Source organism: Peromyscus maniculatus, chromosome 22, assembly GCF_049852395.1.
Source record: "Peromyscus maniculatus bairdii isolate BWxNUB_F1_BW_parent chromosome 22, HU_Pman_BW_mat_3.1, whole genome shotgun sequence".
Classification (NCBI taxonomy): domain Eukaryota; kingdom Metazoa; phylum Chordata; class Mammalia; order Rodentia; family Cricetidae; genus Peromyscus; species Peromyscus maniculatus.
Genome location: NC_134873.1, coordinates 13540375 through 13684553, shown reverse-complemented (window position 1 = coordinate 13684553; position 144179 = coordinate 13540375). Strand labels below are relative to the sequence as shown.

The following is a 144179-nucleotide window of genomic DNA, read 5'->3' as shown; positions in this document are numbered from 1 at the left end:
CTTCAATTCGATTCCATTGGTCCGTATGTCAGTTTTTATACCAGTACCAAGCTGTTTTTATTACTATAGCTCTATAGTAGAGTTTGAGGTCAGGGATGGTGATGCCTCCAAAGGTTGCTTTATCATATAGGATTCTTTTAGCTATCCTGGGTCTTTTGTTTTTCCATATAAAGTTGAGTCTTTTTCTTTCCAAGTCTGTGAAGAATTGTGTTGGGATTTTGATGGGGATTGCATTGAATCTGTAGATTGCTTTTGGTAAGATTGCCATTTTTACTATGTTAATCCTACCTATCCATGAGCATGGTAGATCCTTCCATTTTCTGATATCTTCTTCAATTTCTTTCTTTAGAGATTTAAAGTTCTTATCAAAAAGGTCCTTCACTTGTTTAGTTAGTGTTATCCCAAGGTATTTTATATTATTTGTGGCTATTGTAAAGGGTGATGTTTCTCTGACTTCTTTCTCAGCCCTTTTATCATTTGTGTATAGGAAGGCTACTGATTTTTTTGAGTTGATCTTGTATCCTACCACTTTATTGAACGAGTTTATCAGCTATAGGAGTTCCCTGGTAGAGGTTTTGGGGTCACTTATGTATACTATCATATCTGCAAATAGTGAAAGTTTGACTTCTTCCTTGCCAATTTGTATCCCTTTGATCTCCTTTTGTTGTCTTATTGCTCTAGCTAGAACTTCTAGTACTATATTGAATAAATATGGAGAGAGTGGACAGCCTTGTCTTGTTCCTGAATTTAGTGGTATCGCTTTGAGTTTCTCTCCATTTAATTTGATGTTTGCTGTTGGCTTGCTATAAATTGCTTTTATTATGTTTAGAAGTGTTCCTTGTATTCCTGACCCTTCTAAGACCTTTATCATGAAGGGGTGTTGGATTTTGTCAAAGGCTTTTTCAGCATCTAAGGAGATGATCATGTGGTTTTTTTCTTTCAGTTTGTTTATATGGTATATTACATTGACTGATTTTCGTATGTTGAACCATCCTTGCATCCCTGGGATGAATCCTACTTGGTCGTGATGGATGATTGTTTTCTTAGATTCGGTTTGCCAATATTTTGTTGAGTATTTTTGCATCAATGTTCATGAGGGAGATTGGTCTGTAGTTCTCTTTCTTTGTTGCATCTTTGTGTGGTTTAGGTATCAGGGTAATTGTAGCCTCATAAAAAGAGTTTGGTAGTGTTCCTTCTGTTTCTATTGTGTGGAACACTTTGAAGAGGATTGGTATTAGTTCTTCTTTGAAAGTCTGGTAGAATTCTGCACTGAAACCATCTGGTCCTGGGCTTTTATTGGTTGGGAGACTTTTGATGACTATTTCTATTTCTTTAGGGGTTGTTGGTCTATTTAAATGGTTTATCTGGTCTTGATTTAATTTTGGTATGTGGTATTTATCCAGAAAATTGTCCATTTCTTCCTGGTTTTCCATTTTTGTGGAGTATAGGTTTTTGAAGTATGATCTGATGATTCTCTGGATTTCCTCGTTGTCTGTTGTTATGTCTCCCTTTTCATTTCTGATTTTGTGAACTTGGGTGCTCTCTCTTTGCTTTTTGGTTAATTTGGCTAGGGGTTTGTCTATCTTGTTGATTTTTTCAAAGAACCAACTCTTTGTTTCATTGATTTTTTTGTATTGTTCTCTTGTTTTCTGTTTCGTTGATTTCAGCCCTCAATTAGATTATTTCCTGGCATCTATTTCTCCTGGGTGAGTTTGTTTCTTTTTGTTCTAGAGCTTTCTGTGGTGGTAATCTAATTGTACTGAATTATTATTTTGATTGTATGTTAATAAATAAAGTTGTCTGGGAGTCAGAGCTATTAGAGCCATAGCAAGAGTGTGGCGGTGGTGGCACATGCCTTTAATCCCATAAGATCTCTGTGTGTTCAGGGATACAGTCAGCTTTGGAGACATATGCCTTTAAGACCTAGGGGGCTGTACATTCAGACAGTGACGAGGCAGTCATGTGTTTGGGTTTACAACCAATGAGAAGGCAGAACAACATACTATAAAAAAACGAACCGACAGGAAGTAGGTCTCTTCGCGAAGCTGGGACAGCAGGAGGAAGGGTGAGATTTTAGCTCTGAGCTCTGACTTCTCGGCTCTCTCTTTTACATTGTTTCTGTGTTTCTTATTTAATAAGACGGTTGGTTACATCTACATCTGGCGCCCAACGTGACAAGAATCCATTAAAAACTGCTTGGCTTGGCAGCAGGTCCGCTTTCCCGCAAGGGCGGCAGGTGGCCCGCGGCAGCGGCGGCTTCGGCGGCGGCGGCACGCGGCGGCCGGCGGAGATCGGCTTCTTAGTCTGAGCAGCGGCTTCTTAGCCTGGGTCTAGTTCTGCTTGACCTCAGGCTGGACTATTGGTGAGCTGCTTGCTTAAATCCTGCTTGCTTAAAGCCGGTGCTACAAACAACTCAGACCTGCCCTGCCGAACAGGGCCCTGCCTGTAAAGCCAACGCACGTGGTCGGAGCTTAAGGAAGTCAGACCCAAGCCTTGACTCGGCACAAGAGGGAACACGTGGCTGCATTTAAACTTTAGCCAGCTACGCTTTCTTGTTCTCTCTCTCTCTCTCTCTCTCTCTCTCTCTCTCTCTCTCTCTTTCTCTTTGGATTTACACCTGGGACACTAGGTGGCTGCTTTGAAAATCACCTCGAATTTCTACTGTTCTACGCAGATTTGGTAAGTCATAATATATCAGATATTTTAAAGGAAACTATCTAAAAGAGAATTTTTTTCCACATTAAAAAACAAATGGGTTTTATGTGTACATTGGAAGAAAATTGGTTTTTGTTCGAAATTTTAGGCAGTCTGGCAATGGAACAACTATATAATATTAGTATTGGTGGAATTATGCACCTTATCACTATAATAATCCACATTTTAATATTTAAAAAGATAGTCAATTTAAGTGCCAGGATAACAGCTTTAGAAGAACTTGTTAAACCTGTAAAAATTCAGACAGAAGAAATTAACAGTGAAGTTGTTTCAAGTCGGGATCATAAGGTTGCAGAAAGAAAGCCTGTTTTCACACAGTCACCCTTAATTTATCCTGTAACTGTACAGCAGATGCCTGATCAAATGGCTACACAAAATACTTGGGCTCCAATTGAAATGTTGGATTTAAAAAGGTTTAAGGAGGCAATAGTATCTTATGGCATGCATTCCCCATATGTAAACCAAATGTTAAACACTTGGTCAACATATAATAGGATAGTACCACAGGACTGGCAGGATCTTGCACAAGGTGTTCTGGAACCCAGCCAGAGACTTCAATTTCTGACTTGGTTTAAGGAGGAGGCTAAAAACATAGAAAAACAATGGAGGGATAAAGGAATACAAGTTTGCCAGGATCAGCTTATGGGCGAAGGCCAATATGCTTCAGCACAAACACAATGTTTATATGATGTCCAAACCCTAATTTTATGTTGAACGGCAGCCTTGAATGCATGGGACAGAGTTGAGGAACCAGGAAAAAAATCTGAGTCATTTACAAAGGTGATGCAAGGCCCAAAAGAGTCTTTTACAGATTTTTTTACAAAGACTGGCTTCAGCAGTAAAGAGAATGGTCTCGGATTCAGAAGCTAGTAAGGCAATAATTGAATCTTTGGCCTTTGAGAATGAGAATGCAGCATGCAAAAGAATAATCAGGCCATTAAGGGCAAGATCTGCACCTATGGAAGATTGGATTAGAGAAACAATTAATGTTGAAGCTGATGAGCATGATGATACATGGGTAGGAGAAGTAATTTCAAAAGGTTTGAGGAGTGTTAGATGTTTTGGATGTGGAAAGCAAGGACATTTGAAAAGGGACTGTAGACAGGTCATTCCCAGAAACAATGTTTCTTCAAGGAACAATGGCAACAGAATGCCCCTTCTTTCTGGAGTATGCAGAAGGTGTGGTAAGGGAAAACACTGGACAACAAAGTATCCTCGAATCAACAGGACAAAATGGACAGACAGATCACGAAACAAGGGACTACTGATTCTTGCCAAAACAAGTGCGGTTATGGCTTTATCAAAAGGCATCTTCTGAGGCCAGGACAATATGGCCCCATCCCTGAAGTGGCCTTCGCATCCGGAAAAGGTACGGTGCCCTTTTCTTCGAAGGCAGCTTAACAGGCAGAGGGCCGATGGATTCTGTTGTACAATGGACCAGCAGCTGAAAGCTCATGCCTCTCAAAAGTAGACTGGCATTTAATAGAGGGATGTGGAGAAGAAGGGGATGCTGAGATGAAGCCATATATACACAGCCAAGAAGAATGGACAGCTGAATTAAAAAACTGTCAACAATTTCCAGAATTTAAAATCCTGAATCATGACAGGACACTAGTGGAATTCAGGTGTTTCTGGTACGTGGATTGCTCTCACCCAATGTGAGGTTGAACTGTTGACCTTGTGTACATCCTACTTCACAAATGAGTCTGTCAGATACACTAAGCCTATAGGCTGAAGATGATGCCCCAACACTGCGGAGAAACCTCAGGTGACTGTCCAGGCAGCTGGCTGTTTCTGTCAACTCACAAAAATTTTTTGGAAGTTGCTTGCATGCACTTCCTGTTTTTATTTTTGTTAGCTAATATTATTCCCTTCTTGGGTCTCTGAGGGAGTTGAAGATTAGTTAGTTATGGTTGAAGATTAGTTAGTTATAGTTGAAAATTAATTAGGATAGAAAGTGCATTAGATACATCTTGGATTTACCAAAATAGGATAGATAATGGAATTATTTTCTCTGATTTGTCAAATACCTGTTTAGGTATTTATTACTTGTATATATTGTATATAGTTATTGTACTTTTGTATATAGTTTTTCTTTTGTTAGTTATAACCTTTTGCTTTTTTTCTTTTTATTAAAATAGAAAAGGGGAAATGTGGTGGTAATCTAATTGTACTGAATTATTATTTTGATTGTATGTTAATAAATAAAGTTATCTGGGAGTCAGAGCTATTAGAGCCATAGCAAGAGTGTGGCGGTGGTGGCACATGCCTTTAATCCCATAAGATCTCTGTGTGTTCAGGGATACAGTCAGCTTTGGAGACATATGCCTTTAAGACCTAGGGGGCTGTACATTCAGACAGTGACGAGGCAGTCATGTGTTTGGGTTTACAACCAATGAGAAGGCAGAACAACATACTATAAAAAAACGAACCGACAGGAAGTAGGTCTCTTTTCGCGAAGCTGGGACAGCAGGAGGAAGGGTGAGATTTTAGCTCTGAGCTCTGACTTCTCGGCTCTCTCTTTTACATTGTTTCTGTGTTTCTTATTTAATAAGATGGTTGGTTACATCTACAGCTTTTAGTTGTGCTATTAATTCATTGGTATGGGATTGCTCCATCTTCTTTATGTGAATTCTAGGAACTCTTTAATTTCTTTCTTTATTTCTTCCTTGACCCATTGATGTTTCAGGTGGGAATTATTCAGTTTCCATGAGTTTGTGGGTTTTCTATAATTTTTGTTGTTGTTGAGGTCTAACTTTAAGGCATGGTGGTCTGATATGATACAGGAGGTTATTCCAATTTTTTTTTGTATCTGTTGAGATTTGTTTTGTGTCCAAACATGTGGTCAATTTTTGAGACAGTTCCATGGGTGCTGAGAAGAAGGTATATTCTTTTGTGTTAGGATGGAATGTTCTGTAGATATCTATTAGGTCCATTTGAGTCATAACATCTGTTAGGTCCTTTATTTCTTTGTTAAGTTTCAGTCTGGTAGATCTGTCTTTTTGTGAGAGTGGTGTGTTAAAATCTCCCACTACTAATGTGTGGGGTTTGATGTGCGTTTTAAACTTTAGTAGTGTTTCTTTTATGAATGTGGATGTTTTTGTACTTGAAGCATAAATGTTTAGAATCGAGACTTCATCTTGGTGGATTTTTCCCGTGATAAATATGTAATGTCCATCCTGATCTCTTTTGATTGATTTTAGTTTGAAGTCTATTTTATTAGATATCAGGATAGCTACAATAGCTTGTTTCTTAGGTCCATTTGCTTGGAAAGCCTTTTCCCAGCCCTTTACTCGGAGGTAGTGTCTTTGAAGTTAAGGTGTATTTCTTGTATGCAGCATATGGATGGGTCCTGTTTTCTTATCCATTCTGTTAGCCTGTGTCTTTTTATAGGTGAGTTGAGACCATTGATATTGATGGATATTAATGACCAGTGATTGTTAATTCCTGTTATTTTTTGTGGTTGTGTTGTGTTGTCCTTCTGTGGTGTATGTTGGTGTGGGATTATCTATTACTTGATTTTTCATGGATGTGTTTAACTTCTTTGGGTTGGATTTTCTCTTCTAGTGCTTTCTGTAGGGCTGGGTTTGTGGACAGGTATTGATTAAATCTGGTTTTATCCTGGAATATTTTGTTTACTCTGCCTATGGTGATTGAGAGTTTTGCTGGGTATAATAGTCTGGGTTGGCATCCGTGGTCTCTTAGTGTCTGCATGAGATTTGTCCATGATCTTCTAGCTTTCATAGTCTCTATTAAGTAGTCTGGTGTTATTCTGATGGGTTTGCCTTTATATGTTACTTGTTCTTTTTCCTTTGCGGCTCTTAATATTTTTTCTTTGTTCCGTGTGTTTACTGTTTTGATTATTATGTGCAAGGGGACTTTTTTTTTGGATCCAGCCTATTCGGTGTTCTGTAAGCTTCTTGTATCTTCATAGGTATTTCTTTCCTTAGGTTAGGAAAGTTTTCTTCTATGATTTTGTTGAACATATTTTCTGTGCCTTTGAGTTGGTATTCTTCTTCTTCTATCCCTATTATTCTTAGGTTTGGTCTTTTCATGGTGTCCCAAATTTCCTAGACATTTTGTGTTACTACTTTTTTGTCTTTAGTGTTTTCTTTGACTGATGGATCTATTTTCTCTATCGTGTCTTCAGTGTCAGAGATTCTCTGTTCCATCTCTTGCAATCGGTTGGTTATGCTTGTTTCTGTAGTTCCTGTTCATTTATTCAGGATTTATATTTCCAGCATTCCCTCAGATGTGTTTTCTTTATTGTCTCAAATTCATTTTTCAGATCTTGGAATGTTTCTTTCATCTGTTTAATTGCTTTTTCTTGCCTTGATTCGATTTCTTCCCATTTTTTGTTCATTTTTTCTTCCATTTCTTTAAGGGAGTTTTTTATTTCCTCTTTAATGGAGTTTTTCATTTCCTCTTTAAGGGAAGTTTTTATTTCCTCTTTAAGGGAATTTTTCATTTCCTCTTTAAGGAAAGTTTTTATTTCCCCTTTGAGGGAATGTTTTATTTCTTCTTTAAGGGCCTCTATCATCTTCTTAAAGTCGTTTTTAGGGTTGATTTATTCTGTTTCTTATGTCTTGGTATGTTCAGGTCTTGCAGGTGTAGAATCACTAGGTTCTGATGTTGCCATATAGGTCTGTATGTTGTTGCCTGTATTTTTGCACTGGCGTCTACTCATCTCTTCCTCTGTGCGGTGCAGTTGGTGTCTGTGTCTGAGAGTGCCTCTCTTGTTCTAATTTTTAGTCTTGGTTTAGTAGGAGTTCTTGGTTAAATTGATGCTATTGGGCTATTTCTTTAGGGGCAGCTGATCTCAGTCTGTGAAGTATATACTTATGATTCTGGTGATCTGGTTTGGTGACTGGGCAGCGCCTTCTTCTGTGTTCCCAGGTCATGTTTTGTTCATTCGTCAACTCCTCAGCTGATCTTGTTTCTTCAGACTTCAAACTGTAGGCATCTGAATCCTCTCCCAGATGGGTTTCAGCTGAGCGGGGTAGTCTTACCAACACCTCCAAGTTGTTGGGTTTCACAGGATCAGCAGCTTGGCCCTGGGTTGTACTCAGACGGAGTGTTCAGATTCATTCTGGTTCCGTCCCATGGAGATAGCTTCTTCCCCAGGTGTTGGGGTTAGAGGCATCCCTGTTCCAAGCTATGTCTGCTTGTCTCCGTCCCCGGGCCTGTCTACCTCTGCGGTCCACCGCCGGGCCTGTATGTCCCTGTCAGCTGCCGCTGGGTCTGTCTGCCTCTGCAGGCCACCGCCAGGCCTGTATGTCTCTGCCAGCTGCCACTGGGCCTGTATATCTCTGCCAGCTGCTGCCGCGGGCCTACCTACCTCTGCTTGTCACTGCCGCCGGGCCTGTCTACCTCTGCGGACCTACCTGCGTCTGCTTGTCTCTGCTGCGTGGCCTGTCTACCTCTGTGGACCGCCGCTGTGCCTGTATGTCTCTGCCATTTGCCGCCGGTCCTGAATGTCCCTGTCGGCCTCTGCCACCAGGCCTGTCTACCTCTGCGGACTGCTGCCACAGGCCTACCTGCATCTGCTTTTCTCCACCACCTGGCCTGTCTACCTCTGTGGGCCACTGTTGGGCCTGTATGTCTCTGCTGGCTGCCGCCGGACCTGAGTGTCCCTGTTGGCTGCCGCCGGCGGGTCTGTCTACCTCTGCAGGCTGCCGCTGGGTCCGTCTACCTCTGTGGGCAGCCGCCACGGGCCTACCTGCATCTGCTTGTCTCCGCTGCTAGGCCTGTCTCCAAACATAATTCTTTAAAGATCTTGAAATGACAATATTCAATTTTGTATGGAAGAGCCAAAAACCCAAGATAGCTAAAATTATCCTGAACAATAAAAGAACTTCTGGAAGTACAACCATCCCTGACTTCTATAGAACTACAAAGCTTTAGTTTAAAAAAAAAAATACTCTCATGAGATTGGCATAAAAACCAGATATGTTCTCCCAATAGAACCAAATTGAAGACTCAGATACAAATTTACTAACCAATGGAAACCTGGATTTTGATAAAGAATACAGAAATGCATAATGAAAAATAGAAAGCATCTTCAACAAATGGTGCTGGTCTAACTGTGTGTCTGCATGTAGAAGATTGCAAATAGGTCTATATTTGTCACTTTGACCAAAACTCAAGTCCAAGTGGACCAACATATCATCATAAAACCATGCAAACTGAATGAGAAAAAAAAGAGAAATCAGAGTATAGCCTTGAATGTATTGGATCAAAGGATACTATCCTAAACAGAACACCCATAGCACAGAAACTAAGATTAACAATTAATAAATGTGACCTCATGAAAGTGAAAACCTTCTGTAAGACAAAGGACTAAGGACACTACCAATAAGACACAACAGATGCCTAAAGAATGGGAAAGATTTTCAGCAACTCCATCTTTGATCACAGGCTAATATCCAAAATAAATGAAGAACTAAAAAAGTAACTAGATACAAACAAACCAAATAATTTGATGTAAAATTGGGGTACAGATCTAAACAAAAAATTCTCATCAAATGAATCTCTAATGGTTGACAGACATTTAAAGAAATGCTCAACATCCTTAATCAATAGGAAGTACAAATCAAAACTATTGTGAGATTCTATATTATACCTGTCAGAATGTAAGATCAATAAAATAAATTGGAACTCATGCTGGAGAGGGTGTAGAGCAAGAGGAGAATTCCTCCATTGCTGATAAAAGTGAAAACTTGTACAGCCACCTTGGAAATCAATATAGCTGTCTCTTAGAAAATTGAGAATCAATCTACCTCAAGATTTAGCTACACCACTCTTGGACATATACTCAACAGATGCCCCCATCCTACAAAACGACACTTACTCAACTATGTTCATAGTCACAATTTTATTAGCAGCTAGAAACTGTAAATGACACAAATGGCAAGCAGGAGAATAGATAAAGTGTATATTTACCCAATGAATCATTAAGCAGCTTCTAAAAAAAATAGCATCATGAAATTTTCAGGCTAATGAATAGAAGTAGACAAAAATTGTCATGAGTGAGACCATCAAGACCAAGAAATACAAACAGAGTATGTTCTTATGTATATGTGGATATTAGCAGCTAAGTAAAGGATACTACAATAAAAAACACATAGAAGCTAAATGAACAGGAGGGTTCTAGGGAATCACATGGATCTCCCTATGAAGGGGAAATGAATAGATTTTGTAGGTGGTCTGGGAGTGGTTGGAGATGTGAACAGGAGGGATCAGGTGAGGGACAAATGAATGGAGAGTGAGAAAGAGTACAGAAAAAGAAAACTGGAATACGGGGCATTTAGGAGGCTGTGAGGAAATCTAGTGCACTAAAAACTTCCTGGAGCCTATGAGACTGACCCTAGCAACAACCCCTACTAAAGGAGGAAATGGAGCCTGAACTTGCCATCTTCTGTAACTAAGCTAGACTCTTAGGAGTAGGACTGAAACACCAACCCACACACAAAAACTTAAGCCCACACCTATGCTAGTTAAAAGATTAGTTGTTGCAATGGTATTTCAGATCTTCTAAGAGGGATGAACCAATGACTGATCTACTGTTAGGCCCAAGCCATGAAAAATAGCCCATGAGAGACACTTCCTAGATGGCCATGAACTGCAAGTTGGATGCCTCAGAAACATAGAGTAAAACCAAATATGACTGACAGAAAGAAAGTAAAAGGAAGAACAAAAGGAAGAAAGAAGGAAAGAAAGTCAATGAAATGATTCCTGTATTATTCTTCTATACCCATAGAGCAATGTAGCCCAATCATCATCAGAGAGACTATCTCCTGCACCTGGTGGGTTAAGTTGCAGAGACCCACACCTGAAAAATAGGCAGAGTTAGGGAACCCTGTAGAATAGTGGGAGGAATGATGTAGGCCCAGAATGGTCAAGGATACCAGGAGAATACAGCTCATAGAAGCAACTAAGAAAGGCGCACATGGGGCTCACAAAAACTGAAGTGAAAATCACAGAGTCTACAGGGTCTGTGATAAGTCCTATGCACATGTTATGATCACTTAGCTTTGAGTTTTGTGGATATTTAACTGTGGGAGTGAGGGTGTGTCTGACTTTATTGCCTGATTTTGAGACTCTTTTTCTCTTACTAGTTTGCCTTGTCCTCCTTGATATATGTTTTATGCCTAGTTTTAGGTTACACTCCATCCAATAAGTGCATATGATAATTAAGGGTTCATCAAATTTTTTGTTTCAGTTGGTAAAGATGGAAAGGTTAATTATGTTTATCATTATACACTATATGTAAAAAACTATGTGAAAGATCTAAATGCTATAATATGTGTGTATATATTTGCTTAAATACATTTTGTAATAAAGTATAGGCCATGGTAATAACTTTTTTAAAAGGGTCATTAATGAGAATTTCCATTATGAAGCAGAATATCAAAGATGAGCCAAGAGAAATGCAAACCCTGGTGACCTGACACTGAAGAACAATAATGTGAAGCAACCATCAGAATCAAAGTGTGCACAGTACACTACGACTAATGGTTACAATAGATTCTTTACAATTCCCATGAGAAAGCACAGAGAACCTCAGTAAGTGGATAAAAAGGTCCAGACACAGTATACAGCAGCAAAGTTGAGGAATATCAATACTGTGTCCCTTCTATCTCTGCTCTGCATCTACCAGTGTTAACATCTGACACATAGGATCTGAAAACCTCAGACAAATTGCATCTACTTTTCCAGTAAGAATATATTAGTTCTCCTATAATTCTCTTAATGTTATATTTGTTCACTAATTAAAAGGAATATTGATCACCTATCTGATATTAATCATGCCCGAAATCTGTGATTGGACACAAGTGAAGCAAAATAAAATGGTGTTGACATAGAACTTGACAGCTCACAGTTTTATTTTTTTCATACTCATTTTTAGCTGAAGAATGACCTTAGGAACTGGTACAGAGATTATTTCTAAAGCAATGTATATGTCCACTCAGAAATATTAATATAATGTTTGACATGTAATCATATATACTAATCATATACCTCTATTTCTATGTATGAACATGTGCCCTATGGCACACACTTGAAGAGGCACTGTAACACAGCCTCTTCAAGCTGAACTCATGCCCATGGTGTGCATTTGTGTTTTCATGTCAGATCATGACATGACAACTTTCAACTTAAGGAGATGCATGAGGAGACAAGAAAGAGAAAGGTTTCTCTCTCACCCCCAGATTAGGGAGTTAGAATCTAATATACGAAAACCACAATACAATAAAATGCATTAGAAAATACCAAAATAATGATCAATCAAGGAGAAATTTTTCTGTAGTTCAAATGTTACAGAGGGAAATACAGGACAGAAACCCACTGAACTTTTCTACATAGGCACAGACTTCTAATTCATGACATTTATGCAGGAAATGAAGAAGCTAATGACTTACCTAAAATCAAATATAGTATTATAAAAATGTTCCTCTACAGGTTTTGGATACAGTAAAAGTAAAAACTCACAGTCATTCCTTAAATCTCCATCATCCTCTTCATTGTGCTTTATTCTCCAAAAGCAGCTGCTTTCTGTAAAACTGCAAAAGAAGAGAGAAAACTTCAGGAGCAAGAAGAAAATAATGAGAGTACACAGCTTCCTCATGTCTTCCAGGATCTAAGACTCATCAGAGGTGAAACCCTTTTCTTATGTAGACAAATATCACACATGCATTTACATCTATGTGCCTGTTTTATTGCTCTTGCTGCATGGGAGCATGTGTCTATACCCCAGTTCCCATGTGCCCATCTGTGTCATGATTCTTGGATACATCTGGAAATTTTTGGCCTAAGGATCTGCATCTGAGGTCTGCAACCTTTTCATCAACACTGGTAGGAAAACTTGTTGTGAGAATCATATGCAGCCCCAGGAGCCATGATTTCATTCATGCCCATAGTGTAAAACCCCAGGGACAATCTCCTGCTGAGCAGCTTGGGTCTCATCCTGTTTCAACACCCATGTAGAAGAACACCACTAGAGATCATTTCATTGCCCTATATCCATTTGAATTTTAAACCTCAATTCACTATGACTCCTTTAAACTGTCTATTGTCACAGTAGCACAATGATATTTAATGATATGTTTCCCTGTCTTTTCTGAGGAATTGTTTGATAAGTTCTTCTCTTTTGTTTGATAGTGAAGAAAACTTGTAGCTAGAGTTTTCCTGCTTTGCCCACAGTCAGGACAAATCTTTGTCACCCGCCAGTCCCACAGCCGCTCAGACCCAACCAAGTAAACACAGAGACTTATATTGCTTACAAACTGTATGGCCGTGGCAGGCTTCTTGCTAACTGTTCTTTTATCTTAAATTAATCCATTTCCATAAATCTATACCTTGCCACGTGGCTGGTGGCTTACCGGCGTCTTCACATGCTGCTGGTCATGGCGGCGGCTGCAGTGTCTCTCCGTCTCAGCCTTCCGCTTCCCAGAATTCTCCTCTCTCCTTGTCCCACCTACTTCCTGCCTGGCCACTGGCCAATCAGTGTTTTATTTATTGACCAATCAGAGCAATTTGACATACAGACCGTCCCACAGCAAAAACTATTTTATTCCTTATATCTAAAATGTTTCAAGCAAACAGATACACTGATCTTAACTGTAATTTCAATTCTATCAAGAAACATAATTATTGTCTATATAGTTTTGAAGAACATCTTTGTGTTTTTTGTCATTCTATTCTGAGTTAACTTTTCATAGTGAATCTACCGATAGCTGTTATATGAGCTCATTTGTCTGGATCTATTGAGTTTACAACAATGAGGGGAAAGAGAGCAAATTGTCACCATTACTCATGTTACCAGCAGTTGATTGGCAGGTGTACTTTAAGGTGCTGTCATTGATGATGGGTGATGTGCTGTAATATGACAGTGGCCATGTGACTTTCAAGTCCCTGTGGAACAATACATTGACATTTAACACTGCAAATACTATTTGTGTTTTTTAAAAAAGTAGGTTTTTTTTTATTTTGAATCTGAGTAGTTTTATGTAGAGTAAGGGTTAGGTTGACCTTAGAAAAACTACATCAAAAAAATTTAAGTGACAGAAATAGAAAGAGTTGTGGAAGAAAATTCAATTTGTCATATAATACAAGGCAAAGGTACTGACTTCATAAATTTTAACTCTTTAAATACACATTTCTGCCTGCCACTACTTTGTATTTGATAACTGATTATCTGTATTGTTTAAAGTCAATTTCTAAATATTTCTATGGAAATTTGACTTTTTCTTTATAGATTCATGTGCCACAATTTAAAAAACACCCTTCTATTTATTTGATAACATTTATCCCTGTGTACTATGGGCAGGTTTGATTTGGAAGAACACTGCATTTGGTTTGTCTTCATTAGGTAAGCATTAGTTTTCATTTGGTTATATTATGTTATTGGAAACATAGTACTCTTTTACATTGTTTAAGAAAAGTATTACATGCCATTCAAAATGTAAAGAAAATTGTTTGCATGCATAAAATGCTTAATATAAGCTCTGGTTCTCGATGATTTGTCCCCAAATCAGCTTTGAATGGTGTGTGTATGTGAGTGAATCAGTGAATTTATTTGCATATATGTGAATGTGTGTCCAAATGTAGATGCACATATGTACATACAGTGGCTTCAATATTAATTTTGATTTAGTGGGGATTCAGTTATAATTCCAGATTCCAGTGACAATTCAATTTCAGAAGGGATAGTTTAATTTTTCAAAAAGTTTTAGAGCTTTCATTTTAGGGAAATTTATTCCCAACCCTCTTTGCCCTCAGACATGGAATTACATCACACCTAGAACAGAAGTTGGTATTACTCTCACAGAGCAATTAGGAACAGAGTAGTTTTATGGGAAATTACCCTTAGTATACACAGTAATAAATATCTACTACCATGTTGTAGTCTGTTTGTATGGTTGTGACAAAGACATTGATACAAAGCAATTTGGGAACAAAGAGTTTATTTTGATTATACCTCCATGTCACAGTCCATCATGGAGGGAAGTATGGTAGGAACTCACGCAGGAACTTGTATTTAGATACTAAAGTGGATGACACAGAGAAAGGCTGATTAATGGCTTGGTTTCCATAGCTTACAGAGTGATTTGTAGTACCACAGAGAACCATCAGTACAGTGGTGGCACTGCCACAGTAAGCTGGACCTTCCCATATGTATCAAAATCATGAAAATTTCTCAAAGTTTTGCCATGAGAAATGTAAGAGATACAATTGCTCAAATTTAGTTCTTCTTCCAAGATAACCCTAGGTTGTGTCAAGTTGGCAGATAACTAACCAGGACAAGTCGCAGAAGTTCTACAAGATCTGAAATGCCAGTCTAGATTATTATACTCAGAAAATCTATCACTAAAATCAGAAGGGAAAAAAGAATATACCATGACACAAACAAATTTAAACAATTAATGCCCACCAATCAAACTTTACAAAGACACTAAGAGGAAAACTTTATTTTTTTATTGAAAATCAATTTTTTTCACACAATAAACTCTGACTATGGTTCCCTCTCCCCTAACTACTCCAAGATTCTTCCCACCTCTCCATCCACCCTAATCCACATGTTTTCTTGTTCTCTATCATTAGAAATAAAACACAGGCATCCAGAAAATTAAAATAAGATAAAATAAAAAAAAACAGCCTGAAATAGGAAAAAACAAACAACTGAATAGAGAGACAAAAAAGCACAAGAAATACATATATAAACAAAAACACACATTTTAGCATGCACAGAAACCTCCTAAAACATGAAATCAGAAATCATAAACCACAAGTAAAAGACCTGTATGGTAAAAAAGAAAATGCCTAGACAAAACATTATGAAACAACAACACCATTCAGTTTGCTTTATGTTGGCCATCTATTGCTGGGTATGGGGCCTGGACTTAAGAGTGGAATCTATACACACTCAGAAAAGAAAATTAATTTTTTCTTTCTTGTGCGTAGTTGTCATTTTCAGATAGCTTCTGGGATACAGATGGAGGCGTGTTATTGACCTCCACAATGAACACTGAGACACCATGATCAACAAACCTGTGGAGTGTCTGTGCATGCTGTTTTAGTCTGTGCATTCATATGTGCATTGGTACTGATGCATTTAGAAGGATGTGTTTCTTTGGTGTTATGCATCCCCTCTGACACTAACTTTCTTTTCACCAACCCTTCTCCAGGGTATCCTGAGCTATAGGGAGAAGGAACTAATGGAAAAACCCAATTTACAACTGAGTGTTCCATGATACCTCACTCTCTGCACATTGAGTGTCTCTGTATTTACATCCCTCTAGTCCAAGAGGCAACTTCCCCAATGACGTCTGAGCAAGACATTGTTTTAGAAGTATAGGAGAATGTTGTTGGGAGTCATATGTTTCACAGTAATATTTAGTTTTCTCCTATGTCCATAGCCTATCTACTCTCAGGCTCATTGCCAACCAAGTAGTATATAGAATGGGTTCCATCTCATGGAGTAAGCTTTAAAACAAATACCACAAGCATTGTGCCACTATTGCTCTAGAGCATATTGCAGGCAGGACACACAAATAGAGATCACAGGTTGTGTAGCTAGTTTGATTTTTACCTTTCTTTTCTGGTAGAATGTAGGGTACCTTCCAGTACCATCTACACTAGTCAGTAAAGCTGAAGATTCTGAGTAGGCACCAGCTTGTCATCTCCATGTTTCAGTGAGTCATATAGGTGTTTTTTTAGCATTAGGGCATTACCATCATTTTGTGGAGAGTAACTAATATACTGGTCAATAGCATGGATTGTTTGACTGTTCCCATGGGATTTTGTTGGCCAACAACTCAGATGTAAACTTTTACCAGAATTGGAACATCATTTGGTAAGGAAAGATATACATTTGAGCCTCTGTCTCCTTCATATTTGATAATTCCATTTAGATCATCTTCATACTTGCATACATTTTATGATATTTTTAATTTATTAGATTTCTACACACTCCCTCAAATAGCCCATAGTCTCTCCTTCACTCTCTCTTCTTTTACCTCCCAATTTGATCCACCTGATCCAGGTCACCACACCCATACAAAGCTATTTATTCTATTTCTTATTCCTAGGTCTTTCCATTTCTCCCCACTAGTCATATGGGTTTTAGCCGATTATCAAAGACTTAACAGCTAGCACTGACATAGGAGCAAATACATACTATATTTGTCTCTTTGGGTCTGGGTTATTGCCCTCAGAATGATTTTTTTTCTAGCTTCATTCATTTACCTGGAAATTTCCTTTTTTAAAAAACCTGCTGAGTTGTATTCCATTATATAAATGTGTATCAGGAGTTTTCTCCAGTCCCATCTGGGGCCATACCCACTCAGACCCAAGTAAACACTTGGAGACATATTATTTATAAACTGTATGGCCGTAGAAGGCTTCTTGGTATCTAGTTCTTATATCTTAAATTAACCCATTTCTATTAATTTATATGGTGCCACATTGCTTGTGGCTTACCAGTACTTTTACATCATGATTCTTCTGGCTGGCAACTTCTGACTCTGCCTCCCTGTTCCCAGAATTCTCCTCTCTGCTTATCTCACCTATACTATACTTCCTGCCTGGCTACTGGCCAATCAGCGTTTCATTTATCAACCAAATCAGAGCAACACATTCACAGCATACAGAGTGATATCCACAGCATAAATGTACCATATCTCTGTTTCCTTCAATGAACATCTAGTCTGTTTCCAGTATCATGACAATAATGAAAAGAGAAGTGATAAACATGGCTAAGCAAATGTCTTTATAGTAAGTTGTGGATAGAGTCCGTTGGTTATATTCTCAAGTAGTAAATCTTGATACTGAAGTAGATCTATTACTAGCTTCCTGAGAAACAACCACATTGATTTCCATAGTATCAGTAAAAATTTGTAGTTGCAATAGCAATGGACAAGTGTTCCTCTTATTCTATATTCTTGCCAGCCTGAGATTTCATTTGTTTTACTGATTTTGGCCATTCTGACAGGTGTCAGAAGAAATCTATGTATAGTTTTGATTTGAATTTCTGTGATGACTAAGGATGTTGAGTCATTTTTAAATGCATCTCATCCATTTGTGTTTCTTTTTTTGAAATACTCTGTTTGTCTAAACTGTAACATTCTGCATTTTAGTGAGAGTTTCTAGTACATGTTAGTGATAGAACTGGGCAGAAAGCAGAAGTGATGTAGCTTGGCAGAGAGAGGAAGTAAGATGGCAGAGCACAGAAAAGGTAGATAGGCATGAGTATATAGGAAGCATCTCTCTCTTGGACTAAGGATTTCCTAGTGGTAAGAACTTGGGGCTGTCTTGTTCTATTCTTTTTTCAACCCAATATATGGCTCCATTTTTTTTTTATTAATAAAACTACTTACCAATTCATGTTACATCTGGTAACCCAACATTTATGGCACAAATTCATGAAAAAGCCATTTGCCTGGGGCTCAGGCTCAACCTGCAAATGACTAAAGTTTCCACCCCATGTGGGCTGGAGTTTCTTTGGCTTCTTCCCTCCTAGTGGGTTGTGGGCTCTTTCTGGATCCCCATCTTGGACTGCTATCACACTAGGTAGCTGCCTTGAAACTCTCTTGGGCTTCTACAGTTCTACACAGTTGGCAGATTTGGTGAGTCAATTAAGATAGCTTAGAGGGAGAAATTAGTTAAAAGATGATTTTTTTCTCACATTACAAAATGAAATACATTTTTACAATGGAGTGAATTTGGTCTCTGATAACACATTAAGCAGTCTAAAAATAGAAGAATAAAATGAGAGGATGATTAATATTGATAGGATTTACATAACATCAATTATGAATATTATGTTTGATCATTTTTAATCATTAAAAAGGTTTGTTGATATGAGTGCAAAGATATATGTTTTAGAAAAACTTGTTAAAACAGATTTAAGAAATATTCAGACCCAGAGAGAAGAATTTAAAGATGACCCTATCTTAACATTGCATTATAGAGTTACAGAGAAACAGTGTAAGTCTTTCTAACAGCCAAAATTAATCTATCTAGTAATCTTACAGGAATCACAAAATGCTCAAGGCTGTGTTTGAGCTGATTGAACACCTATGCAAATGTTAGATTTGAGGAGATTCAAAGAAGCTAAAGTCTCATATTGTATGCATTCTTTGTAAAACAGATGTTAAACTCATGGTCAATTTGTAATAGAATTATCTCTCATTACTGGAAAGATTTGGTTACAGTTGTTTTCAAGGCTGGAACCCAGTTCTAATAGAAGACTTTATGGAAAGAGGAGTATAAGACTATAGAACAATGATGTAGGGCTAGAGGTATAGAAATTTCCCAAGATCAACTTCTTAGAGAAGGTGATTATTCTGATATACAAAGACAATCATTATATAATGATCATACCCTAATTCTGTGCCATATGGTAGGCTTGAATGCTTCAGACAGAATTGAAGAAGTAGGAAAGAAAGTTGAGTCATTTATAAAAATTATACAGGGCCCAAAACAAACATTCACAGATTTCTTACAAAAGCTGTCTTCAGCAATAAATAGAATGATACCAAATTCAGAAGCTAGACAGATAATAATTGAATCTCTGGTTTTTGAAAATGATATGGGATAGAAGAATACCAAAAAGAACTATTCTATTGCTAATGATATCAAAATTCTTTCTTTTTGTTTTGACTCTTTAAATTTTTTCTTAAAGTTTTATATATATTTAAAACTTTTGTCATGATATTAATGGTCATACAGAGTACTAACTAATTCTAGAAAGAAGGCTTCATCTAGCTTTCTGTACATGATTTCCAGATTGATTTTCTATCAGTTTTCTTCAGGGAACCATGACCATGCCTAACAGTGACTTTGAAGTATCCAAAAGATGATGGGGCTCCGTGATAATGATTCCTTCAGGACAGTGATAATACCACTAAGATGACAAACACCACCCAAAGATCCACTTTGGACTATAAACTGCTCATGAAAATTACAAGATGGCTAGCTGAGATGATCCAGCCTCATAGACTACTCAAGCAAGGACTTGAGACAAGCCCTGTACTTTCAAATTATACAGAGACTGAACAAATAAATGATACAGCTAACTTACAGAATATGCCATTTAAGATATTTTAATAACATAGATTTTTCTTTTTTTTTATGACATTGACACATGTCTGCTCCTGACAGCACCAATCTACTTCAGAGAAGATAATGGGCACTGAAGATACTCCATATGAAGTTTACTTTCATTGTGGCAAAAGTTAGCCATGGGGCAAGGAAATAACCTTGCTTCAACTGCTGGCAGTATAGTTTCCAAAATGGACAAGCAGGACACAACGAAAGGGCTGCCAATCTTTGCCAAGACAAGGTAGTAAGGCTCTTCTATGGTGGTATTTTATTTGTACTGAAATGTGATTTTCATTGTATGTTAATAAATAAAGTTGCCTAGGCGTCAGAGCTATTAGAGCCATAGCAAGAGCGTGGTGATGGTGGCACATGCCTTTAATTCCAGCACTTGGTGGAAGAGCTAGGCAGATCTCTGTGTGTTCAGGGATACAGCCAGCATTGGAGACATATGCCTTTAAGACCTGGAGGGCTGAACTTTCAGGTAGTGACGAGGCAGTCATGTGTTTGGGTTTACAACCAATGAGAAGGCAGAACAGAAAGACTATTTAAAGACAGACACACAGGAAGTAGCTCTCTTTCTGGGAGGTAGGAGCACTGCAGGAGGTAAGATTTTAGTTTTGAGCTCTGACCTCTCGGCTTTCTCTTTTACATTGGTTCTGTGTTTCTTATTTTAATAAGATGATTGGATACATCTACACTCTTTAGAAAATCCTGCTTTACAGATGAGTCTGTCAGATATGCTAGGTCTATAAGCCAAAGATGGATACCCCAACATGGCAGAAAAACCTCAGGTGACTGTTTAGTCAGACAGCTGTTTCTGTCATTCCTCACATGTTTTGGAAGTTGATTGTTTGCACTTCCTGTTTAACTAGGTAAAATTATTTCCTTCTTAGGTCTCTGAGGGCATTGAAAATTAAAGAGTTATAATTATAGTTTTCCTTGTTAAGAAATTCAGAAAAGAAATGCACTATAAAAGTGTAAAGTGTGTAAGCTTGAAATACATCAAAAGATAGTTTTTGGTTGGTAATACAAGTTAGGATAGAATGTGAATTAGATACCATCATTTGGATTCACAAAATTATAATATATAATAAAATATTTTCACTTAATTTTTCAAATGCAAATGGACTAGATATTGTTGATCTATTATATATAATACTATATATTATATGGTAGTTGTACTTATTGTATATTGTTTTTCTTACATTAATTATATTTTTTAAAAAAATTTAGACAAAAAGGGGGAAATGTGGTGATATTTTATAAAGTTTGCCTGGGAATCAGAGGAAAAAGCCAGCCACTATATCAAACACAGAGGTCAGGCAGTGGTAGCACACACCTTTAATCTTAGCACTTGGCAGGCAGAAATTCATTCAGATCTCTGTGAGTTCATGACCACACTGGGAACAGAGCTAGACATGGTGGCACACACCTTTAATCCCAGGACTAGTTAACCATAGAGGTTGGAGGTCTATACAGACAGTCAGGAAGTGATAGAACTGGGAAGAAACAGGAAGTTATGTAGTTGAGTGGAGAGAGGAAGTAAGATAGCAGGGCACAGAAAAAGTATATAGGCATGAATATATAGGAAGAAGCTCTCTCTTGGGCTGAGGATTTCCTAGCTGGATTTCTATTCCTCTAATCTCTCAGCTTTCACCCCAATATCTGGCTCTGGGTTTTTTTTATTAATAAGACCATTTAGCAATTTCTGTTACATTTTAGTTTCTAAATACCCAGTATGTGTTCTGGTTTATAAATCCATGTAGCACTCAATGAACTAGGTTTATGGAAAAAATTTACATTGGAGAATCCTGATCATTAAGTTAATCAGGTCTAGTGAAACACAATGGAATTGTCCCTAGCTTTAGGATGTAACATGAATTATAATTTATTTAGGATTTATCTCATGAGGTCTTTCCTAAGGTCCACTCCATGGTAGCTTGAACCATGTTACCATGGTTCAATAAGGAGCATGTTCAATTCCATGGATGTCTTCTGTTCCCCATGGACTCTTTTTTAAATGCTTCATTTTCTCTATAGACCTGCTAGTGTGCATTTCCATTAACTGCCAACTGTCTTGATCTCCCATCACAATTTCTTTAATTCATAACCTTCCTCTGAGAATATCTGTTAATGTTTTCCATTTAGATCAAGCCTCACCTAGCAAGAAGGCTAGACAGCTCAGAAAAGTTGTTACTTTAGTGCCTAGAGTATAAAGGTCCTGTCAACATAACTTAAGATTTTGGAGTGGGGTAGAGGTCACTATGGGTAAAATAGTTGCACAAGCAAGTAAAGTCTTGTGTGTTTGTAACCTCATTGACCTTATAGGATGATGGGAGGTAGAAATAGGGAATCCCTGAACTGTGATCTAGCTGTCTAAAGCAGAAACTAAGACCATCTTGAGGTTTATGAAGAGGACTGCCACCTGAGGTCATGGCTTCCACATGTACCTTGGGGCAAGTGCACACCTCTGCACAAAGAAAATAAACAAGATTACCTGTAGTGGGTAGCCATTCCAGCTTTGATCTGGGAGTTAAATCTCCACTGAGGCTTCGGTAACTATCACACCTACAAGGCAGGGCCAAGGGAGGGCCCTGAAGACCCGAGATCAGGATGCGCCATGCTCTCTTGCTGCTGAGAGCCCAGACACTAGAAGTAGACTGAGGAGAGTTCTCCAGAGAACACCACTGGACTGCACTGCATCTTTCCCAGAACCTGACACCTACCTTACCTTCATTTGTAAGTTACCCACTAAATAAATCTCCCTTTTAAATATATGGTGTGGCCTTAATAATTTCACCAATATCTGGCGCTCACGTGGGGCAAATTCCAAAGGCCTGTGTGCCTCCCACCCTCAGCCTCCTTCCTGGCTGGCGGGTACCTAAACCCACCTGCAAAGTTCCATATAACCAGGGAATGCCTACACAATTCCATTCCTGAAAAAGGGAGCAGCTAGTCTGGTCTCAGTTCCCTATCTTAGCCGAGAGCAGCGAAAAACTGCTGTGAGTGAGGCATTCCCCTGCTCCCTGAGTGCCAGCTCCGGCTCCCTGCCATCTGGATTCCTGCCTTCAGCTGCAGTCAGCCAAGGTCGCCAGCAGACCCTGCTTTGGAGTTGTACCAATGCCACCTGCTGGCTGAAAAGTGCTACTACACCCCCCAAAACCACGAAAGGTAAGCTAGGCAAACAAGCGTATTACTTCAAATAAAAGTACTTGATAATTTTACACCTTAAAATTGACTAACAATTTTTGAGTAATTCTTGTAATATGGCAGACAACATCACCTCACAAGAATTTAAAAACCTTTTCGCCTGTATGATGAATGACAACTTCCTGGAAATATACGACCTTCCTAAGGCATATCTGGCCGGTACCATTTTGGCATTCATCGTAATAATTCACAGTGTTCAAACACAGGTTTAATAACAAGAACAAAGATGAGTCATTATTGGGACTGATACAGGCTTTAAAAGATAGCAATGAAGGCTTACAGAAAAAGATTCTTTCTCTGGAATCTGCTAATCAGGATTTACAAAACAGGCTTGTACCCAAAATTGATTTTATTGATAATAAATATGAATATTTAATGGATAGGACACTAACTCTCCAGAGTGAAGTTGTGGCTACTAAGACACTATATAAGGAAGAAAGATTATCATTAATTGATAAGATAAGATCTGTGGAATCAAGTGTTTCTGAAGCACATAAAAACTTCTATAATTCCAGGAGAAATCTGGAGTTCCTCGCAAGAGAGGAGGTTCACTCCCTAGAACAGACCCTAGGAGCTCATTTGCAAGCCCTGGAAGAAACTCTCAGTAAACATGACAAGGGACCTAATAAGCAGAAGGGCAAGACCACAGAGGTTGTAACATCTCCATATGGCTCTCATACAATGGCTTATCCTGTCATGAGAAGCCAGCAGATGGCACACACCCCGAGCCATATATGACATACACATTACAACCAATTTCAACAAGGGACTTTAAAAATATAAAGGAAGCAGTAGTTACATATGGGATATACTCCACATACATAAGACAGATATTAAATTCATGGTCTACCTCACATAGAATCATTCCAGATGACTGGCATCAGTTAATTTCAGCTGTTCTAGAATATAGCCAGCAGTTATGGTGAAAAAGCTGGTTGAGACAAGAGGCAAAAAAATTAGAACAACAAGGTAAACTCAGAGGTTTTGTGATCTCCCAAGATCAAATACTTGGTGAGGGATGTTTTGCTGACAGGAATGTACAATCCACTTATGATGAGCATACAACATCCCTATGCTGTACAGCAGCTCTAAATGCTTGGGAAAAATTCCAGAACCTGGAAAGCCAACTGAGGTATACACAAAGATATTTCAGGGACAGCATGAACCCTTCACTGGTTTTTTTTTTTACAAAGGCTAAACACAGCTATAACAAGAGCTATGTCAGATAAAGAATTAATAAAAGCATTAACTGAGTCCTTGGCGTTTGACAATGCTAATGCAGAATGCAGAAGAATACTTGCACCATTAAAGATCAGATCAGCTCCTTTGGAAGAATGGATTCAATATACCAATGGTGTTGAGTCTCTTAATTACAGTAATGAGGCTTGGATAGGAGAGTCAAATCCCAGAGGTGAAAGAAGGCCCCGTAGTACCAAATGTTTTAAATGTGGTACACCAGATCATATAAGTAAAAACTGTACATGGAGTACTCCTAGAAGTAATACTCCTTCTAGGAATAGCCTAAACAGGAGACCCCAGCCACCTCCTGGATTATGTAGAAGATGTGGCAAAGGCCGACATTGGACCAGTGAGTGCAGATCAAGAATAGATATACAAAGCAACCCTTTACTGGCGGGAAATGCCTCAGGGGGGCCTCTTCCAGGCCCCCAAATCAAATGTAGTACAAACATTCCCAGCCACTGTGGAAGAAATTCCTCTCCAGGACAACTGAATAAACCAATGAGTAACATAAAAAAACAATACTGCAATGGATGATAAAACAGCTCTGATAGATGAATCACAGTTTACAAAGAACACAATAAAACAAATATGTTGGCAGACTTCCATAAATGAACAAAGACCAAAGCTTAGAATTTGTATTAATGGCCTGGTTCTGGAGGGCCTGGTAGACACAGGTGCAGATGTGACTATAATTGCACCAAAATCATGGCATCTGAATTGGCCTCTTCAAGAGGTAGGCGTCCAACTTTTAGGGATTGGCACCCTATCTCAGATAAAACAGAGTTTGAGATGGGTTGAATGCATAGGGCCAGAAGGACAGAGAGGAAGGTTGAAACCATATGTAGCAAATGTAGCAGTAAATCTTTGGGGCTGAGATCTGTTACAACAGTGGAATACCCAGATTAAAATTCCTACACTCTCAGAAAAGGAATATAGACCAATGCATGTTTCAAGGAATAATATCATGACATACTATAAAAATCAGTCACCAACCATTCAGGCTGTACACAAACAGAGCACAACTGCTGTTGAACTCTCAGAAGTACCAACTTCCTTAACTCTAAAATGACTAACTAATAAACCTGTCTAGGTTGGACAATGGCCTTTGACAAAAGAGAAGATACAAGCTTTTGAACAGCTGGTTCAACAGCAGTTAAATGCTCAACACATTGAAGAATCTATCAGCCCTTGGAATTATCCTATATTTGTTATTTAAAAAAAGTCTGGAAATTGGAGAATACTGACAGATATGAGAACTATTAATAAAGTAATTCAGCCAATGGGCTCCCTATAGACTGGGATGCCCTTGCCCACTCTGCTACCCAAAGAATGGCCTATGATAGTTATTGACTTAAAGGACTGTTTCTTTATGATACCCTTACAAAAAAAATGGTAGAGAAAAATTTGTCTTCACAGTACCTAATTATAACAATTCTCAGCCAGTCAAGAGATATCAATGGAAGGTCCTCCCACAGGGTATGTTAAACAGCCCTACTTTGTGCAAAAACCATTGGAGCTAATTTGTGTAAAGTTTTCCACAATCCACAATTTATCACTATATGGATGATATCCTATTAGCTGATCCAAAGCTAGATACATTAGAAAGCATGTTTGAAGAAGTAAAAAAAGTTTTGCCTTGCTGGGGACTGCAAATTGCTTCTGAAAAAATACAAAGAGGAGATTCTATTAATTACTTAGGATATAAGATAGAGCTACAAAAAATTAGACCCCAAAAGGTACAACTAAGGAGAGATTGATTGAAGACTCTTAATGATTTTCAAAACTTTTTAGGAAGCATTTCCAACTTACTGGGTATCATGGGAATACCCAAGGATGGATTACAAAATTTGGCTAATACTTTAGAAGGGCACAAAGAATTAAATAGTCCAAGAGAATTATCAGCTGAAGCTGAGAAGGAATTGACTCTATTAGAAAAGACAGTTCTAGAAGCGCATGTGGATTGTGTGGATCCAGATCTTAAATGCATTCTTGTCATATTCCCCTCCAGACATTCCACCACAGGTATTTTGATGCAGAGGGAAGATATTATATTGGAATGGATATTCCTACCATGTAAACCGAATAAGAAATTAAAGACTTACATAGAAAAGATCTCTGATTTGATTCAAAAAGGTAAATTAAGACTTCTCCAGTTGACAGGAATGGACCCAGTAGAAATTGTAGTACCTTTAACTAATGAGAAAATTTCATCACTATGGAAAGATAATGAATAATGGCAGAGAGCCTGCAGTAACTTTTTGGGAGAGATTAACAACCACTACCCCCAAAGCAAGAGAATTGAATTCATAAAGAAGACTGAATGGGTCCTTCCTCACATTGTATGACAAAAGCCAATTTCTGGAGTCCTCGCATTCTATACTGATGCAAATAAATCAGGGAAAGCAGGATATATATCAGGAGACTTAAGTAAAGTGGAACAAAGTCCATATAGCTCTGTACAAAAGGCAGAACTGTATGCCATTCTTATGGTACTGACGGACTTCACAGAACCCCTCAATATAGTCACTGACTCTCAATATGCAGTTAGAGTTATTTTACATATTGAAATTGCTGAATTTATTCCTGATAATACAGAATTAACTTCATTATTCATTCAATTGCAGGAAATCATGAGAAAAAGGGAACATCATATATATATATATATATATATATATATATATATATATATATATATATATATATATATATATCACATATCAGATACCATACAGGTCTGCCAGGACCTCTAGCACAAGGTAATGATGAGATTGATCAGTTCCTAATAGGTAATGTGCTAGAAGCCTCAGAATTTCATAAGAAATACCATATAAATAGCAAAGGTTTGAAGAAGGATTTCTTCATCACTTGGCAACAGGCTAAGGATATTGTGAAAAAATGTCCTACTATAACCAAATAAATTCCATCTATAACCAAACTCCATTATCTGCAGGGAGCAATCCAAAAGGTATACAAAGAAATGAAATTTGGTAGATGGGTGTGTTTCATTTTGCAGAATTTGGAAGATTAAAGTATGTACATCATATACCATTGTCACCTATTCAGAATTTCAATGGGCAACTCCTATGAGTTCTGAAAAGGCTTATTCTGTGATTACACACCTATTAGAAGTTATGACCATCATGGGAATACACAAATGAAGACAGACAATGCCCCAGCATATGTCTCCAATAAAATGAGACAATTCTTTGCTTATTACAATATAAAGATTGTTACAGGTATACCACACAATCCCACAGGCCAATGAGTCATAGAAAGATCCAATCGAACTTTAAAGAATATGCTAAATAAACAGCAACAGGTAACAATGACTCCTAGAAATAGATTGCATAGTACTTTATTAGCCTTGAATTTTCTCAATGCTGCTTTGAAAGGAGCAACAGCTGTGGAAAGACATTGGATGACAGACAAAACTCCTGAGCTAAACCAACTGGTTTATTTCAAGGATGTGCTGACCTCAGAATGGAAACCTGGATATGTTCTACATTGGGGAATGGGGTTTTGCTTTTGTTTCTGCTATAGAAGAAAAGCTATGGATAGCAACAAAATTAATAAAAAATTTGAATTGAACAGGAAAAACACCTTGATGAGATCATCCACCAATGTGACATCTCTATAAGTTGTAAGAAAAATTTAACAATCAAAGGTTGGGGTAGGGTTCTGTTTTTGTCTTTCCAGGATAATGAAAATACCCATCTTCCAAAAATCATAAGGACTTGGATATCTGGATGTTTACAACAGAAAGAAAGAATCTATTGGTACCAATCTACACACGGTAAAATCTCATTGTCTAACATCTATCTCTCTATCAATCTAGAAATGTTGTGGTTCCAATTCAGTTATAAGCCATGCTGGCTTTGGAGATGAAATTGTCTCACTCCTTCTCTAAACCCAAGCATATTGCTAAAAGAAAATATTGAGAGATTCTTCAGTCCCATATCAGAAGAGCCTACTGGTGTGGGACAAAAGGAAACCAATAAAAAGGGACCATTGTCTTCAAGATTCTAATTCCCTCTATGTTTAGTCTTGATTTCTCAGAATCCTTTCTTACATGTTATGTCCTCTTTAAATCCAAACTTTCCATTTTGATAAAAAAATAAGTTTTTCCAGCAGCAATCTCTGAAGTCTCCAGAAGGAAGATGGGGCCCCAACAACTACTCTACCCAATCCAGAATGATGCCATGGTAATCATCATCATACTATACTTCTTGCCATAATTTCAGACAATCTTACCCATTACTCTAAGACTAACCTACAGTTAGTCTAACTGAAATTTAACTATCTGAGCTTTCTCACAGTACCAAACAGAGATACCATCACCCCTAAAGAGCAGGAAGCATTTCTAAGAAAACAATGCCCCTTCTCTCTAAGGTTTCATATTTCTCAGGGTTATGGATGATGATTATAGGGTTGGGGGTGGAAGAAAATATTAGACTCAGTATTCTCATAAAGAAAAGAAAGAAAAAGGGAAAAGAAGAAATGGAATGGATAGGTATATGATATTATGGTAGATTATTGTATATACTTGTAAACAAATTTAGTAAAATAGCAGCCTTAGATAATTTGCACTGTTATGGATTCTTATATGTTGATACAAATGTAAACTATTTTTATATTCCTGTTTAAGATAATTTGTATATTGATACAAAAACAGAACTATATTTGTTATAATGTACATATATTTCTACTCTTATTTGAAATATTTGTATATTGATACAAATGTAAATTTATATCTATCATACTTTATGTATGTTCTACTTCTGTTTAGGATATTAGGTATATGATATATATTTAAGATTATTGTCATATTGCATATTGCACTATATATTCCTACCTCTGTTATAAATATCTTGTGTATTGTCACAATATTGAAGTCATCGTTCTTTACCATATATTTGCTTATAGACTGTTTACCTTGTTTACATGAAACCTTAGTCCTTAGGTTATTTAGGTAGATAAGACTTATGGATTTATAGTCACCCACGCTTGTCATCTCTATAGTTTCATTAGTTAGGTTATACAGATTTACAGATACATAGGTCGGACGGACAGGTAATCTTCAAACACTTCATAGACCTAAAGTATATGACATTTAAATAACTTAGAATTCTGTTGATGTGAAACACAATTGCTCCTGGCAGCACCAACTTGATCCTGAGAGAATGTTGGGCTTCTAAGACATTTCCATTTGGAAGTTTGTCTTCTTGGCACAAAATGGCCTACTGGGCAAAGAACTGCCTTTGCCTCGACTGCTGACAGTACGAGTGCAATGCTGTCCTTTCTGAACAAATGGGACACAAGGAAAGCAACCACTGTACTCTGCCAAGACAGGGTAAGATGGTCTTTCAGAATTCCTGCTTCTGAAAATGGTCTGTCAAATACTTAGGCCTGTAGCCAATTTGAATGCACCAACAATGCTGAGAAACATTAGGTGATTGTCCAGGCTGCCAGTTCTCTCAGTCTACTCTTGCAAGATCCCCAAAAGTTGCTTGCATCCATCTACCATTTCTCAGGTACCATTATATTCCTTCTCAGGTCTTTGATGGGATTGAAGACTAGCAGTTATAGTTACAACTTTTTGTACACACACACACACACACACACACACACACACACACACACACACACAATTATCTTAGATAGAACATATTAAGTATTAGATTCAGGTTATTTAGGATAGGACACCCTTTGGAACGATCTTTGTAACATACTATTTACCTACACTCTAGACTTCTCTGGATTTTAGGATGTGTTTCTTGCTTGATATTTTTCACATTGATTGTAGTTCCATTTTATCTAGGTCATTATCCCTCATTACTCCTGGACAATATTTGATAACCATTCCTTTGTATATAGTCTTGTATTAAGTTATAACCTTCTTATTTAGACAAAAAGGGGGAGCTGTAGTGGGTAGTCATTTCAGCTTTGGTCTGGAAGTTTCAACCCCCATTGAGGCTTCAGTAACTATCTTGCCTACAAGGTGGGGCCAAGGGAGGGCCCTAAAGACCTGAGATCAGGACGTGCTGTGTTCTCTTGTTGCTGGGAGCCCAGGTGTTAGAGGTAGACTGAGGAGAGTTCTCCAGAGAATACCACCTGCACTCTGTCTTTTCCAGAACCTGCCACCTACCTATCCTTTCATTTGTAAGTTACCCACTAAATAAATTTCCCTTTTAATTACATGGAGTGGCCTTAATAATTTCACTAATAATTACCATTTCCAGAATGTGATTTATTTTTTGAGTCTTTTGTTCTTTTTTTTTTTAGATTTATTTATTTATTATGTACACAGAAGAGGGGGCCAGATCTCATTACAGATGGTTGTGAGCCACCATGTGGGTGCTGGGAATTGAACTCAGGACCTCTGGAAGAACAGCCAGTGTTCTTAACCTCTGAGCCATCTCTCCAGCCCCGATTCTTTTGTTCTTTAAGATTAAAGTGCAGTTATTTGCAATAAAAAACCTATCCTTTTTGCTCATTGGACCAAGAGGTGAATGACTCTGCTTATATCCAGAGAGTCCTACCCTTTCGACCTTTTCCTGTGACACATCCCATCATTGGGAAAGACCGCCCAACTCTGTCCCAGTTGCTGGCCAGCAGGCAGGGCACCTGAAGAAGGCGTCCCTCACCAAGATCCCCCACTGGACCCTGCAATCTACATGCCCTGCCCCCATACCCATCCACCAGAGAACCCAGCCACTTCCTGAGGCACTGAAACCAAACCACCAGCTCTCATTAGAACAAGAGAGCTCTAATTTGACCAAGAGTCCTTTCAATCTACATTTCCTGCCCCCATACCCACCCTTCTGAGACCTCAGCCACTTCCTGAGGCAGGAAAACCAAATTGCCAGCTTTCATTGGACAAAGAGATCTCATTGGAACAAGAGTAACCTCCTGAGATGGGGAATCTGCCAGCCCTCATTAGATAAAGAGTGGCTTTCTGAGAAGTAGAATCTGCCACTTTCTTGGGTATATGACCAAGAGTGGTATAGCTGGGTCTTGAGGGAGACTGATTCCCAATTTTCTAAGAAAGTGCCATAATGATTTCCAAAGTGGCTGTACATGCTTGCATTCTCACCAACAGTAGAGGAGAGTTCCCCTTGCTCCACATCCTCTCCAGCATAAGCTGTCTTCAGTGTTCTTTATCTTAGCCATTCTGACAGGTATAAGCTGGTATCTTAGAGTTGTTTTGATTTGCATTTCCCTGGTGATTAGGGATGTTGAGCAGTTCCTTAAATGTCATTTAGCCATTTGAGCTTCCTCTGTTGAGAATTCTCTGTTTAGCTCTATAGCCCATTTCTTAATTGGACTGTTGGACATTTTGATTTCTAATTTCTTGAGTTCTTTATATATTCTGTATATCAGCCATCTGTCAGATGTGGGTTTGGTGAAGATCTTTTCCCATTCTGTAGGCTGTCATCTTATCTTATTGACTATGTCCTTTGATCTACAAAAGCTTCTTGGTTGCAAGAGGTCCCATTGATTAATTGTTTCTCTCTGTGTCTGTGCTACTGGTGTTACATGTAGGAAGTGGTCTACTGTGCCAATGCATTCCCGACTACTTCCTACTATCAGTTTCTTCTATCAGATTCAGAGTAACTGGATTTATGTTGAGGTTTTTGATCCACTTGGATTTAAGTTTTGTGCACGGTGACAAATATGGATCTATTTGAGTTCTCCTGCATGTTGACATCCAGTTATGCCAGCACCATCTGTTGAAGATGCTTTCTTTTTTTCCCCATGGTACAGTTTTGGCTTCTTTGTCAAAAATTAGGTATTCATAGGTATGTGGATTAATGTCAGGATCTTCAGGTTAGTTCCATTGGTTCACATGTCAGTTTTTATGCAAGTACCAAGCTGTTCTTTATTACTGTAGCTCTATAGTAGAGCTTGAAGTCAGGTATTGTGATGCCTCCAGAGGTTGTTTTATTGTACAGGATTCTTTTGCCTATCTTTGTTTTTTGTTTTTCCATATTAAGTTGAGAATTGTTATTTCCAGGTCTGTGAAGAAATGTGTTGGTATTTTGATGAGGAATATATTGAATCTGTAGATTGCTTTTGGTAAGATTGCCATTTTTACTATGTTAATCCTGCCTATCCATGAGCATGCGAGATCTTTCCATTTTCTGATATCTTCTTCAATTTCTTTTTTCGGAGACTCAAAGTTTCTGTCATACAGGTCCTTCACTTGCTTAGGTAGACTTACCCCAAGGTATTTTATATCCTTTGTGGCTCTTGTAAAGGGTAATGTATCTCTGATTTCCTTCTCAGCCTGTTTGTCAATTGTATAGAGGAGGGCTACTGATTTTTTAGAGTTAATCTTGTATCCTTCTACATTACTGAAGGTGTTTATGAGCTGTATCAGTTCCTTGGTTGAATTTTTTGGGTTACTTATGTATACTATCATGTCATCTGCAAATAGGGAAAGCTTGACTTCTTCCTTTCCAATTTGTATCCCCTTCATCTCCTCATGTTGTCTTATTGCTCTGGCTAGAATCAAGTACTATATTGAGTAAGTACGGTGAGAGCGGACAGCCTCGTCTTGTTCCTCATTTTAGTGGAATTGCTTTGAGCTTCTCTCCATTTACTTTAGTGTTGGCTGTTGGTCTCCTGTAAATTGCCTTTATTATGTTTAGGTATGTTCCCTGTGTTCCTGATCTCTCCAAGACCTTTATTGTGAAGGGTTGTTGGATTTTGTCATATGCCTTTTCAGCATCTAGTGAGATGATCGTGTGTTTTTTTCTTTCAGTTTGTTTATATGGTGTATTACGTTGACAGACTTTCATATTTTGAACCACGCTTGCATCCCTGGGATGAAGCCTACTTGATCATGGTGGATAATTGTTTTGATGTGTTCTTGGAGTCTGTTTGCCAGTATTTTATTGAGTATTTTTGCATCAATGTTCATGAGGGAGATTGGTCTATAGTTGTCTTTCTTTGTTGCATCTTTGTTTGTCTTGGGAATCAGGGTAATTGTAGCCTCATTGAAGGAGTTTGGTAATGTACCTTCTGTTTCTATTGTGTGGAATAATTTAAAGGGTATTGTTATTATCTCTTCTTTGTAGATCTGGTATAATTCTGCACTGAAACCATCTTGTCCTGGGCTTTTTTTTTTTTTTTTTGGTTGGGAGACTTTTAATGACTGATTCTAATTTCTTAGGGATTATTGGACTATTTAAATAGTTTATCTGGTCTTGATTTAACTTAGGTGTTAATTATCCAGAAAATTATCTATTTTTTTAGATTTTCAGTTTTGTGGAGTAGAGATTTTTGAAGTATGACCTTATGATTCTCTGGATTTCCTCAGTGTTAGTTGTTATGTCTCCCTTTTCATTTCTGATTTTGCTAATTTGGATGCTCTCTTTGTGCCTTCTGGTTAGTTTGGATAAGGTCTTGTCTATCTTGTTGATTTTCTCAAAGAACTAACTCTTTGTTTCATTAATTCTTTGTATTGTTCTCTTTGTTTCTATTTTATTGATTTCAGCTCTCAATTTGATTATTTCCTGATATTTCTTCCTCCTGGGTGACTTTGCTGCTTCTTGTTGTAGAGCTTTCAGGTGTACTGCACTTGATCTTAGCCAAAAGGCTGAGAAGCAATGCTTTCAGATGTACTGTTAAGTCACTAGTGTGATATTTCTCCAGCTTCTTTATGTGGGCATTTAGTGCTATGAATTATCCTCTTAGCACTGCTTTCATAGTGTCCCATAAATTTGGGAATGTGCTATATTATTTTTTATTGATCTCTAGGAAGTCTTTAATTTCTTTATTTCTTCCTTAACCCATTGGTGATTCAGTTGATCATTATTCAGTTTCCATGAGATTGTAGACTTTCTATAGTTTTTGTTGTTGTTTAAATCTAACTTTAAAATATGGTGGTCTGATAGAACACAGGAGGTTATTCCAATTCATTTTTTGTATCTGTTGAGATTTGCTTTGTGGCCAAGCATGTGGTCGATTTTAGAGAAGTTTCCATGGGGTGCTGAGAAGAAGATATATTCTTTTTTGTTAGGACATAATGTTTGTAGATATTGATTAAATCCATTTGAGTCATAATATCAGTTAAGTCCTTTATTTCTCTGTTAAGTTTTGATTTGGCAGATCTGTCCAGTAGTGAGAGTGGGGTCTTGAAGTCAATTAATGTGTAGGGTTTTACATGTGATTTAAGCTTTAGTAATATTTCTTTTACATATGTGGGTGCCCTTGTGTTTGAGACATAAATGTTCAGAATTGAAACTTCATTTTGGTGGATCCTTCCTGTGATTAGTATGTAATGCCCCTCTTGATCTCTTTTGATTGATTTTAGTTTGAAGTCTATTTTCCTGGATATTAGGATTGCTACACTAGCTTGCTTCTTAAGGCCATTTAACTGGAAAGTCTTTTCCTAGCCTGTTATTCATAGGTAGTGTCTATCTTTGAATTTGAGGTGTGTTTCTTGTATGCAGCAGAAAGATGGGTCCTGCTTTCTTATCCATTCTGTTAGCCTGTGTCTATTTATAGGTGAATTAAATCCATTGATGTTAAGGGATATTAACGACCAGTGATTGTTCATTTCTGTTATTTTTTTGGTGGTAGTTTGTGTGTACTTGTCTTCTTTGGGGTTTACTGCTATGGTTTTATCTATTGCCTTTGTTTTTGTGGGTGTATCTGACTTCCTTTAATTAGAATTTTTCTTCTAGTGCTCTCTGTAGGGCTGAGTTTGTGTATAAGTATTGTTTAAATCTGGTTTTATCTTGAAATGTCCTGTTCACTCCATCTATGATGATTGAAAGTTTTGCTGGGTATATTAGTCTAGGCTGGCATCTATGTTCTCTTAGCATCTGCATTACATCTGTCCAGGTCCTTCTGTCTTTCAAAGTCTCCATTGAGAAATCGGGTGTTATTCTGATGGGTTTGCCTTTGTAAGTCACTTGGTCTCTTTCCTTTGGTGCTCTTAATATTCTTTCTTTATTCTATAGGTTTAGTTGTTTAATTATTATGTGGGAAGGAGACTTTTTTGGGGTAGGGTCTAGTCTGTTTGGTGTTCTACAGGCATCTTGTATCTTCATAGGTATATCCTGCTTTAAGTTAGGAAAGTTTCCTTCTATGATCTTGTTGAATATATTTTCTGTTCCTTTGAGTTGGTATTTTCTTCCTTCCTCTATCCCTATTATTCTTAGATTTGGCCTTTCATGGTGCCCCAAATTTCTTGAACATTTTGTGTTATGACTTTTTTAGCTTTGTTATTTTCTTTGACTGATGAAACTATTTCCTCTATTGTATCCTCTACACCAGAGATTCTCTCTTCCATGTCTTGAATTCTGTTGATTATGCTTGCATCCATGTTTCTTGTTCATTTACTCAGATTTTCTATTTCCAGCTTTCTCTCTGTTGGTGTCTTCTTCATTGTTTCTATTTCCCTTTTCAGGTCTTGAACTGTTTCCCTCACATGTTTCATTGCCTTTTCATGGTTTTTTTTAAGGGATTTATTGTTTTCTTCCACTTTTTATTTGTCTTTTCCTCTAGTTCTTTATAGATTTCTTCCCATTTTTTTGTTTGATTTTTTTCTCATTTTCTTTATTGATTTTCTCCACTTTTTTGTTTATCTTTTCCTCAATTTTATTTTTGATTTCTTTTTCTTGAAAGGCCTCTATCATCTTCATGATGCTATTCTTTTTTTTTTTTTTTGGATTTTCAAGACAGGGTTTTTCTGTGTAGATTTGGAGCCTGTTTTGGAACTCACTCTGTAGCCCAGGATGGCCTTGAACTCACAGAGTTCTGACTGCCTCTCCTCCGGCATGTGCCACCACCACCTGGCATGATGCTATTCTTAAGGTTGCTTTCTTCTGCTAATTCCACCTTGTGATATTCAGGTCCTGCTGTTGGAGGAGGGCTAGGTTCTTGTGATGCTGTATTGCTCTTTATGTTGTTGTATATACTTCTGCCTTGATGTCTGCCCATCTCCTCCTCTAATAGGTATAAGAGGGGACTGTGTCTGAGTGAGTTGCTGTTGGTGTACTCTGTGTTAGTTGTATCTGTATCTCAGGGGGCCCTTCTGGGTCTAATCTTAGCTTTTAGTCTGATTGGAGCAGGCAGGTTCTGTGTCTCAGGGAGCTGCTCTTGGGTCAACCCAAGCTAGTTGATTCTGTTACTCACATCTTTGTTATTGGTCTTGTCAGGGCTCTTGGTCCAGTTAGACCTGACAGATTCTGTGTTTCAGGAAGCTTCTTTTGGTCCAATGAGAGGTGGTGGGTTCTACTTCTCATAAAGTCACTCTTGGTCTAATCACGGCTGGCAGATTCCCTGTCTCCTGAGTTTACTCTTGGTACAATGATGGCTCTTTGTCTAATGAGAGCTCTCTCTTTCTCTGGGCCAGATGGAAGCTGTCTGGGCTGGATGGGAGCTCTGTGTGCCAGATGAGAACACCCTGGGCTGGATGGGAGCTCTCTGGGTCAGATGGGAGCTCTGTGGGCCAGATGGGGTGAGCGGGCAGGTGGTGTAGATTGCAGGGTCTGCTGGGGGGGTCTTGGAAAAGGGGAACCTTCCCATGGGAGCCCTGCCTGCTGCCTGGCAACTGGGGTGGAGTTCGGTTGGTCTTCCCTGGGAACGGCTGAGGCCCGGGGATGGGACCTAAGGCCAGGCCTCCCTGGGTATGAACCCAATCTCTCACCTCTGGTACAGATGGGAGCTCTGGGCTGGATTCACTTCAGAGATTATGAGGGACATTGTGACAATGAGCACAATAAGCAGAACTATGTTCTGTAACAGAACAAGATTTTCATGGCACATAGCCCTCAGGGCTCTGCTTTTATAAGCTCACTTGGCATCATTTTCCTAGCTGCAAATCTGTGGTCTGAGTTCCAAGGTTGCTTGCTGTTCCTCTCGCACACTGCCAACAAGAAGCATCTCACAGGGATGAGTCCTCTTCATGGTTTTCCAATAGAACAGAATAGTATTCTTGATACCATATATACACAAATGACAAAATCAGACTCACTGATAAAAATACTTAAAAATAATGACAGAAAAAAATACTATAAACTTGAATGTGGAAAGGACATGAAATGGGCTTAAGGGATTGTATCTGAGAGGTGCTGTGAGGAAGAAAATGAGGGGAAATATGATGTAATTCCATTTCAAGGAACACATTTTTAAAATAAAAAAATAAACCAAAAAATATAAATTCTACAGTAAGGACCACAAATCAAACTGCAAGGGAGAATTTACAGATTAAAAAATTTAAAAATTAACAGCTACATTGAAGGAAATCAAAGATAAAAAATCAAAGAATTTTTTATTGTAGGTTGACTATGCAACTGTGTTGACATATTAGCAAATCCAATACTAGTAATACAAACATATTTCCAAAAAATGTTTCACAGTTACTCCAAAGAAGAATTCTCTGACTAAAGTGCATCAGAGTTTAATATACTGCATTTGATTCTTAATTGTCTAATGTTTTAATCTGTTTGTCTTAGTATTTCTATATGAGTCTTCTATGATTACTTTCCTCTTTACATTGACTTTCCTGAGATGAGCATTGATAAACTAATTTCCTTCACACAATTTGATATTTCATAGCTATACACCCACATGCATGTTGTCATGATTACAGGTTATAACTTTAAAAAATCCTCACATTCTATTTGTAGGTATCCTTTCCATAATCAATACTGTGAAGATAAATAATTATAGATGAGTTTTTAATGTATGATTGTAGAGGTGGTTTATTTCAGGATCAATTTTCAGAGGAGTTTACACTTTTATCAGTAGGTTTTGACAATGTCAATTCATTTCTAGAAATTTCTAGAAGTGGACTTTACAAGGTACAATGAAGCAAATATCTAACACAATGGTGAACACTTCAGTGCTTTCTCTCTGATATCAATTTTCTGATGTATAGATGATTGGGAAGAACTATTAGTGAGGTCAGCTCATGCTATATGGTAGAACTTTCTTGAGAAGAAGCAACACACATATGCATCTACTCACTCAAAATGTAGATTGAAAACAGAACCAAGAATGGATATCACTGAAGTGCAGCGTATAAAATCAATAGGCTCTCTTTGGGTTACCTTGATGGATATGAAAATAAGTTGGTTACAGGAGCAAATCAGACTGAAAAATAGATGTCGACATGAAATCCAACCCTGCATGTGATAGGGCTTATGAACCCTAAACACCAATAATTCACTGCACACCTGTAGGTGTATCTACAGGTTGTATGACATTCTTTCTAGGAGACTTAGTTCATCAGTGCCTCCACTAAGTAACATGGCTGGTCTCCATTTCTTCAGCAGAATTTAGGATAGTGAATACTGTCAGGTTTTTTTGGACTTCCTGAAATGAATTAGAGGTCTTTATTTCCTGATTAATCAGCGTCTATTCAGGATGGAATGTTTATTTTATTTTATTTTATTTTATTTTATTTTACAATATAATTCAGTTCCACATATCAGCCATGGATTCCCTTGTTCTCCCCCCTCCCACTCCTCTCCCTTCACCCCCAGCCCACCCCCCATACCCACCTCCTCCAGGGCAAAGCTTCCCCCAAGGACTGAGATCAACCTGGTAGACTCAGTCCAGGCAGGTCTAGTCCCCTCCTCCCAGGCTGAGCCTAGCGACCCTGCATAAGCCCCACGTTTCAAACAGCCAATTCATGCAATGAGGACAGGACCCAGTCCCACTGTTTGGATGCCTCCCAAACAGATCAAGCCAATCAACTGTCTCACCCATTCAGAGGGCCTGATCCAATTGGGGGCCCCTCAGCCATTGGTTCATAGTTCATGTGTTTCTATTCGTTTGGCTATTTGTCCCTGTGCTTTATCCAACCTTGGTTTCAACAACTCTTGCTCATATAAACCCTCCTCTTTCTCACTAATTGGACTCCTGGAGCTCCACCTGGGGCCTAGCCATGGATTTCTGCATCCAGATCCCTCAGTCATTGGATGGGGTTTCTAGCACGACAATTAGGGTATTTGGCCATCCCATCACCAGAGTAGGTCAGTTCGGGCTGTCTCTCCACCATTGCCAGCAGTCTATTGTGGGGGTATCTTTGTGGATTTCTGTGGGCCTCTCTAGCACTTTGCTTCTTCCTATTCTCATGTGGTCTTCATTTACCATGGTCTCCTATTCCTTGTTCTCCCTCTCTGTTCTTGATCCAGCTGGGATGTCCTGCTCCCCCAAGCTCTCTTTCTCTCAACCCTTGGCCTTCATTACCTCCACTCATGTCCAGGCTGTTCATGTAGATCTCATCCATTTCTCCATTATTGGGGGATCCCTGTGTCTTTTTTGGGGTCCTGTTTTCCAGGTAGCTTCCCTGGTGATGTGAGTAGCAGTCTAGTCATCCTTGTTCCACATCTAGTATCCTCCTATGGGTGAGTACATACCATGTTTCACTTTCTGAGTTTGGGTTACCTCACTCAGGATGATTTTTTCTAGATCCACAAGATGGAATGTTTTAGAAGCCTGGAAATTGATATAATATAGCACAGTCTGGAGGCTTCTTCAATTTTCAGTCTTATGCAATTTTTGATTTTGAAAAATTATGTTTTAATGAAAATTGTCCAACATTTTCACATTTTCAGAATTTTTCCTCAGTATAAACTCTTCATACTTTGTAAGATTTGCACATTATTTAAATTCTTTCATAAATATCTCATTTTCATAATGTTTCAATTATATGGCAGTGCAGATCTTTGTATGAATTATATGCCACATTATTTACTATGGAAGATTTTCTCTCTAGGATGAAGTTTTCAAGTATTAGAAATGAGTGAGGCAGATAGAGACTTTGGCACATTCTCTACACTCAGTTTTTATCTCCTTTATGTTATCTACAACTGATGTTGTTTACGACTTGGACCTTGTGTATAGGATTTCTCACATTCACTACATTTGTAGGTTTTCTCTCTATGAGTGATCTAATGTTTTCTAAGATTGTAATCCTATTTAAAAGATTTCTCACAATCACTACATTTGAAAGGTCAGTTTTCTGTATGAATTCTCTCATGTTTTCTAAGAATGAAGACACGTGAAAATGATTTCTCATATTCACTACATTTGTAAGGTTTCTCTCCTCTATGAGTTCTCTGATGATATGTAAGACTTGATATATATGCAAAATATTTCTCACATTCACTTCATTTGTAAGATTTATCTCCTGTATGAAGGATCTGATGTTGTGTAAGATTTGAAATCTGTTGAAAGGATTTCTCACATTCACTACATTTGTATGGTTTCTCTCTTGTATGAATGCTCTGATGTACTCTAAGGCAAGAGGCACATGTAAAGGATTTCTCACAATCACTACATTTCAATGGTTTCTCTCCTTTTTGAATTCTCTGATGTACTTTAAGATCTGAAGCATATGTATAGGATTTCTCACAATCAGTACATTTAAAAGGTTTCTCTCCTGAATGAATTCTTTGTTGTACTCTAAGATGATCAGCATGTATAAAGCATTTCTCACAATGATTACACATGTGGTAGTACATGTCTTTAATCCTAGTACTCTGGAGACAGAGGCAAGTGGATCTCTATGTTTGAGGCTAGCCTGATCTACAGATAGAGTTCCAGGACAGTAAAGCTAAGACAATGAAGGAAACCATAGAAAATACAGTAAGCTAATGAAGGTACAATTGAACAAGGGGGCCATGTTATAGCCCTAGGAAACAGCAGAGGATAGAGGTTTTGGCCACCTGGTTATGGTTATAGAGTCATGGATAGAAGAAAAGGGTTATGTAATTTCCTCCACAATTATGGAAAACAGCTGAGGTCAGCAATGTATCAGCAGTGTTCCTGCATGCAGACCCAAGAGACCACTGTGTGAAGATGTGCAAGTGAAGCCTGCATTGCTTTCAAAACCCCCAAAATGTTGGAACTGCCAGAACCATAGAATATCTACCAAAGAGAGAGAGGAACCTGGCCCAGAGAGAGAAGTGTGTTGTAGTCAACCAAACTGAAAAGAGTTGGAGATCTGAGGAGCTTTGACATTAAACATGAAGATGCAGAGTCAGAGACAGTCAGGGCCCATTGGATTAGGTTCCAGGCCCTCTGGAGGCTATCTTTTATTTTCTATCTGTTCATTTCTACACTCTAAATCATTCTATCTAATATTTCCTCCTGTTCTTACTCAAGAAAACTCTGCGGAACTCTGGGCCTGGTGGGTAGCTGCCCTGCATATCTGTTAAATGGAAACATTTTAGATATAAGGATTAAAATAGCTTTTTTTACTATCTAACAAAAGGGAAGAGCTCTTCAACATTTCCTCAGAAAAGATAGGGAAGCATATTATTAACTATTTTTGTGTTCATGTGACAATAGGCATAGTTCCATTGTATGATAGTTTCTTCTAAGTTTGTCCCATTTGAAGACAGCATATGAGATGCTGTACTTCATAATAATCTTGCTTGGCAGACAAAATAATATTCAGGACCTCCTGAGAAAGCACATTTTATTCTCTTTATCTGTGATCTTCTGAACTAGTCTTCCCAGGATGCTGTCACTGAAGAATGACTTTGTGGTCCAGGAATGGTGCCAGCCCCATATTAGGATGTGTCATTTTACTGGTCAGATTCTTGACTGCTGTGTTTTCATTCCTCCCTTCAAGAACTAGAATATCAGTTCTGCACACTTGCCATTCATTCACAAATAGCTTGAATAATTCAGCATCAATACAGAAAGCAAATTAACTACAAGATAAATCCATGTGCTTCAAAACAATATGGGACTTTATTTATCATTCTTTGGAAAAAATTCAAATTGGATTTTTGGCCTGCAGATCAGAAATAACTTGAATATATTATATGAATCCCATTATGATGCACACATGCAGGAAATAGCATCCTAGATGGCTGTCCAAGGTTCAGAAGCGTGTTTCAGAGATGTTGCATGGCATGCTGCAGTAGGAAAGTCTCTGCACAACCAGTACACCATGGAGAGACAGCCTCTAGATGGGGTAAAAGTCATTCATTTCACCTGGAATGAACATCTATACTACATAAAGAAAAAAATCTTGAACATCCAAATGTTCAATCCACCAAAGTCTGCAAAGGTTTTAAGCAAAAGATATTAAAAATTACAAACACATTATTCAAATGGTTTATGAAAAAAGATCAAAATTATACTGACAGAGAAAGCACAAGTTAAATCTACATGAGATTCCATCCCAACCCATTGAAGACAGCAAACATTTAGAAAATAAATTCCACAAAGTTGGTTAGAATGAAAGGGGAAATAATCCTCTCTTTTGTAGTCGTAATGGAATGTATCTACTGTGGCCACTATGGAAATTAGTATAAGGTTTGATCAAAAATTACAATTCAAACTATGTGATCCCTCTATACCTCAGGGAGATCATGCTTTAGAACTTTGTTTGACTGTGAAAGTATGCAATTGATATTTGTATTGGACTGACTGAGTGGGTGTTGAGTCACAATAATTCATACAATAATTCATAAACTTTCTAGTATTCGCATGATGACAGTTTCTCCAGAGGGCAGGAAACAGATGTAGTTTCACAAGATTCTGCACATGTGACTAGCCTACATTAGTGTATGAACAACACAGAAAGTGCTGTGCTCCTGGCTGAATGCTCTATGTGATACTGCCCTTCACTATCATGGACAACAGAGAACATATTGTCCCAGGATTCAACTCAAGCTCTGAATGACATAGGCCCTTTATGACCCCTTCACCTCTTACTCCTATGAAAGTCCTGATGAAATACACTGAAAGATGGCCAACGGTGTTCATGCACATGAGTGTTAAAACAGGATGGAGCCCAAGCTGCTCAACAGGTGATTGTCCCTGTGGCATTTACATCATGGACATGAATGAAATCATGGCACCTGGGGCTGCAGAATATGATCCTCACAACATGTTTTTCTTCCAGTGTTGATGAAAATTTTGCAGACCTCAGATGCAAATCCTTAGGCTAGAATTTTCTAAATGTATTCAGGAAGAATGGCACAGATGGACAAAAAGGAACTGGGATGTATACACATGGTCCCCAGTCAGCAATAGCAATAAAACAGGCACGTAGACTTCAATGCATATGTGATATTTCTTGCATGAGAAACAAGTTTCACCTTTGTTCAATTTTAGATCCTGGAAGACATGAAGAAGCTTTGTACTTTCACTATTTCTCTCATCTTGTACAGTTTGACAGAAACCAGCTGCTTTTGGAGAATAAAGCACAATGAAGAGGTAGATGGAGATTTGCGGACTGACTGTGGTTTTGTTCTTTTCATGACTCCAGAACCAGTAGAGGAAGATTTTTATAATACTATAATTGATTTTAGGTAAGTCATTAACTTCTTTTTCTGCATAAATGTCATGAGTTAGAAGTTGAATCATGTATAGAAAAACTCAAGGGGATTCTATTCTGTATTTCCCTCTGTAATATTTGAACTAGAAAAAAATTCCTCCTTTTTTGATCATTATTTTGGTATTTTCTAATGCATTTCATTGTACTATGGTTTCCTTATATTAGATTCCAATTCACTAATATGGAAGGTAGGAGAGGCAGGTTTCTCTTTCTTGTCTCGTCATGGATCTCTTTATGTTGAAAGTTGTCATTATACAGGGTCTCATGATCTGACATGAAAATACAAATATACAACACTGGCATGAGTTTGGAGTGAAGAGGCTGTGTCTCTTCAAGAGTGTGCCAAGGATTCCTACATCAGCAACTATAACTAAAACCTTCATAAAGAAGTTACTTAATTTTGGTCTCTTACCAGAGTTCACATTTTCATACATAGAAATAGAGGTGTGTGACTAGTATATATAATTACATGTCAAATATTACATACATATTTGTGAGTATATAGATATAGATATATACATAGATATGTGAGTATATATTCACACATATATATTGCTTTAAAAATAATTTCTGTACCAATCCCTAATGTCATTCTTGAGCTAAAAATGAGTATGAAAAAAATAAATCTGTGAGCATTAGATTCTATATCAACACAATTTTTTTTGCTTCACATGTGCCCAATTACAGATTTGGGGCATGATTAATATCAGATAGGTGATCAATATCCCTTTTAATTAATGAGTAAATACAACATTAAGAGAATTATAGGAGAACTAATATTCTTATTCGAAAAGGAGATGCAATGTATCTACAAAATCTCAGATCCTGAGTGTCAGATGTTAACACTGGTGGCTGTAGAGCAGAGAGAGCAGGCACACACTGTTGAAATTCCTCAATTTTGCTGCAATATATTGTGTCTGGACCTTTTTTTTTTATCAATGTATTGAGGTTCCCTGTGCTTTCATTAAGCTGACACTCATCCCACATTCACTTTTGTTTACATCTAAATGTATTACAACTGTTAGCCCCAGTGTACTGTGGACACTTTGATTCTGATTGTTGCTTCACAGTATTGTTTTTCGGTTTCAGGTCAGTAGAGTTTGCATTTCTGTTGGTTCATCTTCGAAATTCTAGCTCATAATGGAAATTCTCATTGATAACACTTCAAAAAGTTATCAACATGGACTATGCTTTATTGAAAAATGTATTTAAGCAAATATATGTGCACATAATATAGCATTTAGAGGCTTTCATGCAATTATTTACATATAAATTGTGTATAATGATAAACATAATTAACATCTCTACCATTTGAAACAAAACATTTGATGAACACTCAATTGTCATATGTATGTACTGAATGCTGTGTAACCTTCAAGATGTACATACATTGTTTGTTGGTCAAGGCAGATGGCTGACATTTCCATGTTTGTCACTACTTCCTATTTATTTTGGGGGAAAGAAAAGGCTTACTACAGCTACCATTTCCACATCACTGTCTATCATTGGAAGGCAGTCAGGGCTGGGACAGATGTGTAGGCCATGAAAGGTCCATGCTTTCTTTATCTCATGAATTGCTCAGCCTGCTTTCTTATACCAATCATGGGCCACCTGCAAAGAGGTGGCACTGCCCACTGTGAGCTGGCCCCTCCAACATCAACCACAAATCAAAAAATTATCCTACAGACTTGCCTACAGGACTATTCCATGGAGAGATTTTCTCATTTACATTCTTTGTTCCTTGTATCACATTAACACAGAAATTAGCTGGCATAACCATGTTTCCCAGAATGGTTGTAGTTTCCTGAGCCTAAGCAATACTGCACCAGCCTTCTCAAAAAGCTGCAACTGCAAACATGTACTCCTAGCCCAGCATCCTCTTGCTATTTTTATGTTCTATTTGACCAGTTTTGAACTACCTAAAAATCCTAAAGATACTATAAATATTTATTGTGTGAAAATGTTTCAGACTTCTTTACATGAGCAGTTTCAAGTTGAATTTGTTTGATCATATCTACAGTGACTATACAGAGGGGTAGATGTTTTTTTAAAATCAGTTTAAAGGCCAAATTTAATGAAAATAAAATTCCCAGTGTCTTATGTATAAGTTAGATATAAAGTTTTCTGAGAGTACCTCATTTTTTTACCCTCAGACAAAATCCATGTTTGGAAAAACCACAATAAGCACTATCCTCTCCATTAGCCTAATTCAACATAGTCTCAATCAAAGACACTAAAGAAAATATATAGTGAATAATTTCAATAGAGTTGGGGGATAAAAAGACAAAACAGACTGGCACTTAGTCTGCCCACAGATATATTATTATGGCCTATATAACATGTTGGTAAGTGACTGACAACATATATAATAATCTGTCCAGTATAGCCTGCATATGCAGTATGAAAGACCATGTAGGTTTCTGTAAGTATATTGTACTTTTTTTTTTTTTTTTGGTTTTTTTTTGAGACAGGGTTTCTCTGTGTAGCTTTGCGCCTTTCCTGGAACTCACTTGGTAGCCCAGGCTGGCCTCGAACTCACAGAGATCCGCCTGGCTCTGCCTCCCGAGTGCTGGGATTAAAGGCGTGAAGTATATTGTACTTGTACAATGATAGAATTCACTAATGATGCATTTATCAGAAACTATTCTCATCAAGAAGCACTTGAGAGTTTACTATATAGAGAATTTCTAATCAGAAAGGGTAGTGAATTCCTTCTGCAAAGATTATAGTGCTCCTGTGGTTATTGTAAATTAGGAAACACCTAAAACTCATGAAGAACCCGAGGAGTCTCATCATCCAGAAATTGGCATTAATACCATTTTAGTTGAGTTTTCCCCTATTTTTGTTTTGTTTTATTTTAGTTTGTTTTTTGTTTGTCTTTCACAGAACTTTTTGCAAACTTTTGTTTATTAGTCTTTTTTATTCTTCTCTCATAATCTACATCCCAATAGTAACCTCCCCTCTATCCAGTTCTCCTTGTTCCTACCCCAGCTTTCCTCTCTGCCCCCTCCTCTCATCCACTCCTCCTTTGTTTGCCTTCAGAAAACAGTAGGTCTTCCAGGGATATCAAATGAACATGCCATAACAAGATGCAATAAGCCTACAAACAAACATTCATAACAAGGAGGACAAGGAAACCTGGTAAGCAGAAAAGGGTCCCAAGAGCAGACAATAGAGTCAGACACATCCCCACTTCCACTGCTAAAAGTCCCAATAAAACTACAAGCTAAAAACTCTTAACATATATGCATAGGATCTAGTACAGACCCATGCAGGCTCTGTGATTGTGACTTCAATCTATGTGATCCCCTATGAGGACTGCTTAGTTGATTCTATGGGCTGTATTCTCATTGTGTCCTTGACAACTCTGGCTCATACATCCTTCCTTCTCCTCTTTTGCAGATTTCTGAAACTCTGCCTAATGTTCAGGTATGGGTATCTGTGTCTTGTCCTCTAAGCTATAGTAGGAAGCCTTTCTGATGATGATTGGACTAGGCACTTTTCTATGGGTATAGCAGAACAGCTATTGACTTATTTTTCTTCTTTCCTTCCTTCCTTCCTTCCTTTCTCTCTCTTCCTTCTTTCTTTCATTCATTTCTTCCCCCCTCTCAATTATTTTTTATTTTGCCTTATTGAGCCATCCAAATTGTCATTCCTGGCCATCCAGATGGTGTCTATCATGGATTCTTTTTCATGGCTTGGATTTCACAATAGACTAATCATTAGTTGGTCATCTTTGAAGATCTGAGTTGCCACTGCAACAATGCATCTTGCAGGTAGCACAGGTGTACGCTGAAGATTTTGTTGTTGGAACTTAGCCTAGTTACAGAAGATGACTTCTTAAGGATCCATATCCTCCATTAATAGGTATAGATGTAACCAACCATTTTATTAAATAAGAAACACAGAAATAATGCAAAAGAGAAAGCCGAGAGGTCAGAGCTCAGAGCCAAAATCTCACCCTTCCGCCTGCGGTGTCCCAGCTTCCTGAATCAGGGCTCTATTTCCTGTCTGTTAGTCTATTTAAAGAGACAGAACAAGCCACAGCTATCTCACCTCACCAGTTCCTCAGCTGGTCCTGTTTCCTCAGACTGGAAGCTTCTGTGTCCTCATCCCAATAGCTCTCAGCTGAACTGTGTTGCTCCAAAGCCTGAAAGCTTAACCAGCCAAATGCTTCTAGTTTCTGGTCCTCACGCCTTATATATCTTTTTGCTTTCTACCACCACTCCCTGGGATTAAAGGCTGGCTTTCTGGGATTAAAGGCGTGTGCCACCACCGCCACACTTTTGCTATGGCTCTAATAGCTCTGACCCCCGGGAAACTTTATTTATTAACATACAATCAAAATCACATTTCAGTATAATTAGATTACCACCACAAATAGGAGTCCTTGCTGGTGTTATTCTCATAGGTCCTAGGAAGTTTCCAATGCACTAGGTTTCCTCATGGTCTCCTAAATGCCCCCTATTCCAGCTGTCTCTCCACATTCTCTCTCTCTATTCCTCCCTCCCCATGTGGCCACTCCTGTTCACATCTTCACCCTCTACCAGTCCACTTGTAAAATCCATTCTATTACCACTCATAGGGAGAGCCATGTGATCCCCTAGATCCTTTCTTATTTAGCCTCTATGGGTCTTTGAATTGTAGTATGATTATCCTTTACTTAGCAGCTAATATGCACTTACAAATAAGAACATGCTATGTTTATATTTCTAGGTCTGGATTGTCTCACTCTGTATGATATTTGTCTAGTTCCATTCATTAGTCTGCAAATTTCATGATGTCATTTTTTCTAACAACTCAGTAAGAATTCATTTTGTAAATATACCACATTTTCTCTATCTATTCTTTTGGTGATGCTCATATGTATTGTTTCCAGTTTCCAGGTGCCATGAAAAATGCCAATATGAACATAATTGAGAAAATGTCCTTGTGTAGGATGGGGACATGAACTGAGTCTATGCCCAAGAGTGGCTGAATCTTGACATAGATTGAGTCTCAATTTTCTTAGAAACATCTATATTGATTTCTAAATTAGCCTCACAAGGTTTTCACTTTTTTTTTTATCAGCAATGGAGGAATGCTCCCCTTGCTCTACATCCTCTCCAGCATGAGTTCTTATTTGTGTTATTGATCTTACATTCAGACAGGTGTAATATGGAATCTCAAAATAGTTTTGATTTTTATTTCCATGGTGGTTAAGAATGTTGAACATTTTTTCTCCATGTTTCTCAGCCATTTGAGATTCATCTGATGAGAATTCTCTCTTTATATCTGTACCCCATTTTTTAATTGAATTATTTGGTTTGTTTGTGTCTAGTTACTTAAATTCTTTATATATTTTGGATATTAGCCCATAATACAAGGTGAAGTTGTTCATAATCTTTTCCATTCTTTAGGATTCTGTTATGTCTAATTGATGGTTTGCCCTGTCCTTTGTCTTGCAGAAGTTTTTCAGTTTTATGAGGTACAATTTATTAATTTTTGTACTTAGTTCCTGTGCTATGAGTGTTCTGTTTAGGAAATTCTCTCTTGTTTCAATACATTCAAGGCTATTCTCCAATTCTTCTTTTTTTCATTCAGTGTGGTTTTATGATGAGGCTTTGATCCACCTGAACTTTAGGTTTTTTTTGCAGGGTTATAAGTACAGGTCTATTTGCATTCTTCTACATGCAGACATACAGTTAGACCAGCACCATTTGTTGAAGATGCTTTCTTTTTTTCCATTGTGTATTTCTGTATTCTTTATCAATATCTAGGTGTCTATTGGTGAGTAGATTTATAACTGAGACCTTAATTTGATTCTATTGATGACCATGTTTGTTTTTAATGCCAACTTCAAGGGGTTTTTCTTACTATAGTACTATAGTAGTGCTGGAAGTCAGGGATAGTTATACCTCTGGTACTTTTATTGTTTAGGACAGTTTTAGCTATCCTGGGTATTTTGCTTTTCCATATGAAATTGAACATTGTCATTTCAAGATCCTTAAAGAATTATGCTTGAATTTTAATGGAGTTGCATTGATTCCAGTAGATTCATTTTGGTAGAACTGCCATTTTTAATTCCAATGATTCACTAACATGGTAAGTCCTTTCATCTTCTGATACCTTCTTTAATTTCTTTCCTCAATGACTTAAAGTTTTTTTGTCAAACAGGCATTTCACTTGCTTGGTTAGGATTATATCAATGTACTTTATATTCTTTTTGGCTATTTTGAAGGGTGTTGTTTTCTCTGATTACTTTCTCTACTCATCTATGATTTGTATACAGCAGTGTTACAGATTTTTTTAAAGTTAATTGTATATCCATCCACTTTCCTGAGGCTGTCTTTCAGCATTAAGAGTTCCATGGTATTTTTTTAAAACAGATTTTCTCTGTGTAGCTTTGTTGCCTGCCCGGGATCTCTCTCTGTAGACCAGGTTGACCTCAAACTCATGGAGATTCATCAGGCTTTGCCTCCTGTGTGCTGGGATTAAAGGCATGCACCACTGCTGCTCAGCTCATGGTAATTTTTTAATTTTGGTTTGCTTATAATATCGTGTCAATTGAGAGTAGCAATACTTGATTTCTTCCTTTCAGATTTACATTCCTTGATCTATGTCAGATGTCTTATTTCTCTAGCTAAAATTTCAAGTCCTATTTTGAATATATATGGAGACAGTGAGTTGAAGCCCTGCTTTATTCCTGATTTTAGCAGAACTGCTTAGAGTTTTTCTCCATTTAATTTGATGTTGGCTATAGCTTGCTGAAAATTACCTTCATTATGCTTAGGTCTGTCCCTGTATCCCTGATCTCTTCAAGAATTATCAAGAAATATTTTTGGATTTTATCAAAGGATTTTTCAGTATCTAATGTGATAATCATGAGGGTTTTTTACAGTTTGTTCATTTTTAAAATTTTTTATGTTGTATTACATTTGACAGATTTTTTTATGTTGAGCCATTCCCAAATCTCTGGGATGAAGCCTACTTGATCATGGTGGATGATCTTTTTGATGTGTTTTTCTTTTTTATTCCATTATTTTTATTAAGAGATTTTCTATTCATTTTACATATCAACCATAGATTCCCCTGTCCTCCCTCCTCCCACCTCCCAGTTTTCCCCCAACCCATCCCCCATTCCCAGATCCTCCAAGGCAAGGTCTCCCATGGAGAGTCAAGAGAGCCTGGTGCATTCAGTTGAGGCAGGTCCAAGCCCCTCCTGCCTGCACCAAGGTACTAGGTTCCAAAAAGCTGGCTCATGTACTAGGGACAGGTCCCAGTCCTACTGCCTGCGGGTCCCCTAAACAGTTCAAGCTAAACAACTGTCTCACTTATCCAGAGGGCCTAGTCCAGTTCCATGGGTGGTCTTCAGGTACTGGTCCACAGTTCATGTGTTTCCACTAGTTTGGGTAGTTGTCTCCGTACTTTTTCCAATCATGGTCTCGATATCTCTTTTTCATATGATCCCTCCTCTCTCTCATCAATTGGATTCCTGGAGCTCTGCCTGGGACCGTCCTGTGGATCTCTGCATCTGCTTCCATCAGTCACTGGATGAGGGTTCTATGATGTTAGTTAGGATATTCAACCATCTAATCACCAGAGTAGTTCAGTTCAGGCACCCTCTCAACCATTGCCAGTAGTCTATGGTGGAGTCATCTTTGTGGATTCCCAGTGACCTCCCTAGCACTCTGCTTCTCCCTATTTCCATGGTGCCTTCATTTATTGTGGTATGTCTTTCCTTGTTCTCCTTCTCTGTTCCTGATCCAGCTCAAACCTCCAGCTCCCCTAAGCTCTCATTCCCCCTCCCTTGCCCTTTATTAACCCCTCTTACTCCCAGTTTACTCATGTAGATCTCATCTGTTTCTCCATTGCTGGGTGATTCCTGTGTCTTTCCTATGGTCCTCCTTATTAGCTAGTCTCCCTGGAGCTGTGGGTTGCAGTGTGGTTATTCTTTGCTTTACATTTAGTATCCACTTATGAGTGAGTATATACCATGCTTGTCTTTCTGAGTCTGGGTTACTTCACTCAAGATGATATTTTCTAGTTCCATCCATTTGCCTGCAAGCCTTATGATGTCATTGTTTTTCTCTGTTGAGTAGTACACCATTGGGTAAATACCACATTTTCTTAATCCATTATTCAGTTGAGGGACATCGAGGTTGTTTCCAGGTTCTGCCAATTACAAATATCTGTTGAGATTTGCTTTGTTACTGAGTATGTGGTCTATTTTTGAGAAGGTTCCATGGGGTGCTGGGAAGAAGGTATATTCTTTTTTGTTGGGTGGAATGTTCTGCAGATATTGATTAAGTCCCTTTGAGTCATCATATCAGTTAAACCCTTTATTTCTCTGTTAAGTTTCCATTTGGCAGATCTGTCCAGTGGGGAGAGTGGGGTATTGAAGTCTCCCACTATTAATGTGTGGGGTTTGATGTGTGATTTAAGCTTTATTAATGTTTCTTTTACATATGTGGATGCCCTTGTATTTGGGGCATAAATGTTCAGTACTGAAACTTCATCTTGGTACCTCTTTCCTGTGATGAGTATGTAATGTCCTTCTCAATCTCTTTTGATTGATTTTAGTTTGAAGTCTATTTAGTTGGATATTAGGATAGCTACACCAGCTTGATTCTTAATACCATTTGATTGGAAAGACTTTTCCCAGCCTTTTACTCTGAGGTAGTGTCTACGAAGTTGAGTTATGTTTCTTGTATGCAGCAGAAAGATGGGTCCTGCTTTCTTATCTATTCTGTTAGCCTGTGTCTTTTTATAGGTGAATTAACTCCATTGATATTAAGGGATTAATGATCAGTGATTGTTAATTCCTGTTTTCTTTTGGTGGTAGTGTGTGTGCATTTCTCTTCTTTGGGATTTACTTTTGTGGGATTATCTATTGCCTGTGTTTTCTTGGGTGTATATGACTTCCTTAGGTTGGAATTTTCCTTCTAGTGCTTTCTGTAGGACTGGGTTTCTGTATAAGTATTGTTTAAATCTGGTTTTGTGTTGGAATGTCTTGTTCACTCTGCCTATGGTGATTGAAAGATTTGCTGGGTATATTAGTCTAGGCTTGCATCCATGGTCTCTTAGTTTGTGCATTACATCTGTCCAGGTCTTTCTGGGTTTCCAAGTCTCCATTGAGAAGTTGGGTGTTATTATGGGTCACTTGGCCTTTTTCCTTTGCTGCTTTTAATATTCTTTCTTTGTTCTATATGTTTAGTTGTTTAATTATTATGTGACAAGGGGACTCTTTTGGGGGGAATAGTCTGGTTTTCTATAGGCTTCTTGTATCTTCATAGGTATTTCCTTCTCTAAGTTTGTAAAGTTTTCTTCTGTGAGTTTGTTGAATATATTTTCTGTGCCTTTGAGTTGGTATTCTTTTCCTTCTTCTATCCCTATTATTTTTAGGTTTGGTCTTCCCATGGTGTCTCAAATTTCCTGGACATTTTGTGTTATGACTTTTTTAGCTTTGGTATTTTCTTTGACTGATGAAACTATTTCCTCTATTGTATACTCTACACCAGAGATTTTCTCTTCCATCTCTTGAATTCTGCTGGTTATGCTTGCATCTGTGCTTCCTGTTTGTTTACTCAGATTTTCTGTTTCTAGTATTCCCTCTGTTTGTGTCTTCTTCATTGTTTCTATTTCCTTTTCGGGTCTTGAACTGTTTTCCTCACCTGTTTAATTGCATTTTCATAGTTTTCTTGGCTTTCTTTAAGGAATTTATTGATTTTTTCCATTTTTTGTTTATATGGAATCATTGTTTTACATTAAAATAAAACACTGAATTTTATCTGGACTATTTAGCAGTGTTTCTCAAAGTGGGGTCCAGGGATCTCAAAAATTATTTAGAAATTATTATTTAAAATACTTACTCCAGAAGGATGGGGATGCCACATGCCTTTAATCCCAGTACTCAGGAGGCAGAGGTAGGTGGATCTCTGTAAGTTTGAGTTCCAGCCTGGTCTACAGAGCGAGTCCCAGGACAGCCAGGGATACCCACAGAGAAACCCTGTCTCTCTAAAAACAAAAAACAAAAAAAAAAGAAAGAAAGAAAGAAAAGGAAAGGAAAAGAAAGAAAAGAGAAAGAAAGAAAGCTAGATGTGGTAGTTCACACCAGTAATCTCATTGTGTGGGAGGCTGTGGCAGAAGGATTGCTTTGACTGTGATGCCGGCCTGAGCTATGGTGAGTTCCAGGCCAGAAAATACACAGAAGGGTGTATACAACTGTCTTCAAAGAACTTCCCCAAATGTATTTGGGAAATTAAATGTTTTCAAGTTGTAGATAGGGGCTTCCGATGTCATTATGGATGAAGGAGAAAGGAAAGTCACAGTCACATTTATGTTCACACAGTATCCATCTGTGTGCATGCAAGCCTCTCTCTCTCTCTCTCTCTCTCTCTCTCTCTCTCTCTCTCTCTCTCTCTCCCTTCCTCCCCCTCTGTTCCTTCTTTCCTCCCTCCCTCCCTCTCTCCCTCCCTCCCTCTCTCCCTCCCTCCCTCTCTCCCTCCCTCCCTCTCTCCCTCCCTCCCTCTCTCCCTCCCTCCCTCCTTCTCTCCCTCTCTCCCTCCTTCCCTCTCTCCCTCTCTCCCTCCCTCCCTCCTTCTCTCCCTCCATCCCTCCTTTCTTTCCTTTTCTGTTTTGTTTGTTTTGAGACAGGTTTTCTCTGTGTAGCCCTGGCTGCCCTGGAGCTTGCTCTGTGGACCAGGCTGGCCTCGAACTCACAGAGATCTGCCTGCCTCTGCCACCTCAGTGCTGGGATCAAAGGCATGCACCACCACTGCCAGGCTTAGTGCAGGTTTCTTAGCCCTCTATCTAGTCAGAGGCAGAACTGCTCTGGTGGAAGCCCTAAGAGGAGGATTTAGTCATTGAATTCCAGCACATTTATTTAGATAGAAAGGGAAGAAACAGTTTTTATGATTCACTTTAGGCTTCTGTTAGAAAGGACTTAACACCCTCTGTGAATAGATTCAGTTGATTTGAGCTTTTGGTTTTTTGATTAAACATCTTATACATGTGTGTTATCAGGGCTGCTGTGTGTAGTATTCAGTTTGCTGCCTCAGAGGCACTGTGAAATAACAAGTTTAATGAATCAAATGACCGGGGTAATTTTTTAACTAGGTACAAATATTTTATCACCAGTTTTTATTTAAAAATCAGCCAACCAATAAATAAAATGGTATTATGGTATTTTATGGCAGAAATGGACTATAAAACTCTAGAAAATAAGCAATTCTCTGTGACTCATTTGATTGTTGGCTTATATAAAACCTCTGAAATGGGGTGACCAGGTTGGTTACCATTTAAATTCAGTGTTGTGTCTTACAAAATAAGCTCATGCAATATATGTCAATATGTATGAATCTCAAATTTCATGAAATACTCTTAGAGATTCATTGTATGTTTGAATGGTTTCCTTCCATGACTGAAGGGAGGGGCTGAAGAGTGATATGGATGGAGGTTTCCAGAAGATGAAGAATATTGGAATTCTTAGGCACTCTCCTGTAATACAATAGCTTATCAGCTACTTTATTATGAGCATGCATCAAAAATACATTAAGTCCCATGATCAAAGAAAATACAGTTTATTTGTTGTTGTCTGTCCAATGCCCAACTATGTGAGAGTGAGTCTTCAGTGATTATTAGATGATTGAACAAATTGATGGACACATGATTCACACTATTGAAACCAAAGATTGGCCAGATGAACTCAATGATGTGAATATCATATGACAGAACTAAGTACAAAATTGAATAGAATTTTTATCATACAGACCTTTTAAGGAATGCAAAATGCTCATGTCACAGATTTCAGCTACATTTTCCTAAGCCAGTTTATGTTTTAATGTTTTTCTCTAGTTCCACTATTCATTTCATATCCTTTAATTTCTATCCATTTTACATTGCTATTTGTCTATGTATTTTCAAGTGCATGTTATAATTTTCATTTACAAAGGACTTGAATTTGTCTTAAAAATATCTATCAAAGAAATTATTTATTTCTTTTTTATTTTCCAATTTTGAGAAGTACAGGTTCTTAAAGAATGACCTGGTGATTCTTTGTGTTTCTACTTTTTCCCCTATGCTTTTATCATTTTGTTGATTTGGACATTCTCTTTGTCTTTTAGTTCATTTGGATATGGTTTTCTCTGTCCTGTTGATTTTCTCAAAGAATCAACTCTTTATTTCATTGAGTTTTTTTTCTGTTGTTACCCCTGTTTCTATTTTATTGATTTCAGCCTTCTGATTCCTTCATTCAGTCTACTTCTCTTGGGTGTGTTTGCCTCTAATTTTCTAGAGTTTTCAGGTGTGCTGTTACATAGCTAACATAATATCTCTCTAATTTTTTGATAACACTTTCATAGTGTCTCATAAGTTTTGGTATGTTGTGTATTCATTTTCATTGAATTACAGAAAGCCTTTAATTTCTTTATTTCTGTCTTGATCAAGTAGTCATTCAGTAGAGAGGAATTTCCTCATTGAATTGTAGTTTTTCAGTTGTTGCAATATAGATTTATTCCATGGTAGTATGATAACAGGGTGTTATTTTAATTTTCTTGTATCTGTGGAGACTTGCTTTGTGTCCAAGTATGTGACCAATTTTGGAGAAAATTCTGTGACATGCTAAGAAGATGGCATATTCTTTTGTGTTTGGGTGAAATGTTCTGTAGACATCTATTAGGTCAATTTGTTTTATAACTTCTGGTAACTCGAGTTTTTCTCTGTTTAGTCTTTGTCTGGAAGACCTATCTATTGGTGAGAGAGGGATATTGAAGTATCCCACTATCAACATGTGAGGGTTGATATGTGATTTAAATTTTAGTCATGATTCTCTTTCAAACATGGGTCGCCTTTTATTTGGAGCATAGATATTAAGAAAAGAAACATCACCTTGGTTAATTTTTCCTTTGATGAGGATGTAGTGTGTTTCCCCATCTCTTTTGATGAATTTTGGTCTAAAGCTTATTTTGTTAGAAAGTAAATTGGATACAAAAGCATGCTTCTTGGGTCCATTTGCTTGAAATTTTTTTTTCTGGCCCTTTACTCTGAGGTAATGTCTGTCTTTGATTTTAAGATGTGTTTCTTTTATACAGCTGAAGAATGTATCCTGCTTTTGAATCCAGCCTGTTAGTCTGTGTATATTTACTGGGGAAGTGAGTCTGTTGATATTTTCAGAAATCACTGACCAAACACTGTTAATGCTTGTTATTTTGTTGTTGTTGCTGGCAATGTGTGTGTGTGTGTGTGTGTGTGTGTGTGTGTGTGTGTGTATACTTCCTTTATTTTGTTTTTTCTGGTGTGCCACTATTTTCTGTGCTTTCTTAGGATTAATTAGCCACCTTTGATTGATGTTTTCCTTTCAGTACCATCTGTACGGCTGAATTTGTAGATAGATATTGTTTAAATTTTTATTATCATGGACTATCTTTTTTTCCTTCATCTATGGTTATTGAAAGTGCCACATTCTGTGGTCTGTTAATGTATGTAGGACATGTGTCTAGGCTCTTCGGACTTATAGTCTCCACCAATAAATCAGGTGTAATTCTGATAGTTCTGCCTTTATTATTTATTTGCTCTTTTTCTTTTGTGGGTTTTAGTATGATTTCTTTGTTCTGTGTCCTTAGTGTTTGATATTTATGTGGTGAGGGCACTTGTTTTTCCTTTCCAGTCTGTTTGATTTTCTGTAAGCTTCCTATACCTTGATAGCCATGTCCTTCTTTAGGTTAAAATGATTTTCTTCTATGATATTGTTGAATATATTTTCTGGGCCATTGAGTGGGGATTCTTCTCCTTTGATTTCTATTATTCTTAAGGTTGAACCTTTCATGGTATCCCAGATTTCCTTGATTTTTTGTCAGGAATTTTTTAGATTTAACATCTTCTTTGATTGATGGATCTATCTTATTACTCTCATTTTCATTTTCAGGAAATTTTAATGATTTCCTTCAACTCTTTCTTTTTCTTTGCTTTCTTTAATGGATTTATACACTTCCCATTTAAGGACCTCTATCATCTTCATTAAGTTGATTTTAAGGTCTTCTTCTTGTGCTTCAGATGGGTTGGAATATTAAGGATTTGCTGTAGTAATATAGCTTAGCTCTGGAGGTGGCAAAGTGACTTGGATGTTGTTGTGTTCTTACATTGGTATTGAGCCATCTGTGTTTGAGATGATTATTGGTCTACATGTTGACTTCTGCATCTTACTTTGTTGGATGGGTGCTTTCTTTCTTGTGTTTCTTCTGTGATCTTCCAGACTATGTGGACTGTCTCTGAGCAGAGGGTGTCCACTCCTGTTGTGAAATAGACTTCTGATGGATGGGGTAGCCACTTGGGAAGCAGAGAGGTCTCTGCCTACATTACATGTAGGGACACTGTACTCAGCTGTGGAGGGATTGGGGATAGGGTGGGTGTAGACTAAAAGTGTGAAGGGAATCCCATGGTATAAATCCTCCCTGAAGTTGTGATGTTTTGGTGTGGCCTGTGATTTTTTTCAGGGGGCTTCTAGTTGATTTGGGTACCAGGATTTTTTCCTTTTTCTTTTTTTTATTTTATAATTTAATTTAATTTTACATATCAGCCACGGGTTCTCCTGTCCTCCCTCCTCCCGCCCCTGTGCACTCCCTCCAGCCCACCCCCCATTCCCATCTCCTCCAGGGCAAGGACTCCCCTGGGGATTCAGCTCAGCCTGGTAGATTCAGTTGAGGCAGGTCCAGTCCCCTCCCCGCTTCAGCCAGGCTGAGCAAAGTGTCCCTGCATAGGCCCCAGGCTCCAAACAGCCAGCTCATATACTAAGGACAGGTCCTGGTCCCACTGCCTGGGGATCTCCCAAACAATTCAAACTAATCAACTGTCTCACTTATCCAGAGGGCCTGATCCATTTGGGGGCTCCTCAGCTATTGGTTCATAGCTCATGTGTTTCCACTAGTTTGGCTATTTGTCCCTGTGCTTTTTCCAATCATGGTCTCAACAATCCCTCCTCTTTCTCACCAATGGGAGACCCCAGCTGGATCAAGAACAGAGAGAGAGAACAAGGAAAAAGAGACCATGATAAATGAAGACCCCATGGGAATAGGAAGAAGCAAAGTGCTAGAGAGGACCCCAGAAATCCACAAAGATACCTCCACAATAGACTACTGGCAATGATGGAGAGAAAGCCTGAACTGACCTACTTTGGTGATTGGAGGATTTTGTTTTTTACTTTAGAATTTTTCTAGCCACACCTTTTTATTATTAAATTTCTTTTTCCCTCTATTTAACATTTATTGATACTTTTGAGATGTCACATCTTGCATCCTGGTCCCACTTAACTCCCCATTACCTCTTACCTGCTGCTGGCCATGAAACCTCTCCAATGAAAGAAAACAAAATTTAAATCAAACCCAAGAATTAGAAGTACAAGAAGGAGGAGGAGGAGAAGGGGGAGGAGGAGGAAGGAGGAGGAGGAGGAGGAGGAGGAGGAGGAGGAGGAGGAGGAGAAGTTCTTCTTGAAGACACTGTAGTGTAGCCTCTTGAGTCACACAGTTTACCCTTTAATTTATTGATTTTTACTTGTAAGTGTTTGTTGCTATGAATCGTTACTCTGCTTCAAGGCCATTTGCTTCTACTATAGTATTCATAATAAGCTCTCTCTGACGTTCCATTTAGATGTTCTGTTGTTCTGTGTGGTGGAGATTCTGCAATATTGGATATGTAGGTTCCTCACTGCATGCACTCCAATAGTTTATAGATGCAGTGAAAGTTGGGGTGGACTAAGACATAGGTCTGATTCTGGAACTGGGTTGTAGCTAAACTGGTCATTCAAACAGCTTTCCCTGGTCTTCACAACATGGGTGAGCTCTCCATCACTGGCTTGGCTAGGTCATACAGTGCAGCATATATCAAGGAGTAGGGCCAGTTCTCCTGTTTTTGGTTCCTCAGACCTGGCTCACCAGCACTCACTCTACCAGGGTCAACTCTACTGTTTTGCCCAGGTAAAGCACAGCACCCTCTCTTCTGATTGCTATAGAGGGCATATGAGTGATGGGGGTGGGGTCAGATCTCCAGCTTTCATGTTCAGAAGCCTGGCACAACTGTGCCCATGACAACAGGACCATGTTTAGTGTGCTATCAAGTGGGGATGCATGACCCTCTCTCCTGTGTGCTGAAGCTGGTATGGAGCAGACATAGGTCTCACAGTCTCACAAACATTGGGCCACCTCTCTCACCTGTCACAGATGGGGAAGGGTGAGTAGGGGATGACATCTTTCATCTATGCTACCACATAGCAGACAAGGGGTTTGGGGTCAACTATTCTACTCTTACACCCTGTGGGTCAGCCCACCTGAATCCCTGACAATAGGTTCTGTGGGGAGCCATCCCACCCCCACTTTTTACCAGGGGACTTTTGAGCAGGAGCAGCATAAATATTAGATAGAAATCTATATCTATATCTATATCTATATCTATATCTATATCTATATCTATATCTATATCTATATCTATATATCTATGTCTATATCTATATCTATATCTATCTATCTATATATATCATCTATCTATCTATCTATCTATCTATCTATCTATCTATCTATCTATCTATCTATCCATCTATCTAGAGAGAGAGAAGAACCTCAGGAGGGTCTAGATCCCTATCCACCAGGCCAGAACTTTATTCAAAAGGGCTTTCTATAACAATTCCATGGGGTGGGGCAAAAGACCTGCCCCTTGCTAGATACAGCCAAGTGTAGACCTTTCTAAACAACTAGTACCCAGGCCCATGGCCCAAACATCCTCTTATTTTGTTCTGCTGGGTAAAGCTACTAGGAAACCTCAGTGGGCTCCAACAGGTTTCTCCTCTTAATATTTTATAACAGCTCCCAATTAAGAGCTCACATCAATCTCCTTAGCTTATCGGGGACTATGGGGGTCCAGCTCCTCGACAGTCCCCTCCCAAGGTCTGGGAAGAATCTACAACCAGCTGATAATTAATCTTTGATGAAAAGAAATGAATCTATGTACACGAAACTCCTTAGTTTATACACTTTATTATTCTGTGATAGTTCTCTCTCTACAGAGCTTCTATTCTGCTCTCATGTCTAGCTCCTTTCTTGCCTGATTTCTCTATATTTAGCTACTGTCCCTCTAGGTTCTATCTTAATTCCTTCATCTAGTTCTGTCCCTTCTAGGTTCTCATGTATCTAGTTCTTTCCCCTATCAGCTCCTCTCCCATCTCCTCTCTCATCTGGCTCTTCCTCATCTTGTTCTTCTCCATCTGGCTCTTCCTCATCTTCCATCTTGTTCCTCTAGTCCTCTCTTTTAGCCCTTCAATCTAGTTCTCCAACTCAGTTTGTTCCTCTCAAGTTCCTACCCATCTAGTTCTTCCATTCTCTTTTCTCTTCTCCCCTTTGTGCCCTGGAAGTTCCAGTATATAAAGGGAGGGTCCAAGCTAAATTGTGTAAAGCTATTACTTAATGTCCACCTCTGCTAGGAGGTGTCTCCTTGTGGAATTTACTGTAAGTCAGGAGACTTGTATGTGGGCTGTTATCGTTAGTCCTTGGAAGTTGGGTGCCCGCCTGGGCAGTGTCTCCTTGTGGAATTTAAGTCAGGAGACTTGCAGGTAGGCTGTTATCATTGTTATCCTCAGAAGTTGGGTGCCCATCTGGGTGGTGCTTCCTATAGTCCTTGAAAGTGGCTAAGGGAGATAATCTGATTCCAGAGAAAGCCTTTCCTGAGGCTGTTCTCCAAATACCTGGAATGTGTACGTCCAGAGAGTGATCGGTCTACACTGTTAGCCCTTCTTAGGGGAAAGTCAATTGGAAGAACTATGAAGGCACACATGATTTTCATAACAGAATACAGCTGATAAATAACAAGCCAAGTAACACCAAAAAACTCCTTGGGATTTGGCTTCCTCTGGAGGAATTCCCTGATCCCTCCAGGTAGTGACTTTGCCATAACCAGCTGAGTTCTTATGATATATTTCTACGGCCTGCAGCAATAGCTGTCACTCCTCCCAGTGGAGGAGTAGAGGATGATAAAGATGGAATATCCTTTTTGGAATTGGTCTAAGATGAATACAGCAGACTTAGCTGCACCAAGCCCTTTTTCAAAATAATATAATAATAGTAATAATAAAACCCTTAATGTAATCACATTAAACTTAAAGACTCCCTTAGCTTCATTATTAACATTATCAGGTTAAGATAATTCTAATTTAAATATTGCTATACATAATTACAATTCTCTGAAACTTAATCCAAATGTAAACTCTTAATAGAACCATTTGAATTTCTTGCTAACAAAAATAGGATAAACTTCTGATGTATTCACATCAAGCTTAAATATCCCTTAACTGCACCAAACTATTGTGAGTCAATACCAATAGGTTAATGTAATAATCTTAAATATTACTACACACAATTATAATTCCTACAAACCTACATTCAAGAAGAATTTCTTAATAGAACTATACAAAACATAACATTAACCCACTCAAGTAACCAGAAAATATTTTTAAATTAAATAAACTGAGGAATATTAACTCTCCCAATTCTTTATAATTTTTTAAACTAAATCTTGAGCTTAGTTAGAAAAAACCCAAACTTTCCTATTTAAACACTTCCATTTTTAACATAATACCAGTTCATGAATCAACAAGGTTGATACAGTCTATATGCATAACTAAATTCAAAATTGACCCATTGTAATGCAATCACTCCTGTTCAAACCACTTCTTAAGTCTGAAAAGTTAAAAGAAATTAAATTCTGCTATTAGTGTTCCAAATATGAAGAAACTTCTCATAACCAAAAGCTTGTTGCAGTTAACAATTTTAGTTCAAACAAGCATCTCTACAACTTTTGTTCTCAGTCTCAGAGGCATTTTCATTTACAACAGCATATTATGGCACTCTTTCCTGAGGAACTTTGCCTCAGGGCAGAAATATATTAGCTCCACGAGAGCTGGTTAGCATAAAGTCCTCTCAAAAGAGACTTTCTTACAACCAGCAAACAGAAACTATGTGGCTTTTGCTGTTAGCTCTGTTCAGTCTTTTGCAGCTTTTGCAGTCCCATTCTGTCTGTGTTTCCTGTAACTGGGTGTTCCCAGGACCCATGAGGCTAGTGCACTCTCAATTGCATCATGCCATATGGGCTTAAGTTTCCTCCAGCTTCTACAAGCTGAGCAGTGACTTTACTACAGTAACCCTGGCTCTTGGAGGAAACACAGCTGCTATGATCTGTGGCTTCCTTGGGTCCTATTACCTGCTTCATGGGAGGCCCTGTGCTCAGTACCACAGGTCCTAGAAACCTCCATATGCTGCCCTGTTGCATGGCCACATGTAGCCCCAGGTCATTTCCTTGATTCCAGTTACACCCTGATGCTGGCAGCTCAGGCTGCTTCTGTCTCAGCAGTTCCCATAGAGCCCCAGTCTGGCTCTTCAGCTGAGGCACATCTCTCACCATCAGAGCAACCTGGCTCCAGTGCATCTCAGCTGCTTGTCTTATACTGACACTGCTTCTCTGCCCCTGGCAGTAGTATGATCTCTGCAGTCACCACTGCTCATTGTTCACCTTTCTTGAGGTGAGGAAAGCCACTCTGTTCTCTAAGTCGCTGCCTGTTGTTCACCTTTCTCATGGCTTAGCATGTCTGCTCTACTCCTCACTGTGGCTTCCTCTTGGCAGAAAGCTTGCAGAACCTAGATGCTTTCACTGTCTCAGGCATCTGCCATCTGTACTGCATTGATGTCCCAAGGGTCTCAACTACCAATGCTTGTCCACTTCTATTTGTACTACCTCTAGCATTTGCCATTGTTGGTGGCTTCTGGAGCTTCTGGAGCTGCTCAGACTGCCAGGTTTGCAATCTGCTATGGACACTGCTTTCTGTGTCCCAGGTTCTGCTTGTACTCTGGGGAAAAAAAACTTACTGTACTCTAAATTTCTATCATACACAAGTCTTACTTAAGCCTACACAATATCCTTATGCCTAAAGTTTATTCTACCCTAATATATTTGAGCCTACATTTATCAAACTAAACTTACTTTACTATATATATTTACACTTCTTATTTAAACTTACATTCTATAGGACTACTTTATAAACCTTAACATCTAGAAGAGATCTCCGAACTATTATCACCTCACACATCTCTTAGAAAAGATTTCTTAGAAGCACTATTTACCAACCTTATTTTATGAGAAAATTATAAAACTATTAGAAAGACCCTCTTAATGGAACTAACTTAAACTGGACTCTCTTAGCAGAGCTTAGTAAACATCTATAAGAGACTTAACACCTAAAACAAGTTTCTTAACTACACTATTAACAAAACCAGAAGTACACAAATCATTTCTAAGGTTCAGATATTTTATTAAAGTTCAGAGTTTATAGTGAGCTTTGATATCATTATGAAAGTTCTTCTGACAGTTGGAAACAAGAGCCTAATTTGTCAATGGATCTCCCTCAACCCTTGAATTTAGTGAGTGCTGTTGACATGGAGTTGTAACACTTGTAACTAAAGGTCTAAAACACTCTCAGGACAATGTCACTTACACAAAGTTACCTTTCCTGTCGAGTTCTCTCAGATGTTCAGGAACCAACAGAGATGCACTCAGTGGTAATACTTTCTAACTGGAGGCTGTCCCTTTACCCAAGTTCATAAGAGCTCCCCTGAGTGCTTCAATTCAGACAAACACTGTTGGCGTCACTCAGTTGACACAGAAGCCTTGCCTTAGGATGAGGATAAAATTACCATATTGAGCTGTCATAAAGTACTTAGCAAAAACATCTTGTGCAGCTCTTAGACACTGTCTTAGAGAAGCTTGCATTGATTTGCCACTAGCACAAAGTGATGTGGCTCTGAGCTCCATTTCTGTTCAGCTTTTTATTGGAGCTGATATTCCTTTGTTCCATACTCATCACCAAACTCTCAGACAAGGATGTTCATGAAGTACATCCTTCAGTAGCTTACTCTGAGGAAGAAGTTTCATGACTTAGTATATTAGCTTCTGAATCCTTGATGTCAGTTCTCCTAGTATCTGTGATATACTCTATCCATGCATTATTTAACTCAGACTGTAGTTGTAGCTTTTCAACTTTTAGTAAGACAGCTGTATTATCTGGAGTTTAATCCCCATCTACAATGCAATTTTCTAGTGTGTGGACTTTTCTTTGTTTTATTAAAGTTTTCAAAGTGACTTCTTGACAAACAGTATTAGCACTTTAATTATCTCTTTAGATGGAATTTGTTCACGTGTTCTTAGTTCTCATGAGGTAAAATTAAGCTTTCCATCATTGATTTGAAAAGAAACTTCATTCTAAACTGAAAAAAATGAGTTTATAGACATTATTGCCATTTTGTGCTGAAATAAGTACATTTTCCATGGTGCCTTTCTCTGTATCATCATGCCATTACTACATTTTCCAAGCTACTTTTTCAAACTACATTTTCCATGTTGCTTTTAAAGTATGCTACTTCCCCTTTCTGTTTACAGGGTCTGTGAGGTTTGTGTTCACACTGAAATCAAGCTTCTGCTTTTTTATCAGGAGAAGTTTTTGTTTTCCCTAAACTCATATTAGGACAGGTGTACTTCCCTAATCAGGCCATTCATCTGATCCTGTCCCCCAGTGGGTAGCATCTGTCTGTCCGTTCACACTCAGATGGAGCTTATTGCCAGAGGCTAAGACCCTTCAGGGCTTCACTCCCTCTCCTCACTAGGTGAGTAAGGGAAAGTGAAGGCACTTGAAACAGCTTTTTCAGAAAGGTCCTTTCTCTGACAGAAAAGAGAGCTTTTCTCCTGGGCAGTTCTTTGCTTGTCCCCACTTGTCTCCTCCCCAGGCACACAGTCTCTGATTCCCCAGCAACCAAAGCTGCAGCTCAGCTTTACTGCTTCCTCTGCCTGCAATTTCCTGAGTGTTCCAGCTGCAGGAGAAGTTGTAGCTGCTTTTTTAGTAGCTTGTAGGGAAAGACCTTAGCAGAGAGGATTTGTCTAGTAACAAGAGATCTTTTTGTTTTTTCATAGAGCAAACCATAGGTTACTTCCTGCATTCTTTCAGGGGAGTCTAAATTTGCCCATTTAGAAAGAGAATTGGAGAAAGAAAGTTCTTAAAGGCTTTTAGTTTTTTAGAGAGGAATTGCTAAGTTTTCCCAAGAAAGCTTTCAGTTTTTGAGAGAGAAAGACTAAACAGTTTTCCTAGGAGTTCTGTTCTCTAAATTTTGGCTTCATGGCCAAGAGGACACTAATCCTGATGGTATGGTGTTGCCATACAGTGGCAGCATCTGCAGAGTGAAAAAATTTATTTCACTTGCCTTTGCCTGAGGGAAAATTATTTCCTCAGCTGCTTGGACTTAGCATTTTTGCTGTCCCCAGGACAAAGCTTCCACTGGAAGCTTTTTTCTGCATATTTTTTCTTTTCCTCCAGTTTTTCCAAGCTTGTGTGCCTAGCCTCATAGTTGAAAAATTAAGGACATAGTCCCTACATCTTGTTGCTTATCTTTATCCTAAATTTTCTTCCTAATATTCCTACTCAATCTTATTTTATATTATTTCTTACCCTATATTCCTATATCCTACTTTCCTAATTTTTATAGATAGAAGTTGAGAGAGAGAGAGAGAGAGAGAGAGAGATAGAGATAGAGATAGAGAGAGAGATAGAGAGAGAGAGAGAAAGAGAGAGAGAGAGACCTTGATAGAGAGAAATCTACTCTGCAGCCTCTTGGGGCATAATTTTAGTCCCGTTGTTTCTTTTTCTACTGAGGATAAAACTCCTTGCCTCTCTTTTCGTTATTCACTAAAAAACCATATAGGCCCAACTGCTTTCTGTCAGGGCCAAATCCTACTCTTGTTGTCTTTGTCTTTGTCCCTGTTCAATGGTGCCATCTATGGGGGGGCCATCCCACCCCCACTTTTCCCCAGTGTAGTACTTGGGTAGGAGCAGCAGGAAATATTCAACAGAAAATAGAAATATTTTGAGAGAGAGAGAGAGAGAGAGAGAGAGAGAGAGAGAGAGAGAATAGCCTAGGGAGGAACTGGATCTTTATCCACCTGGTCAGCACTTTATTCAAAAGGGCTTTTTATAATAATGCCAAGTTGAGGGGCAAAAGACCTCCCTCTTGTGAGATACAGCCAAGTGTAGACCCTTCCAAACACATGGTACTCAGGCCTGTGGTTCATTCATCCTCTAATGCAGTCCTGCTGGGTAAAGCCACTAGAAAACCTTAGTGGGGTCAAAGGGTCATGTCTATTGTGCTGGCCAGGTGAATAGCATGCCCATTGCTGAACATTGGGTCATAGTTCACAAGTGTGAGTCCAACTCTTCTCTGAGGAGTAGGACCAGCTCTCCCACTGCAGTATCTTGATAGGGGCAGGGCCAGATATCCCAGGTCCAGTGAAGTGTGCATATGGCTCTCTTTTAGCCCTCCGATTTTCACACATGTGGTTCCTATTACCCCCTGTGCTAACACTGGCCATGGACATAATCACAGATGCCAGTAGCAGAAGGATGGATGTAGATATTGTCCTTGGCATCATATCAGGACCAAATAACAGCATAGTTCCAGTAGCAACACTAACCACACAGGTAAGTATGGGTCTGCTATTGGCATGGCCTTTAGACACCAGCAAAGTCCCAGATTGCTGACCAGATACAATGTATCTGCAGGCTCTTTGATGAAAACAAGACCCATAGACCTTACCCCAGGCCCTGGCTGCTGCAGGGCCATGGTGTTAGACATATTCCTAGGCAACAGCCTGGGCCTAGATGTCTCCAAGTCCCCATGTGGCAGCATAAGCTTTCCAAATCACTACAGGCCTAGCAGAAGCATGGGATGGGGATACTGAGATGGTCTCAGGTGACTGACCAGAACCTTATCATCTACATGACCCTTAATTTTAACAGGAAACCTGGACATCAATTCAGACCTTGTTTGCTGTAGGGCCACTGATGCAGACATATTCATCAGTATCAGCCTTTGACTAAATGACATAATAGCCCCACATGAGAGCACAGGCCTCTCTGATCAGAATGTCCCTGGAAGTCACATGGCCTTTGAACACACAACTGGCCACAGGTTGGCACACAGACTCCTGCTATCCATATGTTCTCTGGTGGCAACATGGGCTAAGTGGTAGCTCAGACCCATAGCAGGGGCACAACCTTTGATAATATAAGGAGCTATTGATATCAACACAGACCCTGGATGCTTCAGGACCATGACATGGCCCTAGGCAGCAACCCTGACACAGATAACACAATGGCCCCAGGTCACAGTGCTGGTCACTCAACTGTGCATGGCCTCAGTGAAAGCACAGTCCTTGGACACCAACATGGTCACAGCTTGCAGCCTAGACCCTGGGCATATTTCTGGCCTTTGGTAACAACATGGGCCACTGGTCATCAACACAGATCTCAGCTTGGACCCAGACATGGTCCTCAGCAGCAGCCTAGGTCTGATTGTTACTGTGGTCCTAGGTAGCAGTGTGTGCACTCAGGGTGGCAAAGTCCCTGTAGCAATGTGGCTCTTAGAACTCATCATGGTTCCAGATGGTGGCAGGACCCCAGAACTCTGCAGGGGCCTCACTGGTAACAAGAGCTAAAGACATCAACCCAGGCCACTTAGATGCTTCTGGGCCTTGGGCCAAGACTTGCACCTTGGCAATAGCCCTGGTCTGGACATCATCTTGGACTTGAGTGGCAAGCAGACCTTTCATATCAGCCTGCTCCTCACCACAGTCAGTCCTTCAGATCTTCCTCATTCCCTATCCCATGAACCATTCTGCCTCTCTCTTTCTTCCTTTCCCCCACTCTGTATTCACTTATTATAATAGTCTGTTCATTCCTGGAGTGCTGCTGGTTGAGTCACACATAGCACATGTTTGAACCCTGCCTACATCAGCCACAAGGCATGATGCAGAGACCTGCTTTTCATCTCTTATATGCCTGGGCATAAAATTCATGGGCTTGGTATGATGGTGATCAACCTTTGGCCTTTGGTGCTAGGCAGGCTACTGGTAGTTGTGCCCTATTAGACCTGGAAGTCTGGGGGGAAGTTAACACTATTCTCTACCAGCTGAGTCCTGCAAATTGCTGAGAAGCTCCTCTTATTTTCTTCCTTCCCTAACTGATTAAGGTTTTGTTATAATCTTTTTATTTTTACTTTTACCCATTTTATTAAAAATAGATTCTTTTCTCCCATAAAATATCCTGATTACAGTTCCCCTCACATTATTTCTGCAAGTTCCTAGCACATCTAGTCCCATCTGAATCTACTACCTTTCTCTATTTCATTATAAAAGAACTGGCTTCTAAGAGATGACAACCAAACATAACAAAGTAAATATATATTAAGATAAAAGAAAACAACCACCACAAACAGTTGAACAAGATAAAACATAATCAAAAGCAAACACAAAACAAAACAACACATAAGGAAAAGAGCTCCAAGAAAAGGCACAAGAATTAGAGACCCACTCATTCACACACTTAGTAGTCCCATCCCCAAAGTAAATTGAAAGCAATTTAATATATATGCAGAGGACTGGTACAAACTTGTATGAGCCCAGGTGCTTGCTTCTTTAAGTTCATATGAGCTTTGTTCAGTTGATTTAGAGGGCTTTGTTGACCTTGTGTGCTCTATCCTCTTTGGCTCTGGCACTCTTTCCACATTCACTTCCAGGCAAGTTCTAAAACTCTGAAGGGAGGTGTTTGGTAGAGACATCCAATTTGAGCTACGGGTTCTAAGGTGTCTTACTATATCTGCATAATATCTGGCTGTAAGTCTCTGTATTTATTGTCATGTATGGTAGAAGGAAGCTTCTCTGATAATGTTTGAATAAGGCACTGATCAATGAATATAAGAGAATATCATGAGGAGGCATTTTATTGTTACTTGTTTTTAGACCAGTAGTCTTTGGTTTACCCCAGGTCTCTTGTGAATCTCTTCCCTGATTCTTTCTAATCACAGTTGGGTTGATATGGGTTCCTTCTGGTGGAATGGCCCCTAAGACAAAACAGAGATTGGTTGCTTACTCTAACAAGTTTTTTGCCAACATTGCCCCAGCATATTTTGCAGGCAGAAGAGATTGTAGGTCAAATGTTATGTGGCTGAGTTGATGTTTAAGTTTCTTTTTGGTAGCCTTCAGGGTGCTTTTCCATGCCAAAGGCACTATAATGTAGGTGCAAAGGTTCTGTGGAGGCATCAGCTTGACCTCTGCATATTTAATGCATTGTGTAGGTGTTGTCTTCAGCAATGAAGCTTTGCTGTACAGTTTGCAGGAACATACTATTGTCTTGCCAATAGTATGCGCTGTTGAGAATTTCTATGGAACCTCTCTGACCACCAACAAAATAGGATGAAACCCGGTTCAGGTACTAGAAGCATTATTTGGTGACTAGAGTTGCCAGTGGGAATCTATCTCCTTCATGAGTAAGAGACTTCATTATCACCACTTTCACATATTTTAGGAAATTCACACTGCAATTGATTTCATTGTCAATGTTTAAATGCCCCCAAATGTTACATGTCTCTCCTCACATTTCCTTCTCCATCCCAATTTCTCTTACTTTCCCCCCACATTATCCTCCAGTTGTCATCAACCATGTCCAGTCCTCCCATAATATTTATTCTATTTTCCCCTCCCAATCTGCATGTTTCCCCTTGGTCTTTCTATTCCTAATCTCTCTGGGTCTACAGATTGTATCTGGGTTAGCATTTATTTAGCAGATAATATCCACATATAAATGAGCAAAGACCATATTTATCTTTCTAGGTTTATATTTTTTTACTCAGGGTAATTTTTTTCTGTTTAATCCACTTCCCTGAAAATTTCATGATGTCATTTTTTAACAGCTGAGTAATACTTCATTGTGTAAATGTACCACACATTTTCTTTATCCATTTTTTTTTTCACTGAGGGACATGTAGGTTGTTTACACTTTCTGGCAAATAAGAATAGAGCAGGAATGAATATGGTTGAGCAAGTGTCATGGTGGTAGGATGAAACATCGTTTAGGTATATGTCCAAAAGTGGAATAGCTGGATGGATATTCATGTACAATGATTCCCTTCTTAATGAAGAACAACTACAGTGATTTCTACAGTGGCTGTATAAGTGTACACTCCTATCAGCAATGGATGAGTGCTAACCTTATAATCTATCCTCACCAGGGGGAAATGTCACTTGTGTTATTGGTCTTAGGCATCATGACAGATACAAAATTGAATCTCAGTGAAGTTTTGATTTGCATTTTCCTGATGGCTAAGGATGTTGAACATTTCTTTCAGAACTGATCAGCTGTTTGTGACTATTCTTTTGAGAATTTGCTGTTTAGATCTGTACTCCACTTTTTAATTGGTGTATTTGGTTTGTTGATGTCTAATTTTTTCAGTTCCTTATATATTTTGGAAATCAGATATTTATACATTTGGAAATCAGTTCTTTATATGTTTTGTCAGATGTGGAGTTGTTGAAGACCTTTTCTTATTTTGTAGGCTGCCACTGATGATGTCCTTTGTCTTACAGAAGCTTTTCAGTTTCATGAGGTCTTATTTATTGTCATTCTTAGAGCTTGTGCTATTAGTATGCTCTTCAGAAAGTAGACAACTGTGTCAATGTAGTCAGGGCTCTTTCCAATTTTCTCTTCTGTCAGGTTCATTGTAACTGGTTTTATATTGAAGGCTTTGATCTACTTGGACATGAGTTTGTGCAGAGTTATAGATATGGATTTATTTGCATTCTTCTATATGTGGGCATTCAGTTTTGTTAGCACCATTTGTTGAAGACTTTTTTCTTAGTATAAATTTCATTTCTTTGTTAAAAATAAGGCGTCTGTAAGTTTTTGGATTTATCTCTAGATCTTCAATTTGATCCCATTTATTAACCTCTCTGTTTTTAATGCCCTGGATCCCCTGTGGTTTTTATTACTATAGCTATGTAGTAGAGCTTGACATTGGAGATGATAATACCTCTGGAAGATGTGTCATTGTACAGAATAGTTTTGTCTATTCTGTTCTTTTTGTTTTTTGATTTCTTGCTTTTCCATATGAAGTTGAGTATTGTTTTTTCAAGATCTGTAAAGAATTGTGTTGACTGCCAGGCGATGGTGGTGCACGCCTTTAATCCCAGCACTCAGGAGGCAGAGGCAGACAGATGTCTGTGAATTCAAGACCAGCCTGGTCTACATAGCGAGTTCCAGGAAAGGCACAAAGCTACACAGAGAAACCCTGTCTTGAAAAACCAACAACAACAAAAGAATTGTCTTGGAGTTTGATGGGGATTGCAATTTAATTTATATATGGTTTTTAGTAAGATTGCCATTTTTACTATATTAATTCTACCGATCCATGAACAGGGGAGATCTTTCCATATTCTGGTATCTTTATCAATTTCTTTCTTCAAAGACTTGAAAATTTTGTCTTATGTGAGTTTGCATGGTTAGAGTTACACCAAGGTATTTTTAATTAATTTTAGCTGTTGTGAAGGGTTTTTTCTCCTGATTACATTCTCAGTCCATTAATCATTCATATATAATAAGGATAGTGTTTTTTTAGTTAATTTTGTAGCCAGCCAATTCACTAAAGGTATTTATCTGTTTTAGGAGTTCCCTGATAGAATTTTGAGTGTCACTTATGTACACTATAATAACATCTACAAATATCAGTAGTTTGACTTCTTTCTTATATATTTATATTTCCTTGCTGTCCTTAAGTTCCTAGTACCAGTGTGGCCAAAACAGAGCAGGAGTCTTCTATGGGGGGTTGCGGGCCAGCATCTATTGTATGATTTCTGAAGTACCCAATATAGTCAAGATGCTTTTATAGATGATTGAAAATTTTCATTAATAAAATCTGTTAAACTTCAATACTTCTATAATTATCATTTAACAATTAAAGGATAAAGTAGCATTCTGCAGATACATGGATTTTTTTCAAGTTTCTCTAGATTGACAATCCCCCAAATCTTATAGCAGACTGAAAGTCTTTGGCTGTGTTCTAGTTCATGAATGGTATTCTGGGATCACACAAGCTCTTTACAGATTTTCACAAAGAAAAAAATTCTTGTATCAGAATGATTTATTTGGATGAATTCTGAAAATGCTTTAAACTTTAAAGATCTCTTTTTTCTCTGTCTCTATAAGAGGATATATAGAATTAATACAGAAATATAGAGAGGGCAGAGAAAAAGGTTTGAGTCAATTGGTTTGAAAATTTAATATATATAATATCCTCCTTGATGCTCATCTGTCCTTTTTTAGAATACCAACTTGGAAATATGAGTTTTTTCTGGTATTGTTTTTTGCTACTGATGAGATCAACAGGAACCCTTACCTTTTACCCAACATGTCTTTGAAATTTTCATTTGTTGTTGGCTTCTGTTTTGGTACATTGGAAAAAATGGATGAACTATATTTATTACAAAACAACACATCAAGAATTCTTAATTATGACTGTGGAATATCTGTATGTGATGTAGGACTTACAGGGCCATCATGGACTACATCTTTGAAACTGATGACTTATGACAGGCAACCAAAGGTAAGGCTGTGTGGTAAAAGGAGAGGTACCAGCTTGTCTATACTAATCCCAAGTCCTTATAGAGAATGAATCAGAAACATGGGTTTGTGTGTATGTGCTGCTCTACATATTCTAAAGGCTTAAGGAATCACATATTGGCATGTCACCAACATTTCTTTGTATTACAAAAATTAAAGAATTGGAGAAACATGCAAAATTTTGTTAAACATTCAGATTTGTCAGAAATATTCTAGAATACAAAAGGACTAATACATTTATATGGTAATCTTACAGTCCTTTGTAGAAGTTCTGGAAGGTGAGTAACACAATTCATATATAACAATGAATGTCCTGCCAAAAATATTCCTCATATTGCTTCCTCTGTTCTTCATCCTTCAGATTTTCTTTGGACCATATCATCCTATCCTGAGTGACAATATACAGTTTCCCTATGTCTGCCAGATAGCACAAAAAGATACATGTTTGCCCAAGGCCATGGTCTCTTTGATGCTTTATTTTACATGGACTTGGGTAGGGCTGGTTGTCTCAGATGATGACCAGGGAATTCAGTTTCTCTCAGACTTGAGAGAAGAGATGCAAAGAAAAGGAGTCTGTTTAGCTTTTGTGAATGTGGTCCCAGAAAACATGCAGTTATACATGACAATGGCTGGAATATATGAAAAACAAATCATGACATCATCAGCAAAGGTTGTTATCATTTATGGTGAGATGAACTCTAACCTTGAAGTCAGTTTTAGAAGATGGGAATATTTAGGTATACACAGAATTTGGGTCACCACCTCAAGATGGGATGTCACCACAAGTAAGAGAAATTTCAGCCTTGACCCTTTCTATGGGACTGTCACTTTTGCACATCACCATGATAAGGTTTCTAAATTTTCGAACTTTATGCAAACAATGAACACTTCCAAATATCCAATAGACATTTCTCAGATGAGAACAAAGTGGAATTATTTTAATTGTTCAATCTGTAAGACCAACTACAGCTCAATGAATCACTGCTCATTCAACACTACATTGGAATGGTTTTCACAACACAAATTTGACATGGTCCTGAGTGAAGAAGGTTACAATTTATACAATGCTGTGTATGCTGTTGCCCACACCTACCATGAAATCATTTTTCAACAAGTAGACTCTCAGCATATAGCCAAAACCCAAGGAATATTCTATGACTTTCATCAGGTAAATTATCTTACTTTCCATCATGCTTAATTCATGATATTTTTAAATGATTGTTTTCTCAATACAAAGATTTCTATTACTCCGAAGTTCCTAATTTTAATCTTTCATATGGATGAATAGACTTCATGTGATTAACATTCAATGGATGACAATATTTTATATGAAGACAAGTTATTTTTTTGAGAATGTATACCATATTTTCAAAAATGATTTTAATATTAGAAATAGTAATGGAAAATTTTATCATAAAAACTTCAGTGACAACTAGAAGAGAATTTCTATCTCAATAAACAAAATATGTGTTGATCAATGTCAAATAATTATTAATATGAAGTTTCAATTAAGTATATTAACAAAGAGTGATGACCGCATATTATTCATTTTATTTTATATCATATATGTATACTGTATTTACATGACATGCACTCCTACTCTCCCTTTCAACAACTTCCAGGCATCTCAATCCTTAATTTAATGACTTTTCTCTTTTTAAAAATAATTTTTGCTATGAACACACACACACACACACAGACACATACTCACATATGTAAAAGCATCCATTTTGACAGTTTTCATATAAATAATAAATGTTCTGAACTCTTTCATTATTTTACTCATTATTTATTTGGTAAGCACATCTTCTGACCTTTTTCACCATGAAAAAATGATATGAAGAATAACAAATATTAGTTACCTATGAGATATTTTGTATTTCAGTAGATAGGATATCTTCAACACAGTTGTCTCTTCTGGAAGACATTGAAATTTTGGGTTCATTCACAATATCATTTTGCATTACTGGGCGGGTATATGTATTCTAATGATGCATCTCACTTAGATGGCTTCTTTGCTGAGGAATAGAGTATTTATTAACCCTGTCGGGGAGCTGGTGAATATGAATCTGAGAGAAAAACTGTGTGCAGAGTATGACATTTACAACATTTGGAATTTCCCACATGGCTTTGGATTAAAGGTGAAAATAGGAAGTTATTCTTCCTATTTCCCACAAAGCCAACAACTACAGATTTCTGAAGACATAGAGTCATCCATTGGAGAAACACCGGTGTGTACACCATAATTTTCATACTTTTAAGTACATCTGTGTTATAAAAATTTGTACAATGGGAATGATGGGTTGGATGTTTAAAACAATCGCTGCTCTTGGGAAGGGCCAAAGCTCAGTTCACTAAGCACCTGTTTTTGATGGCTCACCACTTCCTTTAAATCCAGGTGTTGGGGATACAATCCTTTTGGCTTCCATGGATGCCTAGGGTTATATTCCAATTAACCTTATACCAAAGAAACATATATACAAAATAAAAATAAAAATATTAAATTATTAAAATTTGCAACTGGGTATAAACCATGAACTTTTGTGATTCTGTGCAAACATCTTTATAGCCTAATGAAGGATATCATGTTATTGTTTCCAAAACATTTTTCTTTATCCTAAACTTTTAACTTAAAAAATTTAAGTCAATGAAAGTCTCCTACAACATGCTTTGTTTTCTTCATTCCATTACTCTTCATTGTTCCATCCTGCTTTCCCTCCCACCAAAGTCAGTATCCTTGATTTTGAGTTTTAAACTTATCAAGAGCAATGCATGCCTCCTAAGTATTCCTATTAGATCATTCCAACTTAGGAAAAAACAGTTTCTCATCTCTACAGCCAATACTTTATACATAGAATATTACACCATGTACTAAATATTGTATGGCCTTCAATTTCATTGCAGATTCATAGAAAATGCTCAGATACCCGAATTTGATAAATAATGCATGATAATAGAAGAATATTTGTAACCTGTGTCTGTTACCAACTAAAATTTCATTTCCCTAAGGTTCCCACTTCTACATGCAGTGTGAAATGCACTCCTGGATTCAGAAAATTTCATCAGGAACAAACAGCAGACTGCTGCTTTGATTGTGCCTGGTGCCCAGAGAATGAGATTTCCAATGAGACAGGTATGTGTTAGTATGCAGAAGAAGGTGCTGAAATGGAATATATTCTATTTTTAAAACTAAAAAGTGCCTATAAGGAAACTGAGGACATAAAATATGTAATTTAATTAGATGATTTTACAGACATCAAGCATATTATGAAACCTGGAATGAACATACTCTGTCTTCCTTATACCACATATCTTTCTTACACTTTGATGGTTACAAATTTTTAAATTTTCCAAAGAATGTTTGATGAGAAACAAAAACATTTTGTAATTAATTCTTTAAGAAAGATTTTATTGCTATCCATATGCCTAATCTTCCTTAACCCGTTGTACAAATTGAATTTATAACAAGATTAGTCAGTCCACAATCTTGCCCACCAGGAACGTAGATTGTCCTAGGCAAAGACCTCAGACTCTTGTTGTTCAAAGAAACATTTTTTAAGATCTTGAGGAATAGCTTACAGAATGAAGTATTTATTGTGAAATGATTTGGTCAATAGTGCAGAACACAAGAATACACTCAAACTTGTGTTAGTGTTCTTCAGCAATCACATCCTACCAAGATATAAGGGATGGATTCAGAATATGCATAATTTTGTGTGTCATCTAGGTTGTAATGTGTAGTTGGGAACAAAAGGAGACTACTACAAGAGAGGTAAGTAAAGAAAAACACCAATGATTGTCTTCTAAATTACAAATACATATAGAGATGCATGTGTGCTTACACTGACATGCAAAAATCACTCACATATAAAGTCATGGACACACATTTAGGCATACTGTATACACATAAGAACATTTTAAATTTAAATATATTTTAGTTGAAAGTTAATTACATCCCCCTCATTTCTCCCTGCAGCATCAGCATTAGCCTCACTTGAAACACTTTTATATGCCGCGTTCATTCCCAAGTTAATAGGAAAAGGAGTAGAAAGGTAGAATAAATCCAAATAGACTATATTAATGTATGAATTTTAAATATAGTGTTGAAAAATCTGTATTTTTATGTTGTGACATATTCAAAATTGATGTGTATTGTGGTTTTACATTTTGCTTCTAATACACAGGTAAGTAGTGACAAGAACAAATCTAAATGTGAATTGATAGAAGTCCATAAACAGGTATTATAGGAATGAAAATTTGTGAAAAAAGTAAATGTCTTTTTTTTCTAAATCTTTATGTTAATTATTGATGTGATGTTCTGAAACTGAATGGCATTTTAGTGCATGAGAAGAAGAGCTTTTTTTAGTGGAAATATTGCTTTATGTAAACAGTATGCACGTGAGTGAATTGTACTTCCTTGATTCTATATGCAGATACAGACTAAGGGCACAAGCAAAATGTACACAGTATTGTATCAGCTGGCTTTGCAATCTAGACATGCTATCTTAGTCAGTGTTCTATTGCTATGAAGAGACACCACAAACATGACAATTCTTTTTGAAGAAAGCACTTAATTGGGGCTCATTTATACGATCAGAGGTACTATTGTAATAATAATGAGCCCAGCAGCACACAGGCAGGTATATTTCTGGAAAAGTGGCTGAGTGTTCTCTATCCAGATCCTCAGGTAGAAGGAAGAGAGAAGCTGTGGTGCTGCTTGTGCTTTTGAGGACTTAAACCACATCACCAATGACAAACTTCTTTCAACAAGTCCACATGTACTCCAACAAACCATGTCTCTCCCTAGAAAACAAACATATCAGCCTATGGGGATCATTCTCACTGAAACCACCACATACTAGTCCCTGACTCCATAAGCTTGCAAGTACATAATAATGTAAAATGCATTTAGCCCAACTTCAAAAGGCCTCATACTCGATCACAGCCTCAGAACTGTTTAAATGCCCAAAGATTAAAGTGTTTTCTGAGACTCCTGGCAGTCTCTTACCTTTAAGCTATTGTAAGAATTAAAATTAAAAAGCAGATCAAATATTTCCAGCATACACAGAATATGTGCTGCCATTTCAAAAGGGAGGTAAAAAAGCAAAATGAAGACATATGGACCCAAAGAAAGACCAAAATTCAACAGTGCAAACCTCAAATTCTGCATTTCTATATCTGATGTTAAAAGCACTGTTCAGATCTCCAACTCCTTTCTGCTTTGTTGTCTGCAACAAAGTTCTCTGCTTTGGGCTAGTTCAACATTTTGTCTGCAGATATCCGATGATTCTGGTATCTCCAACATCTTGGGATCTCCAGTGAAATCTGGGTTTTACTTTCACAGCTTCACTCGATGATATCTTTTGGCCTTCATGCAGGGACACATCAGACATCTGTCCTTGTGGCTTTACATAGCCATAAAGGAATATTCTACAACCCTTTTATTTTACACTTTACTCCAAGCCAGAACCATGTGGCCAAATCTTCCAAGGTTTTCTGCTTGCTAGGGTTGGAACTGGGCCCTCTTATTCAAATACATTTTCACCAGTTTTGTCTTTTTGATTATTTCTTTCACTGAGATATTATGTACTTCATTTCTCAAGTTGGAATCGTATCTCAGTGGGTTCTTGCCCTGAGTTTGCCACTCCCTTTATTCCATTTAGCATCAGGCTTTTATTTAAACCTTTTTATCTCTTTAAGCTCTGGAATTAGCTCCATTTCACTTTCTGGTGTTCCTTTTCTTCTTAAACCATTTGTTTTGTATTTTTCTATGCTTACCTTACTGCTTTTCATTATAGATTGGCATAAGAGTAGCCACTAATAACCATATAAAGATGTCAACACTAGGCTATCTTAAAATTTCCTCAATTCCCTTAATCCAAAACTCTTAAATTTAGCATCAGGCATATATTTTTGACCAGGACAAAAATCAAACATAACCTTAGTTAAAATATTAAAATAATAGTCTTTAAGCTTTTTACTAAATTTCTTCCCTTCTGAAATTGCTTGAGCTGGGTCCAAGAGTTCAAATATCCCTCAGGACTATCTTATATGCTCCAGCTAGTTTGCTCCATTAAGCCTCACTTAAAACATTCAGTTGCTTTCCTATTCCACAGTTATGAAGTCTACATTCTGGCATCTAGGTCACATGAGATATCCTGTGTCACATGGCCAAGTCTGTCACAGAGATACCCTATTCCCTAGTATGTTTTACTATATGTTATATTGATGTGAAGACACACCATAACCATGCCAATACTTATAAAATAAAGCATTTAGTTGGGGCTTGTTTGCAGTTTCAGAGGTTTAGTCCATCACCATAATGTCAGGGAACATGATAGCACAGACACAGGCATGTTTCTTGAGAAGTAGCTGAATGTTATACATCCAGATACTCAGGAACATGAAGACATAGACACTGATGTTGACTTGATCTTTTGAAAAACCAAAGCCCATCCTCAATGGCCACCAAGGCCACACCTGCTCCTATGGTGATACTTTATTTGTGCTCTAATAAGTAAAGCTTGCACAGAGATCAGTGGAAAAAGCCAGCCACTGCATTAAACATAGAGGTTAGGCAGTGGTAACGCATGTCTTTAATCCTACCATTCAGGAGGCTGAGATTCCTCTGAATCTCTGTGAGTTCAAGGCCACACTGAGAACAGAGCCAAGCATGGTGGCACACACCTTTAATCCCAGTGCTAGTAAACTATAGAGGTCTGGAGGTCTATATAGACAGACAGGTAGTGATAGAGCTGGGAAGAAAGAGGAAGTGATGCAGCTGAGTGGAGAGAGGAAGTAGGATGGCAAAACACAGAAAAGTGTATAGGTGTGAGTATACAGGTAGTAGCTCTCTCTAGCAGCTGAATTGGTAAGGTTAGGTTGGCTGTGTCTTGGCCAATTCCTTTGATCTTTCACCACAACATCTGGCTCTGGGATATTTATTAATAAGACCATTTAAGGTACATCTTTTTTTTATTTATTTTACAACACCATTCAGTTCAACATAATAGCCACAGATTCCCCTGTTCTCCCCCTCTCGCCCCCCCTCCCCCCAGCCCACCCCCCATTCCCACCTCCTACAGATCAAGGTCTCCCCCGAGGACCGGGATCGACCTGGTAGACTCAGTCCAGTCAGGTCCAGTCCCCCCCTCCCAGACCGAGCCAAGCGTCCCTGCATAAGTCCCAGGATTCAAACAGCTAACTCATGCAACGAGCCCAGGACCCGGCATCAATGCTCAGCTGCCTCCCAAACAGATCAAGCCAAATGACTGTCTCACCCATTCAGGGGGCCTGATCCAGTTGGGGGCCCCTCAGCCTTTGGTTCATAGATCCTGTGCTTCCATTCATTTGGTTATTTGTCCCTGTGTTTTATCCAACCTTGGCTTCAACAGTTCTCGCTCATATAAACCCTCTTCTTTCTCACTAATTAGACTCCCAGTGCTCCACCAGGGGCCCAGCCGTGGATGTCTGCATCCAGATTCCTCAGTCCTTGGATGTGGTTTATGGCACAACTATCAGGGTGTTTGACCATCCCATCACCAGAGTAGGTCAGTTCCTGCTGTCTCTCGACCATTGACAGCAGTCTTTTGCGGGGGTATCTTTGTGGATCTCCGTGGGCCTCCCTAGCTCTCTTCTTCCTCCCCTTCTCATGTGGTCTTCATTTACCATGGTCTCCTATTCCTTGTTCTCCCTCTCTTTTCTTGATCCAGTTAGGATCTCCCACTCTCTTTCTCTCTACCGTCGCCCTTCATTGTTCCCACTCATGACCAGGCTGTTCATGTAGATCTCATCCATTTCTCCGTGTCTTTTTTGGAGTCCCGTTTTCCAGGTAGCCTCACTGGTGATGTGAGTAGCAGTCCAGTCATCTTTGTTCCACATCTAGCATCTTCCTATGAGTGAGCACATACCATATTTGTCTTTCTGAGTCTGGGTTACCTCACTCAGGATGATTTTTTTCTAGATTGATCTATTTGCCTACAAACCGTATGATGTCATTGTTTTTCTCTGCTGAGTAGTATTCCATTGTGTATATGTGCCACAATTTATTTATCCATTCTTCAGTTGAAGGGCATCTAGGTTGTTTCCAGGTTTTGGCTATTGCAAACAATGCTGATATGAACTCAGCTGAGCAAGTGCTCTTGTGGTATGATTGAGCATTTCTTGGGTATGTGCCCAGGAGTGGTATAGCTGGATCTTGGGGGAGATTGATTCCCAATTTTTTAAGAAAGTGCCATATTGATTTCCAAAGTGGTTGTACAAGCTTGCATTCCCACCAGCAGTGGAGGAGAGTTCCCCTAGTTCCACATCCTCTCCAACATAAAGTGTCTTCAGTGTTTTTTATCTTAGCCACTCTGACAGGCATAAGGTGGTATCTCAGAGTTGTTTTGATTTGCATTTCCCTGATGATTAGGGATGTTGAGCAATTCCTTAAATGTCTTTCAGCCATTTGGGTTTCCTCTGTTGAGAATTCTCTGTTTAGTTCTAAAGCCCATTTCTCAATTGGACTGTTGGTCGTTTTGATGTCTAATTTCTTGAGTTTCTTATATATTCTGGATATCAGTCCTCTGTCACATATGGGGTTGGTGAAGATCTTTTCCCATTCTGTAGGGTGTCCCTTTGCCTTGTTGACCATATTCTTTGCTGTACAAAAGCTTCTCAGTTTCAAGAGGTCCCATTGATTGATTGTTTGTCTCAGTGTCTGTGCTACTGGTGTTATATTTAGGAAGTGGTCTCCTATGCCAATGCATTCAAGACTACTTCCTACTTTCTCTTCTAGCAGGTTCAGAGTAGCTGGATTCATGTTGAGGTCTTTGATCCATTTGGACTTAAGTTTTGTGCACGGTGACAGATATGGATCTATTTGCAGCCTTCTACACATTGATATCCAGTTATTCCAGCACCATTTGTTGAAGATGCTTTCTTTTTTCCATTGTACACTTTTGGCTTCTTTGTCAAAAATTATATGTCCATATGTGTGTGGGTTAATGTCAGGGTCTTCAATTCGATTCCATTGGTCCACATGTCGGTTTTTATGCCAATACCAAGCTGTTTCTATACTGTAACTCTATAGTAGAGCTTGAAGTCAGGGATTGTGATGCCTCCAGAAGTTGTTTAATTGTACAGGTTTCTTTTAGCTATCCTGGGTTTTTTGTTTTTCCATATGAAGTTGAGTATTATTCTTTCCAGGTCTGTGAAGAATTGTGTTGGTATTTTGATGGGGATTGCATTGAATCTGTAAATTGCTTTTGGTAAGATTGCCATTTTTACTATGTTAACCCTGCCTATCCATGAGCATGGGAGATCTTTCCATTTTCTGACATCTTCTTCAATTTCTTTTTTCAGGGACTTAAAGTTCTTGTCATATAGGTCCTTCACTTGCTTGGTTAGTGTTACCCCAAGGTATTTTATGTCATTTTTGGCTATTGTAAAGGGTGATGTATCTCTAATTGCCTTCTCAGCTTCTTTGTCCATTGTATATAGGAGGACTACTGATTTTTTTGAGTTGATCTTGTATCCTGCTATGTTGCTGAAGGTGTTTATAAGCTTTATCAATTCCTGGTTGGAATCTTTGGGGTCACTCAAGTATACTATCATGTCATCTGCAAATAGGGAAAGCTTGACTTCTTCCTTTCCAATTTGAATCCCCTTAATCTCCTTATGTTGTCTTATTGCTCTGGCTACAACTTCAAGTACTATATTGAATAAGAATGGGGAGAGTGGACAGCCTTGCCTCGTTCCTGATTTTAGTGGAATTGCTTTGAGTTTCTCTCCATTTAATTTGATGTTGGCTGTTGGTTTGCTATATATTGCCTTCATTATGTTTAGGTATGTTCCCTGTATTCCCGATTGCTCTAAGACTTTTATCATGAAGGGGTGTTGGATTTTGTCAAATGCCTTTTCTGCTTCTAGTGAGATAATCATGTGGTTTTTTCTTTGAGTTTGTTTATATGGTGTATTACATTGATGGACTTTCGTATGTTGAACCACCCTTGCATCACTGGGAAGAAGCCTACTTGATCATGGTGGATAATTGTTCTGATGTGTTCTTGGAGTCTGTTTGCCAGTATTTTATTGAGTATTTTTGCATCAATGTTCATGAGGGAGATCAGTCTGTAGTTCTCTTTCTTTGTTGCATCCTTGTTTGGTTTAGGAATCAGAGTAATTGTAGCCTCATAGAAGGAGTTTGGTAATGTTCCTTCTGTTTCTACTATGTGGAACAATTTAGAGAGTATTGGTATTAACTCTTCTTTGAAGATCTGGTAGAATTCTGTGCTGAAACCATCTGGTCCTGGGCTTTTTTTGGTTGGGAGACTTTTAATGACTGTTTCTATTTCCTTAGGGGTTATTGGGCTATTTAAATAGTTTATCTGGTCTTGGTTTAACTTAGGTATGTGGTACCTATCCAGAAAAATGTCCATTTCTTTTAGGTTTTCCAGTTTTGTGGAGTAGAGGTTTTTGAAATATGACCTGATAATTCTCTGGATTTCCTCAATGTCTGTTGTTATGTCCCCCTTTTCATTTCTGATTTTGTTGATTTGGATTCTCTCTCTCTGTCTTTTGGTTAGTTTGGATAAGGACTTGTCTATCTTGTTGATTTTCTCAAAGAACCAACTCTTTGTTTCATTAATTTTTTGTATTATTCTCTTAGTTTCTAATTTATTATTTTCACCTCTCACTTTGATAATTTCCTGGCGTCTATTCTTCCGGGAGACTTTGCTTCTTCTTGTTCTAGAGCTTTCAGGTGTGCGGTTAAGTCACTAGTGTGGGATTTCTCCAACTTCTTATGTGGGCATTTAGTGCTATGAATTTCCCTCTTAGCACTGCTTTCATAGTGTCCCATAAATTTGGGTATGTGGTGTCTTCATTTTCATTGATCTCTAGGAAGTCTTTAATTTCTTTCTTTATTTCTTCCTTAACCTATTGGTGATTCAGTTGAGCATTATTCAATTTCCATGAGATTGTAGGTTTTCTGTAGTTTTTGTTGTTGTTGAAATCTAACTTTAAACCATGGTGGTCTGATAGAACACAGGAGGTTATTCTAATTGTTTTGTATTTGTTGAGATTTGCTTGTGGCCAAGTATGTGGTCGATTTTAGAGAAAGTTCCATGGGGTGCTGAGAAGAAGGTATATTCTTTCTTGTTAGGATGGAATGTTCTGTAGATATCTATTAGGTCCAATTGGGTCATGACATCAGTTAAGTCCTTTATTTCTCTGTTAAGTTTTGATTTGGGAGATCTGTCCAGCGGTGAAAGTGGGGTGTTGAGATCTCCCACTATTAATGTGTGGGGTTTTATATGTGGTTTAAGTTTTAGTAATGTTTCTTTTACATATGTGGGTACCCTTGTGTTTGGGGCATAAATGTTCAGAATTGAAACTTCATCTTGGTGGATCTTTCCTGTGATGAGTATGTAATGTCCTTCTTGATCTCTTTTGATTGATTTTAGTTTGAAGTCTATTTTGTTGGATATCAGGATGGCTACCCCTGCTTGTTTCTTAAGACCATTTGATTGGAAAGTCTTTTCCCAGCCTTTTATTCTTAGGTAGTGTCTGTCTTTGAATTTGAGATGTGTTTCTTGTATGCAGCAGAAAGATGGGCCCTGCTTTCGTATCCATTCTGTAAGTCTGTGTCTTTTTATAGGTGAATTAAGTCCGTTGATATTAAGGGATATTAATGACCAGTGATTCTTCATCCCTGTTATTTTTGGTGGTAGTGTGTGTGTACTTCCTTTCTTTGGGGTTTACTGTTGTGGCTTTATCTATTGCCTGTGTTTTCGAGTGTGTATCTGACTTCCTTCAGTTGGAATTTTCCTTCTAGTGCTTTCTGTAGGGCTGGGTTTGTGGATAGGTATTGTTTAAATCTGGCTTTGTCTTCGAATGTCTTGTTCCTTCCATCTATGATGATTGAAAGTTTTGCTGATTGAAAGTTTTGCTGGGTATATTAGTCTGGGCTGACATCCATGGTCTCTTAGTGTCTGCATTACATCTGTCCAGGTCCTTCTGGCTTTCAAAGTCTCCATTGAGAAATCGGGTGTTATTCTGATGGGTTTACCTTTGTAAGTCACTTGGTCTCTTTCCTTGGCTGTTCTTAATATTCTTTCTTTATTCTGTACATTTAGTTGTTTAATTATTATGTGTCGAGGGGACTTTTTTGGGAGTCTAGTCTGTTTGGTGTTCTATAGGCTTCTTGTATCTTCATAGGCATTTCCTATGTGTGTGGTAAATAAAGGTTTGCTAATTTAAAAAATGTTCTTGGGCTACAGACTGCGGGATGGAGGCATGGACCTACTGCTTCCCAGAGTCAGTGGAGAGCATGGCTCCCACAAAGATGACAGTAAACTTACCACCAGGTTGGGATGCTTAGGTGGAAGGAGCCAGCAGCCAAGGCTACAGCCTTGGTTCTAGCCATGCAATTTATCAGTTTAAAAATCTTTTCTGGTCAGCTGGGTGGTGGTAGTGCATGCCTTCAATCCCAGCACTTGGGAGCAGAGCCAGGTGTATCTCTGAGTTTGAGGCCTGCCTGAGCTACAGAGTGAGTTCCAATTGAGGCACAAAGCTTCACAAAGAAACCCTGTCTCAAAAAACAAAAAACAAAGCAAAACCCAAAAACCTCTCCTGGTCATAGAAAGATTGTAAATTCACAATATGACAGATTTTGATTAAATAAAACTTTAAACAGTTTACAATATGTGTAAAAATGTATGTAGGCTTGAAAGAAAGAGGAAAAGGAAGATAGACAGTTAAATAAAGGAATAGATAGTTTTAAAAATTAAAGTCTGTAAATAGACAGTAAAAGTAATATAAAAATAAGCTACATCAGACAGAGCCTGCCAGCACCAGATTGGACTAAGAGGTGAGTCTCCATCCTCATACCCAAATACCCTAGTCCCTAGGCTTTGGGCCCAGGGGCACAACCCTGTACCCCTACATCACAACCCATTGCAGTCCCAGTTTCAGGCCAGTCTGCAGGCAGACCTCCTGCAAACAGGTCAGACAACCACCATCCCCCATAAGACCCTGTAACCCACAAGCCCCACCTCCCCCAAATCCCATCTACCCTCCACGACTGCAAGTGTTCCCTGAGACAGAGACAGCCAGTGCCACATTGGACTGAGAAGTGAGTCTTTGTCTAGGTGGGGTCCAGGGGCACAGCTCTGCACTACCACACCACCACCCATTGCAGTCCCAGTCTCAAGCAAATAGGCAGGCTTCCTGCAGACAGGTCGGACTATCACCATCCACCATCAGACCTTGTAACCCATAAGCCCCACCTCCCCCAAATCCTACTCACCCTCTAAGACTACAACTGTTCCCTGCGACAGAGCCTGCAAGCACCCAATTGGACTAAGATGTGAGTCTCTATCCTCATACTCGAACACCCCAGCCCCTAGGCTTTGGGCCCAGGGGCACAACCCTGCACCCCTACATCACCACTGATTACAGTCCCAGTTTCAGGCCAGTCAGCAGGCAGACCTACCGCAGACAGGTCAGACTACCACCATGCCCCACAAGCCCCACCCTTCCAACCCACCCACACCAAGAATGCAGCTACTCCCTGAGACAGAGCCCACAAGTGTCAATTGGACTAAGAGCTGCTCCCTGAGACAAAGAGTCCATCAGTACCAATTAGACCAAGAGCTCCCACTGGACCAAAAATATTGATCAGACCAAGAGAGGTTCCCTCAGACACAGACACTACTTGCACCAAGTGGACAAAGAGATGAGTAGATGCCAGTGCAAAAATACAGTAAACAACAACAACAACAAAACAATATGGTTCCATCAGAACCTACATTGGCAAGACCTGAACACCCCAACACAGAAGACACAGAAGAAATCAAACTTAGAAATGACCTTAAGAAGATGTTAGAGATCTTAAAAGAGGAAATGAAAAATTCCCTTAATGACTTCAAGGAAAAGTCAAACAAAAAAATGTGAAGAAATCAGTAAATCCCTTAAAGAAAGCCAAGAGAAAGCAATTAAACAAATGAGGGAAACAGTTCAAGATTTGAAAATTGAAACCAACACAATAAAGAAGACACAAACTGAGGTAATGCTGGAAGTGGAAAATCTGAGTAAATGAACAGGAACTACAGATGCAAGCATAACCAACAGAATGCAAGAGAAGGAAGAGCAGATCTCTGGCGTTGAAGATACGATAGAGGAAATAAATTCATCAGTCAAAGAAAACACTAAAGCCAATATAGTCATAACACAAAATGTCCAGGAAATTTGGGACATCATGAAAAGACCAAACCTAAGAATAATAAGGATAGAAGGAGAAGAATACCAACTCAAAGGCACAGAAAATATATTCAAAAAATCAAAGAAGAAAACTTTCCCAACCTAAAGAAGGAAATGCCTATAAAGATACAAGAAGCTTACAGAGCACCAAATAGGACAGATTAAAAAAAAATCCCCTGACCATATAATAATCAAACCACTAAACATATGAGCTGCAAAGGAAAAAGATCAAGTAACATATAAAGACAGACCCATAAGAATAACACCAGACTTTTCAATGGAGACTCTAAAAGCCAGAAGGTCCTAGGCAGATGTTATGCAGACACTAAGAGACCATAGATGTCAACCCAGACTATTACACCCAGCAAAATTTTAAATCAACATAGACAGAGTAAACATAATATTCCATGATAAACCCGGATTTAAACAATATCTTTCCATGAATCCAGTCCTACAGAAAGCACTAGAAGGAAAAATCCAACCTAAGGAAGTTAGATACATCCATGAAAACACAGGCAATAGATAGTTCCACACCAACAAATACCAAAGAAGGGCAACATACAACATGACCACCAAAAAAATAACAGGAATTAACAATCACTAGTCATTAATATCCATTTTTATCAATGGTCTCAATTCATCTATAAAAAGACACAGGCTAACAGAATTGATATGAAAACAAGATCCATACTTCTGCTCCATAAAAGAAACATATCTCAACTTCAAAACAGACACTATCTCAGAATTAAAGACTTTCCAGTCAAATGAATTTAAGAAGCAAGCTGGTGTAGCTATTCTAATATCTAATAAAATAGACTTCAAACTAAAATCAACTGGTAGAGATCGGGAAGGACATTACATATTTATCACAGGGAAAATATGACAAGATGAAGTCTCAATTCTGCATATTTATGCCCCAAATACAAGAGTACACACATTTGTAAAAGAAACATTAATAAAGCTTAATTGTCTATCAAACACTGTACTCTAGTAGACTTCAACAACCCACACTTACCAATGACGCCAATGAACAGGTCTGCCAGACAGAAATTTAACAGAGAAATAAAGGAACTAAAAGACATTATGACTCAAATGGACTTAATAGATATCTACAGAATATTCCACCCTAACACAAAATAATGTACCTTCTTCTCAGCACCACATGGAACCTTCTCCAAAATCGACCACATGCTTGGTCACAAATAAAATCTCAACAGATACAAAAAAAATTGAAATAACCTCCCGCATCTTATTGGACCACCATGGCTTAAAGTCAGATTTCAACAACAAAAATTACAGAAAGCCTACAATGTCATGGAAACTGAATAATGCCCAATTGAATCACCAATGTGTCAAGGAAGAAATAAGAAAGAAATTAAAGATTTTCTAGAATTCAAAGAAAATGAATGTACAACATACCAAATCTTATGAGACACTATGAAAGAAGTGCTAAGAGGAAAACTCATAGCACTAAATGCCCACATAAAGAAGTTGGAGAACTCTCACACTAGTGACTTAACAGCACACTGGAAGTCTTGAGAACAAGAAGAAGCAAAGTCACCCAGGAGGAAGAGATGCCAGGAAATAATCAAATTGAGAGATGAAATCAATAAAATAGAAACGAAGAAAACAATACAAAGAATCAATGAACAAAGAGTTGATTCTTTGAGAAAATCAACAAGATAGACAAGCCCTTATGCAAATTAACCAAAAAACAGAGAGAGGGTATCCACATTAAAAAAAATCAGAAATGAAAAGGGAGACATATCAACAGACAATGAGGAAATCCAAAGAATTATCAGGTCATACTTCAAACACCTGTACTCCACAAAATTGGAAAATCTGGAAGAAATGGACAATCTTCTGGATAGCTACCACATACCAAAGTTAAATCAAGACCAGATAAACTATTAAATAGACCAATAACCCCCAAGGAAATCAAAAGGGTCATTAAAAGTCTCCCAACCCCCCCCAAAAAAAAGCCAAGGACCACATGGTTTCAGTGCAGAATTCTACCAGATTTTCAAAGAAGACCTAATACCAATACACTTCAAATTGTTCCACAAATTAGAAACAGAAGGAACATTACCAAATTCTTTTTATGAGGCTACAGTTACCCTGATACATACAAGGATGCAACAAAGAAAGAGAACTACAGATCAATCTTCCTCATGAACATTGATGCAAAAATACTCAATAAAATACTGGCTAACCAAATCTAGAAACACATCAAAAAAATTATCCACCATGACCAAGTAGGCTTCATCCTAGGGATGCAAGAATGGCTCAACATATGAAAATCTGTCAATGTAATACACCATATAAACAAACTGAAAAAAAAACCCACATGATCATCTCATTAGGTGCTGAAAAAGCCTTTTGACAAAATCAAACACACCTTCATGATAAAGGTTCTACAGAGATCAGGAATACAAGGAATATACCTAAACATAATAAAGGCAATTTACAGCAAGCCAACAGCCAACATCAAATTAAATGGCGAGAAACTCAAAGTGATTTCACTTAAATCAGGAAGAAGAGAAGGCTGTCCACTTTCCCCATTGTTCATCAACATAGTACTTGAAGTTCTAGCTAGACAACTAAAGGAGATCATGGTTATTCAAATTGGAAAGGAAGAAATCAGACTTTCACTATTTGCAGATGACATGATAGGATACATAAGTGACCCCAAAAATTCTACCAGGGAATTCCTACAGCTGATAAACTCTTTTAGTACGGTGGCTGGATACAGTATTAACTCAAAAAAGTCAGTAGCCCTCCTGTATACAAATGATAAATTGGCTGAGAAAAAAATCAGAAACATCACTCGTTACAATAGCCACAAATAGTATAAAATACATTGGGCTAACCCTACTAAGCAATTGAAAGACTTGTATGATAAGAACTTTAAGTCTCTGAAGAAGGAAATGGAAGAAGATATCAGAAAATGGAAAGATCTCCCATGCTCATGGATAGGTAGAATTAATATAGTAAAAATGGCAATCGTACCAAAAGCAATCTACAGATTCAATGCAATCCCAGTCAAAATACCAACACAATTCTTACAGACTTGGATAGAACAATGCTTAACTTTATATGAAAAAAACAAAAAATCTAGGATAACTAAGAGATTCCTGTATAATAAAGCAAGTTAAATCAAGACCAGATAAACTATTTAAATAGACCAATAACCCCCAAGGAAATCAAAAGGGTCATTAAAAGTCTCCCAACCAAAAAAAAAAAAAGCCAAGGACCACATGGTTTCAGTGCAGAATATAATAAAGCAACCTCTGGAGGCATCACAATCCCTGACCTCAAGCTCTATTATAGAGCTATAGTAAGAAAAACAGCTTGGTACTGGAATTAAAAACTGACATGTGGACCAATGGAACTGAACTGGAGACACTGACATTATATTTTATATATATTTTAAACTTTTATCATAATATGAATGATCATACAGAGTACTAACTAGTCATAGAAAAAAGGCTTCATCTACCTGCCTGTATATGTTCTCATGTTTGAGTTTCTATCAGCTTTCTGCAGGGAACCATGACCATGCCTAACAGTGACTTTGAAATCTCCACAAAGATTATGAAGCCCCACAACAACGATACCATCCAAATGATGACAATACCACTAAATTCTCAAACACCACCCAAAAGATAGGATTTGGATTAAAAACTGCTCAGGACAGTTTTAATAGTAGCTAAGATGATCCAGCCTTACAGGGTACTTGAGAAAAGACTTGAGACAAGCCCTGCATTTTTGCATTATGCAGAGACTGTTAAAAAGATGATACAGCTACCTCTCACAGGACTTGACCATTAACCCAAAATTTTTCTTTTCAGGATCTCCTAAAGATGACTTTACCCCCAGACATCAGGAAATAATTTTAAGAATACAACACCCATATTCACAAGAGGTGGGGTGGGTGGTTTTTGGTGTTTCAATGGGTTTTGGATAATTATCATTATTTAGGATGATTGGTTACAAGTTGTTATTGTTAATGGTCAGGGAAAAGGCTAAACAATGGAGATTAGATTTAAGGTTCTTGTTTGAAAGAAAAGGATATGGATAAAAAGTAGATTATTGAGTCTACTTTTAGAAGGCAACTACTAGTTTTAAATATTTTATATTGGATTTGATTTTTGTATATTGTAGAGAAATTTTGTATATTGATATGAATTTGCATTTGGTTTTGGTAGAAAATACTGTACATATCTTTCTAATCTTATTCAAGGTATTGTACCTACACAGTTCATTTAACAATGTAATGCAATTGGCAAATCCTAGAAAATAATTACCAACTATTTAGGATAATAAAAAATGCAGGTTAGTTATTACAATCAAACGTAGTCATATTATGTGTTTTCAAGGTAAAACAGATATATTTTAGATAGACAGGTCATCTTCAAACACTTCAAAGGTCTACAGAATATGGCATTAAAGATGTTTTTTAAATTTTTTATTTTTTTATTTTTTTATAATTAACTTGATTTCACATATCAGCCATGTATTACCCCATCTTCCCTCCTCCCACCCCCCAGCCCTCCCTCCCAATCCACCTTCCATTCCCATCTCCCCCAAGGCAAGATCTTCCCTGGGGAGTCAGCCCAGCCTGGTAGATTTAGCCAAGGCAGGTCCAGTCCCCTCCTGCCTACATCAAGGCTAAGCAAAGTGTCCCAGCACAGGCACCAGGCTCCAAAAAGCCAGCCCATGCACCAAGGACAGATCCCACTCCACTGCCTGGGGACCTCCCAAACAGTTCTAGCTCATCAACTGTCTCACTTAACCAGAGGGCCTGGTCCAGTTCCATGGGGGTTCCTCAGCCATTGGTTCACAGTTCATGCATTTCCATTAGTTTGGCTATTTGTCCCTGTGCTTTTTCCAATCGTGGTCTCAATATCTCTCACTCATACAATCCCTCCTCTCTCTCATCAATTGGACTTCTGGAGCTCCACCTGGGGCTTGGCCCTGGATCTCTTCCTCTGCTTCCATCAGACACTGGATGAGAGTTCTATCATGATAGCCAGGGTGTTTGGGCATCCAATCTCCAGAGCAGGTCAGCTAAGGCACTCGCTTGACCATTGCCAGTAGTCCACCATGGGGGTATCTTTGTGGATTTCTGGGGACTTCTCTAGCATTCTGCTTCTTCCTATTCCCCTGGTGTCTTCATTCATCATGGTATCTCTCTCCCCATTCTGCCACTGTGCTCCTGATCCAGCTGGTATCTCCCACTTCCCTAAGCTCTCTTTCCCCTGACCATTGCCCTCCATTACTCCCAACCCCCAGTTTGCTCATGTAGATCTCATCCATTTCATTGTTGTGGGGTGATCCCTTTGTCTTCCCAGGGCCCTCTTTAATAGGTAACCTCCTTGGAGTTGTGAGTTGCAGTCTGGTTATCCTTTGCTTTACATCTAGTATCCACTTATTGGTGAGTATATACCATGTTTGTCTTTCAGAGTCTGGGTTACCTCACTCAGGATGATTTTTTCTAGTTCCATCCATTTTCCTGCAAACCTCATGATGTCATTGTTTTTCTCTGCTAGGTAGTACTCCATTGTGTATATGTACCACATTTTATTTATCGATTCTTCAGTCGAAGGGCATTTAGGTTGTTTCCAGATTCTGGCTATTACAAATAATGCTGCTATGAACATAGTTGAGCATGTGTTCTTGTGGTATGATTGAGAACTCCTTCGGTATGTGCCCAAGAGTGGTATAGCTGGGTCTTGAGGGAGGTTGATTCCCAATTTTCTAAGAAAATGCCATATTGATTTCCAAAGTGGCTGTACAAGCTTACATTCCCACCAACAGTGGAGGAGTGTTCCCCTTGCTCCACATGCTCTCCAACATAAACTGTCTTCAGTGTGTTTGATCTTAGCCATTCTGATGGGTATAAGATGGTATCTCAGAGTCATTTTCATTTGCATTTCCCTGATGATTAAGGATGTTGAACAATTCCTTAAATGTCTTTCAGCCATTTGAGATTCTTCTGTTGAAAATTCTCTGTTTAGCTCTATAGCCCATGTTTTAATTGGACTGTTGCGTATTTTGATGTCTAATTTCTTGAGTTCTTTATATATTCTGGAAATCAGCTCTCTGTCAGATATGGGGTTGGTGAAAATTTTCCTATTTTATAGGCTGTCATTTTGTCTTATTGGCCATGTCCTTTGATCTACAAAAGCTTCTAAGTTTCAAGAGGTCCCATTTATTAATTGTTTTGCTCAGTGTCTGTGACACAGCATTTAAGATGTTTTAATAACAGATTTTTTTACAAGGAGACATGTCTACTACTGGCAGCAATGATCTACTTCAGAGAAGATGATGTGTATTGAAGAAACTCTATATAGAGTTTACTTTCATTGTGGCAAAAGTTAGCTACTGGGCAATAACATGCCCTTGTCTAGACTGCTGACATTGTATTGTCAAAAATGGACAAACACACAAAATAAAGGCCTGTCAATCCTTGCCAAACAAGATAGAAAAGCTCTTCAGAAAATCCCTGCATTGAAAAATGGGTCTTCCTGGCAGTGGTGGCACACACCTTTAATCCCAGCATTCAAGAGGCAGAGCCAGGTGGATATTTCTGAGTTCGAGGACACCCTAGTCTACAGAGCAAGATCCAGAACAGGAACAAAAAAAAAATTCAGAGGAAACTCTGTCTTGAACCCCACTCACCCAAAAAAGAAAAATGAGTCTGTCAGATATGCTCAGCCTGTAGGGCAAAGATGATACCCCAAAGTTGCAGAGAAACTTAGGGTGACTGTCCGGGCAGCCAGCAATTTCTGTCATTTCTCAAATTTTTTGGAAGTCCCTTATTTGTACTTACTCAGTTAATACTTTTTACTTTTGGAGCCATTGGGGAAGTTGAGGGTTTGATAGTTACAGTTTTCCTTGTTAACAATTTCAAAAAAGAAATGCACTAAAGAGGTGTAAAGTGTATAAGTTTGAAAGACATCAAAAAACAGTTTTTGGTTGGTAATTAGGGTAGAAGGTAAATTAAGTACAATTCTTTGGATTCACAAAGATAGGATAGATAATGGGTTATTTTCTCTGAATCTGTCAAATGCAAATGGACTAGACATTATTGATGTATTTATTATCTGTATGTAATGTATATAGTTATTGTACTTATTATGTATAGTTTTTATATTACTTATATTTTTTATTTTACACACAAAAAAAATAAAATATGGTGACATTTCCTTTGTGCTTTAATAAATAAAGCTTGCACGGAGATCAGAGGAAAAAGCCAGCCATAATATTAAATGTAGAGGTTAGGCAATAGTAGCACAACCTTTAATCCTAGCATTTGGGAGGCAGAGATTCATCTGGATCTCTGTGAGTTCAAGGCCACACTGGGAACAGAACCAGGCATGGTGGCACATACCTTCAATCCTAGTGCTAGTTAATCATAAAGGACTAGAGGTCTGTATAGACAGATAAGAAGTGATAGAGCTGGGCAGAAATAGGAAGCGATCTAGCTGGGTGGAAAGAGATGTAAGATGACAGAACACAGAAGGGTTTATAGGTGTGAGTATACCAGTAGTATCTCTCTCGGGATGGTTGAGTAGTTGTTAAGGTGAGGAGGGCTGTGTCTTGTCATATTCCTCGATTTCAGTTTTCATCATAATATCTGAATCCAGGTTTTTTTTTTTTTTTTTTTTTTTTTGGTTTTTCGAGACAGGGTTTCTCTGTGTAGCTTTGCGCCTTTTCCTGGAACTCACTTGGTAATCCAGGCTGGCCTCAAACTCACAGAAATCCGCCTGGCTCTGCCTCCCAAGTGCTGGGATTAAAGGCGTGCACCACCTCCGCCCAGCTTGAATCCAGGTTTTTTATTAAAAAGATCATTTAGCAATTTATCTTACATACTACCATAAGAACAAATGTTTTAATCTTTTCAAATAGTGCCACTCCCTATTTACAAAGCATTCAAATGTATGAGCATAGGGAGACCACTCTCACTGTAACCCCCAGACATTCACAGTCCTCAGATATGAAGATGATAAATATAATATTTGGGAAATCTACTAATTTGAGTTGTTTTCTATTGCTAATCATATGCTTCGAGAAAGTAGGTGATTTTTTATTTTTAATAACTTTCATGAATATAGAAATTTTAACAGGAATAAGAAGCTTCTCAGCTCCCTTCATCATGTAGATAGTGTGCTCCATTATCATGGTGTGTTGTTATACAGCAGCCTGCCTTAACTGCTCCCGAGGAAGAAAACTGTCACTGAACACCAAAATGCTTATTAAGATATCCGTTGAATAATACAGACACTAAAAGACTAAGTATATAATAATGCAATTTTATAAGGCTTTGTTGTTAATGTCCTGCAGATATGGAGCAATGTGTGAGCTGTCCAGATGACCATTACTCCAATGCAGAGCACACACACTGTCTGCGAAGACATGTTTCCTTTCTAGCGTATGAAGACCCATTGGGGATGACACTGGCCTGCATGTCCCTGTGTTTCTCTGCCCTTACAGCTCTTGTTCTTGGTGCTTTTGTGAAGTACAATGACACTCCCATTGTGAAGGCCAATAACCGCATTCTCAGCTACATCCTATTGATATCCATCACCTTCTGTTTTCTCTGCTCATTGTTCTTCATTGGGCATCCCAATATAGTCACCTGCATCCTGCAGCAGACCACATTTGGAGTCTTTTTCACAGTGGCTGTGTCTACTGTCTTGGCCAAGACAATTACTGTTGTCCTTGCCTTCAAGCTCACTACTCCAGGAAAAAGGATCAGAGGAATGTTGGTATCAGGGGCACCTAATTTTGTTATTCCCATCTGCACCATGGTCCAACTTGTTCTCTGTGGAATATGGCTGGTCACATCTCCTCCCTTTATTGACACAGATATACACTCTGAACATGGACAGATCATCATTGTGTGCAACAAAGGATCAGTCATTGCATTCCATTTTGTGTTAGGATATTTGGGCTCCTTGGCTCTGGGGAGCTTCATTGTGGCTTTCTTGGCCAGGAATCTTCCTGACAGATTCAATGAAGCCAAATTCCTGACTTTCAGCATGCTAGTGTTCTGCAGTGTCTGGGTCACCTTCCTCCCTGTCTACCACAGCACCAAGGGGAAGGTCATGGTGACTGTGGAGGTCTTCTCCATTTTGGCCTCCAGTGCAGGGTTGTTAGGGTGCATCTTTGTCCCAAAATGTTATGTTATTTTGATAAGACAAGACTTAAATTCTCTTCAAAAGTTCAGGGATAGATCACTTTATTGACCCATTCATACTTTTAAAATTTTAGATTATATTCAAAATATCTGGTTTCCCTTTCCTGTAGATGACTATCTCTTCCATTCCAAGCTTTAATCATTTCCCCATGCAGTTTATCAAGTTTGATAATGTCATCTTTGTTTACCTTACAGTTTGGTTGTCATGTAGGTAAGACTATAATATACCTTTTACTCTTCCTAGTAGACATATTCTCACAGGAACCTCCCTCTTCTTCAGGCTCTTGAGATCTTTTCTTCCTTCTTTAATTTTCCATGAGTCTAGATGTGGGAAGGTTTCATAGATGGATCAATTGCTTGGTTCTAAATGTACATGTTGAATGGGAGAAACATTAATAAATGGAGCCCTGTTAGTCTTTTTTCCCACCTATTTTTTCTCTGGTATCATACAGACTACTTTCTAGCACCTTGCATTTTAGTCAGTAGGGTAAAGGTTTCTAGGTGGATAACAATTCAACTTTTCTATATTTGATCAAATAAGTAAGTGTTGTCCCCTGGAATACCACCTAAACAGGAGGTAGTATAGAGCAATCCTACATCTCAAGCCTCAATGATCTATGTGGAAAAAGAGGTGGAAAAGTTTTAAGAGGCAGAGATAGCAGATGTCTGCATGGAAGCAAGTCACCTGGGAAAAAAGACTGACAATCATATGAAATCACCAAGACGTTGGAAGGATGCCTAAGACTTGCAGAGATACAAGCCATAAAATATCCCAGTACTAACAAGTGGACATAGACTCAAATCCCATCCCTAAACGAGAAATATTTTGCAACTCTTGCCTGTTGAAAAAGGGAAAATCAGTTTTCTAGTATGGAGTTTTAATGATTATGTCAACCACACTCTGGGGAATGGTCATACCTTGTGTTGTAGTTGGCCAGCACAAGACATAATTCATTTGTTTTTCTTTCTTTTTTGTTTTTGGAAAGAGGCTTCTTTTTATTTTGTGTTATTTTCAACACTTTTTTGTTTTATTCTTTTTAGTTTAATTTTATTATTTCCATTTATAATTTGTTTCAGATAGGTAAGAAAAAACATGAAATTGGATTTATAAACAGGTGAGGAGTATAGGGGAGACATTTACATAGGGGAAATATGGTCAAAATATATTATTTGGGAAAAGATTAAATAAAAAGGAAAATTAGAAATACATGTAAAACATAAATAATTGGTGTGTGTATTTACATACAAATATTAAATGCATTGTACTTCTTGGGTTGATAACAATTCCCCAAGATACACAGACAATCTTACAAGAACATCAATATCAGGCATAAGAAAGATTTCTACAGTGAATTTGGTATGGGAATCCAGAAGCCTTTTACAAAATATATGAGCTATGGATACTCACCTTGTTGCCACCCAGAAATGAAAAATGTGCCCTATTTCTTAGGACAACACACATTTCAGATACAGACATGGAAGTGTTAAGATGAAACTGGCTTGTGAGTCTCCTCCCTGAAGACTAGCTTTCAGAGTATTTGAAGGTGCTGAAACCTGCCAAGAGAGAAAAAGCAAGTCTAAGTTCTATTCAGCAGTAAAGCTTGTGAACCACCATAAAGACTATTTTGGCAATATATATTCAAAGGTGTGATTGTGGCAAGTATATATTTGGGGTAACCAACATCTGTTTAATTGTCCTTAACACACTCAACATATGTTTGTTACTGTAAAACTAGCCAAGTACCTATTATTATTGATGTCTTGGAGTCTAAGGGAGAGCCAATTATTCCTATTTCCTGAATCAGTATAATTCTGGAAACTTATTCTTATATTCCCAGATAATCATAGTCCTGGCCACTCATGATAAAACTTCTTCTTCAGTACAGTGGGACTAAAACAGAAACATCCAACTTGTAGATATGTGAGGAACAAATGGGATGCCAAACTTGATTTGACACATATACAACATGATTCCTCAACCCAGGGCACAAGGAACATCTTGGAAGGGGCCTGAAAGACACTAAGACCTGGAAGATTAGAGTGTCTGCTGAGAGACAGTTTCTTCTCTATAACATTGAAGCTGAACTTATGATATTTTTACATATTTGTCACCTAAATATGGCCTAAATAGTGACCAGTAGACCTGCCAAAGAGATGGAGAAAATCTCACATGTCCCCACCCTAGATGGAGAATTACAGATAATCAATAGGTGTTACTAGAAGCAGAATCCATCTCAGGTGCACGAGCAGGCTTTGTGGACCCCACTACCTATGATTGGACACCTCGTACAGCCTCGAGGCATGGGGAAGGGTTTGGACCTGCCCCTATTGAATGTGCCTCACCATAGAAGGCTTGGCTTTCTTGTGGGAGGGAGTTGGAGGGTGGGTTGGGAGGGGAAGGCTGAGGCTGTGGGAGGAGGGAAGAGAGGGATCTTTGGTGTGTAAAATGAATGAAAAAAATTCTTAATAATAGAAAAGGAAAAGAAAACTGAAAATAGTAGTAATATCTCAGAATTGTTAAGATGTTTGCAATAAAATGTTCAGAATTATTAAAAAGTTAAAAAAAAGATAAAGTCTCAATTCTGAACACTTTTGCTCCATATACAAGGGCATCCACATTTGCAAAAGAAACATTTGTAAAGCTTAAATTGTACATCAAACCCCAAACATTAATAGTTGGAGACTCCAACACCCCACTCCCACCAATGGACAGGTTTTCCAGACAGAAACTTAACAGAGAAATAAGGGAAATAACAGATGTTATAACTCAAATGGACTTAATGGACATCTACAGAACATTCCACTCAAACAAAAAGAATATACCTTTTTCTCAGCACCTCATAGAACTTTCTCTAACAATGACTACATACTAGCAACAAAGCAAACCTCAACAGATACAAAAAAATGGAATCATCTCCTGTGTCTTATCAAGATCACCATGGCGAAAAGCTAGAATAGAACTACAACATAAATTGCAAAAAGCCTACAAACTCATGGAAATTGAACAATGCTCAACTGAATCACCTCTAGGTCAACGAAGAAATAAGAAATAAATTAAAGACTTCCTTGAATTAAAGTAAAATGAATATTCCATTGTTTTATATGTGAGGAAAATAGATATATTTAATTAAATGACATGTATATTAAATAAATGTTTGATGAACACTAGCATTTGAATATATTAAGCATATGCTAAAAAATCATAGAAATATCATTAATGATAATTTCTCTCTTTGCATGAAATTAGCATTTTCATAATAACTTTAGTTTTCTTATTATGATAAATAAATCATTTTTCGCATTGGTTAAACATATTCTCTCATAGAGAAATGAATTATAAACCCTTTTCAAGTACATTGATTCTTAGACAATTTCATACTGATATATAATTATACTTATAGTGTCAGAAGGAAACATATTGAGTATTCAGAATTCATATTCTGTCTTCAAAACATATTCCTGGGTGATTCACTCTTTAATATATTATACTGTTTTATAATGTTTAGTTTTCAGCCGGGCGGTGGTGGTGCACGCCTTTAATCCCAGCACTCGGGAGGCAGAGCCAGAAGGATCTTTGTGAGTTCGAGGCCAGCCTGGGCTACCAAGTGAGTTCCAGGAAAGGTGAAAAGCTACACAGAGAAACCCTGTCTCAAAAAACCAAAATAATAATAATAATAATAATAATAATAATAATAAAATAAATAAATAAATAATATAATGTTTAGTTTTCAAAGAGTAGTTTATAAGTTTAAAAACATAATTTGGTATTCAAGCTTTAGAAATGTGGCCCTGAGTTATACATATTTTTAGATATGTTTAATGTGATACTTTTAGGAAGGTGAAGAGTAAAAAATTAAATTACAATAAAATGTCATAATGCATCAGTCAATTCATAACATAGTAAATAGAATCAAAATACTTTTTATATATGAATGTAATGTTTAATTAACAAAAATTATTAAAGGTGAAAGTGCCATGGATTATATATATGGTTTAAGTCATGGGATTTTTTTTTCTCTTGAATGAGAATTCCAAGACAAAAAACAGTGCAGAGTGAATGTATAGGACTGTGGTTTAGTTAATGGGTGGCATTCATAGATAAAACATGATTTTTATGAATTTCCACAATAATAGAATGCCTCATATCAGAGTGACTTATTTTTACAAATAGCACTTCCATGGAAATTTTGCATGTAAATATTACAAAGTTCACTGCAATTGATGGACTTTTTTATGTTTAGAACATCTCCCATAATGCTCATGAACCTTTCTCAGAATAGTAATATGGAAGTATAATTCTTTTGGAAATTTTTCTTGCTGCTGATGAGATCATCAGGAACCCTTATATTTTACCCAACATGACTTTGACATTTTCCTTCCCTTTTGGCCAATGTGATGATACACTGGGAGTTCTGGATAACCTAACTCCACTATAAAACAATAGTTTGAGATATGTTAATTGTTTAATTATGTCTGTGGAGTATCTTTATGTTATGTAGAACTTGCAGCCTCATCATGTACAACATCTTTAAAACTGGTAATCTATATCAGGTATCCAAAGGTGAGGCTGTGTAGTAGAAGTGTAGCATAGCCATTTCCTAGGGGAATGGTGACAATCATGAAGCCAGCATAGTTGCTTGATAAAAGTCCACCAAAACTGAGCTACATGATGCAATCTTTGATGTGATGCATATAACTTTTGAGTATTATATTCTCTGCCCATTTTCCTGGTAACAGGCTTAAATATGTTTTCCTAATCTATCCCAAATTTCTAAATCTAAAGTTTCTTGATTTGGGAATTATGAACTATATTGCTTTACAAATTGTAAGAAAACAATTTAAGTTTTAGCTTAAATTGTAGTATTAACTTTAATTACCTTTTTATTCTTTAATGTACATTGTATTATTTCTATAAAGAGACTTCTTTCTTTAGACTCCTTATGGCCCATGATTTTTCAGTTTTTTTTTTCAGTTCTTTCTTTTTACCTCTCTCTTGCCTGGTCTATCTCTTACCCAGGTGGCTCCATAAACCTTTAATTGAAGTCCTGTCCTTACCAACAAATGGGGTTTCATTCTGCAGAGTCCCTGTTAGTGCATCAGTTGCTGAGGCCCAGTCCCAGCAGTAAACAGATTTCGGAGAGGATCAGTCGAGGGGTGAATTGAGTCAGACACCCAGATGGGAAGACATTGAAAATCTGACAGACTAGTAATCAGAACACTTCTTTATTTATAAAAATTTCAGAGGCATTCATGATTATATCAAGAGATACAATTTATATCATTTGGTCCCAATCATTCTTTGCTCCCTTGTGTGGAGTTAAAGGTTTAAGTACAGATAGAATGCATTTTATTATCCATCCTATGTCCCTGAGGTTACAGTCAAAGCCATGACTCTCCTGGAGGAAAAGCCAAAGACAAGGTGTGGATCCCCCTCACCAAGCTGGGTAGCCTGGTTAAGGACATGAAGATCAAGTCCCTGGAAGAGATCTACCTGCTGTACCTGCCCATTAAGGAATCTGAGATTGTTGATTTTTTTCCCTGGTTGTCTCCACAAAAAAATGAGGTTCTGAAGATCATGAGAGAGCAGAAATTGCCGTGTGTTAGCCAGTAGAGCAGGTTCAAGGGTTTTGTCCCTACAGGGGACTACAATGGTCATGTCAGTCTTCCATTCATGGGTCCATCATCTTGGCCAACCTTTCCATTCTCCCCATGAAGAAAGGCTACTAGGGGAACAATACTGGCAAGCCCCACACTATTCTGTGCAAAATGACAGGCTATTGTAGCTTGTGTTGGTACATCTCATCTTCGAACCCAGAGTCACTGGCGTAGTCTCTGCTACTGTGCCCAAGAACCTACTAATGATGTCCAATATTCTTGACTACTATACATCAGTCAAGAACTGCACTGACACCCTGGGTAACTTAGTCAAGGACCCCTGTGATGCATTATTAAGACCTATGGTTACCTGACCCCTGACCTCTGGAAAGAAATTGTATTCACCAAGTTTCCCCATGAGGAATTCAATGAACACTTTGTAAAAACCCACACCAGAGACTTGTTCAGAGGACAAGACACTGGTTATGGATACCACATAAGGCTTTTTATACAAGAAAAATAAGTAAAGTGAATTAAGTCTGTTTAAAAAAAAAACAAAAAAACAAAAAACGACAAATCATAATACCTTCTTGTTCTTCTTACATTCTTCTATATTATTCTTACCCCACCAACAGATGCTGTTATGTTATCCTCATCATTCTAGCTCTTATTGCTGAATTCTTTAGAGGTTTAATATATATTTATTCCTCTATCTTTTGGGTTCTGTTTCTAAGAAATTCTAAGTATAGTGTAAAAGGAATTTGGTGCTCTGAACTGCTGCCAATTCTCCTATCCTGCTGAATGTTTGTCAACTTCTTTCAAATTTACATAGTTCTGCTTTGTTCTTGTGTTTGCTCTGGGGCAGATAACAATCTCCAGAGCATAGAGAAGATTCCCAAGTAGGGCCAACTAAGGTTATTTCCCTAAAAACAGGGTCTAGTATGTTCAGGATTTCTTCATGGGGGTTTAGAAACAATTTCCTCAGGAAAGATATGGGTAAATCATTGTGCTAATAGCCCCCAAGAGAGAAGCATGCAAAGGTTTAAATGGAAAGTAATGAGCATCAGGTCAACAATCCTATCATGTGGCTCAGCTTTGCTGGAATATTGTCAAGTATTTATGCTTGTTTGATGACTTTCACCATTCTCTAGGGAGATGGCATCTTCCCCTTTTGTATTTACTAATTTTGAGATTTGTATATCTAGTTGTGTGGCACATATTGTACTTTTTAATCTTTGTTTATGATTGGTCAAGCAAGAATTAGAATTATAATAATTCCTAAAATTATGCCCAGATTGATAATTAAACATAAGAAATTTTGTCCTGAAACAAAGAATTTCATGGACTGTAAGAATTTATTTATAACTTTTGAGACTGAAGAAGAGTCTGATTGGGTGAAGCTTACAGCTGTAATTTGTTGATATAAAAGTTGAGTATCTGTAGACAAGTTGGAATTATTCCATATGCCATGGACATAGGTTTTAATCTGTTCCCAAGTCACTTTGGTGAATTATATTGATGTGGGGTAATACATATCCTCTTAAACTGAGAATGGCAAGAAATAGTTACTCTAATTTAATATTTTGAATCTTATTATCTATATATAGAACTGCTTCTTTTAATGCATTTATTCTGTCCTCTAAATTTTTATCAGTCTTTTCTTGTATAAATAATGCTAAAGAGACATTTTTTTGAAAATTGTTTAATGTGCTCTGCAGTTTGTATTTATTGAATCGAAGCAATAACAGAGGGAATCATAGATTGCATTATTCCAATTAATACAGTAATTCCAACTATAAGATGACCTACAAATATCTTAGGTCCAGTAAGAATGTTAGTGACTGTTTTTAATACTTGTATACCTGGGTCATCAAACCAAGACTGGCTCATATTTACAGGTAGTAAAACATTAGAGAGTTGATTTATTACAACAAAAATTCTTTTATCATATGGGGAACTAATACAATTAAAACAGTACAAGATGAACATTTTACAATGTAAGCAGATTTAGATTCAGAGAACATAAAACCATCTTTCATATTTCCTATTAGTATAGCAAAGTGAGCAAAAACATAGACCTGTATTGCTAATATTTCTGGATCTTTAATATTGGGCCTCTTTAATTCTACAAAATTTGAGGTAGCCTGTATGTGAAATAGTCCTTTTTGAGGTTTATTTGTATAAAGATTCCAAAATATAGGTGATGGCTATCTAAGACCATGCCATTTATTAATAAAAAATGGCTTAGGAATAGAAGAATCATCTCATGAATAAAGCATATTATTCTCAAGGTGTTACCTATAATCAATATCAAGACTGTATATAGACCAACAAATTTGTAAAAGTGTGGGAGGAATTGAAATAAAATATCTTTTTTTTTAAGAATAAAACAGTGATGGCAATAAGGATATTTCATTGTTCTACTAATATGTTTCCAAATTACATCTGTTGTCTTCTGATTTTTTACAAGGAGGAATGTCAGGAGGTGGTAACTCATAAGTTTGCATAGGTGTTTCAAAGGTTAACTGATGGACTTAAATTTAAGAATCCATATGTCTTATATTCCAGATAGATTAGGAGAATTAGCAAGCAAATATCTGGGCATACGGTATACACATCCTGGAGGCACATTTCTTGTTTTGGTAGTAAAACACATAGGAAATCTAGTGTAACCAAAATAGGAAGCATTCAGAATAGTCTTATGTAGAATTAAAGAATTACCTTCTCCCATGAGATTAGTATTACTAGTTATAACTTTTATGTTAGGGACATCCCATGAAATTTCATGAAAAAGTGGGGGGCGGTCTGAAACATGTGTTCAATAGGTACTACCATTTTTAGCAAGAACATGAGGAATAAAAAATACTGAGCAGTAATAAGAATCATTGTAGCAACAAACAGCTTTACAGGAGAAAGTGGAAGGCCTTGTTGCATAATTATTATTTGTGTCTGTTGTGAGATTTAATTGACTTGACTTTAAGTTGGAATTGAGATATTAGCAGTAGATCTTGCATGTCAGCTTCTTGGCAATCTTTCTTTTATATGGATATGCTGAAGTGGGGGCATGAGCTTTGTGACAATAGCCTTTGGCTCTTTACAGTCAGTTATGGCTTCTTCATGTTTTTGGAGTGGAGTCAGGCTCATTTGTTGTGGATACTGAAGAGGAAGGCCAGCCATAAGGTCAAATCAGGTAGGTAGTCAGGGACCCAAATTGGAGAATCAGCATTATGTGGAAAAACACTTGCATATCCTCATCCTACTCTTAGGAGCATATCAGGGACTTTCCATTGACCTGTCAAAGTTCTTTTCATTTTACTAAAGCCTTTGCAACTTTTTTTATTCTGTTGCCAATATCGAAATGTAGATGTAAGACTTTATTCATTGCTATTTAAATGGTTAATTACAAAAAGGTCATGTTGAAGAATATAATGTGAAGATATATATTAAAAATTTTTGTTTGTAATTTAATAATTTGCCATTTTTAATGTTTGGTGAGCTTTTTCCACAATAGCTTGTCCTGTGGGTTATATGAAATATCTGTGGAATGACTTATCCCCACTTGAATACAAAACTTAAAAAAATTTTTTTATTCATTTTACATATCATCCACAGATGCCCCTTTAATCCATCCACCCACTCCCCACTTTCCCCCACCCATCACCTTCTCCAACAGAATAAGTTCTCCCAAGGGGAACAGTTAAACCTGGTACATTCAGTTGAGGCAGGACCAAGCCCCTCCCTGTGTTATCAGGGGTAGGCAAGGTTTCTGACCATTGGTAATGGCATCCAGAAACCTAGCATGGGAGATCTTTCCATTTTCTGACATCTTCAATTTCTTTCTTCAGGGACTTAAAGTTCTTGTCATACAGGTTCTTCACTTGCTTAGTTAGAGTTATCCCAAGGTATTTTATATTATTTGTGGCTATTGAAAAGGATAATGTTTCTCTGATTTCTTTCTCAACCCATTTACTATTTGGGTATGGGAGGGATAGTGATTTTTTATTTAATCTTGTATCTGCCACACTAATGAAGGTGTTTATCAGTTGTAGGAGTTCCTAGGTAGGATTTTTTTGGGTTCACTTATGTAGACTACCATATCATCTGCAAATAGTGAAAATTTGACTTTTTCCTTTCCAATTTGTATTCCCTGGATCTTCTTTTGTTTTCTTATTGCTCTAACTAGAACTTCGAGTATTATATTGAATAGATATGGGGAGAATAGACAGTCTTGTTTTGTTCCTAATTTTAGTTTTGAGTTTTGAAATTCTCTCCATTAAATTTGGTGTTGGCTGTCACATTGCAGTAAATTGCCTTTACTATGTTTACGCATGGTTCCTGATCAACCCAGGACCTTTATCATGAAGGGGTATTGGATTTTGTTGAAGGCTTTTTCAGCATTGAATGAGATGATCATGTGGGGTTTATCTTTCAGTTTGTTTATATGATGGTTTACACTGACAGATTTTCATATGTTGAACCACCCTTGTATATCTGGGATGAAGACTACTTGATTATAATGGATCATTTTTTGATGTGTTCTTGGATTTGGTTTGCCAGTATTTTATTGAGTATTTTTGCATCAGTGTTCATGAGGCAGATTGTTCTGTAATTCTCTTTGTTCCATCTTTGTGTGGTTTGGGTGTCAGGGTAACTGTAGCCTCATAAAAGGAATTTGACAATGTTCCTTCTGTTCATATTGTGTGGAACAATTTGAGAAGTATTGGTATTAGCACTTCTTTGAAATTCTTGTAGAATTCTACACTGAAACCTTCTAGCCCTGGGCTTTTTTTTTTGCGCGGGGGGGGGGGGGGTGGGTGGGTTGGGAGATTTTAAATGACTGCTTCTATTTCCATAGGCATTATAGGTCTATTTAATTTGTTTATCTGACTTGATTTAATTTGGGTCTGTGGTACCTATCCAGAAAATTGTCCATTTCTTTTAGATTTTCCAATTTTGTGGAGTACAGGTTTTTGAAGTATGACCTGATTATTCTCTGGATTTCCTTGTTGTCAGTTGTTATGTCTCCCTTTCCATTTCTAATTTTGTTAATTTAGAAATTCTTTCTTTCTTTTAGTTGGTTTTGATAAGGGCTTATCTATCTTGTTGATTTTCTCAAAGAACCAACTCTTTGTTTTATTGATTCTTTGTACTGTTCCCTTTGTTTCTATTTTATTGATTTCAGCCCTCAGTTTAATTATTTCCTGACATCTATTCTTCCTAGGTGTGTTTGCATCTTTGTCTTCTAGAGCTTTCAGGTGTGCTGTTAAGTTGTTAGTGTGAGATTTCTCTATCTTTTTAATATAGGCATATAGAGTTATGTACTTTCCTATTAGTACTGCTTTCATAGTATCCTAAGTTTGGGTACACTGTACATTTCATTCAATTCTAGGAAGTTTTTAATTTCTTTCTTCATTTCTTCCAGTGAATCAGGTGAGCATTTTCAGTTTCCAAGAGTTTATAGGCTTTCTGTAATTTGTGCTATTGTTCAGTCTAACTTTGAGGCATGGTTGTTCAATAAAATACAGGAGGTTATTCCAATTTTTGTATGTCTTGAGATTAGCTTTGTGACTGAGAATGTGGTTAATTTTAGAGACATTTCCATGGAGTGCTGAGGAGAAGGTACTTCTCTTGTGTTTTTGTCAAATGTTCTGTAGATGTTTATTAAGTCCATTTGAGTCATAATATCTGTTAATTTCCTTATTTCTCTATTGCATCTCTGTCTGGCAGACCGGAACATTGGTGAGAGTGGGGAGTTGACGTCTCCCACCATTAGTGTGTGGGGTTTGATGTGTGATTTAAGCTTAAATAATATTTCTTTTACATATGTGTGTGCTCTTGTATTTGAGGCATAGATGTTCAGAATTAAGGCTTCATTTTGGTGAATTTTTCCTCTGATGTATATGTAATGTCCTTCTCAATCTCTTTTTACTAATTTACTTTGAAGCCTGTTTTGTTAGACATTAGGATAGCAACACCAGCTTGCTTCTTAAGTCTATTTGACTGGAAATACTTTTATGGCCCTTTTCTTTGAGGTAGTGTCTTTCTTTGAATTCGAAGTGTTTCCTGTATGCAGCAGAAGAATGGCTTATCTTTTTCTATTCATTCTTTTAGCCTTGTCTTTTTACAGGTGAATTGAGTCTATTGATATTAAGGAATATTAATGACCAATGATTGTTAGTTCTTGTTACTTTTTGGAGGTACTGTTGTGTATTTCCCTTCTTTGGGGTTTGTTGGTGTTTGATTATCTATTGCCTATGTTTTCATATGTGCACCTAACTTCCTTGGCTGGATTTTTACTTCTAGTGCTTGCTGTAGGGCTGGATTTGTGGGCAGATATTTTTTAAATTTAGTTTTTTCTTGGAGTATTTTGTTTATCTATGGCAATTGAGAATTTTGCTGGTTATATAGTCTGAGTTGGTATCCATGGCCTCTTAGTGTTTGCATAACAGGACCTTCTGGCTTTCAGGAGTCTCCATTGATAAGTTAGGTGTTATTCTGATGGGTCTGCCTTTATATTTTACTTGGCTATTTTCCTTTGCAGCTCTTAATATTTATCTTTATTCTGTATGTTTAGTGGTTTGATTATTATGTGGTGAGGTAATTTCTTTTTTGAGTCCATTCTATTTAATGCTCTGTAACCTTCTTATATCTTCATAGGGTTTTCCTTCTTTAGGTTGGAAAAGTTTTCTTATAAAATTTTGTTGAATATATTTTCTGTGCCTTTGAGTTGATATTCTTCCCTTTCTTTTATTCCTATTATTCATAGATTGGTTTTTTATGGTGTCCCAGATTTCCTAGACATTTTGTGTTATGACTTTTTTGGCTTTAGTATTTTCTTTGACTGATGGATCTATTTCCTCTCTTTTATCCTCTACATGAGAGATTCTTCCATTTCTTATATTTTATTGATTATGCTTGCATATGTAGTTCCTGTTCATTTACTCAGATTTTCTTTTTTGTTTTTTTTATTTATTAACATACAATTAATGTCACATTTCAGTACAAATAAAATACCACAATATTTCCCCTTTTTTATTTTTTTCTTCCTTGTTCCTTGTTCCTTGCTTCTTTTTTATTTTTTTTTATTTTATAATACAATTCAGTTCTACATATCAGCCACAGATTCCCTTTTTCTCGCCCCTCCTGCCATCCTCCCCTTCCCCCCAGCCCACCCTCCATTTCCACCTCCTCCAGGGCAAGATTTTCTATTTCCAGCATTCCCCTGGTGTATGTCTTCTTCATTGTTTCTATTTCAATTTTCAGGTCCTAAACTGTTTCCTTCACCTGTTTAATTGCTTTTTCTTTATTTTCTTGGCTTTCTTTAAGGGATTTATTTATTTCTTCCAATTTTTTTGTTTGTCTTTTCCTCACTTTCTTTAAGGAAAATTTTTATTTCCTCTTTAAATGCCTCAATTATCTTCTTAAAGTAATTTTAATGTCATTTTCTTCTGCTTCTTCTATTTCATGATGTTCAGCTCTTGTTGATAAAAAACCACTAGGTTCTAATGATGCCATATTGCACTTTATGATGTTGAATGTATTCTTGCACTGGTGTCTACCTATGTCTTCCTGTAATTGGTACAGTGTCTGTGTCTCAGGGAGTCACTCTTGGTCCAATTAGAGTCTGTTTCTCAAAGAGCAGCTATAGTCTCAGAGGATGGATGGGCTTGGGGGATGGATTGTGTTGATGTTTGTAGGGTCTGATGGGGGATGGCAGTAGTCAGACCTGCCTGCAGGAGTTCTGCCTGCTGGCCTGCAATGGGTTGTGCCCCTGGGCCTAAAGCCTAGAGGCTGGGGTGATTGGCTAGGAGAACAAAGACTTACTTCTTGTTATAATCAGAGCTGGAGAAGTCTCAAGGAACAGCTGTAGTCTTGGAAGATGGGTGGGTTTGGGGGCAAGATTGGGGCTTGTAGGTTACAGGGTCTGGTGAGGGATGGTGGTAGTCAGGCATGCCTGTAATCATCCTGCCTAATGACCTGCAATGGCAAATACAAAACTTTTAAAGAGATTTAGAGGTATAAGCTTTCACATTATCTGTTTTTAAGGTCCTAGGTTGTCCCAAAAATAGTAAAGCAAGGGAAAATGAGTTGAACAACATCTTTGTAGGTCTTTCCTATTCAGGCAGAGGCCATAATAACATGCGAATAAGTATCTGCAGTACATGAATATAGGATAGTTTTCAAAAAGAAGACACGTGTAACATCCATCTGCCATAAGTCACCAGGTCTAAATCCTCAAGAATTTACCCCCATACATAAATTATGAATAAGTGCAGGGCATGTTGAACAATTTCTTATAATATCTCTTTGGGAATTCCCTCTTTGGGAATATGGAATTGATACTTTAAAGTAGAAGCATTTTGGTGATTGACTTTTTCAACAGCAGAAAGGATAATCATCCTGGTATAAAGATCTATAAGTCTATTTCCTTTATGTATTGTGCCAGGCAGGGAGGAATAGGCTCTAACAAATCCAATAGAAAAGGGAAAATCCTTTGTGAATAAGATCTTGTAGATATTAAAAGAGTGGAAGTATTACGGTTTGACCAGAGGGCTAGGTAACTGTTTCAATATAAGTAACCTATTTAACAATATATTGTGAGTAAGAATACAAAATAAAAGATCTATCAACTAAATCAGAAAAAATCAATATGTCAACAACTGATGCCACCTGTTGAGCTGAGGTCTCTTGAGTCATTCATGAATAAATTTCTTGATCTCTTATTTTTACAGCCATTCCATTAGATGAATCATCTGTGAAAACCAAAACAATTGGTTTTGGCAAAAGTTTCTGAGACATCTTTGAAGGGAAAATTACTGGATGTAATTTGAAAAGTTCTTAGGAACAGAACCCAAAATTTAGAGGTACACACACACACACACACACACACACACACACACACATTATACCTCTAAAGTAATTCAGGAATAGGAACTTGGATGGCTAGGATAACATAACAGCTATTATAGGAGATATAAGAATGATATAGAAGAGTGTAAGAAGAGTACGTTATTAATATTTGTCATTCCTAAAATGATTGATTTACATCAGGTTGCTGTGATGTTATCTAATTTAGAAACAAAAGAATTCATTTACTACACAAATGCTTATAAGATTATAAATCAAATATTGCAAACATTGAATAACAGCTACAATGGTTCCTAAACCAATCAGGCTTAGGCCAATTTGCAAAGAATATAAATAACCATCAAAATTACTATCATACTGCTCACAGCATGATGATTCACTTGGACTGACTCAGATATTATTGAAATTATCTTAAAATTGAAAACTTCTGCCAGCCTGAGAACAGGTTGCTATATTATTCTTGCTTAAGCTGAAATGATTGGTAGAATTGTAGGAATAATGGCATAGGGTTGATAATAAAATGTATTCTATCTCTACTTAACATGTATCCCTGGGCATGTGAGTAATTATGCTTGGGACACAATAAATTGATCAGTATCTCTTGGTATAATTATGAATGTCTGTGAAGACTGTATAAATAAATAAATTTTCTGATTGCTAGCTAGTCAGATTTGCTAAGTTTTCTCATCAGGATGCCTGATTCAGCCTTCACCTTGCCTGATTCTTATATCCTCTCTGGAATATGTTCAATGCTGGGGCTGGCCCCCGGCAACTGACATCAGAACAGGGGACCTGCAGAGATAAACCCTGTTTGTTGGGTAGGAAAGACTTTATCTAAGGGTATATACAGCTGCCTGTGCAAGAGATAGATGAGGCAAGAGAGAATTGGAAAGAATGAACTGAAAAAATTTTCAGAAGTCATGGGCCATAAGGAGTCTAAAAAAGGAAGACTCTTTCTAGACATAATGCAAGATACTTTAGAGGAAAAGGGGATTTAATTTAATGCTTCAAAGTTGATTGTTTTCTTATAATTTGTATGGCAATGTAGTCCATGGTTCCCAGATAAGGTACCTTTTATTTTTAGAAATTTGGGGTAGAAAGATGCAATCTGCACCAACAAGAGGAAGAGGTAGGTTTCTGGCCTCCCAGCTGGACAGGTGCACTCTCCAGGTTCTAAGTTCCAAGGCATATTCTGTGCTGCTTACCCACCCATTGCAGCCCCATCAGCCAATCAGCAGGGCTACCATCCCTATTGGCATCAGAGGTCACTGGAGGCACAGATACCACATGCATCAATTGGAGGAAGAAAGGCCGTGAGGCACAAGTACCATCTGCACATATTGGAGGTAAAATCAACACCTGTACCTATACAGTAGTTACCATACTCAGATGGGTAGAAAGCAGTGTAATAATGCATTCAATAACATAAAGAGCAATATGGGTCTACCAGAAGCTAGCAGTTCTAAAACAGAAAGACATAAACATCCCATAGCAGATGGAGCAGAATAAAATGACCTTAAAAATAACTTTATGGAGATGATAGAGGCCGTTAAAGAGGAAGTGAAAAATTCCCTTAAAGAAATGCGGGAACACCAAGATCTAGCTATACCACTCCTGGGCATATACCCAAGAAATGCTCAATCATACCACAAGAGCACTTGCTCAGTTATTTTCATATCAGCATTGTTTGTAATAGCCAAAACCTGGAAACAACCTAGATGCCCTTCAACTGAAGAATGGATAAATAAATTGTGGCACATATACACAATGGAATACTACTCAGCAGAGAAAAACAATAACATCATGAGGTTTGCAGGCAAATGGATGGATCTAGAAAAAATCATCCTGAGTGAGGTAACCCAGACTCAGAAAGACAAATATGGTATGTACTCACTTATAGGAAGATGCTAGATGTGGAACAAGGATGACCAGACTGCTACTCACATCACCAGTGAGGCTACCTGGAAAACGGGACCCCAAGAAAGACACGGAGAAATGGATGAGATCTACATGAACAGCCTGGACATGAGTGGAAGCAATGAAGGGCGAGGGTTGAGGGAAAGAGAGCTGGAGATCATAGCTGGATCAAGAAAAGAGAGGGAGAACAAGGAATAGGAGACCATGGTAAATGAAGACCACATGAGAAAAGGAAGAAACAAAGAGCTAAAGAGGTCCACAGAAATCCACAAAGATACCCCCACAAAAGACTGCTGGCAATGGTTGAGAGACAGCTGGGACTGACCTACTCTGGTGATGGGATGGCCAAACACCCTAATAGTTGGGCCAGAAACCCCATCCAAAGACTGAGGAATCTGGATGCAGACATCCATGGCTAGGCCCCTGGTGGAGTGCTGGGAGTCTAATTAGTGAGAAAGAGGAGGGTTTATATGAGCGAGAATTGTTGAAGCCAAGGTTGGATAAAGCACAGGGACAAATAACCAAATGAATGGAAACACATGAACTATGAACCAAAGGCTGAGGGGCCCCCAACTGGATCAGGTCCTCTGAATAGGTGAGACAGTCAATTGGCTTGATCTGTTTGGGAGGCACCTAGGCAGTGGTGCCAGGTCCTGGGCTCGTTGCATGAGTTAGCTGTTTGAAACCTGGGACTTATGCAGGGACACTTGGCTCGGTCTGGGAGGAGAGGACTGGACCTGCTTGGACTGAGTCTATCAGGTTGATCCCAGTCTTCAGGGGGGACCTTGATCTGGAGGAGGTGGGAATGAGGGGGTGGGCTGGGGGGAAAGGGAGGGGGTAGGAATGGAGAGAACAAGGGAATCTGTGGCTATTATGTAGAACTGAATGGTATTGTAAAATAAATAAATAAATAATAATAAAAAAGAAATGGGGGAATAACTCCAGAGAGGTTAGCTAACAGGGAAAGACCCTAGGAGGGACACATGGATGACCCTGCGAAGAAGAAGTGGATGAGATCTACATGAGTGGACTGGGTGTGTGTGGAGGGGGTGTCAGAGGGTGATGAGTAGGGGGTGAGAATATAGGGAAATGGGAGGGTCAAGCTGGAACAGGAACAGAGCGGGAGGGCAGGAAGGAAGATACCATGATAGATAAGGACTCATGGGAATAGGAAGAGGCAGGGTGCTGGGGAGGCTCTCAGAAATGCATAAGGTTGACCTCACCTTAGTCTGCTGACAGTGGTCCAAAGGGTTCTTGGATTGGTCTACTCTAGTGGCGAGCCTAGCAAATAACCTAGCTGTCATCATAGAGTCTTTGTCCAGTGACTGATGGAGGCAGATCCATGGCCAGGCACCAGGCTGAGCTCTGGGAATTCAATTGATGAGAGAGAGGAGAGATACTAAGGTGAGGGACATCGAGATCATGATGGGAGGACATGCAGAGATGACCAGCCACACTAGTGGAAGCCCATGAACTGTAGACTGGTGGCTGGGGAGCCCCCATGGGACTGGAATATGCCCTTTGGATATGGAAGTCAGTTGTTTGGTTCAAACTGTTTGGGGGCACCCAGGCAGAGATCTGTCCCTGGTCTATGGGCAGGTTTCTGGAACCCAGTGCTTGTGGTATGACTCCTTCCTTGCACAGCCTTGGTGCAGTAGGAAGGGGCTTGGACCTGCCTAGGCTCAGTCTGCTGGGCTCTGCTGACTCCCCATGGGAGACCTCGATTTGGGGGATGTGGGGATGCGGGGTGGCTTGGGAAAGAGGGCTGGGGGTGGAAGGAGGGAGGATGGGGTTTGTGGATAGTATGTGGAGTAAGTAGAAAATTTCTTAATAAAGAAAAATGAAAAAAAAAGAAGTAGGAGAAATCTCACACTAGTAACTTAACAGCACACCTGAAAACGTTAGAACAAGAAGAAGCAAAGTCACCCAGAAGGAATAGATGCCAGGAAATAATCAAATTGAGAGCTGAAATCAATAAAATAGAAACAAAGAGAACAATACAAAGAATCAATGAAACAAAGAGTCAGTTCCTTGAGAAAATCAACAAGATAGACAAGCCCTTATCCAAACTAACCAAAAGGTAGAGAGAGAACATCTAAATTAGCAAAATCAGAAATGAAAAGGGAGACATAACTACTGACAATGAGGAAATCCAGAGAATCATCAGGTCATACTTCAAAAACCTGTTCTCCATAAAACTGGAAAATATGAAAGAAATGGATAATTTTCTGGATAGGTACCACATACCTAAGTTAAATCAAGACCAGATAAACTATTTAAATAGACCAATAACCCCCAAGGAAGTAGAAACAGTCATTAAAAGTCTCCCAACCAAAAAAAGCCCAGGACCAGATGGTTTCAGCACAGAATTCTACCAGATCTTCAAAGAAGAGATAACACCAATACTCTTTAAACTGTTCCACACAATAGAAACAGAAGGAACATTACCAATCTCCTTCTATGAGGCTATAATTACTCTGATTCCCAAGCCCCCAAAAAAAGATACAAAAAAAGAAAAATTATAGACCAATCTCCCTCATGAACATTGATGCAAAAATATTAAATAAAATATTGGCAAAAAGACTCTAAGAACAAATCAAAATAATTATCCACCATGATCAAGTAGGCTTCATCCTAGGGATGCAAGGGTGATTCAACATACGAAAGTCTGTCAATGTAATATACCATTTAAACAAACTGAAAGAAAAAAACACATGATCATTTCATTGGATGCTGAAAAGGCTTTTGACAAAATCCAACACCCCTTCATGATAAAGGTCTTAGAGACATCAGGAATACAGCGAACATACCTAATTATAGTAAAGGCAATTTACAGCAAGCCAACAGCCCACATCAAAATAAATGGAGACAAATTCAAAGCGATTCCACTAAAATCAGGAACAAGTCAAGGCTGTTTGCTCTCCCCATACTTATTCAATATAGTACTTGAAGTTCTACCCAGTAATAAGACAACATAAGGAGATCAAGGGGATACAAATTGGAAAGGAAGAAGTAAAATTTTCACTATTTGCAGATGACATGATAGTATACATAAGTGACCCCAAAAATTCGACCAAGGAACTCATACATCTATAAACACCTTCAGTAATGGAGCAGGATACAAGAGTAACTAAAAAACATCAGTAGCCCTCCTATATACAAATGACAAACAGGCTGAGAAAAAATAAGAGATATATCACCCTTTACAATAGCCACAAATAATATAAAATACCTTGGGGTAACTCTAACTAAGCAAGCAAAGGACCTGTATGACAAGAACATTTAGTCCCTGAAGAAAGAAATTGAAGAAGATGTCAGAAAATGGAAAGATCTCCCATGCTCATGGATAGGTAGGATTAACATAGTAAAAATGGCAATTCTTACCAAAAGCAATCTACAGATTCAATGAAATCCCCATTAAAATCCCTACATAATTCTTCACAGACCTGGAAAGAAAAATACTCAACTTCATATGGAAAAACAAAAAACCCAGGATAGCCAAAGGAATCCTGTACAATAAAACAACCTCTGGAGGTATCACAATCCCTGACTTCAAGCTCTACTATAGAGCTACAGTAATAAAGAACAGCTTGGTACTGGTATAAAAACCAACATGTGGACCAATGATATCTAACTGAAGACCCTGACATTAATCTGCACATGTATGAACACCTAATTTTTGCCAAAGAATCTAAAACTGTACATTGAAAAAAAGAAAGCATCTTCAACAAATAGTGCTGGCATAACTGGATGTCAACATGTAGAAGACTGCAAGTAGATCTGTATCTTGCACCATGAACAAAGCTTAAGTCCAAGTGGATCAAAGATCCATCCTCAACATAGATCCAGTTACTCTGAGCCTGATAGAAGAGAAAGTAGGAAGTAGTCTTGAATGCCTTGGCACTGGAGATCACTTCATAAATATAACACCAGTAGCACAGACACTGAGAGAAACAATTAATAAATGGGACCTCTTGAAATTGAGAAGCTTTTGTATGGCAAAGGACATAGTCATTAAGACAAAATGATAGCCTACAGAGTGAGAAAAGATCTTCACCAACCCCACATCTGACAGAGGGTTGATATCTAGAATATATAAAGAACTCAAGAAATTAGACATCAAAAAACCTAACAGTCCAATTAAAACATGGGCTATAGACCTAAACAAAGAATTTTCAACAGAAGAAGCTCAAGTGTCCAAAAAACATTTAAGGAATTGCTCAACATCCTTAATCATCAGGGAAATGCAAATGAAAATGACTCTGAGATACCATCTTATACCCATCAGAATGGCTAAGATCAAACACACTGAAGACAGTTTATGTTGGAGAGGATGTGGAGCAAGGGAAACACTCCTCCACTTTTGGTGGGAATGCAAACTTGTACAGCCACTTTGGAAATCAATATGGCATTTTCTTAGAAAATTGGGAATCAACCTCCCTCAAGACCCAGCTATACCACTCTTGGGCATATACTCAAGGAATGTTCAATAATACCATGAGGACACATGCACAATGATATTCATATCAGCATTATTTGTAATAACCGGAACCTGCAAACAATCTAGATGCCCTTCAACTGAAGAATGGATAAATAAAATGTGGTACATATGTACAATGGAGTACTACTCAGCAGTGAGAAACAATGGCATCATGAGGTTTGCAGGCAAATGCATGGAACTAGAAACCATCATCCTGAGTGAATTAACCCAGACTTAGAAAGACAAACATGGTATGTACTTACTCATAAGTAGATACTAGATGGAAAGCAAAGGATAACCAGATTGCAACTCACAACTCTAAGGAGGCTAGCTAGTAAAGAAGACACTAGGAAAGACACAGGGATTGCCCATTGATGGAGAAATAGATGAAATCTACATGAGCAAACTGGGGGTGAGGGGATGAGGGTAATGTAGGGCAAGGGTTCGGGGAAAAAGATCTTATGTGATTGGGAGGTTCTAGCTGGATCAGGAACAGAGTGTGAGAAAAAGGAAAGAGATACCATGATAAATGAAGACGCCATGGGAATTGGAAGAACACAGTACTAGAGAGGTCCCCTAAAATCCACAAAGATAACTCTAGTATAGAGAGTGCCTGAGCTGATCTCTTTGGCAATCAGATGGCCAAACACCCAAACTGTCATGATAGAACCCTCATCCAGTGACTGATGGAAGCAGATGCAGAGATCCATAGCCAAGCCCCAGGCAGAGCTCTAGGAGTCCAATCAATGAGAAAGAGGAGGGATTATATGAACGAGAGATATTGAGACTATGATGGGAAAAATCCAGAGACAACTAGCTAAACTAGTGGAAACACATGAACTGTGATCCAATAGCTGAGGAACCCCCATGGTACTGGACTAGGCCCTCTGGGTAAGTGAGACAGTTGTTTAGCTTAAACTGTTTAGGGGGTCCTCAGGCAATGAGACCAGGACCTGTCCTTAGTGCATGAGCCAGCTTTTTGGAACCTCGTGCGTTTGCTGAGACACTTTGTTCAGTCTTGGTGCAGGGAGGAGGGCCTTGGACCTGCCTAACTGAATGTACCAGGCTCTGTTGACTCCCCAGGGGAGTCCTTGCCTTAGAGGAGGTGGGAATGGGGGGGGTGTTAGGGGGAAAGGCTGGGGGTGGGAGGAGGGAGGACAGGGTAATCCATCATTGATATGTAAAATGAATAGAAAATTTCTTTATAAAAATTTTTAAAAAAAATTTGATAGCATCCACAGCAATTAGAGGAATACAAATCAAAACAACTTTGAAATTTCATCTTACCTCAACCAGAATGACAAAGATCAACAAAACAATAAATTGACAACAAATAATGGAGAGGATGTGGGGGAAAGAAACAATCAATCAGTGTTGGTGGAATTGCAAATTAGTTCAGCCACTATGACAATCAGTGTGAAGAATTATCAAAAAGCTAAAAATAAATCTACCAAAAATAAATCTTTGCTATACCATTCCTTGGCATATGCCCAAAGGACTCAACATCCTACTCCACAAAAACTTGCTCAGACATATTCATTACTGTTCTGTTCACTATAGCTGGGAAATGTAAACAACCTAAATCTTTTATAACCAAGAAAAGGATAATGAAAATGTAGTACATATACAGTATGCAATACTACTCAGCTGAGAAGAAAAATGAAATCATAAACTTCAGGTGATTAAATGGAACTAGAAAAGATCACATGGAATGAAGTAACCCAGACCCAGAAAGACAAATAAGTCCCATGTTCTCTCTCACCTGAGGTTCATAGTTCCAAATCTTCAAACATGAATAAATATCCAGGAGTAACTGCAGAAATCAGGAAAGTTTAAAAGGGATCACGGCTATAGTAGTGAGCTGGGGGGAATGATATAGTAGGGTACACATGATCTAATCAAAGAAATGGGAAAGGGGTTCTCTTTAAGGAGATGTAGGGAAACAAATATAGAAGAAGAAGGGAGGATGGTAAAATATTAGTGAGGGTATCTGAAAGTCATAAGAAACCATACTGTTAACTGTTTTCCTAGTAAATATTTTTAAAACATATTAAGATCATGTGCAGTAGAGGTGGCAAGATGGCTCAGTGAGTAAAGAAGCTTGCCACCAATTCTGTTTACCTGAATTGGATTGCTGGGTCCCAAATGGTGGAATGAAAACCCCAGCTTCAGGCCATAGTAACCACTGAAGCTATAAGCTCGCCCTGCACCCATTGGGAACAGGTAAGATCCCATCTCTGGACTAGGCAAACCAGGTCCTTACCCCCAAGGCCCCAGAGGGCACATTCTGTGCCCCTCCCCCGCAGCCATTGGAGCCCCAGGGACAGGAAGCTGCCTCTTCCCCTGCCCTCACACCAAGCCAACCATCCCCTGCAGCACCAGTGACCACCATAGCCATAAGGCAACCCTGTACTGATTGGGATTAGCTGTTCCCTGAGACAGAGCCCACTAGCTCCAATTGGACTATGAGCTGCTCCCTAAGATATAGATTCAATCAGCACCAATTGGACCAAGAGCCCCAATTAGACCAAAAGAGGCTGCCTCAGACACAGCCACCACTTGCACCAAGTGGCGGAAAAGATGGGTCCATGCCAATGCAAAAACACAGTCAACAACATAAATATCAACATGGCACCATCAGAAACTAGTGATTCTACATCAGTAAGACCTGAACATTCGATTACAGAGGAAGCAGAAAAAAATAGACTTTAAAATGCCTTTAAGAGCCAGCTGGTAGTGGCCTACACCTTTAATCCCAGCATTTAGATGGTAGAGGCAGGCGGATTTCTGTGAGTTTAAGGCAAACCTGGGCTACAGAGTGAGTTTCAGGGAAAGCTCCAAAGCTACACAGAGGAACCCTGTCTTAAAAAAACCAAAAAATAAATAAATAAAATAAAATTTAAAAAAAATGACTTTAAGAGCAAATTGAAAATTCCCTTAAAGAAATCAAGGAAAAGACAAAAAAAAAAAAAAAAGGAAGAAATCAATAAATCCCTTAAAGAAAGCCAAGAAAAAGCATTAAACAAGTGAGGAAAACAGTTCATGGTTTTAAATATGAAATAGAGGAAATAAAAAAGCCACAAACTGAGGGAATACTAGAAATGGAAAACCTGGGTAAATAAACAGGAATCACAAATGCAAGCCTAACCAAGAGAGTGACAGAGATGAAAGAAAAAAATCTCTGAAACTGAAGATGTGATAGAGGAAATAGATTCATCAGTCAAAGAAAACACGAAAGTCAGCAAAGTCATAACACAAAATGTCCAGGAAATTTGCAACACCATGAAAAGACCAAACATAAGAATAAAAGGGATAGAAGAAGAAAAGAATGACACTCAAACACACAGAAAATATATTCAACAAAATCATAGAAGAAAACTTTCTCAACCTGAAGAAGGAAATGCCTATGAACACACAAGAAGCTTACAAAATGCCAAATAAACTGGATCCAAAAAAAGGTTCCTTCACCACATAATAATCAAACCACTAAACACACAGAATAAAAAACATATTAAGAGCTGTAAAGGAAAAAGGCCAAGTAACATACAAAGTCAGATCCATCAGAATAATACCTGACTTCTCAATGGAGACTCTAAAAGCCAGAAGGTCCTGGACAGATGTTATACAGACACTAAGGGACCATGGATGCCAACCCAGACTATTATACACAGCAAAACTCTCAATTGCGTAAACAAAATATTCCACGATAAAACAAGATTTAAACAATGCCTATACACAAATTCAGGCCTACAGAAGCACTAGAAGAAAAAATCCAACCTAAGGAAATTAGACAAACCCATGAAAACACAGGCAATAGAAAATTCCCCAACAACAAATACCAAAGAAGGGAAACACAAGACACTACCACTAAAAAATAACAGGAATTAACAATCACTGGTCATTAATATCCCTTAATACCAATCATTTCAATTCACCTACAAAAAGACACAGGCTAACAGAATGGATATGAAAACAAGATCCATCGTCTTTTGCATACAAGAAACAGACCTCAACTTCAAATACAGACACTACTGCAGAGTAAAAGGCTAGGAAAAGACTTTCTGATGAAATGGACTTAAGAAGCACAATGGTATAGCTATCCTAATGTCTAATAAAATATAATTCAAACTAAACCAATCAAAAGAGATCAGCAAGGATATTACATATTTATCACAGGAAAAATACACAACAATGCAGTCTCAATTCTAAACATATATACCCCTAATACAAGGGTACCCACATTTGTAAAAAGAAACATTACTAAAGATTAAATGGAACATTAAACCCCACACACTAGTAGTGAGAGATTTCATTACCCCACACTCACCAATGGACAGGCCTGCCAGACTGAAACTTAACAGAGAAATAAGGGAACAAACAAACATTATGATTCAAATGGACTTAAGAGATATCTGCAGAACATTCCATCCTAACAAAAAAGAATATACCTTCTTCTCAGCACCCCATGGAACCTTCTCTAAAATCGACCACATACTTGGGCACAAAGCAAATCTCAACAGATACCAAAAATTTGGAATAATTTTCTGTATTTCAATGGACCACCATGACTTGAAGTTAGATTTCAACAACAACATAAATTACATAAAGCCTACAAACTCATGGAAACTGAATAATGCCCAACTGAATCAATAATGGGTCAAGGAAGAAATTAAGAAAGAGATCAAAGATTTCCTAGAATTCAATGAAAATAAAAGTACAACATATCCAAACTTAGGGGACACTATGAAAGCAGTGCTAAGACAAAAATTCATAGCAATAAATGCCCATATAAAGAAGTTGGAGAAATATCACACTAGTGACTTAACAGCACACCTGAAAGCTCTAGAACAAAAAGATGCAAACTCACCCAGAAGGAAAAGATGCCAGGAAATAATCAAATTGAGAGCTGAAATCAATAAAGTAGGAACAAAGAGAACAACACAAAGAATCCATGAAACAAAGAGCTGACTCGTTGAGAAAATCAACGAGATAGATAAGCCCTTATCTAAATTAATCAAAAGGCAGAGAGAGAACATCCAAATTAACAAAATCATAAATGAAAAGGGAGACATAATAAAATTGAATGGCCATTCAATCTAAACTAAATTATAAGACTAACAAATGCCCTTTATTTGTTCAGATATAACCTGCCAAAAAGGGAAACTCCCCAAAGTTAGTGTTGGGACAGGGTTTTGTTTATGTCTTTCCAGGAGAATAATCGAATCCAACTAAGGAATCTGAAGACCACTAGACAAATGAGACATCTGAAGAAGGACAAATTATCCACAGAAAATGTCCCAAGAAAAAAAGTAAATTGGCCTAATGGTATAGCACATTTCCAACAGGATAAAACTTCATAAATCTTCCCAAATATTTGTTTCTGCTATTCTCTACAGACATATAAGGCAAACAGTCTTTTTGTAGTCCCAATTCAATTAAAAGTTAAAGCCTGACTTTGGAGTTGAAAAAAAAAATGAGGAAATCCTGATAATCATCAGGTCATACTTCAAAGACCTGCACTCCACAAAATTGGAAAATCTGAAAGACATGGACAATTTTCGGGATAGGTACCATATACCAAAGTTAAGTCAAGACCAGATAAACTGCTTCAATAGACCAATAACCTCCAAGGAAATAAAAACAGTCATTAAAATTCTCCAAAACAAAAAAAGCCAAAGACCAGAAGGTTTTAGTAGAGAATTCTACTAGATTTTCAAAGAAGAGCTGATACCAGTGCTCTTCAAATTGTTCCACACAATAGAAACAGAAGGAACATTACCAAAGTCTTTTTATGAGGCTTCAGTTACCCTGATATCAAAGCCACACAAAGATGCAACAAAGAAAGAGAATTACAGACCAATCTCCCTCGTGAACATTGATGCAAAAACACTCAATAACATAATGGCAAACCAAAACAAAGAACACATCAAAAAATTATCCACCATGACTAAGTAGACTTCATTCCAGGAACACAAAGATGGTTCAACATACAAAAATCTGTCAATGTAATACACCTATTAAAAAAAATCTGAAAGAAAAAAGCACATGATCTTCTCATCAGATGAACAAAAAGCCATTGACAAAATCCAACACCCCTTCATGATAAAGGTCTTGGAGAGATCAGGAATACAAGGAACATATCTAAACATAATAATGGCAATTTACAGCATGCCAAGCCAATAGATACCATCAAATTAAATGAAGAGAAATTCAAAGCAATTCCACTAAAATCAGGAACAAGACATGGCTGTCCACTTCCCCATATTTATTCAATATAGTACTTGAAGTTCTACATAAAACAATAAGACAACAAAAGAAGATCAAGGGAATACAAATTGGAAAGGAAAAAGCCAAACTTTTGCTACTTCCAGAGATATGATAGCATACATAGGTGACCCCAAAAATTCTACCAGAGACCTGCTACACCTAATAAACATGTTCAGTAATGTGTCAAGATATAAGATTAACTCAAAAAAATCAGCAGCCCTCCTATATACAAATGAAAAGTGGGTTAAGAAAGAAATAAGAGAAATATCACCCTTTACAATAGCCACAAATAATATAAAATACTCTAATTAAGCAAGTGAAAGACCTATATGACAAGAATTTTAAGTCTCTGAAGAAAGAAATTAAACTAAATATCAGATCTCTCATGCTCATGGACAGGTAGGATTAACATAGTAAAAAATGGCAATCTTACCAAAAGCAATCTACAGATTCAATGCAATCCCCATCAAAATTCCAACACAATTCTTCACAAACCTGGAAGATTAATACTCAACTTCATATGGAAAAACAAAAAACCCAGGATAGCTAAAAGAATCATGTACAATAAAGCAACATCTGGAGGCATCACCATCCATGACTTCAAGCTCTACTATAGAGCTACAGTAATAAAAGCAGCTCGGTATTAGAATAAAAACTGACATGTGGACCAATGGAATCTAATTGAAGGCGCTGACATTAATCCACACACCTATGAACACCTGATTTTTGACAAAGATGCCAAAACTGTACAATTATAAAAAGAAAGCATCTTCAACAAATGGTGCTGGGGTAACTAGATGTCAACATGTAGAAGATTGCAAACAAATCCATGTTTTCTCACCATGCACAAAACTCAAGTCCAAGTGGATCAAAGACTTCAAAATAATTCCAGTTGCAATGAACTTGATTGAAGAGAAGGTAGGAAGTAGTGTTGAACTCATTGGCACAGAAGACAACTTCCTAAATATAACACCTGTAGCACAGACACTGAAAGAAACAGTTAATAAATGAGACCTATTGAAGCTAAGAAGCTTTTGTAGGGCAAAAAACATGGTCAATAAGACAAAATGATAACCTACAGAGTGAGAAAAGATCTTCACCAACCCCACATCTGACAGAGGGCTGATCTCCAAAATATATAAAGAATTCAAGAAATTAGACATCAAAATACTAAACAATTCAATTACAAAATGGGTAACAGAGCTAAACAGAGAATTCTCAACAGAAGAATTTCAAATGGCCAAAAGACATTTAAGGAATTGCTCAACATCCTTAGCCATCAGGGAAATACAACTCAAAAGGACACTGAGATACCATTTACACCTGTCAGAATGGCTAAGATCAAAAACGCTGACAACAGCTTATGTTGGAGAGGATGTGGAGCACAGGGAACACTCATGCACTGTTGGTGGAAGTGCAAACTTGTACAACCACTTTGGAAACCAATATAGTGATTTCTCAGAAAATTGGGAATCAATCTACCTCTTGATCCAGCTCTACCACTCTTAGGCATATACCCAAGGAATGTTCAATCATACCACAAGAACACATGCTCAGCTGTGTTCATAACAGCATTATTTGTAATAGCCAGAACCTGAAAACAATCTAGATGACCTTCAACCAAAAAAAATGTATTAAGTAAATGTGTCACATATACACAATAGAGTACTACTCAGCAGTAAAAAACAATGACATCATGAAATTTGCAGGCAAATGGATGAAACTACAAAATATCATCCTGAGAGAGGTAACCCAGACTCAGAAGCACAAACATGGTATGTACTCGCTCATAGATGGATACTAGATATAAAGCAAAGTATAACCAGGCTACAACCCACAACTGCAAAGAAGCTAGCTAATAAGGAGAACCCTAAGAGGGATGCATGCCCTGATAAGTGGAAGTAGATGTGATCTCCATGAGCAAACTGGGTTTGATGGGGGACAATGGAGGGTAGGGAATGGGGGATAACAACATAAGGGAATAGGATGGTTGAGCTAGAACAGGGACAGAGTGCAAGAGCAAGGAATGGCATAGCATGATAGCAGGAGATAGCATGGGGATAGGGAGAAAACTGGTGCTATGGAAGTTTCCAGAAATCCCCAAGGATGACCCCAGCTTAGACTACTAGCAATAGTGCAGAGGGTGCTTGAACTGGCCTACTCCAGTAATCAATTTGGTGAATAACCTAACTGTCATTATAGAGCCTGTATCCAGTAACTGATGGAAACATGCAGAGATCCACACCCAAACACCAGGCCAAGTTCCAGGAGTCCATTCAAAGAGAGAGAAGAGGGATTCTATGAGCAAGGGGCATCAAGATCATGATGGGGAAACATACAGAGACAAGCAAACCAAACTAGTGGGAACTCATGAATTGTGGACCTATAGCTGTGGAACCTCCGTGGAACTTGACTAGGCCCTCTGCTTAGGCAAGGTAGTTGTTTAGCTTGACCTGCTTAAGGGATCCTGGCAGTGGGATCAGCATCCATCCCTGGTACAGGAGTGGACTTTTTGGAGCCCAGTGCCTATGGTGGGACACCTTACACAGCTTTGGTGCAGGGGGAGGGTCTTGGACCTGCCTCAACTTAATATACTAGGCTGCACTGACTCCCCATGGGAGGCCTTGTCTTGGAAGACATGGGAATGGGATGTGGGTTGAGGGTTAAGCCTAGGGGGCAGAAGGAGGAAGGAGAGGGAGATCTGTGGTTGGTATGTAAAATGAATAAGGAAAAAAGAAAAGTGTATTAAAACAGATACTTAGTTCCAGACAGAGGGATTTAAAGGAGAACAAATCTCAGCATTCCATTATCAGTTTAAAGAGGAACAGCCTAAGGTTTTCAAACAACCAAACTTAATTTATCCAACCAAACTTAACTTCACAGGAATTGCCAAATGATAGATATACCCCAAACTGTGTAAGAGCTGAATGGACTCTTGTGGAAATGTTAAATTTAAGTAGATTCAAGAAAATGATAGTTTTATATGAAGCAGATGTCAAACTTGTTGTCAACTTGTAATATAATTATCCCTCAAGACTGGACAGACTTTGTTACTGTAGTCTTGGAGCCTGGTCCTCACTTACAGTGGAGGACCTGGTAGAAAGATAAAGCTAAGACCATTGAACAATGAGGTAGGACTAGAGGTATACAACCAATACCAACTTCTTGGAGAAAGAGATAATGCTAATGTACAAAGGAAATCTCTATATGTTTACCACACCCTGGCTTTATGCCATGCAGCTGATTTGAATGCTCTTGACAAAATTGAAGAAGTAGCAAAGAAAACTGAGTCATTTAGGAAAGTTATACCGGGCCCAAAAGAAACCTTCACTTAGTTTTTACAAAGATTGACTTCAGCATTATATAGAAAGATAACAAATTCAGAAGATAGATAATTAATAATTAAATATCTGGCTTTTGAAAATGCTAATACACAATGCAAAATGGTAATTAGGCCATTAAATGCAAGATCAGCACCCATAGAGGAATGGATCCAAGATACAGTCAATATTGAATTTCTTAACCGTGATGATGCTTGGATAGAAGAGGTGATTTCCAGGGGTTTGAGGAAAAACCAAAATGTCAAGTATTTCAATTACAGTAAACAAGGTCACCAAAAAAGAGATTGTAAATGGGGCCTTCCTAGAAATAATGGTTTTTCCTAAAAATAATCTAAATAGAACACCCCTACTTTCTGGATTGTGCAGAAGGTTTGGCAAAGGCAGGCATCGAACTAATTAAAGTAGATCAACAACCTTTGTCATTGAGAAATGCTTTGACGAGCCTCTCTCCAGCCTCCATGTCAAATTCAGTTAGTTGTTTCCTGGCATTATGGAGCAAACTCCTTCCCAGAGGAAATAAAGAACTTAATGCCTCCTAAATCAGCCTATATACATTAAAAATGTATGGACCTCAGAATGGAAACCAAGATATCTGTTACAATGAAGAAGAAGTTTTGCTTTTGTTTCCACAGGAGAAGAAAAAATACAAATTCCATCAAAATTGATAAAGATTATATTTGAACAAGAAAGACCTCCTGATTAGAAGAGCTGATAGTTCAAACAGCATGGCCGTTCAATCTAAAGTAACCTATACAACTAACAAATGCTTTTCTTTGACCAGATGTAACTTGACAAAGGGAAAGCTCCTCAAGATTAGGGTGGGGCAGGGTTTTGTTTTTGTTTCAGGAGAATAAAGGTATCCAGGTAAGAAATCTGAATACAACTGGACAAATGAGACGTGTGAAGAAAAAGGACATATCACCAAGAAAAAATGTCCCTAGAAAAAGAGTAAATTGTCCTATTAGTATATCACATCTTCAACAGGATAAAATTTCATAAATCTTCCTAAATGTTTGTTTGTGCTGTTCCTCTATAGACATATAATGCAAATGGTCTTTTTCTAGTTCCTGTTCAAATTGAAAACTAAAGCTGGTTTTGGAGTTTGAGTGTGGCTCTCTCCTCTAAACCTAAGTATTCTTGTTAGAATAAAATTCTAAATTTCTGTCTCATGTCAGAAGAGCTACCTTGTATGGGATAGAAGAAATCCCAAATTTTAGGGACTATTTTATTGCCACTAATCCCATAATTTTTTGGTTTACTTTCTCAAAATTTATAAGATCAACCTATACTTGTATAAAAAGGCTTCATCTAGCTTCCTGTACATAATTTGAGGTTTGAGTCTCTATCCAGTAACTAGCAATTAAGTTTTTATTGTCTGGATGTATATAACAATATTGATGCTTTAACTTATTGGAGATCTGCTACATATGACATTTAAAATGTCATATTAATTAAGTTTTCTGCAGTGAACCAAGTCCATGCCTAGCAGTGATTTTTGAAGTCTACAAAAGGATGGTGGAGCTCCACAATGATAATTCCACCTGGCTTATGGTAATGCCACTAGGCTGAAAAACACCACCTAAAGATCTGCTTTGGACTACAAACTGTTCAAGACAAATTTGAGGTGGCTAGCTGAGATGGCCCAGTATCACAGACTACTCTAGTTAAGACTTGAGATAAGCCACATATTTTCCTATTATGCAGATACTGGACAAGTGATACAGCTACCTCTCCCAGGACTTGATAATTATTCTATTTTTTCAGAATCCCCTAAAGATGCCACTGCCCCCAGACAGCAGGAAGTAAATTTAAGAACATGACACCCACATTCTCAAGAGTGGGGTGGTCAGTTTGTGGTCAATCAGTCATTTATGGATATTTGTTATTGTTTAGGATGGCTGGTGTTTTTTGGCAGTGATAAGGAAAAAAGCTAAACAAAAGAGATTAGATTCAGGGTTCTTGTTTTAAAAAGAAAAAAGGAGGGTATAGAAATGATAGAATAAAAGGTTAGATTATTGACTCCATTATGAAAGGAAATATGGGGAATATAGATAGGATAAAAAGGTAGATTATTGAATCTACTTTTAAACCAAAAAAGCAACTACTAGTTTTAAATATTTTACATTGGTATGGATTTTGGTATATTGATACAAATTTAAGAATATTTTTGTAAGCATGGTGTATATATGTTTCTACTCTTGTTCATGGTATTGTACCTATATGGTTCATCTAACAAGGTAATGTAAATTTCTATTTCTTGAAACTTATTGTTACAATCTGTTTAGGATAATAAAGAAATGCAGGTTATTAGTTAGGCATCTATTACAACCAAACTTGTAGTCATGTTAGGTATGTTTTCAAGGTCAAACAGTGATACATTTTAGATAGGCAAGTAGTCTTCACACACTGCAAAGATCTACAGAATATGGCCTTATGGTTCTTTTTTATGAAAATAAGACATGTCTGCTCTTGGCAACACCAATCTATTTCAGAGAAGATGATGGGCTAAGGATTTCACTGGGCAAGAAACTGCTCTTGCCTTGACTGCTGATATATGCTGTTTAAATTGGATAAGCAGGACACAAAAGAAAGTGACTGCCAAACTTTGCCAAGACAAGGTAGGACAGCCCTTCAAAATATCCTGCTTCACAGAAAAGTCTGTCAGATATTTTAGGCCTGTAGGCCAAAGATGGATTCCCCAATGTTACAGAGGAACTTTGAGTGACGGTCCAGAGAGCCACCTGTTTTTGTCATGTCTCACATTGTTTTGGAAGTTGCTTACTTGCACTTCCTGTTTACTCAAGCAATATTATTTGCTTCTTGGATCTCTGATCAAGTTGAAAACTTTATATTTATAGATAGTTTTAGTTTTCCTTGTTATTGGATTCAGAAAAGATATTCACTAAAGAGGTGTAAAGTGTATACAGTTGAGAGACATCAAAAGATAGTTTTTGATTGGTAATGCAAGTTAGGATAGAAGGTGAATTAGGTACAACCCTAAGGACTCACCAAGATAGGATAGATAATGGAGTATTTTCTATGAATTTGTGTAATGTTTATGGACTAGAAATTGTTGATGTATTTGTGGCCTGTATGTATTATATATAGTTATTGTGCTTACTATATAGGTTTTCTTATTCTAGTTATAATCTTCTTTTTTTTATTTTAGACATAAAGGGGGGTAGCTAGAGTTTTCCTGCCTTGCCCACAGTCAGGACAAATCTCTGTCACCCGCCAGTCCCACAGCCGCTCAGACCCAACCAAATAAACACAGAGACTTATATTGCTTACAAACTGTATGGCCGTGGCAGGCTTCTTGTTAACTGTTCTTATATCTTAAAGTAACGCATTTCTACAAATCTATACCTTGCCACATGGCTCGTGGCTTACCAGCATCTTCACATGCTGCTTGTCCTGGCAGTGGCTGGCAGCATCTCCTTCTGCCTTCCTGTTCTTTTATTTCTCCTCTGTTAGTCCCGCCTATACTTCCTGCCTAGCCACGACCAATCAGGTTTTATTTATTGACCAATCAGAGCAACTTGACATACAGACCATGCCCCAATACAGCCAGGTGCAGACCATCTCAGACACCTGCACTCAGGCCCATGGTCCTAATCATCCTCTATGCAAACCTGCTGGGCAATGCCACAAGGAACCCAAGAAGGGCTCCCACAGGACATACATTAACATCCCACAGCAAAGGGGGGAGTGTGGTGATATTTTATTTGTGCTTTAACAAATAAAGCTTGCCTAAAGATCAGAAAGTGGAGCTAGCCATAGAGTTCTGGAGGTCTGTACAGACAGAAGTCAGAAAGTGATATAGCTGGGCAGACAGAGAAATATAAGGTGGGTGGAGACAGAAGATCAGCCCTTTCGGTCTAAGGAGTTGTGGAGGTAAGAGGTGATTTTGGCTGCTCCTTTACTTCTCTGATCTTTCAGCATTAACATGATATTTGACTCTGGATTTTTATTATTAAGACCAATTAGAGCCGGGTGGTGGTGGTGCACACCTTTAATCCCAGCACTCGGGAGGCAGAGCCAGCCAGATCTCTGTGAGTTTGAGGACAGCCTGGGCTACAGAGTGAGTTCCAGGAAAGGTGCAAAGCTATACAGAGAAACCCTGTCTCAAAAAACAAAAACAAACAAACAAAAAGAACAATTAGAATTTCTGCTACAGGCCTCTGGGAATCCGGTGCCTGTAGTGTGACACCTTGTGCAGCCTTGGTGCAGTGGGAAGGGGCTTGGACCTGCCTAGGCTCAGTGTGCTGGGCTCTGCTGACTCCCCATGGGGACCTTGATTTGGGGGGTGTGGGATGTGGGGTGGCTTGGGAGAGAGGGCTGGGGGGTGGGAGGAGGGAGGATCTGGGGGTGGTATGTGGAGTGAGTAGAAAATTTCTTAATAAAGAAAAATAAAAAAAAAAAGAATTTCTGCTATAGATCTGTGTGTGATTGATGCCAGTCTGGTATGCAAAATGAGTTTCAGGAGAGCAGGACTATTACAGGAGAACTCCTTGTAGATGAATTTCTAAACAGTCTTATTAAATAAGAAACACAGAGCCAAATACAGGGGTGATAGCCTAAGAGTTCAGAGAAATAGCAAATAGCCACCAACTAACCTTAGCTTACCACATTGCCATAGCTTCCCAAGCAAGCAAGAGAACCAGCTTTGTGTCTAACCTGCACCGTTATTGCCCCACTGTTTTGCCTTCTCATTGGCTCTTAAACCAGCTACCTCACTTCCTCGTCACTACCTGTCTATACAGACCTCCAGGTCTCTATAGTTGTACTGGGATTAAAGGCATGTGTCACCACGCTTGACTGTATCTTTGAACATACAGAGACTCTGCCTGCCATGTGATCAGGTTAAAGGCATGTGCCACCACTTCTGTTTATGGCTGGCTATGACCTCTGATCTCCAAGCAAACTTTATTTATTAACATACAAATAAAATATCACCACATTTCAGCACAAATAAAATATCACCACAACTCCTGTCTTGAAAAATTCAAATAGACAGACAGACAGACAGACAGATACATAGATAACAGATAGATAAACAAATAAATAGAAAGTAATACAGGAAAATACAAAGAAACAGTGGAAACTGCTTCAGGAAAGTTAGATGCATCTGACAGAATTTTCTCTTGTCTATAATACAGAAATTCTGCTTTTCATCAACTACTTATCTATATTATCCTCATCTTTTCATAATAAATGCTAAAAGGTGTAATGTTTCTAACCACAGAGGGTTCAGACTGTCCCATGGTAGTTGCAGTGTGATAGCACAAGCACACTTGCACACACATACAGATACACACGCATGTGCACGCACACACACACACACACACACACACACACACACACACACACACACACACAGAGTTCAGCCCTTCCAACCTACCATGTGAGTATGCTGACAGAGCCTGTCTCCTAGCCATCCTGCCTTGCATGCGTAGGTGGAGGTGAGTCCCTGCCTACCCAAGCCCTGTTATGATGCAGGATGGCCCCCATCACTGCTGCAGCACAGGCAGAGTTCAAGTCACCACACCTGGGTGGAAGGTTGCTGCTCTGCAGCAGTGACTCACCTGCCTCTGGCTTCTCTACTGTAAACTGAGCAACTGAGAAATGAGAGAGAATTCTCTGCTCTTTTTTCTTTTCCCTTCACTTCAAACTTGTCTGTTCCTTTCTGTTTTCTCTCTCTCTCTCTCTCTCTCTCTCTCTCTCTCTCTCTCTCTCTCTCTCTCTCTCTCTCTCAAACTACATAAATTTCCTGTCCATATATTTATTACAACATGGTATCAGAGACAAAGAGGTCCCTGACTCTTTCTTTCCCTACGATGTCCCCAGCTACTGCTTTTGTGTGAGCACAGTCATTCCCACACAACATCTGCAGATCTAAGACATGGATAGTTCATTTGTCTTTGAGTCAAAAACCTATAGGCCTACAGTTGCTGCTTTTGTCTGCCCTGTTTTACTATCCACACGGGTACACACGTGCTTGTCTGACTCATGCAGGCTGATGCTGCCTTGCGGAGGTCTCCTCTTCTCTTCTTTCCTCTCTCCCAGGAGCTACAGTCCTACCTGCAGCAGCCTATGAGACCCACTAAAAACTTTTCCTCTAAATTAAGATTGTACTATAAATTCATGTCTAAGTTGCCTGCCAGGCAAGGTGTAAAATCTATATAATTCATAAAAGGTGTCTTTCCCATGGAAACTTTTGTTTCTGAAGAAATTGTGTCTGCCTGTGTCCTTAGAAAGTTTGCTTGGATGTCACGGCTGTCTACTCTCCATATATATTTAATATAGTACTCAAAGTCCTAAGTAGAACAATAAGGCAACAAAAGGAGACCAAATGAATACATATTGGAAAGGAAGAAGTCAAAAATCAAAGAAGCAGATGATATGCTAGTATACATAAGTGACCACAAAAATTCTTCCACGTAACTCCTACAGCTGATAAGCACCTTTAGTAATGTGCCTAGATACAACATTCACCCAAAAAAATCAGTAGCCCTCTTATACTGGTAAATGGGCTGAGAAAGATATCAGAGAAACATCACCCTATACAATAGCCACAAATAATATAAAATATATTGGGGTAACTCTGACAAAACAAGAAAATAAACTATTTGACCAGAAGTTTCAATTTTTAAGAAGGAAATTGGAGAAGGTGATAGGAAATGGAGAGATTTCCCATGCTCATGGATTGGTAGGAATAACATAGCAAAAAATATCAATCTTACCATAAGTAGTCTACAGATTCAAGACAATTCTCATCAAAATCCCAACATAATCCTTCAGAGGCCTTGAAAGAACAATACTCAACTTCAAATGAAAAAAAAAAAAACTAGGATAGCCAAAACAATCCTGTATAATAAAGGAACTTCCAGAGCTATCACCATCCCTTACTTCAAATTCTACTATACAGTTATAGTAATTAAATTAGCATGGTACTGACATAAAAACAGAAAGGTGGATCAATGGAATAGAATTGAAATCCCTAAAATAAATCCACACATCTATGAACACCAAAAGAAGACAAAATTATATGAGTAAAAAAAGAAATCTTCTTCAACAAATGGTGCTGGCATAAGTGGATGTTTGAATGTAGAATAATGCAAAAAAGATCTGTATTTTTAAGCTTTAACAAAAATCTAGTCCAAGTGGATCAAAGATTTCAACATAAATCCAGTTACACTGAACTTAATAGAAGAGAAAGTGGAAAGTAGCCCTGAGTGCATTTGCACAGGAGACCACTTCCTAAATATAACACCAGTAGCACAGACACTGAGAGCAACAATTAAAAAATGGGATCTCCTGAAACTGAGAATCTTTTATAGGGCAAAGGACATGGTCAATAAGACAAAATGACAGCCTACAGAACGGGAAAAGATCTTCACCAACCCCACATCTGACAGAGGATTGATCTCTAAAATATATAAAGAATTCAAGAAACTAGACATCAAAATACTGAACAATCCAATTAAAACATGGGCTACAGAGTTAAACAGAATTCTTAACAAAATAATATCAAATGGCTGAAAGACAAAAGGAATTGCTCAGCATCCTTAGCTATTAGGGAAATACAAATGAAAACGACTCTGAGATACTATCTTCTACCTGTCAGAATGACTAAGAACAAAAGCACTAATGACAGCCCATGTTGGAGAGGATGTGGAATAAGGGGGGCATTTCTTCACTGCTGATGGAAGTGCAAACTTGTATAGCCACTCTGGACATTAGTATGGTGGTTTCTTAGAAGATTGGGAGTCAAGCTACCTCAAGACCCAGAAATATCACTCTTGGGCATATACCCAAAAGATGCTAAATCATGCCATAAGGACACTTGCTCATCTGTGCTCACAGAAGTGTTGTTCATAATAGCCAGAACCTCGCAACAACCTAGATGCCCCTCATCCAAAGAATAGACAAAAGAAATGTGATACATTTACACAATGGACTATTGTTGTGCTAAACAACAACAAAATGACATCATGAAATTTGCAAGCAAATGGATAGAACTAGAAAAATAATTATCCTGAGTGTGATAACCCAGACCCAGAAACACAAGCAGGATATGTACTCACTCATAAGTGGATATTAGCTATAAAGTATATGATAACTGGGCTACAATTCACAACCCTAGGGAAGCTAGGTGACAAGGAGGACATTAAGAGGGTTGTATGGATTTACCTCGGAAGTTGAAATGAAACATCTCCTGGGTATCTATGGATTGAGGAGATGGGGGGATGGGACCAGGAGCAATTAGTTTTGACAGGTTGGGGGAGGGATGGAGGAGTGAAGAATTAAAGAGATATCTTATTGGGTGGGTCACTTGGGGGTTATGTAGAAATCTGGTGCCAAGAAATTCCCAGGAATCCACAAGGATGACCCACTGGAAACTCCTAGCAATAGTGGAAAGGGTACATGAACTGGCCTTCTCATGTAATCAGAGTGGTGACTACCATAATTGTCATCAGAGAATCTTCATCCAGTAACTGTTGGAAGCAGATATGGAGATCTACAGCTGAACACTGGTCTGGTCTAAGCACTAGAAGTCCAGTTGAAGAGAGGGTGGAGGGATTGCATGAGCAAGAGGGCTCAAGATCATGATGGGGGAACCCACAGAGGCAGTTGACCTGAGCTTCTGAGAGCTCATGGACTCTAGACTGACAACTAGGGACCAACCTAGGCTCTCTCCATGTGGTTAGCAGTTGTGTGTCTTGGTCTGTTTGTGGAGCCACTAACAGCAGGATCAGGACCTGTCCCTGTTATATGAGCTGGCTTTCGGGAACCTATTCACCATGCTGGGATGCCTAGCCCAGCCTTGATGCAGGTGGAGTAGCTTGTTCCTGCCTCAACTTGATATGCCAAGCTTTGTTGACTCCTAAGGGAAGCCTGAACTTTTCTGAATAGAACAGTGGATGGGGGGAGGTTGTAGACAGCAGGTGGTGGGAGGGAACAGGAAGACAGGAGGGAGGGGAAACTGTGTTGATATGTAGAATAAATGAAAATGTTTAATAAAAAATGAAAAAAAAAGTATGTTTGCCTGTATGCACTCTGATGTGTCCATAAATGGTTTTATGTGTGGGATGATATAAAATAGGTCAAATGCCACCAGCCACCAGTTACCACATGGCTGCCTCTATGGCCAGACCTCAGAATACACCTCTGAGGTCACTGGATGCAGGTTAACAGAAGGTTAGATGTTTTTGGATGTTCTATTTTATTGAAAAGCTGTCTCTAGAGTTGGGGTCTGGCTCTCCTCTTTTCTACATTCAAGCATGTTTTAAAGCTTCCTTCTGTGCCCTGTGGCAGGCTAAGCCTCCTTTACAGAGAGCAAAACAGAACAGCCAAAAAATTAGACTTGATTTATGGAAACATTATATACCTCAAGACTTATAAGTTCATTTTATTGGATTTGGTTAAATATCTGTACAAAAAAAAAAAAAAGAAAAAAACCCTATAAAAAGAATTAACTTAAAACTGGTAACATATGGTTGATAATTAAAAATTTATACAAAAGTTATCTTAAAGAGACTGTGTTTACTTCTGGCACAGAAACAACACATGGCTAGTTGCCATTTTTGCTAGGATTGGAGAAAACAGGTGCCATGTGACTGCACCACCATCTGAATTAAAGGTGACCATGTGGGGTGGGCCTACCAGGCAGACAACAATAGGGCTCCAAGATAACTTTTTATTAGGATGGATTTTTATGTGATAATTCTTGTCTTGGCCTAAAAACAAGGTTTATAAATAAATCCCATATATTAAATATTAAATAATCTACATTATTAAAATTTGTTTTTACCTTGTGTGGATTATGGTTGTTTTTCCTCTTGAAGTAAAAAAGGGTACCTTATTTTTGAGAGATCTTAAACCTTTTTAAGAGTAAATTAGACTGGGACAGCCTCTGCTACCCTGGTCTGCACTTATGTCCCTTTCCAGGAACTTTTTCTACCTGGAGACTCACTGATCCTACAGTTGTATTGGATCAGAGGAAGAGGTGAGTGCTTGGTCTCTATACCCTAGGCCCCAAGGTACATTCCATGCCCTCCCCCGACCTATCTCAGCCACAGTGGCCAGTAAGCAGCCCAACCATGCTCCAAGGCATCAGAAATTTGCAGGATAATAAATGGAACTAGAAAAAATCATCCTAATTGAGGTAACCTAGATTCGGAATAGAAACATGGTAAGTACTCACTCATAAGTAGATATTAGAGGTAAAACAAATGATAACCAGACTATAATCCACAACCCCAGAGAATCTAGGTAACAAGGAGGACCCTAAGAGGGACAGATAGGAATCACCCTGGGAAGGAGAAATAAATAAGATCTCCTGAGTAAACTGGGAGGGAGGGGGAAAAAGGGAAGGAATGAAGGATGAGAACATGAGGGAACAGGATGGGCAGGTTGGAGGAGGGGTGAAGAAGGAGAGCAATGAAAGAGATATCTTGATAGATGGAGCTATTATGGGGTTGGGGAGATGCCTGTTGCTAGGGAAATTTCTAGTTATCCACATGGATGATCCCAGTTAACACTCCTAGCAATAGTGGAAAGGGTACCTGAACTGGCATTGTCTCATAATCAGATTGGTGACTACCCTAATTGTCATCATAGAACCTGAAGAACCAAAACACCCCCATTTCAAGCAAGCCCCTCACCCCAGCTTGAAACAGGCCTGAGTTTCAAAATTCCCAGAGCTGCTGACATAGGTCAAAGTACAAAGTCAGGATGTTTGAAGGACTATCTGGTAGCAACTGATTAACGATAGAATGCCCCAATCCCAGAGCTAGTCTATGAAGTTTAACAGACAACAAGTTAAAACTACAAAGTAAGGTAACACAGAAATTCTGAAAAGCCCCTAAAACTTGAGCCAATCAAAACTGTACCCATACTAGCACCCCTAACTGATGTAACCTTGTGGTTTTTGCCTTTAAAAACTGAGCTTGCAGAGGGGCAGGCACCTCCTCTAACCTCCACTGTGTCGGGGTGCTCGACTGAGGTACCTGCTGCGGCTTGAATTGAAATAAACCTTGCTTTTGCATTTCGGTGAGTTCGTGTCTCTGGTGGTCTCTTAGGGGGTTTCACACCCAGGGCACAACAGAACCTTCACCCAGTGACTGATGGAAGCAAATGCAGAGATCCACAACTAGGCCCTGAGCCAAGCACCTGGAATCCAGCTAAAGAGAGGGAGGAGGAATTGCATGAGCAGGGGGCATAAATTTCCATATGGGGGAACTCACAGAGCTAGTGGGAGCTCAATACCTCTGGACTGACAGCTGGGGAACCTGCAGAGGACTCAACTAACCCCTCTGAATGTATGGCTTGGACTGTTTGTGGGGCCCCTGGCAGTGGGACTAGGGTTTATCCATGGTGCATTGTCTGGCTTTTTTAAGCCTATTCCCTATGGTGGGATACCTTACTCAGCCTTTTTGTGGGGAGGGGTGGGGGTGCTTGGTCCTGTCTCAACTTCATGTGCCAGACTTTGCTGACTCCCCATGGGAGACCTTTTCTTTTCTGAAGACTGAATGGGGGATGGCAAGGCAGGAGGAGGGGAGAAAGGGGCAACTGTAGTTGTATGTAAAATGAAAAAAAATATATATTAAAAGATATATTTTGAAAGAGGTGGCTGTTACGGGGTTAGGAAGAAACCTGGTGCCAGTGAAACTCCCAGGAAACCCCAAGGATGATTCCAGATAAAACTCCTTATCTGGAGAGAATGCATGAACTGGCCTTCCTCTGTAATCAGATCAGTGACTACCCTAATTGTCATCATAGACTACTCATCAGTAAATGAGGGAAGCAGATGCAGAGATCCACAGCCAAGTATGAGGCCAAGCTTCCAGAGTCAGTTGAAGAGAGAGTGGAGGGATTATATAAGCAAGGGGGCATCAAGATCATGATGGGAAGATTCACAGAGACAGCTGACCTGAGATTGTGAGAGCTCTTGGACTCTGGACAGACAGGGAGCCAGCATGGGACTTACCTGGACCTCTGAATCTGGGTGGCAGCCATATAGCTTGGTCTTTTGTGGGGACCCTAGCAGTGGGACGTGGACCAATCCCTGATGTATGAGCTGGCTCTTTGGAACCTGCTCCCTAAGGTAGGATGCCTTGTTCAATCTTGATGCAGGGTGGAGGAACTTGGTCCTGTCACTGTTTGATATGTCACGCTTTGTTGATTCCCAGGGGAGATCTTACACCATCTAAATGGAAAGGAAGGAGTGGATGAGGGGGTGTAGAATGGAGGTGAGGGAGGGGATAAGAAAGGAGGGGGTGGGGAAACTGTGGTTGGTACGTAAAATAAAGAAACAGAATGTAAAATAATTTTTGTTAAAAAAAAAAAAACTAAATTTTAAAAATTACAAAAAAATACTGGATATATTTTAAGAAATCATTTTTAGAAATATTGAGCATTTTAAGGCTATAAAATAGCTTGAGTTCATAAAAGGTTTTATTATAATACAGTTTTGGTAAATAAGTAGCTTTAACAACAAGCACCCATTTTTCCTCCCAAAGCTTCAGCTTCTTTCACATGTGTAAAATTCATGCCACAAAACTTGCTTTTCTAAGAGCTATTACTAGGTCTAGATACAGTTTATCTTATTACCAGATCCAAAAACAGATCATTGTAGTGCCTATGCTACGTTCACCATGTCTGAGCCAGGGGCTGAGGATTAAAGCAGAGACAAGATAGCGGGTCATTCATCTCAGTAAAATGCCTTTTATTGAAGGAGGGAAGAGGCCTTAAATACAGGCCTGCAGCACAGTGGGAAAACCCTGGAGGGCAGAATTTTGCTACAGATGTTTGACATTCTTGCAACCTACCTGATTACACCTCAGATAAGCTGTTTAGGAGGAAGGAAACCAGCAGAGAATTAGCATAGGGAGGACATCTGATCAAGGTCAGCAAGCAAAGCAACAACTACCCAAGGTCAGGGCCCAAAAGATAATCTCACAAAACAGATTTCAATGTAACTTTTTACTATTCCCTTATTTAAAGAAACTCACTCTACAATGACTGTCCTTAGTAATCTACCATCTGTGACCCCTGGTATATGCTTTGATAGAAAAAAGTTGCAAAATTTAAACCTTAAGTTGTGAGGATCTAAGAAATTGTTCTTGAGTCTGAGAAGGTATTTTAAGGTATATAAATCAAGTTATATAGGTTTGAGAACGTGAAAGCAAGCTTAACTTGTGATAAGAAAGTGACTTATATGTGTAAATACAAGTTATAAAGGTGTGTAAATTCAGGATATAGAGGTCTGAGGAAATCAAGACCTGTGTTGTGAGGATTTCAAAGGGTGTTTTGATATATTTGGATGGATAAAATTTGTAAAGGTTATAAAGATGGCTAAAGGTATGTGAAAATATTTCTGCTTTATTTCCCCTTCTGTGCTTTCATTACACTAAGATTTTGAAATTTCAGAGTTTTAATATTATCTAATGGAGTTCTGACAAGATATTATCTAGCACTACTCAGCAGAGAAAAACAATGAAAGCATGAAATTTGCAGGCAAATGGATGGAACTAGAAAAAATCATCCTGAGTGAGGTAACCCAAACCCAGAAAGACAGTTATGGTATGTACTCACTCATTGGTGGATTCTAGATATAAAATGAACAATCAGACCACAACCCATAGAACCATAGAGGCTATATATATAGCATGGAGGTCCCTAGGACGACTGTGGCATATAATAAATTTCAGTTTTACTCAATTATTGAAAAAAAATAGCCAAATGAATGGAAACACATGAACTATGAACCAAAGACTGAGGGGCTCCCAGCTGGATCAGGCCCTCTGAATAGGTGAGACAGTTGATTGGCTTGATCAGTTTGGGAGGCATCTAGGCAGTGGGACCAAGTCCTGTGCTCATTCCATGAGTTGGCTGTTTGAAACCAGGAACTTATGCAGGGACACTTGGCTCAGTCTGGGAGGAAGGGACTGGACCTCCCTGGACTGAGTCTACCAAGTCGATCACAGTCCTCGGGGGAGGACTTGTCCTGGAGGAGGTGGGAATGGAGGGTGGGCTGGGGGTAAGGGGAGGGCGTGGGAGGGGGGAGAATAGGGGAACCCATGGCTGATATATAGAACTGAATGGTATTGTAAAATAAAAAATATATATCACAAAAAAAAAAAATAATATTCTAAAAAAAAAAAAAAAAAAAAGAAAAAAAAAAAAGAAAAAAAAAAAGAACAATTATTAGCCAGGCGGTGGTGGCGCACGCCTTTAAAAAAAAAAAAAAAAAAAAAAAAAAAAGATATTATCTAGCTCTAAAAACACTGACTACTTATTGTTCAGTCACAAGCACAAGATTTTAAGTATCCCTTGGTTGTTCTCTAAATATAGACTTGAAGATGCTTTTCAATGGATTAAAGACATCTCTGTCCAATCTATATCTGCCTCTCAAGACAGAGGAAAAAATGTAAATTCTTTTTCACCAAAGTTATAGCTTTTGCTAGGATTCAAAGGAATGAGTCTACTTCAGCTGTTTGTGCTGAATGACACTAGCTAAATTGCATTTTCTACAATGTGGATTTCAATACATTGGTAATCCTAATATGTCTAAAACTTTTGTCACTTATGGAGAACTAAAATTCATATAAGCTTCAGAGGATCAAAATCATAAGGCTTGGATCCACTTGTTTACAGAAAAAAAAATAAGGGTTCCAAAATCTAAAATTATTCTTGAGTTCCTAAACTTTAACTTCTGTCCCTAATCTATATCTTAATGAACTTCCACTTGGCTGACAATCATCATCCAGGGAGTGCCTAAAAATGACAAGCTCCTGAGCTCTGGACTTGGCTAAAAGCTGATATGAACCAGTGCACCCAATATGAATGCTCCCTGCCACTTCACCTGGAGTAGCTAATTGGATGCTTCTGATAAATGCCCTGTTACCCAGCCTTTGACTAGCCTTTCAGCCTTCCTGAGTCCTGACAACCTATGCCACAGTTCAGCTGGAAGCAGCTACAAAATACAATATATCATCCCTGTCCCCATAACAGTTGTTAAAAAAGGCTAAGTCAAAAAGATACTCCCTGAAACAGGGGACAAAATAACTACCTATAATGCCAATTGATATATAAAAATGGGCTCAATTTTATTAACAGGTATATTAATTTATTAAAATAGTTCTATAATATGATAGATCACTTGTCCTGCTTTATGCAAAATAAAGAGATATTGCCCATCAGAGGCCTTTGGCCCATCTGCTTTCTATTAATTACTATTGGCTCTTACATCATTAATATAAGAACTAAATGATGATTCATATTTGGAAATCATTGAGCTAATGGTATTTAGAGCCAAATATAAACCATTACCCATTATAAAGTCAAGGATTTGATCCAGGATACAACTTTAGAGGGGAATGTAAGACCTAACATTAACATAAAAAATCCACCTGCCTGAAGACTGCATAACATCCTGCAATTCTGGAAATTGCAGTTCTCAAAAGATAATATCTGCCCAAGGATTGGGTAACTTCCTAGGGATTCTGGGAGTTGTAGTTCTTGCAATATAACAACATAGCCTCATAAAAAGGTCCACTGGCCTCAAGGTTTTGTCCACATAATCTCTAAGAGCACACGTCTCATGGCCACATAGCTGGAAAGTTTCCAGATGGTGTGCCTGACAAGATTCCATCTTGGTCAATATTTTAAACATTAATAAAAGCTAATTTTTAACTTTACTTTCATATATATACATGAATATATATATATATTTCCAACCTGGGACAAAAGACTGAGGTGCCTTTTAAACATATCAAACCTGGCCCTGGCTGCCAGGTTCTCCCAGTGTCCCTCAGTCCCTATCTGTTAACAGATTATGGCTCACATACTTTGTCCTAAATTTTAAAAACTAGCAATAGTCCCACATTTACCAGCTTCCAATTTAAGGCCTTCTGCTCACAGTGGGGGATTGCCCACCACACTGGGATTCCTTACAATCCCCAGGGCCAAGTTATCATAGAAAAACACATCAAACTCTGAAGGCTCAACTTAAAAAAGAAACAATCATTTACACCTCTAACATATAATTGACAATGATCCTGGCTATCCTAAATATATTCAATATCTACAAAAACTCCAAACACCCTCTAATTGTTGTCCAATGGCATTACACTAATGAATGGAATACAGAAGGGAGATAAACTTCTCCTCACAAAAGGAAAACCTTTTAGCTTGTGCTCCGCCCCCCCCCCCCCCCAGGACCAACTAAGGATTATTTGAGTCACAGCCAAAAATATCCAACATCATCCTGCCAACCAAAAAGATGGCCTGCCTCTCACTGACCAGTAAAGGGCAGAGGAGATGGAGGAAATGCCACTCCTTGCAGAGCAACCAATTTTCCTGGAAAGACATTCATAGCCTGCATAGACACTCCCCTCCCCGGGTTTTGCAACCCTCTTATTATTCCACAGGTCTATCTATATGAGGATGAAAAAGCAATACTGCTGCTACAAACCAAATACAAGTAATATTCCCTCCTTTACTGATATGAATATGACTTGCTATTTCCCTTGGGACTGCTGGGACTGCAACAATTGCCCATCACCCAGATGCATCATCTTGATGGAGACTTATTTAAACAGAGTAAATAAGGAAATGACATCCACAACTGACAGCATTGAATCCCTCCAGCAGCAGATAAACTCTCTTGGTGGGGTCATCATCCAAAACAGAAGATCCCTGGATCTAATAACTGCTGACCATGGAGGGACTTTCTTGATTTGAGGGAAGAATGCTGCCTTATGTAAACAAATAAAATGTTGTTGAAACTAACGTTAATAGCCTCAAGAAACTGTGAAAAATCCTGCTTTCAAGATTTCAGCCCTTAAACAACTTATTTAATTCAAGAAACTCTTGTTCTCATGGTTCTTACCCTTTGTCAGCCCCCTAATAATGCTGTTTTATTTTGGTACTTGCCCCATGTCTTTATTCAGTTCCTCTGGTAACAGATCACCACCATTGATAAAATTGCCACCAATCAGGTCATGGTTCACTATCAAGGCTTGGACCCTTCTAACACAGATGATAGATTCCTTAGGGCTTATGACCTTCTGTTACAAAACAAAACAGAGGCAGATATTGGGAGCATCAGCTAGTCAGAGGTGGCAATCCACAGTGGCCTGGCAGTTCTCCCTGATCTTGGTAAC

The 144179-nt window shown here is 38.3% G+C and overlaps 1 protein-coding gene across 1 annotated transcript; it reads left to right on the top strand.

Moving 5' to 3' along the window:
- The first annotated feature begins 43380 nt into the window (after positions 1-43380).
- Positions 43381-96589, top strand: LOC102923244 (vomeronasal type-2 receptor 116-like). Its single transcript, XM_076558716.1, has 6 exons — positions 43381-43565; positions 72795-73074; positions 73453-74259; positions 75098-75322; positions 76101-76224; positions 95685-96589. Exons 1-6 carry the CDS (start codon positions 43381-43383, stop codon positions 96587-96589), a joined length of 2526 nt encoding a protein of 841 aa, XP_076414831.1.
- The last annotated feature ends 47590 nt before the right edge of the window (positions 96590-144179 follow it).

Bases quoted from the DNA above. Each gene is read 5' to 3' on its own strand.
- LOC102923244 (XM_076558716.1), top strand. From the start codon at position 43,381: ATGAAGAAGCTTTGTACTTTCACTATTTCTCTCATCTTGTACAGTTTG. The intron at 74,260-75,097 runs GTAAATTATCTT...CATCTCACTTAG, and splicing joins TATTCTATGACTTTCATCAG to ATGGCTTCTTTGCTGAGGAA. The intron at 76,225-95,684 runs GTATGTGTTAGT...AATGTCCTGCAG, and splicing joins TGAGATTTCCAATGAGACAG to ATATGGAGCAATGTGTGAGC.